Here is a 115,741-nt window from a genome sequence, read left to right as displayed (position 1 = left end):
AAGGACAGGGTAAGCACATTACTCAATGAGGCACTGTGGCGGGGCAGCCCCGCCCCTCCCTGAAACCGCTGCATCCCTGCTGCAGCCCCTGCAGGAAGTATAGCCGCCCGCGCCCCAAGAGCGAGGGCGGAGACGCACCGGCTGGGTGACGAGCCGGGGCAGACGGACCGCGGGGACAGAGAGCAGGGGGGGGGGAGATGGCGAGGGTGGCGTCACCGGCACACCGGCCCGAGGAGTCACGGGAAGATGAAGCGGGCAGTGACGTCATATGCCTGCGGCCGGCGGCCAGTTTAAAAGGGAGCCCAGCGCCAGCAAGAGGGAAGGGCCCTCAGGAGACGGGGCACTGCAGCAGAGTGTCAGCGGGCCCAGGTATTGGAGACCCTGGGTAGGGCCGCACTGGGAAGGCCTCGGGCGAGAGGCAGCCTAGGACTGGGGAAGAAGTGGCCCAGGGCGGGGGCGTGGACCCCGAGAGCGGGGGAGTTTAGGGTTCTTGACCCATCCCGTTAGGTGAGGATTTTCGTCCTGACCTTAGGGCCCTGGGCCAGGGGTTCGGAGCAAGGGCGGGCCCGGACCGCCTTCCCCAGCAGGCAGAGGGCAAGAGTGCCTAAGTGCCAGGGGCTGGCAGCTTAGGCGTGGCAAGAGGGGAGGTGGCCCCAACCGGGGCAAGGGGGCGCAGCCGAGAGAGGGGGAGCGGTCATAAGCGTCCCTGCGAGGCGGAACCCTCACACGTGGTGGAGAATGTGGGTACTGTAGGCCCCGAGACGGGGGTCTGGACACAAGAAAGGGAAGTTAACGGGGTGTTGGTTGATAGGAGAAGATGGAGGCAAATAAGATCTTGGAGTGGTGGACGGAAACCCAAAAGGTGCAGCAGCAACAGCAGATGCAGGCACTGCAACAGCTCCTCACCCAATTCCAAGAACGGCAGGACCGGATGGCGCGAGGAGCCCCGGCAGGGATACCCGGGGTGGCCGGGAACCCCGGAGGAGGTGAAGGGATTGGGACACAGTTGCCCATACGGCTAACCAAGCTGGGGCTGGAGGGTGACCCTGAGGCATTCCTCGTGACCTTTGAGAGGGTGGCCACCGCAGCAAAATGGCCCCAGGAACATTGGGCGACCCTTCTCGCCCCCTACTTGTCGGGGCTGGCCCAGTTAGCGTAACGGGGAATGTCGGCCCACGACGCGCTCTGCTATTTTAAGGTCAAAGAGGCGGTTCTTGACCAGCTGGGGGTCACCCTGGAGACCCATCGCCGACGATTCCGCGAAGCCCGGTACGATCTTCATGAGCAACCGCGAGCCGTGGCCCAGCAGGTGAAGGAGGTGGGAACGAGATGGCTCGAACCAGAGAACAAGACGGGGGTCCAGGTGGCCAACCTGGTCATCTTGGAGCAGTACGTACGTATCCTCCCCACGGAAGGGCAGCTATGGGTATGGCGACATCTACCAGAGACCCTCGACGAAGCTGTGACCCTTATGGAACATTACTTAGCCGCCGAGGGGGCAGAAAGGAAGGGAACTACTGGCCCCCAGCGGGACCCCAGGAAGGGCGAAACAGCTACGCCGAAGCCCACGGGACTCCCTCACGGCAGGGAGGTGCGGAGAACCCCTTTAGGACCCCTCCCAGAGAGGAGGTTGGCACCCCGGTGGAGCCGGCCGATAGGCAAAGCCAGGGTAGATCGGGCGACCGAGACTGGACCGGGCACCCTCCCGCCAGAAGGAGCCCCGAAGGTGGTTTGTTACCAGTGCGGCCAGGAGGGACACTACAAAAGGGACTGTACCCTGATGGACTGCACCTTTGGACAGAGGCGATCAGGCGGTACGGACAGAAGGGCGGCGAGCCCGGCGCAGGTAGTAAAGGAACTATGGGTCAATGGGAACCCAGTAGAAGCCATATTAGACTCGGGGTGCGGGCAGACTATTATCCGAAAAGATGTGATATATCCGGTGCGGGCAAGGGGCGCCCCCGTAGCTCTGCGGTGTGTCCATGGGGACGTACATTACTACCCCACGACACGGGTGCGAATAAGGGACGGGGAGCTGGAAAGCGAATGCGTGGTGGCAGTAGGCCCTAAACTAGCATACCCACTTCTGTTGGGACGGGATTGGCACGGCCTAGAGAGACTTTTAGGTCAGTGTGGAGGGGCCAGTACCACTAGGCCGGAGGGGGAAATCCGAACAAGGGACACTGGTGGCCCAAGGAGAGGAGGACGGGGGGAGCCCCGCCCACAAAACCCCCATCAGCGGAGCCGCCGGCTTTTGCCCTCCTGGAGGTAGAGGAAGGAGATTTTCTCTCACAGCAACGGGAGGACCCCACCCTATGGGCAGCCTGGGACCAGATCCACACAGCCAGCGAGCCACAGGGAGAAAACCCGCCAGACCGGCCCGACAGGCCCCCGTTAGAGGTAAGGGACGACTGCTTGTACCGGGTATCCCAGGGGGAGCTTCCTGGGGAGGAAAGATGGCAACTGCTAGTCCCTTGGCCTTACCGGTGGAAGATTCTTGAATTAGCCTATGAGCACCCATGGGCTGGGCACTTGGGAATGGAAAAGACCCAACAGAAGGTGTTACAAAGATTCTACTGGCCCGGGGTGTATCAGGAAATTAAAAATTTCTGCAGTTCCTGCCCGCAGTGCCAGAAGACGTCCGTGAATCGGGTGCCACCGGCCCCATTGGTCCCTCGCCCCGTGGTTGGGACCCCCTTTGAACGGGTAGCACTGGACCTGGTGGGGCCCCTCGACAAGTAGGGGCGCGGGCATAGCTACATTTTGGTCATCGTGGACTATGCCACTCGTTGCCCGGAGGCGGTTCCCTTGAAGAAGGCCACGACGCCCGTAATAGCCGAGGCATTGGTAAAACTGTTCTCGTGGGTCGGGCTTCCCAAAGAATTGTTAACGGACCAAGGGACGAACCTAACCTCTAAGGTTATGACAGAATTATGTCGGGTGTTGCAGATTAAAAAGCTTCGGACATCAGTATATCACCCCCAAACGGACGGCCTAGTGGAGCGCTTCAACCACACGCTGAAGGGGATGCTACGAAAGTTTGCCCAGGACAACCCACGCGAATGGGATAAGCTGCTCCCGGCTTTGATGTTCGCCGTAAGAGAGGTACCACAGGAGTCAGTAGGATATTCCCCCTTTGAATTATTATATGGGCGGCGACCATGAGGGATTTTGGACCTCGTAAGAGAAGGGTGGGAAGCGGCCGTCTCCCCCACCCTGGGAGCCACCCAATACGTGCATAAACTGAAGAAAACCCTACACGAATTGGCAAGATGGGCCCGAGGGAACCTAGAAAAGGCACAAGAAGGGCAAAAGACGTACTACGATAAAAAAGCGCAGGTGAGGGAGTTTGAACCGGGCGAGCAGGTCCTACTATTACTCCCTAGCGGGGAATCTAAGCTATTGGCCCACTGGCAAGGACCCTTTCGGGTAATAAGGAAAGTGGGCCCTGTTGACTATGAGGTGCGGGTAAATGGGAACCGACGGGAAACCCAAATTTACCACATGAACCTACTAAAGAAATGGAACACACGGGAAGCCCTCTTGATTGACCCTCGGGCAATAGACATCAAATTGGGTCCATGGGGGGAGCCCGAGGTGAGGGTCGAAGGGATACAGATCGGAGAATAGCTCCCGCACCTGAAACAAGAACAGCTGTACCACCTCCTCGACCGATTCAGGCCGGTACTGACAAGTCGGCCCGGGCAGACCACCCTAATACAACATGAGATAAAAACGGAGCCAGGTAAAGTGGTAAAGGATAATATGCGCCCCCTCCCCCGGAAGCTATGGAGTACGGTGAAAGAGGAACTCCAGTCTATGCTGGAGTGGGGAGTAATACAAGAATCCCATAGCGAATGGCGGAGCCCCATTGTCCTAGTGCCCAAATCGGACGGGTCGATGAGGTTCTGCATAGACTTTCGCAAAGTGAACGCTATCTCTCGTTTTGATGCCTACCCCATGCCGCGCATAGATGAGTTGTTGGGTCTCCTCGGAAGAGCCACTTACCTGTCAACCCTCGACTTAACCAAGGGGTACTGGCAAATCCTGCTATCATTAGAAGCTCAGGCAAAAACAGCTTTCGCCACCCCCTTCGGGCTGTATCAGTTCAGGAATATGCCATTTGGACTACATGGAGCCGCAGCCACATTTCAAAGGCTCATGAACCGAATCTTAAGGGACCATCAGGACTACACGGCAGCATATATCGACGATATCATAATATTTAGCGAGTCCTGGGAAAAGCATTTGGAACATATAGCCGCTGTACTAGAAGCCCTGAAACGGGCTGGGCTAACAGCCAACCCAAAGAAGTGCCAGTTTGGGAGGGCAGAAGGTTTCATACCTGGGGTATACGGTGGGAAGGGGGAAACTCAGACCCTTGATAGATAACGTGCAGGCTGTGTGGGAACACCCTACCCTGACCACTAAGAGAAAGGTGCGACAATTCCTTGGCTTAGTGGGCTATTATAGGCGGTTTATCGCTAACTTTTCATCTTTAGCCGCCCCCCTCACAGATCTCACTCGGAAAGGGCAACCCGAGAGGGTAAGGTGGACACCGGCATGTGATGCAGCCTTCCGAAAGTTGAAAGACCGGTTGGTACGTGCCCCGGTGCTGGCACAGCCAGATTTTAATAAACCTTTCACCCTACAGACCGATGCCTCCGAGGTAGGACTGGGGGCCGTACTGACGCAGGAGGAGGGAGGCGAGGAACACCCCATCCTCTACTTAAGTCGCAAACTCTTTCCTCGGGAAAGGGGGTACACGACGATCGAGGCGGCGGACTTGGCCCTGAAGTGGGCTATCGATTCACTGCGATACTTTCTTTTAGGCAATAAATTTACCGTGGTGACGGATCACGCCCTGTTGCAATGGATGCAACACCTGAAGGACACGAACCCACGGATTTTGCGGTGGTATCTCAGCCTGCAACCGTACCAATTCCAAGTCACACACCGTCCTGTGGTCAACAACGGCAACGCGGATTGGCTGTCACGCGTAGCAGAAACCCCAGGGGAAGTTATGGCGAGTATGACGCAAGACTTGAAGGGGAAGGTGTGTGGCGGGGCAGCCCCGCCCCTCCCTGAAACCGCCGCATCCCCGTGGCAGCGGGGGGACGGAACCCCCCCGAACGCAGGAAGTATAGCCACCCGCGCCCCAAGAGCGAGGGCGGAGACACACCGGCCGGGTGACAAGCCGGGGCAGACGGACCGCGGGGGCAGAGAGCGGGGGGGGAGGGGAGATGGCGAGGGTGGCGTCACCAGCACGCCGGCCCGAGGAGTCGCGGGAAGATAACGCGGGCGGTGACGTCACATGCCTGCAGCCGGCAAGAGGGAAGGACCCTCGGGAGACGGGGCCACCGCAGCAGAGTGTCGGCAGGCCCAGGTATTGGAGACCCTGGGTAGGGCCGTGCCGGGAAGGCCTCGGGTGAGAGGCAGTCTAGGACTGGGGAAGAAGTGGCCCTGGGCTGGGGTGTGGACCCCGAGAGCGGGGGAGTTTAGGGTTCCTCTTAAAATCAGGAATAAGGGACCTTTCGGAAAAGGCTTTATTTTCCGAAAGATCCCCGTCTAGACTGGCGCTTTTTTCCGGCAAAGCCCCGAGCTGGAAAAAAGTGGCAGCCATGTTTATACAAATGAAGCGGGGGATATTTAAATCCCCTGCTTCATTTGCAATTCTGACTTGTTTCATCTGCATCCCTTTTCCGGAAAAGGGGTGCACTGTAGACACAGCCATAACGTATTAGGTTAGGCCTTCCTAGGCTCTGGTTGGGAAGGGAAATTGGGGAGTGTCTCTCTCCTTTTTAGGCAGGGTCCATTTCTCACTTGTGTGCAGCCCCCAACTTTTTTCCGTGGGTTAGCAGCCCCCAACCCGAAAAAAAGGTTCCCCACCCCGATATAATTCAGATGTCTGTAAGGCAGCAGGGCCTGATGAAATACATTCAAGAATACTTAAGGAAATGGCTCAAGAGATTTCTGAACCATTGGTGATTTTTGTAGAACTCATGGAGGACAGGACTCGAAGAACTGAAAAAAGGGCAAGTATAGTATCTGTGAAAAGATGGAATAAGGACAATCCAGGAAATTAGACCAGTCAGTTTAACTTCAGTACTTGGGAAGATAATGGAGCAAATAAATTTGTAAGCAGCTAAAATTGCTTAAAGTGATTAGTCAACTTGCATTCATCAATTATAAATCATGTCAAGCCAACCTAACAGCCTTCTTAGGCAGCATCCAAAACATTGTGGATAAGATGAAATACATCTTGATTAATTGAGGCTTTTGATACTGTCTCCTGTAACTTCAATAAACTAGAGAAATAGGCTCCTGATGAAAAATATAACTGGTGGGTGTATAACTAACTGGAAAACTGTACTCAGTAATCAATGGTTCACAATCGATTTGTAATTGTGCATCGAGTGGGGGTGCACAGGATGAAATTCAACAACAAATGCAAAATACTTAGAAAGTTGTATAAATACAAAACGATAAAAGATTGCTAGAGAAGAGTGCTGCCACAAAGTACCTGAGTTACAACAGATCACAAAATGAGTCAATGGAATACTGTTGAGGAAAAGCAGCAACATTCTAGTATTAGGGATGTTAAAATGTGTTTAAGTAACCATGTAACTGCTGAAAATTACAGAGGAATGTGTAGTCCATTTCTTGTAGCTGGTATGTGCGAGGAACCAGCAAATAGCCATGAAGGTTAACCAATGGGACCAGGCTCATCGGCTAACCATGTACATGCTTCCACTTTCACATTCCTAGGATGTATTAGGAAGAGTGTTTTAAGCAAGACAGAGTATTCTTCCACTCTGTTCAGCATTGAGGCCTCAAGTAGAGAATTATGTCCAGTTCTACACACCACACTTCAGAAGAGATGTACACAAATTGGATATAGTAGGTTTCTCTGCTAGATTAGTCACTATTTGTTCCCCATGTAAGTATTCATAGTTTATAATTAAATTATCCATTTCCTTTCTCTTTGTTGAACTAGAGATTGAGCCCATCAATATAAGGTATGTTATCTAATCCTTTACTCATTCTCCTGGCTCTTCTCTTCACTTTCTCCCATTTAATCAACAGCCTTCTTGAACTGTGGGGACCAAAACAATCACAAAAGAACATAGCTGAGGAACAGAGAGGAATGGACTTTTAGTTGCACTACTTTGAACTGCTTTTGTTGCCATCTACTTAATATCCACTCCAGCTCATCACCTGATGAAACAGGTTTTACCCATGAAAGTGCATGATATATGTTAGCACCTGAGAGACTAAGGACTACTCTGACACCCTCACCCTTCATATGGATATAAGCAAGCAGTCATTACACAAGCCTAGACTCATCAGGTAGCAGAGTTGACTACATCCTCCCTGCAAAAGCTGGTGCTGAGGGGGAGCCAGCTTAAAAGCCGGTTCCATCCACCACTGTCTCTGCAGTACCACCCTTGCCAGTGCTGCGGGCCCAGGTTTGCTCCACATTCCAGAGAAGCCTCTGTCTGTGGGGCAGGGGTGGGGGAGAGGAGGAGAGAAGAGGAAGCTGGGACCCCCACCACCTGCGGACAGGGGCTGCTGCTGGGACCCTCCCAGACAGGGGCTGCTGGACTCTGTGCAAGCCGGGACCAAGCAAGCCTGGCTCAGTCTCAGCTCGTGTTGGATCCAGGACCTACCTCTGCTGCAGCTTTGCAATTTAAATGTAGTAGGAGCCAGGCTGTCTGCGCACCCAGCTCATACTACATTTAAACTGCTGACCCACAGCAGGCGTAGTTCCTGGTCCGGGCCAGGTTTAAGCACCTTCCCTTCTTGTCTAATTTTATAGTTGAGACAACAATTAGACAGTTACTCGCCTCTTAACAGCCTTAACCCTTTACTGATGGGAGCAAAGAAATGTAATGTCTGCATTAAAACCTCCAACTGTTCCAGTAAAACCAAGAAAAAAAAATCTAGATTTTATATTATTGGAACTTCTAAGAAAGATCCATTACACCTATACTTCCAGGCTTTAATTAGGGATAGTGGACAGAAAAAAAATGGTGTTATATATAATTTAAGATAAAGCTACTGTGATAAAGGAAATGTGTGAAATATTAGCCCATGACACAATTTAATTCCTGGAACTGTGTTCAGAGGCATGAAGTGCACTTCTTGAAGTGCCATTTACAACAAGTTTGAGATGTTTCCTCCAGGGCTCATATTGGATTACAGTAATTCCTCATTTAACATGTGCCCACTTAACACGTTTTTGTGATAGCATTTTTTTTTTTTTAGTGAACGTTTTTTGAATTACACTACCATCCCTGGAATAACATGACTTTCCCGCCTCCCTGCAAAGCGGCAGAGGGTTCACTGCAACATTCCCTGCTGACACCCCCTCGCTGAACGCAGTGTGGGTCCCGGCAGACCCGTCACAGGGGCATACTCCCAACCCAATCCCCCTCTCCTCTCCTCCCCTTCCCTTCCCCAGAGCCAAACACCTCCCCTCCCTGCTATAACGCAGTCCCCTTTCTCCCCCAACCTTATGTCCTAGTCCCAACAGACACCAGTGCTTGAAACGCAACCCTCACCTTTTCCATTATTTTTCAATGGGAAAATTGACCCCACATAACATGTTTTCACTTAACACAATCATTTTCTGAAACATATCTATAGTGTTAAATGAGGAATTACCGTATAGAGATTGTTTTGCCATAAGCTCAAGTAACAAAAGGAGAAGGTGAAGTGGGAAAAAAACGTTAGCACCCTAAATATAGAGCATTATATAGAACATAAAAAAAAAGGGCAACTCAGGACCTTATTCAAGAACACTTGTCTTTTTTTCCTTCCAATTTTACAATCTAAAAAATAGTGAATTGAATGTTCAAGGTTCTAGCTGTGAAGCCTTTCCTCTTATTATTCTAGATTTGAAGACATAGCTGACATATGTATTTTCATATTCTCGAAAAACTTGTCAAGAAGCATGTTAGATACATTTACAGTGGGGAAAAAATTGAATGGATATAACACCCCTTTCAGCGTGCCTGCACTCCTATGTAATACAAGATAGCTGGTTTTGATTAATCCATTTTATTAACAGGAGTGTAGGACCGTACTCACTTCTGCATTATCAATAGAACTTAGTTCTCATTGTGGAATATTTAAAGAAAGTAATAAGGCAGCACAAATGCAGGATGTAGTTCTTTAGCACACCGTCCCTAGAATTAAGGATTTTGGGCCACTACTAGTAGCAGAAGCCAGGATCCTTAATTGTTACTGCATTCAGCCCCTACTGCATATATATATATATATATATACACACATATACACATACACATACACATACACATACACATACACATACACATACACATACACACACACAGTCCCCGGGTTACATGGATCCGACTTACATCAGATCCCTACTTACAAACGGGGTGAGGCAACCCCGCACTAGCTGCTTCCCCCCAACAGACCAGGGAGATGCGAAGCTAGCGCCCTCCCCCCCCCCCCCCCCCAGCAGACCAGGGAGACGCGGAGCGGCTTTTCTCAGCAGACACCTCAGCTTGAGAATAAAGGACTGAGGGAAGTGAGGTGTGGGAGAATAAAACTGAGCTCTGGAGAAATGTTTGGCTAGAGTTTCCCCTACAATATGTACCAGTTCCGACTTACATACAAATTCAACTTAAGAACAAACCTACAGTCCCTATCTTGTACGTAACCCGGGGACTGCCTGTATATGCTGCTTTTCAGAAAATGCCAGTGAATTCCTTCTTAACAAATGAGCAGTGAGCATCTCTCTCCTCTCCTGCAAAATTCAGCACTTAATCAGATCCCAAATATACCTTGTCATCTGCTTTCACTACTGCCTTATTGCACAGGTACCACTAACTGTTGGTACCCAAGACCTACCTGTTCCAGATCATTAGCGTGGTGGTGGTCCTGACATTCCACACTGCTGCTTGAGCCTAGCTCAGTGAGGTTATGCTTTGTTTTACAGGTCCAACACCTCCCTTGAAAATAAGTTATTTCCTTTACTTCAGGCATGGCATCTGAGAAGAAAGATTGCTCAACTTCACACCCTGTCAGCACAGTAGAACAGCATCAATAACATGATTGTTGTTTCTTCTGTCTCAGAATCCACCACAATGCATGGCACTGCCAAATATATTTGCAGATTAGTTAAATACCAGCCCAGTCTTTCAAAAGATGCATAGTCAATGTTAATGCTTAAATGCCACCACTGCCTGCATCAATGCAAACCTGATCCAGTACAAGGAGACAGACTGTACATATTTAATCTGCATGCACTGCCCCCATCTTTGATATCAGGGAGGTAAAGATAGTAGAATGACTGTAGTTAACCTAAAAAGTCAAAATGTTGACACCCAACCTGTTAGGGCTTTCTTAAGTCAGTCATGATACCAACATTTCTGAAAGTTCTTCTGACATTTCCACCACTGGAGTTTTGGGGGGGGAGGGGAGGGAATAAAAAAAAAAAAAAATCAGTGCTTACTATTGCATCCAAGACATTAAAAATTGTGTGACCTGCAAGAGATTTAAATTTTGCTTCTTAATAGTGTATGAAGATTATTTGTAAAGATTTTTTGCCTTAGAAAAAAGTCAGTAATATCGTGTTAGATCTTCCCTAAGGATTTTTGTGATGTTTCCAATCTGAGTTTATATGATAAACGGGCAGAGGTCTAAATCTTTATTAAAGCCATCCTTTCATTTTTCATTAATCACCGGAATGAAACAGTAAAAATGAATTTTGAACAGTCTAACTAAAATATCTTTCTCCGTACATTAGTTTTCTTTTACTGTGTACAATTACCGAAAAAGAATCCAGCTTTCTCTATAACTGTTGGTTCTAGCTTGCTGATTAGAAAAAAAAGTGTCCCTAGAAATGGAGAAGCGTTTTTATATCGAGAGCTGCATAAAATTATACACTTCAAACAAACAATCAGCAAATGTGGTGAGATTTATATAATTTTACTTCCAAGTATGTATTAAGACTACAGGAACTTGTTTGAAAGAGTTAGCATTTTTTTCCCATTAGTTGAGATACTGTGTTTTGTAAGAACAGGAAAAATTGGGACTAATTAGCATCCATGAATCTTAAGAGTTGAGACCCTCCCCCCATGGACAGCAGCTGCTGCCAGCTGGGCAGGCAGCCCAACTCAATCCCAGCTTGCATTGGTCTGGGCCAAACCCCACTATGGCTCTGCAATTTAAAACATTAGAAGCCAGGGGACAGGCTGCCCAGCTCCTACTGCCTTTCAAATTGCAGAGCTGCAGTGGGGTTTGGTCTTCAACCCAGCGCAAGCTGGGACTAAGCCAGGCTGCCTATTCACTAGTCGAGTAGTCAATAAAAATTGTATCGACTAGGGATATATTAGCCGACTACCCGATAAGCAAATACTTATCAGGTAGTCTAGCAGGAACTTGACTAGTCACTCACCCCCTCTCCTCCGCTGCCTCTATCAGACAGAGGCAGCAAGGGGGGCAAGCACAAGCCAGTCCTAGGGGGAGCCGGCTTAAAAGCCAGTTCCCCCGGTTCTTTCTCTGTGAGGGGCAGCCGAGGCAGAGGGCAGCAGGGAAAGGGCACGAGTGGAGATTAAAACAGCACCGGTCCAACTGCTGCCCCTCTCCCTTTGAAATATACAAGCACTGACTGCGGCTCTTGTACATTTCAAAGGAAGAGGCACAGAAGGGAACCTGTGCCAGCAGAGACTGCTTCAGTCCCTGCTGGTGCAAGTTCCACTCTCTCTCCCTTTGAAATGCACACAAGCCACCCACAGCTCTTGTATATTTCAAAGGGAGAGATGCAGTGGGATAGCAAGCAACCCCCTTGATTGACTAATCACTGGAAATTCCATCAACTACTTGATTAGCTGATTAATCAAAATTTAACATCCCTGCTACTGACTACTCTATTTGCTAAATACTCACCTCTTAACATCCTTAGGAAAGACAGCATTTGGCAGCCTGAAGGAGTGCTCCTGCCAGCAGGGGACTTGTGGGTGCAGCAGGGGGCTATGGTGAGAGAAATGAGGATTCTGACCAAGTTTGTGGGGGTGTCACCCACTGGGAACAAGGGGTCTGAGGGTCATGAAGCACTCCCAGGTTGTAGGTGAGGGCTCTGTTTCTGGCCCTGAACCTTGGGTCCTGGCTGCCAGCTCACATTGGGTGCTCCATTCCTGGCCCCATATGGCAAGGTTCCAGGATTCAGGTTGCCGAGTCCAGCTGTTGGCCCCAGGCAGCAGGTCCAAAGGTCCGACAGTGGGGTTGGGGATCCACCTGCTGAGCCCCGTGCCCAGAACTAAGCTCCTGACTCTGCTCTGTGGAGGAGGGTACTGGGTATAGGGGACTGTGGAGAATTTTGGTGAGAGTCACTGCAGTTCTCAGCCTGTGACCCACGTAATACATTAGGACACATGTGCAGCCCATCAGTCAAGAACCACTAGCTTAGAGCCAAAACCCACCAACATTTGCAAAGAGCAGCATATACTAATTAACCATTTTTCACCTCTTCCATGGAAGATAGCCAGCATGATTCTGACCAAGCATTCAGTAAAAACTTTAGATGAATAAATATACACAAATAAGTGTTAAAGCAGGTAATCCACATAGCTGTAAATCCTTTTATTTTTAAGTTGCACTTTTTTAAAAGTCAGCTAACATGAACAGAGAACTAATTTTATGAGAATAATTTCAGATGCCTGCAACCACATGAAATTGAACAAGACTAAAACAGTTTACACAAGAAATTTACTCATGTTTACAATTTACCTATTCTAAATATATAAAGGTTGACTATAGGCCCAATGATATTTACTAATGAAGGTGGCACAAACTGTTCTCTTTGACCTGTCTGTACAATCAAGCCATCCAGCACTTTTACATTTTCAAATGATGCAAAAGAGCCATGGATCTGTGGGATAAAAGCAAAAATAAACTCCAAACGTATTACAACTCCATGTTTGTATGTCTTAATATCAAGATGTACCTTAGAAGCCAAATCCATTAGGATTACTGAACTCTCCATATTCCATAAAAATAAAAGCAAGCATTCCAAGATATCTTCTAAAAAACCTTAGAGATGTCAACTCAAACCAATGCAAAATAACTCAACGTGACACTATTTACAACTTCCTGTTTACAGAAAAATGTTCTTCTGCATCTTCCAGTAAAAAAAATTGTAAATAAGAATCCATCTTACTGCATCAATACTGTGATGTCTTGAATTTTTAATGTGAGAAACATTTTCTCTTTAAAGTAAGCTTAGCTTAACTTTGCGTGGGCCAACTGGTCTATCATTTAGTTCATTAATAGCAGACATTGCTTCCTCATAATTTGCCATAGCAACAATGGCATCACCTGAAGGTAATCCATGTTCATTATACTGTATAGAAACAGACTCTGGAATGACACTATAGCCATAGAAAAAATCCAGAATTTCATTAGGAGTGGCTCTGAATGGCAAGTTCTTTAATCTAATAGGAGTTACGCGATCGGAACCACCACCACTGAAATTTGGATCGGACATAAATCTTCCCTCAGGAAAGCCTCCTGTGTTATTGTTTCCATATTCCACCCTACCATAAGATTCGCCATCACCACCAAAATCCATAAAAGGAGGCGGTCCTCTGAAATCCTCAGGCGGCCGTCTAACATCAGGAGGATGCCTAAAACTCCCAGGAGGACCAAATGAGTTCATAGATAGTCCCTGTGGTTGTCCAGGTGGTGAAGCAGCTGGACGGGAATGTTCACCTCTGTCAAAAGCCTGTGAATGAACCTGCACTTTTCCACTTTGTGCTGATGGTGGAACATGTATACCAAATTCCCGCATCTGTTCCTCAGATATAAGTCTTAAAAGTACTTCTGTTCCCAAGAACCTTCGACGATTTAAGCTTTCTGCTTTCATTGCCTGCTCTTCAGATTTAAATTTTACCAATGCTTCTCCCAGACCAACTCCTTTGTCATCATAAAGCAAGTAGATATCATCTTCATCAATAGCAAATCCTGCAAAGAACTTTTGCACTTCAACTTTTGTCACATCAAATGGAAAGTTTCTTATATATATGCACATCTTTGGGCCAGGACGTCCCTCTCGGTAACTCTTTTCTGATACAGCCTGTCCAGGCTGATCTCTTTCTTGTGATCTCTTCTTCTCATATGATTCAATTAATTTCAACATTGATCTTCTAGAAATAGGAAAAATGTAAACAGGACGATTGAAAAGAAACTGCCTGTGAAATCCCAGAGCAATTTCAAAATCCTTCTGACTCCTGAACATCACAAATGCATTTCTTGTCCTCCTTTGATGACTATCCAATAAAAACTTAATTTGGTTGTTACTCACATCCAGCTGTTCAAAGAAAGCTCTCAGATCTTTCTTCTCAAGGTAAGTAGACAGGTTTCTTAAATGTATGTAAAATTCCTGGCTGTGAGGTGAACGAGAACGTGTTCTTTGTCTCCTTGGAGGAGATCTTGAATGAGAATGTTTCCTTGAAGGAGTATAATTTGAACGTCGTGTGGGAGAACGCTCCTTGCTTAAGTAACGAGCAATCTCACTCTTCATGTCTACCCTACCACCATATTCGATCCACTGTTCTTCAGTAGCTGGACTTATTTCTATAAATCTTGAACCCATATATTGTTTATGTCGTTTAAGTCCTTCTAAGGCACCGTGAGATGTAGCAAATTTTACCAAACCATCCCCATTATTTAGGCCATTGCGACGTTTTATAAAGATCACTCCCTCTACTCGTAATCCAGAAAAGAAAGCACGTACTTCATATTCTGTTGCAGAATACGGTATACCATGTAGAAATAAATAAACATCATCTGAACTCTGTGACTCCTTTCTTGAATCACCATGTCTTGTGCCATTGGTATGAAAGCCAGACTCTTGGTGATTTGATGGAACATAACCAGATTTATTCATTCCTTTTGTAATAGCTGCAACTAAATTTGAAAGGCTCCCAACACCTGATGTACCAGAATTACTACCACTTGTTCGTCTAGACCCAGATAATGTTTCTCTTCCCCCACGATCAAATCTTTTCCGGCTCATTTCTATTGTATTTTGCATTTCAGTCTTGCTGCTGAGAAAGAGCTCTATGTGGGAGTCTTTGATAAGCCCTCCTGAACAACTCATGGCACGTCGTGCATCTTCATCTGTTGCAAATATAATAAAAGCCTCCCCAGTTTCTCCTCCAATAATATGCACTCCTCCATCAGGAATATTCAATCCCGAGAAGAAACGGCGAATATCTGCAGGACCCGCAACAACAGGAAGCCCCTGTAAACGGATGACTACAGCCATTCTGAGCTCAACCCACAGCAAAAATCACCTGCAGACAAAAAGGTACACATGATAGCAAGTCTTTAGTACTCATCTATTACAATATCTTAATACTTAAGCTAGAGCCTTTAAGGAAGGTCCCTATCATAAACAGTCACGATTTATGAAATCAAAAACTCTCAAATGCAAATCAATAACCCTGTTTTAATAATTAAATACTACTCCTCCTGGATGTACACACCTCAATGTCAATGTTCCCTATTTTAAGGGCAAGAAAATCCACCTAAGTCACTCTTCTCACCATCCAAGATAAATAAGGAATGCCTCAAGTCCTTCATGGCATGGTTGTTATGTGCCAGAAATCTCTATCTGATACTAAAGACCAAAAACTTCTGTTAAGCATAATGGAACACTTTCCATCATAGCACTGAGAAGTCTTTGTAGAAGATTAGACAAAAAGGATATCTACTTCATTAAGTAGTAAAGTAATTCATCAGCAATGATGAATTTAAACTTTCAGACAAACTGGTCTACCAACTGAACAGTTCTGCTCACCAATGGATATGTTTATTCAGCGTTCAACAACTTTGCCTTTTTCAAGTAGTCAAGATGATAACTGCAGCAGTCACATGCACTCTGGAGAGTATGCCCTACTTCCCACTCGTAAGTATGTGAGAAAAGGCCGTGCATGATCTTTGACAAAATTCAGTGATAAGCATTCAGCTTTAGGCCGCTTACCTGTTTTTGCTTGGAAGACCTGATAAATTCTGTAAAATCAACTTAACTGTGGAAAGAAAATGAAACATAATTAATGGCTGATATTTGAATTTTGGTTTACATATTGTGCCACGTCCATATCAATGGATAACATTAACAGCCAAGCACTGTAATGAAACCACAATTTTGAGTACCGTGGAGAACTCCTTCCTTGTTCCAAGAGAAATGTGAGACATACTGTACTTCAGCACAGTGCTATGCATTGCATCGCCGTTTGTGAATCCGTTTTAGGAGTAGGAAAGAAAATTCAAATGTTAAGGGTGACTTCCGCAAAAGATGTAAACATGCTGAGATCAACTGGTCATCAGCTGTACCACACTGAACTGTTGAAATACAACAGATCTGCCAATAAGATAGGAGGGAAAACCCTCTTATTTCAGTCCTTGAAAGGTGTGTAAATCCAGCTCAAGATTACGTGTCCAGTTCTTCTGAAGTCCACCTGCTTTTGATGTGCATGACAAAACATGCTAATTGCCACCAGTCCAATATCGCACTGAAGACAGACAACCATAGGAAAGAGCCAAAAATTCCAAATCGATTTCAAAGTACATGAATTTACAAACAAATCTCTTTTGCTGTGTTTTTCCACCTGCAAGAGCTTGCTGCATCCCAAACACATAACCAAGAACCACTGAATGTGATCTGACAAACTACCAGATTACAGAAACAAAGCAAACCTATGCACCAAATTAGCCTTTAGATTTTCTGGTGGTGTGTTTGTTTTTGACAAGCAGTTAAGAATGCCACCACATTATACAGAAAGCCCTAATTTATCTGAAATACAAGATACCATACTGAACTCACTAAATTATTCAGATTTTGGATCCACGTATACCTACAAATTACAGAGTGATCACATCATCTGTATTAGCACAAAAAAAAGCACAAATTCCTGCAAAGATCTTATTTTACTTCTAAACTATCTGAATATTTTCTTTCTACAGACAAGTCTATGAACTAGAAAGCCTCTTGTTTGATAATTGCTCGTGTTGATAAACAGCTCCTCACATCTGTACGTGCTATCTTCTCAACAGATGAAACAGCAATGCCAATGTGCAAGGAAAGAATTCAGCGGGAGAAAGGATTCTCTGAAAGGACCTTCGTTTCTTGAAAAGTCAAATCCATTTGCTCACTAATTCATGTAGCATTTTGATGAAGTATTTCAGCAGTTTTCTAGCACCTTTCTGTGTTCCTATGAACGAAAATAATTTCCCCAGTATTGTGTCGTCAACCCAGAACCAGGTGTGCTCAGTACTTCAGTGATGACAACTATCAAGATTTTCCATCATACACCATGGACACAATATACAACTCCTCATATGTAAGCCAGACAAATTAATTTCAGATTTGCACATAGATTTAATTTTATGTCAAACTGTTCCACAGGTAGAAATGCAAGTGAATCTAATTGGATAAGCAGCAAATAAAAAACCTAACAAAAGATGGTAATAAATGTAAAAAAAAGTCATCAGATGGCTTAAATGAATAACCCAAGGAAGTGATATGTTTTTTAAAACATACATGTAAATCTGTATCAGCAGTAGAAGGAGTCCTTCAAAGAAGAAATGTTTGGATAAATGGATGAGGCTTTCGGAAAGGCTCTACATCGTCACTAATTCAAAGCACACGGACTTCATTAAATATAATTTTCAAAAACATAAGTGCACACTATTATTCCTCCATTTCATCACCTCGCAAACCTTCATACCAAGGTCACTTTCACTATAAAAAAGATTCAAACATTTCATAAAACTAGGTCTCCATAACACTGAAGCTTACTTATCACTGTATACTTTTCCATAGCCAGATACCATGCAATCAAGTTCATGGTCTGGGAAGCACAACTGAAGAAGATCCAGCATAAGTCAGAGGATGACACTAACTAGACTCAAATAGGTGAACAATGTTTATAAATTTTATTTTAGAAAGTGGTAAGTCGGTAGGCGATTCCCTAGCTCAGCTGCTGGCACAAAAAGAACTTAGGAGTCAAAGAAAGAAGTTTTATCAACTGATTCAATTTTTCTAGAACAAAATCTGAGTGAAGTATGTAGACAGGTCTTTTGCACAGGCGGCTACGGCGTGGCGCTGCTGTTAAACCAGCAGGTGTCAAGCCTGAGCGAGCGATCCCACAAACTCAAGGCCTCACTCTACAGCCCGACTGGGCCACTGCCGGCGCATCACAAGCCTACAAATCAAAGCACTGTCCTCCTTCAAGCGAGCCACGACCCGGGCGCCTCCAAACACCCGCCCATGCGTTCGCCGGGAAACACCATCCGGAGTCCAACGGGTCCCGAAGCGATCCCAGCCCACCCTCCATGCCGGGTGAACCCAGTCCCGCCGGAAGTTATCTGTGATCCGATCCTGCAGAGAACAAGAGCGGCCTCCCCGCGGCACCGGGGCGGAAGGGGACAGAATGGGGCATGGGGGCCGCTATCCGGGCTCACGGGCGAGGAGGAACATCCGGAGCGGACGAGAGGCCTCCAAGTGCAACAGCATCACAGGGCCCAGGCCGGGACTCCAGCGGAGCCCGCCTAAGCAGCTGAAGGAAGCAGCAGCCTGCCTCTGGCCCTGTGGCCATCTCCCAGCGCAGACCCTCCGGTCCGGAGATGGGCGCCCGGCAGCGACCAACAGCACTGCCCCGGGGGAAGCGGATTTCCCTGTCAACTCGCTTCCCTCGCCCCACCCACCGGACACGCCGTGGCCCGCTACACGAGAGGCTCCCCGCAAAGCGCCTCGCTCCGTGTCCCCTCTGCTCCGGAGAAACAGCAACAAGATGGCGTTTTCGCCCCCACTCTCTTTCCCCTTTCCTAACTGACCCCGAGCCCGCACGCATGCGCGTCCCCTACGCTATCGTTTCGCCTACACCATACATGCGCGACACTGCCGCTTCCTCCCGCCGGAATGATTTTACGCCAGACTTAGGTTTACGCATGTGCAAACTCGATTTCCTACGGCAGGGTATCCAGGCAACCTTTCCTTGTACCCGGAACCAGTATTCAAGCCTGCGTCACCTCTTTTGACTGTCGTCACTGCGTCTCACTGCGCATGTGCTCGTTCACAGGTGCTTGGCACAGCCGGCTTCAGTGGCTGCCGTTGAAAGTTCACAAATGCGCATGCGTAACACGTAGGCTGCTCCTTTGCCGTCACGGTGCATGTAGGTAGGGCGGACGTGCTGTGAGGGCGCGCGCCTGCCTCCCAATGTTGGGCAAAGGGTTTGTTTGCTTCAGGTGCCGGGTTGGGGCATTCCCGGCCTCGTGGTCTAGTTTGGTGTCTCGTTAGTAGACTCGCTTGGAACAGTCTCTGCCTCTTGTTTCCAGAGTGTGAGCTCCAATCCTGCCTGGTGCTGGCTTCCAGGGTCACGTACCCCAAACGCTATAGGAGGATGGGACCAGCAGCAAGCCCCGTGCTTTGGAAGTTGGCAGGGCAGTCCAGGGGGCTTGTGGTTGGCAGTAGAGATTGGGCCCCACTACGCTCAGTAACAGTGGCAGGAAGCAACCTGAGTTCGCTCAGCACCCCTGCTCCCAGCTGCATTGCTCAGGGGAGGAGGATGGAGGAAGTGGTGGGACCCTTCCATTCCATTCCCACATTCACTGGTGGCTGGAAACAGCAATGTTGGCAGCAGGCTGAAGTTCTCCACTTCTAGCCACTGCTGGTGAGTGCAGGGGGGTCTGACGCTTCCTGCCAGTGTCAGGCTCCTCATTAGTCCCCAGGCCATGTTGCTTGGGAGAAGCGAGGGAATGCACAGAGCAAGGGTGGGAATCAGCAGGGAGGGGGCAGGGGCTAAGGGTGGAGTTGAGGCAGGGCATGGAGCAGAGGGTTTTCTGGGGCCCCTTAGGGACAGTCCTCCCCCAGGTTAGGGGCAGTGGAGGGTGGAGTCATATGGCTCTTTCCTCTCTTGTGTCCCTCCCAGCATTTGCCACTGGTTCAAGGCGAGTGTTTTCTTGTTTGATAAGACATAGCATATTAGTGATGGTATCAAGTTAAAGTAATGGGTTATGCTGACATCCTTATTCTAGGTGATAGAAGCTTTAGGGCAAGCTATGTCTACACTGGCAGATTCTTATTTATGTATTTTTTTTATTTTGCCAGAGATTAATCAGTGACAAAGCACTTAAAGAAAATCAGTTTTGTACTCAGATTTTCTTTCACTGTCTGCAGAATTTTTTCACACTTGCAGGCCTTTCTTTGGGAATGAGAGCAGTGTAGAGTGCAACTCTTCCCTTTCTGTTGTAAGGTCTTGTGGGAAGGCTGAGGATTGTGGTGCATCATGAGTCCAGGCTCAGTGCTTCATGATACACTCTTTTAGTCCCAGCATGCCATGTGCTTCCATCTTCAATTTTTTGCATTTTTTAATGTCCTTTCTTTTCTGCTTGTCATGCCATATCTATCGCCAGGAATGGATCCTGCCTTATAGGAGGTTTGGGAACAAATTGATAAACTAAGCAGTTAAAAAAAATCACCAGGATCATATGGCATTCACCCAAGAATTCTAAAAGGACTCAAATGTGAAATTGAGGAACTACTACCTGTTGTTTGTAATCTGTGCTTTAAATCATCTTAGGTACCTAATGAGTGTAGGATAGCTAATGTGACACCAATTTCAGAAAAAAAAGGGGGGGCGCCAGAGGTGGCCCCAGCATTTACATCCAGTAAGTCTACTTTAAGTACCAGGCAAATTCTCTGAAACTATAGTACAGAACAAGTGTCAGACACATAGGCTACGTCAGCAAGATTTTGCACAAATATTTTTAACGCAAGAGTTTTTGCGTTAAAGTATTTGCGCAAGAGAGCGTCTACACTGGCATGTGCCTTTGCGCAAAAGATTTGCTTTTGCGCAAAAGCATCCGTGCCAGTGTAGACGCTGTCTTGTGCAAGAAAGCTCTGATGGCCATTTTAGCCATCGGGCTTTCTTGCGCAAGAAATTGATGTTACCTGTCTACACTGGCCTCTTGCGCAAGAACAGTTGCGCGAGGGGACTTATCTCTGAGCGGGAGCATCAGAGTATTTGCGCAAGAAGCACTAATTTCATACAGTACAATGTCAGTGTTCTTGTGCAAATACTCGCAGGCAGTGTAGGTAGGCGGCAAGATTTTGCGCTAAATCTTGCCAGTGTAGACACAGCCCCAGATGAACATAATTTGTTGGGGAAAAGTTAACATGGTTTCTGTAAAGTGAAATCATGCCTTACTAATCCACTAGAATTCTTTGAGGCGGTCAACAAGCATGTGGACGAGGATCCACTGCATGGTGGGCAAAAGGGCCTCTGTGGGCCGCATCCAGCGCACCAGGCAAGTGGATCTGGCCCACGGAGGCCCCAATAAGAGCCTGGGCACGGGCGGGGGAGGGCACATGAAACTTCCTCCTGCCCTGCAAGGAGCACACAGCACTTCAAAGTGCTCCATGTTCCTCTCAAGGCAGGAGGAGACATCAAGTGTTCCCCTGCCCCCATGCCCTGATTGGCCTGGGGGCGAGGGAGCGGTGCAAAGTTTCCTCTGCCCTCCCCCCACCCTGCAAGGCACGCATGGCACTTCAAACTGCTGCACGCTTGCGCAGGGCCGGAGCAGGGCAAAGGAAGCTTCATGCAGCTCCCCTGCCCCCTGAGGAGCGGGAGTAGGGCAGGAGGTGGCTTCACATGCGCCCCCAAGCCAATCAGGGCCTGAGGGTGGGGGAGCTGTGTGAAGCTTCCTTCACCCTGCCCCAGCCTTGCACGGAGCACGCTCACTTCAAAGTGCCACATGCTTCTCGCAGAGCAGAAGGTTTCCTGTGCTCTCACAGCCCCCAGAGCCTGATTGGCATGGGGTGGAGGAGCATGCCAAGCCTTTTCCAGGGCATGGATGCCTATTGGGAAGGGGGGGGCAAAGATCTGGGGCAGCCCTGTCCTTCCTGTTTAGGCCCCGCCCGTTCCAGGGTGGCCCAGAGCCACTTCCAATTTTTCAAGTGGCCCCAGGGCAAAAATTATTGCCCACCCTTGATCCACTAGATATCATGTACTTAGATTTCAAGAAAGCTTTTAACAAGATCTCTCACCAATGGCTCTTAAGCAAAGTAAGCTGTCATGGATAAGAAGGGGAGAGTCCTCTCATGTACTGATAACTGGTTAACACATAAAGGTTAGGAATAAATGGTCAGTTTTCAGAAAGAAGTAATTAGTAGTGCCCCACATGGATCTGTTATGGAATGAATCCTATTAATAAATTATCTGGAGAATGGGGTAAACAGTGAGGTGGCAAAATTTGCAGATGATACTAAACTGCTCGAGATAGTTAAATCCAACATAGACTGTGAAGAGCTTGAAAAGGAAATCACAAAACTAGGTGACTGGGCAACAAAATGGCAGATGAATTTTTCATATTGATAAATATAAAGTAATACATATTGGAAAACAATCTCAATATCCATAAAAAACTATGGAAACTAAATTAGCTGTTACCATTCAAGAGAGATCTTGGAGTCACTGTGGATAGTTCTCTAAAAATCCACTAAATGTGCAGCAGTAATCAAAAAAGCAAACAATGCTAGGAATAATTTAAAATGAGATAGAGAATATCTTAATGTGTCTATACAAATCCATGTATGCTCACATCTTGCATACTGTGTGCAGATGTGGTTACCTTGTCTCAAAAAAGGTATATTGGCACTGGAAAAAGTTCAGAAGAGGGCAAAAAATGTTTAGGGATTTGGAATGGCTTCCATACTGGGAGAGATCAGTAAAACTAGGACTTTTCCGCTTAGAAAAGAGGGTTACTACAGTGGGATATGATAGAAGACTTTAAAACCATGACCGGTGTGGAGAAAATGAATAAGGAACAGTTAGCACTTATTCCCATAACGCAAGAACTAGGGGTCACCACAAGAAATCAATAGGTAGCAGTGTAATGGAGCACTGTCACAGAAGACTCTTTGGGAGTGCTTTCCAAAGTGCTGACAAGGCCACTGACACTCACCTTCCTGCTCTCTGGGGGCTTTCACTACCTTGTCCTGCTGGGCCAGCTCCCTGGTCTCCCCCAGCTAAGGCACAGAGCTGAGATCACTACCCTCCACTCCCTTCAAGGAGCAGTACAGACACTGAAGCTCTTCAAGCCCAAGGGAAATGCAGTTTTGAGCCCAGCTTCCTGGGATACCACTCCCCAAATGGGATCAGAACCCCAAATGAATTTAGGTAAGCCCCCTTTAACAATAAAACAGGCAGAGCAAAATAGATTACAAATTTAAAATAACAGAAAATGCTTAGCTAATTCTAACACTAGAACCTCAGTACAAACTTATTATAAACTCACCCTAAAATTGTTCTTATTCTAGATCACCCTCCAAACCAGGGAAATTGCCTCTCCCTGAGGTCTTTAGTTATCCTCCTGGGAGTACCATGGCAGCTAAAGACAAAGAAACTCCTGTCATGGGCTGGGTCTGGGCACTGCTGAGGGCATCAGCTTAGGGCGAATTGCTCAAAACCAGGGCTCCTCACAGCCCTCAATTGGAGACCTTTCCCAAACAGGCCACAAACCAGTCACACAGAGTGCTTCACCTGCCAATCTGGCCATCAGGAAGCGTCAAGCAAAACCCCTCAGATACCCCAACTCTCCCTCATGGGATTTTTATATTCCTGGTGTCTCCCAAACTGAAGCTGGTCACATGATCAAGTGACCTATCTGTGGAAGGTTGTTTACCTGTCAGCAGAGTTGAAACTACTGACCAATGAGGTTAGAACTAAGGATGTTAAATATCAGTTAATTGAATAGTCAATCTCATGAATTCTTATCGGTTAGTTGACTATTCTGTAGTTCCCGGGGATGGGGCTGGCAGCCAGTGCGCTTTAGCCTCACTCCTAGGGAGCCCCTTGCCAGCCTGTACTGCTGCTTCTCTATCAGAGGCAGCAGCACAAGGTGCCAGTGGATGCTGGTCCACAAAGGGAGCCAGATTAAAAACCAGCTCCTCTCATGGACCAGCTGCCTGCCACCCTGCACTGCTGCCTCTGATGCAAAGGCAGCAGTGCAAGATGGCAGTTGCCCCTATCGGGTGGGGGGAGAGGGAGGGTAGTCTGAGCCCCCAGACCCAGTGCAAGCTGGAACTGAGCTGGGCTGCCTGCTCGCCTGGCTCCTAATATGCTTTAAATGCAGCGCCACAGTGGAGGCAAGTCTCGGACCTGGTGCAAGCTAGGACTGAGCCAGGCTACTGGTCAGACTGCTAAAAAATGTATGGTAGGGGGAGTGCATATAGTCTATAGCAGCGTTTCCCGAACTATGGGCTGTGGCCTGGTACTAGGCCGCGGGAAAAAAATACCGGGTCTCAGCGTGCCTGCCGGGAGGGGAGGGGAGAGGAGCGGGGCGGGCTGAGAGGAGGTGTGTGTGAGGGGGAAACTGGCCACTGGGAAGCAGGGTTGGGGGCAGTGGGGCTCTTCCGCGGAGATCGGAAGTGGGGGGGGCAGCTGGTGGAAGCAGAGTTGGAGGCAGCGGGACTGTCCAGTGGAGATTGGGGGCGACCGGCCAGCAGAAGCAGGGTTAAGGGCAGCGGGGCTGTCTGGGAAAGATTGGGGCGGGTGGGTGGCAGAAGCATGGCTGGCCGGGGGGATTTACTGGTCCCCGTGTCAAAAAGTTTGGGAACCCCTGATCTAGAAGAAAAGTGGCTGGATGTTCCCTGTTGTAACCGATGGCTGCTCAGGAGAAATTCAGTTGCTGCCAGTTGATTAGCACAGCACCTGTGTCCAGTAGCATGGGGCATATCCACACATAGCTCAGTGCACATAACAAAATTTATTCCGCCTATGGATGGAAAACATTAGAGGAAACTCTTGCTGGATGAGGTAAATTATTTTCTTTTCCTCAACTAGCCACGGCCCGTAGTTTGGGAAATGCTGTTCTAAACCATAATTCTGCCTACCTTTCCAAATACAAAATAAAACAGAATGCAGCCAGAAAAAGGTGCCTAGAGTTATGTATCCTTTTGTTGTTTTCTCCCCACTCCCCCGTTTTGAAGGCTCAGTTCCATTCAAAGTATTTTGAACCAAGTTTATTTCTCCTGCCTGTCCAGGTGTCCATGAGATCGCCTCTTACCGGCTTCTCTGGCCTTGTATATACTGTTTCTATAGTTCCCTCTTTTTCCCTGTCTGCTCAGTGTTTTCTCTTCCTGTAGCGCTCCCCCTATTCTTCCCTCCTCCATTCTGCCCCCGCACGCCCCACTGCGCTGCTTTTCAAGCCTCGCGTTCCGCTTTGGGGGAAGAAGAGGAAACGGCATCCACCAGCCCAGCCTACCCCCATCCTACTCTTTGCTCCCATAGGCAGGTCTCCGGCCTGGGCTGTTTCTGGCCCTTCTGGCTGTCCGTAGCCGGGACTGTCCTTGATTCAGCGGGAGGAGGTTCGCCAATCCGCGCGCGGCGGGAAGGCTGCTGGGAGCTGAGTAGCCATGGCGACGGCGGGGCGCTGTGGACCCGTTGTTCTGTTGCTTCTGTTGCTCAGCGCGCGGCTCTCGGCTGGGCAGAGCTTCTCCCTGCCGCTGCGCCAGCCCCAGGACTGCGGCGATGGCCGTTACTTCGATATCTCCAGCCTGGCGTGCAAGCAGTGCGGGCCCCAGCAAGGGCGGAGCGCCGGGGGTGAGCGAGCGAGGGGCTGGTGGGGTGGTGGGGAGTCCTGTCTCGCTGCGGGCGGGGTGCGGTGGGCGGTGTAACAAGCCCAACCTGCCTTCCGTCTGCCCAGGCCTTGGCGGGTGCGTGGCCCCCTTCTCTGGGGCGAGCTGTTCTGGGAGGGTCCGCTCAATGACGGGCCAACTTGAGGCAGAGCCTGGGCAGAGGGGCTGCGGCATCATCATGTTACTTGCCCGCCCCTGCTGCACGAAATACCCGTGAAGCTGCGTTTGTGGTGAGTCCCTGGGAGCCGAGTTGCGGGCTACCCTAAGCAGGGGCAGGGGAGGGAGAGTGTTGTTCAGCGCTGGGCTCTTTAATTCAGATTGGACTTGTCAGAAATCGGGATGTTTGTTCGTGGCACGGGAACGCAGGTACCCGCGGAATGGTGACGTGTCGGCAGTGATCCGCCTGCAGAGCTTAGACGGGTACTGACTTAGTGATGCTGCCAGGGGAAAGTGGTGCCCTAGGGAATTTTTGTCCTGTGACTTTTTGTTTTTCACTCTAGCATAGATGGGTTGAATTTGTTGTACATTCCCCATGCTGAGGCAATAAGTAAATTTTCTGGGACTACCATAATTGAGGCCCAACTTAAATGTATACCCCAATTTAAAAAATACAGTAAAAGAACCAAAAAATGCCACCATGACTTAACAACCAAATAAAAGAAGCAATGAGAGAGAAAAAGGTGTCTTTTAAAAAGTGGAAGTCAAGTCCTAGTGAGGAAAATAGAAAGGAGCATAAACTCTGTCAAATGAAGTGTGAAAATATGACAAGAAAAGCCAGAAGGGAGTTTGAAGAACAGCTAGCCAAAAACTCAAAGAGTAATAGCAAAATGTTGTTTAAGTACAGGCAGTCCCTGAGTTACGCGGATCCGACTTATGTCGGATCCACAGTTACGAATGGGGATTTTCTCGCCCCGGAGGACTGGAGCAGCGGGACGTTGGGGGAGCCAGCAGACCAGGGAGACGGGGAGCAAAGCGGCGGAGGACCCGGGCTGGACCCGCGGCGCTGATCTGGAAGCGCCGCGGGTCCGGCCTGGGTCCTCCGCCGCTTTGCTTCGCATCTCCCTGGTCTGCTGGGGGGGTGACGCAGCTAGTGCCTCCCCCCCAGCAGACCAGGGAGACGTGGAGCAAAGCCCGAGGCCTGTGTTAGAGCAGGTGGGGCGCTGCCGGTTGGTCCCGCAGCACCGCTCCTTGGCGCTACTGGACCAACCCGGCAGCACCCCAGCTGCTCTGCCCCAGGCGTCCTGATTCAGCCGCTGCTGATCAGTTTCAGCAGCGGCTGAATCAGGACGCCTGGGGCAGAGCAGCTGAGGTGCTGCTGGGTTGGTCCAGTAGCGCCGAGGAACGGCCGCGCTACTGGACCAACCCAGCAGCACCCAAGCTGCTGTGCCCCAGGCGTCCCTAAGTCAGCCGCTGCTGAAACTGACCAGCGGCTCACTACAGGAAGCGCGAGGCAGAGTTGCTCTGCCCCGGGCTTCCTGGAATCAGCTGCTGATCAGTTTCAGCAGCAGCTGACTTGGGGACGCCTGGGGTTCTTAAGTTGAATCTGTATGTAAGTTGGAACTGGCGTCCAGATTCAGCCGCTGTTGAAACTGATCAGTTTCAGCAGCGGCTGAATCTGGATGCCAGTTCTGACTTGCATACAGATTCAACTTAAGAACAAACCTACAGTCCCTATCTTGTACATAACCCGGGGACTGCCCGTACATCAGAAGCAGGAAGCTGGCAAACAACTAGTGGGACCATAGGACAATCAAGATGCAAAAGGAGCACTTAAAGTCTATAAAGTCATTTCAGAGAAACTAAATGAACTCTTTGCTTCAGTCTTCACAGCTGAGGATGTTAGGGAGATTCCCAAACCTGAGCCATTCTTTTTAGATGACAAATCTGAGGACTTGTCCCAGATTGAGGTGTCGTTAGAGGAGTTTTTGGAACAAATTGATAAACTTAACACCGAGACTAGATGGCATTCACCCAAGAGTTCTCAGATATGACATTGTGGAACTATTAACTGTGATTTGCAACTTATCCTTTAAATCAGCTTCAATACCTAATGACTGGAAGATAGCTAATATGATGCCAATATTTAAAAAGTGCTCTAGAAGTGATCCTGGGAATTACAGACTGATAACTCCAACATTAGTACCAGGCAGATAAATTGAAACTCTACTAAAGACTACAATTATCAGATACATAGATGGACATAATTTTCTGGGGGAAAGTCAACATGGTTTCTGTAAAGGGAAATCATGCCTTACTAGTCTACTCAAGTTCTTTGAGGGGGGTCAACAAACATGGTCGGGGGAATCCAGTGGATTCCAGAAAGCCTTTACTTAAGAGCCTTCGATGAGGGCCCTTGTCAAAGTAAGTTGTCATGGGATAAGAGGAAAGGTCTTTTCATGGATTAATAACTGGTTAAAAGATAGGAAAAAAAGAGTAGGAATAAATTGCAAGTTTTCAGAGTGAAGAGAGGTAACTAGTGGTGTCCTCCAAGGGTCTGTCCTGGGACTAATCCTAGTCAACTTACTTATAAATGATCTGGAGCAAGGGATAAACAGTGAGGTGGCAAAATTTGCAGACGATGCTAAACTGCTCAAGATAGTTAAGAACAAGCAGACTGTGAAGAGCTTCAGAATGATCTCACCAAACTAAGTGACTGGGTAACAAAATGGCAAATTAAATTTAATATTGATAAATGTAAAGTAAGAGACATTGGAAAAAAATAATCTGAACTATATGTACAATATGATGGGGACTAATTTAACTACAGGCAGTCCCCGGGTTACATACAAGATAGGGACTGTAGGTTTGTTCTTAAGTTGAATCTGTATGTAAGTCAGAACTGGCGTCAGCCGCTGCTGAAACTGATCAGTGTCAACCGCGGCTGAATCTGGACGCCAGTTCTGACTTACATACAGATTCAACTTAAGAAACCCAGGCGTCCCCAAGTCAGCTGCTGCTGAAACTGATCAGCGGCTGATTCCAGGAAGCCTGGGGCAGAGCAACTCTGCCTTGGGCTTCCTGTAGTCAGCCGCTGGTCTGTTTCAGCAGCTGCTGACTTGGGGTCGCCTGGGGCAGAGCAGCTGGGGTGCTGCCGGGTTGGTCCGGAGCGGTGCTGCGGGACCAACCCGGCAGCCCCCAGCTGCTCTACCCCAGGGGTAGGCAAGAAAAGCCTGGTCTGCTGGGGGGGGGGCACTAGCTGAAACCCCCCCCCCCAGCAGACCAGGGAGACGGGGATGGCGGGACCGCCCAAGTCCTCCACGGCTTTGCTCCGTCTCCCTGGTCTGCTGACCTGGGAGATGCGGAGCAAAGCCGCAGAGCACGCGGGCAGCGGGACAGCCCAGGCGTGCCGCAGCTGTCCCACTGCTGGCGTGCTCCGAGGCTTTGCTCCCTATCTCCCTGGTCTGCTGGTCGGGAGACGGGGAGCAAAGCCGCGGAGCACGCCCACAGGGGGACAGCTCTAGTGCGCCCGGGCTGTCCCGCTGCGGGCGTGCTCCAAGGCTTTGCTCCCCGTCTCCCTGCAGACCAGGGAGACGGGGAGCAGCTTTTCTCGCCCCGGAGGACGGGGGCGGCGGACCACAGCGCATCTGGGCGTCCCGCCGCTCCCGTCCTCTGGGGCGAGAAAAGCCCCATTCGTAACTGCAGATCCGACGTAAGTCGGATCCGCGTAACTCGGGGACTGCCTGTATAACTACTCAAAAGAGAGATCTTGGAGTCATTGTGGATAGTTCTCTGAAAACATCCACTCCCTGTGCAGTGGCAATCAAAAATCAATGTTAAACTAATTTAAAAAGGGATAGAAAATAAGACCGAGAACATCTTATTGTCTCTATATAAAACCATGCTATGCCCACATCTTGAATACTGTCTACAGATGTGGTCGCCTCATCTCAAAAAAATATATTGGCTTTGGAAAAAGTTCTGAAAAGGGCAACAAAATAATTAGGGGTTTGGAACCGGTTCCATATGAAGAGAGATTAAAAAGACTTGGACTTTTCAGCATAGAAAAGAGGAGACTAAGGGGGATATGATAGAGGTCTATAAAATCATGAGTGGTGTGGAAAAAGTAATTAAGGAAAAGTTATTTATTTGTTCCCCATAACATAAGAACCAGGGGTCACCAAATAAAATCAATAGGTGGCAGTTTAAAACAAACAAAAGGACATTTTTCTTCACACAGCACATGGTTAGCCTGTGGTACTCCTTGCTAGAGGAGGTTGCGAAGACCAGGATTTTAACAGAATTCAAGAAAGAATTCGATACATTCATGGAGATTGGGTTCATCAGTGTCTGTAGGAATGGTGTTCCTAGCCTTTGTCAGAGGCTGGGAATTGGGCATCTGGCATTGGCCACTGTGGGCAGACAAAATACTGGGTCTGACCATTCTTATGTTGTTATGGGATTTTATATCCCTACTACAGTCAGCTTCTGAATTACCAAGTACTGAACTCCATGATGATATTAGTATCGCTCCATGGACTAGGGGTGGGAATCTGACTGAGAGACAAAGGAATCCTGCCATATGCAAAACGTATTTAAGGCAGGGGAGTGGCATCATTGTGTTTTGTTCTTCATTGTGTTTTGACTTTCCCCCGTACCTCCAAAGAAAGACTGCTGGAAACACCTGAGAACAATAAAACCGGACTAGGGGAGAAGGACTGAACACAGGCGAGTGGGGTGTCTCACTTGCAAATGGGCTATCTGGAGTTTTAAACTTCAAACAAGTGCGTTTTGCCTTTAAGAGTCTCTGCAATCTGCCTGAAACACAGAGGCTATGTCTACACTATAGCCTCTTGCACAAAAACATATGCAAATGAGGTGAAGCGTGGAATATCACCGCACCTCATTTGCCTAATTAATGAGGCTCCGTTTTTGTGCAAAACCCCCTCTTGCGCAAGAGCTGTTCTTCCTGGAAAAAAAATGCGGAAGAATGGCTTTTGCACAAGAGGGGGTTTTTGCGCAAAAAGGAACCGTGTAGACCACTCCTTTTTGTGCAAAAGCCTGTTGCGCAAAAAATGGAGCCTAATTAATTATGCAAATGAGGCATGGTGATATTCCACGCTTTGCCTCATTTGCATATGTTTTTGTGCAAGAGGCTATAGTGTAGACATAGCCACAAGGTGCAAATTTGCTACTTATAACCATTTTTTTTAGTATATTAAGCTTAGGTTGTGTTTTTGTTTCATTTAAGTCAGTGGTCTCCAACCTTTTAAAGTATAAGGTCACTTTTTGAATTTAAGTGTAATCCAGAATCTACCTCAAACCCAAATAGCTTTGCTCCCCTTCCTTTGTGCCCCTTCTCCAAGGTCCTGCCCCTGCTCGCTCCATCCTTCCTCCCTTTCATCAGGCAGGGACAGAGGATTGGGGAACAGGCTCTGGTCTTGGGTTAAGGGATTTGGAAAGTGAGAAAGTTCTACCTGGGGCGAGGAGTTGGGGTGGAGGGGTTCAGGGTACAGGCTCTGTAAGGGAATTTGGGTCTAAGAGGGGCTTGTGGTGTAGGAGGGAGTTCATACCGGGGACAGGGATTCAGGATGCAGGCTCCAGCTGGATACTGTTTACCACAGGTGGCTCCTGGATGGTGGTGCAGTGGAGCTAAGGCAAGCTCACCCCTGCCCTGGCCCTGCACCACTCTCAAAAGCAGCCAGAAAACTCCCTCGATCCCAAACCCTGTTGTGCTCCCCTCTGTGGAGATAGAATACAGGGTGGGAGAGGGAAACAGCTCCAAGGCAAAGGGTAGGAGATGCACAGCAGAGGGGGAACCGCTGAAGTGCTGCACTTGATAGCCTCTCAGCCAAACCAGTCAAGATCGCCTGACAGAGGCCCCAAGATCTACCAGTAGATCCCGATATACTGGTTGGTGACTACTGATTTAAGTTATCTGCTCTGATCTGTTTGTCATCCCTTAAAATCTGTCTTTTGTAGTTAATAAAATTCCTCTTTTTTATTGTGAAAAGCCTATTTGTGTTTGTGTGGATATCATAACCTGGAACAGACAGCTGTGTATATCCCTCTCTACATTGAGGGAGGGTGTGAATTTTATGAGCAAGTTCTACTTCATAGTAAAGAAACAGCCTGGAAGCTGAAAAAACAGGAAAGCTTATTTTTCTCTTTTCTTACTATACTTTAAAAAGGTTTTTCCTGCAGGACGACAGAGTGACATCACACATCACTCTGTGTCCCACAGCTCCGCCCTCAGCCACATGACCTCTCCCTTCCCCATGCTCTGTGGTTGCTGCGAGCCATGCTCCAACCTGCCCTGGTAAGGGCTGGGACAGCGGGAGTCGCGCGCTGCATGGCTCCCCGGGCATGCAGTTGGAGAAGCCATGCAGCTTCCCTACTTTGTCCCCTTACCCCCATGGGTTTTGCACTGCAGAGGCCGGTGGTTAACCCCATCCCCACACGCCACTGGCCCCTGAGCATCCCTCAGGCAGCCGACATGTGGGTGGGTGGCTGTTGGAATTGAAATTGAACCTCGCAGCTCCTACGCTGTCTGGGGAGGGGAGGAGGTGCTTAGGGTATAGCACTCCTGCAAACGCATTCCAGAAAATTGTACCAGAACACCTCAACACCAACACATTCCCAAAAGATAACAAACACACTTACCCCTTTTAAAAATACGTTCAGGATGACAGTGTGATGGACAGGTGATGGGTTGTAACTGGCTATGTCAGAGAGTGCTGTCAAATAACTACATCAGAGGGGCAATACATAATTTGTTTGTACTGATGTATAAAATGGAGTGTCAGAGGGAGTAGTAGAAAGTAAAGTATTAGCGTGTAATTGAATAGTCATGTAATTGCAACAAATTTTAGTGGTTACATGACTATTCGCTCCCAGCCCCACTTCTGAGACACACATGCACCCCTGCCACCTTGTGCTGCTGCCTCTCTATTACAGGCAGCAGTGCAGGGTGGCATGCAGGAGCTGATCTGCAAGGGAGCCTGTTTAAAAAACAGTTGCCTGTGCAGACCAGCTCCTGTCTGCAGCCCCATTCTGCGGGGAGCCTGAGCTCCCCCCAGACAAAGGCTGCACTGGTATTCACAGAGTCTCTGTCTGCAGCAGCCTCGCTTCCCTCCCTCACTGTGCCCCAGTGTGTGTGTGTGTGTGTGTGTGTGTGTGTGTGTTGCGGGGGAGTTGGGTGGACCCAGTTCTCATGGGGAGCCAGCTTTTAAGCCAGCTCCCCCCTGAGCACTGGCTCCTGCCTGCCCCCACTGCCTCTTTGGGAAGCAGCAAGGGGGGGGCAGGCAGCTCTACAGAGCTGGCACGTGCAGAGAACTAGATTCAAAGCTGGCTCACCGTGTGTACCAATTCTTGCCTGCCCCCTTACCAGAGGCAGCTGTGTGGGGGTGGGGCAGGCAGCTCTGTTAGAGAAGAAACAGGCAACCCAGGAGCGGACGGGGTAGATGAAACTGCTTTATTGCCCACACACATTAATCTCAGACCCCCAATGCATCGTTCCCAGTGGTACAATTTGGCACCAGTTACACCCTTTTATCTATTTTAGTATGTTAATTCACACATCTATCACTACTTTCCTAAAACCTTAAAACCTCACAGGCCCTAGCCCCCTGCTTTCCCTTGATGCCTCTGACACAGAGGCAGCAAGGGGGAGTGGTGTGCATGTAGTCAACAGGATTAACCAATAAGCCCAAACTTATTGGTTAATTGTGTAGTTGTTTATGTGCTGACATCCCTAGTAGAAAGTCCCATCACTGATTGAGCTACATCCATAGTCATGAGCCTGCATGTGCTAGTGTGACTATAGACGTTAATCCGGGGAGCTAGGACCGTGCTTCATCGCCAATAATCAGGCTCGACAAATAATACAATCTACTCGCCCGGGGCAAGTAGATTATAACCCAGAAGAGCCGGGTTTGGGCGATCTGCGTAGATCGCCGGACAGCGCAGCTAGCGAACGGGGCTCACCGCGGTTCGGTGAGCCTTGCCAATAATTATAGCTGGGTACCTTCATACCGTAACAGGTCTTGTGATCATTGGGTAGTTCACTCAAGGTCTCCTGTGTTAGCTGTCTATGCAGAGCTGGGTGTCACGCAGAGTGAGCACAAATGCAAACTGCTGAACATGTAGCAACACCTGTTGATGCCACACATATCACATGGGATTGAAAGTATGCAATCAGGCAGCAGTAGAATGGGGGAGCAAATACAATACAATACTGTGTTAAATGTAACTAATTAAAAAAAGGAAAGCTGCATTTTTATTCATAGTAAAGTTTTAAAAACAGTATTAAATCAGTGTTTAAAAGAAAATCATGTTTTGTTCAGAGTTACGAACATTTCAGAGTTACAAACGGCCTCCATTCCTGAGGTGTTCTTAACTCTTAGGTTTTAATATATTATGTGATCTGTGGAGAGCTCAGAGCACTTAGAATAGATTTGCTTTTTGAAATGTGTGTATATAAATTAAAAATTCAAAATATGCTGTTGATACGTAAGAGAGTATTGTAGGAAAATAGAAATCTGAAAAGGTTTTCGCTGACAATGTCCTTTTTAAAAAAGTTTCTCAGATGAAATATTGACAGTTCAATATTTTATGTTTAATTTTATATCCGCTTTTGTTTTGTAATAGAAATAGCAATAGAAGTAAATAATAATTAAGAGCCCTTTCCTGTGTGACATGGTGTTCCACTGATTTCAGCTGTGGAAGTTGAGGGAAGTTGTGAGCACTATACACTTAACAGGATCAAGCCCATAGAATAGTATTTACAATATTTGAAGATAGGTTGTATTACTATTCATGTTAGAATAAAAGAAAAAAATAGAAGTACTAAATTTAAAATAGTGTACAGAATAATTTGTTAAAGCTCTTTTCACACAAAGACCATTTTCCTTAGTTATCTTTTAGAGTAATTCTACTTTTGAAGGGTAAAAATGGAATGCCAATATGAACATTAAATGGAGTGGGGTTTTTTTTAACTGAAGTTCTTATTTAAATGTCACAGTTGTTTAAAGCAGGAAATTGTGAGTTTTCATTTAAGAGCTGCTTCAAGTGCTCTATGATAGATCTGTTTTTTATTTGTATAAATTGGGATGAAAAATAAAATGTATTATTTACTTTGTAGGTACTTCATGTATATGTCTACCAGGATTTAGGATGGTTTCTAATAATAATGGGCCTTCTGTTATTTGTGAAAAATGTCCAGAGAGTATGGTAGGTATTAAACTTTACACATTGTGCTGTGATGAATATGCATTTTGCCATTTTACTGTGCAACCCAAATACTTTATGGAAATATGATTTTGAATATGAAAGTGCCTAGCTCAACTACAAATATTACATGTAACCTATTATTAGAAAACTTGTAATCTACTGAATGTGTCAAGTCTGTTTGTGGACCCGTATCATTTCTGTATTTGAAGTTAGAAATATGAGGTATAAACCTGTTTCCTTAACTATACCTGCCAAGTGAGGGCCATTAGTACTTAAGGAGCTTAATGGCATGGTATTTGGGACAATGAACTGTGAACAGTTTTGCTTCTCCTATGAGTCTGGACTGTGGTTGATCCTACACAGACATGTGACCAGGCCATCTGATGCTGGAAGCCATTTGTACACTGTACTTTTGCACTTAAGGTGACAACATTTTGAAATGAACAAAATCACCATGGGCAAAATCTATATAAAAGCATGTAGTGGTCAATTGCGGAGGAACTTTGTACGTGTTAGTTTAGGGGTGGTGAGGCCTGCATTCTTTCCCTCCTTTCCCTTTTCCCTATACCTGATGAGCCAGAAACAACTCTTTGGGAACATACGCCACTTAAGATGAGCATTGTTGCCAGTATAGCAAGAACAAGTATGAGATAAGGGTAAAGGGCAAGAACAATTCTGTTTACCCTAATGTACTGATCATGTAAACAGGGCCAAAGAACAAGAAGATCCAGATCAGAACCAGATCGATAACTAACAGCTAAGCTCTACATCAGCACTAATGAGTAAGCCCTGGAAATTTCCAAACTGACAAACAAGGCAGGAAAAGTGTATTAAAGGCTGCCTCAGAGCCTAGCAATTCAGACTTCACCGATGGGCTTTGGGTACCAGCTCCTCAGAAGCTGAGACAACCTCCCACTTCGTCCGCAGCCTACCCGGGGTCCCAGGCTTGCAGGAAGTGACGTAAGATATGCCGCTTCTTTGTTATGTTGATCTTCCAGTTATGGGGCACAGGTGTTAGCTGTCAGGAAATAAACTTCTTGTGCTTGACAGATGCCTGTATGGCATCATTAGGGTAAACAGAATTGTTTATGCGTTCTTGCCCTTTGCCCTTATCTCATACTTGTTCTTGCTATACTGGCAACAATGCTTATCTTAAGTAGCTCATCAGGTATAGGGAAAAGGGAAAGGGGGGAAAGAATGCAGGCCTCACCACCCCTAAACTAACACATACAAAGTTCTTCCTCAATTAACCACTACAAAGCATGAAATCAAAGAATAGGGATTGCAGCCAGATGCCTGGAGACCCCAAGTTATTACCTAAGATGGCTGCAGTAAACATCTAACAGGGAGAAGGATCAGGCTACCTTGTGTGATAAGATGATTAGAACTCCTGTTAGGATAAGAAATTACATATAACAAGTTTCTTAGAGTATTAAGCATAGTGGACAGGTTTTGTTTCATTTTGCTTAATAACATACTTCGATTTGTTCTGCTATTATTTGTAATCACATAAATCTTATATCTGCCAAAATATCTTTTGTTTATTAATGAACCCAGAGTAAATAATTGTTACCTGGGGGGAAAACAGCTGTTCATGTCTCTTTCATTGATAAAGGAAGTGAATAACTTATGAGCTCATTCTGTATACCTTTTATGCACAGTGAGATGGATTTATCTGGGGCTTTAGCCCTAGTGGGTCTGTGCACCTGGCTGCTGAGTCAAGTCTCTTTGACTTTGTCTTCCCAGACCTGAGCTGATCTCAGTGTCTGTGTCACTCTGCTGTGGGCAGTGACACCAACACGGTATAATCACTAGGGAAGACCAGAGGTTCTGGCTCAGCAGGACAGGGTCCTGGGGTGCCCCAGAAGGCAGCTATGCAGGTTCAGTGCTCCAATCTGCACATCAGGTGACAGTCTTAGGGAGAGCTCTGTGACTGAGCCTGTCATAGGTCTTCTATAAGTTTTGATTTTTTTTCAATTTATTACAAAATTTCTTATTTAAATTTGTTTGGAAAATTTTAACTTTAAGAAAATATTTTAACAGCAGTATTTTTGCTTGGAACTATTCAAAATTTGTGTTCAGGTATTGGTAAGAGCACCATATTTGTGAAACTTGTGATTTATTTTACAACAATTTTTAGCTGTCGATCACAAACACGATGAGCTTCTTTTGAAAGTAAGATGAGAATTTTTTTTTTAATTTTTGAGGGAAAATTTGATTTTTCATAGTGTATAATGCTGGAAGTTTTTATATTTGCAGAAGTGAGCCATAACCAAGAAAATTTCAGTGAAACTAAAATAAGGACACACCAGTAATAGCCAATGTAAATAAGTTAATAGGCAAGCATAAAACTGCCCAGAATAACTTTCTGATTTGCTCACTCTCTCAAACAACTAAATACTTTTTAAATCAAATAACAAACCCCACAACTTCTGACCAACAAAAGTTTTGCTGATGAAAAGCACCATTGTGGACTAGGAATGTTAGAGTGTACATGACTAACTGTTCAACCAATAAGTAGATGCTTGCAGTGCAGGCTGACCTCCGATGGTCCCCAATCAGTGGTGCAGGAGGAGTATTAGGGTAGGTTTTCTCCCTGTCCTGACACCGCAGACCTTGCTGTACCCGAGAAGCTGCCAGCAGTGGGTCCTGCCCGTAGGTGTGTGTGGCACTGCCCCACAGCTCCCAAAAATTGTCCAGTAGAAGTGCAGAGCTAATACTTAGGGTGGGGCAGAGTATGGAGCCCTGTGGTTGGTCTCTCTCTCTCAAAAAAAAAAAACACCAAAAGATTTGCTGCTGGCCACTTCTGAGGAGCTGCTAGAATAGGCAGGAAGCCTTCCTTAGCACCATTTCTGGCCACCTGGTCACCCTACAGCAAGGCAACCTAGGGCTTGACAATCTCCACAGATCCTTAATTCTGAATGGAGACCCATTGAATATATTGATAGTTCTCCTTGCTAGGGTCTCTAGTATGTATTTCAGACAGCTTTGTGAATGTTATCCATGTTAAAATACCTGAATAACTTCTATTTTAAATATATGGGTCAGACTTTTTTAGTTCTAGTGGACTTTTATAAAAGATTTAACAAATATTTTATACTTCATTTAGAATGGTATTACTGAAGATGGGTGGAATTGTATTACCTGTCCTAAAGGCTTAACTACAGAAGGAAAATGTAAATGCGCCATTAACGAAATTTTAGGTAAGAGATCTATACACAGTGTGAAATGTTGTTGATCTTAAACATCTGAGTTAGTAATATACACTATGCTGTTTTGACTAGCAAATTAATAAGAAACAGCACGTCAGAGTTATCTAAGTATTGTTGTTTACAGTTCTAATGTAAAAATGTGTATTTATCTTGGTTTTAAAATCCATCTCCCCCTCCTCCCACAGACAAAGTGGTGTCTTCTATCCATTATTCCTTGCATTTGAAAATAGCCAAAAAACTAAAGACTGATTAGTATTACCAGCCCCCTTCTGCCCACCACTGGCAGTTATCAGTTCTTATTGAAGTGATAAAATGGGATAATATCAAGTTTATCAAAATGTATTAGTTATAAACAAAGATAATAAAGAGTTTCCAGCCATGTAATGCAGAAATTACTCATCCAGCATAGAGAGCAACAATATAGTCTGGGTAAGTAAACCCATTCTTATCTTGGATTAAGAATGACTCATCCTATGCCTTGCCTGAGATGTATCCCAGTGCTGCACTCCTTAGTTATTTGAATGGTTTCTGATTTTTCTGCAGGTGTGAGGAACTTCCGGCCCACCAAACAATTTAATCTGGCCTTTGGGGAGTCCAGTGGCTATCAAACGCTGCAGGGAGTCCCAGGGGCTGCTTTAAAAACTTCCCCCAGCCTCCCCTGCAGCGCGGACAGACACTTCTGGTTCCTCCCCTGCATGCAGGAGACCTGTCTGGAGGAGAAAGCTCCACATGCTAGAGTTCCTGAATAAACAGGAGCTCGGAGTTTCTGTGCTTGCTGCCCTCAACCAGGCAGCTGCAAAGAGGCTGGAACTGGTTAAGGAGGCGTGCAGGGACCAAGAAGGTGGAGGGGAAATCCATCCCCAGAGTGGGAAGGAAGGGAAGCTCCCGAGGACTCTTCCTTGCATAGGAGAGGCCACAGAGGAACTAACTTCTCTCTGTCCCCCTCCCCCCCCGCCACCAGCTCCAACTTTTTCCCTGCATAGGGTGGCTCCATGCAGCCAGCAGTGCCCCCTTAACAGTTAAGGAGGTGTTGGGAGAAGAGGGGAATCCCTTGCAGGAGTTGGAGGGAAGGGAATCCCTCTCCCAGCTCCTTCCCTGCATAGGGTGCCTTTAGGGAGGAAGGGGTAGCCAGGGTTGGGCAAGCCTCAGAATCCCTTTTCAGTATGGGGAACTAGGAAAAGGGGTGGCCACAGCTGGGCAAGGAAAAGCAAACTCAGTCATCACACTAAAATTCTAAATAAAAAAAATGAAGAACATTACACCACATCAATCGCGGTTTTGTGTGTGCGCTTTTTTGTTTTTGGGGTTTTTTTTTTTTTTTTTTTTTTTTTTTGCTTATCACTTTTGTGCGGCCCCTGGCTCATATCTGGCCCCCAACCCAAATAAGATTCCCCACCCCTGTTTTACTATAGAAGTAAGGGTTCAAGGATTAAGCCCATAGCCAGTCAGAGTATCCACTCCAAGATAATTTGCTAATTCATTCACTGGATTTCAGTGTTCATTTATGTCAAATACATATTTATGTGGACCCTACAACAGTCTTATATATTTTTAGAGCATTTGTGTGTCTGTCTGTGCGTCCATCTGTCTGTCTGCTGGTCCATTTGTTCAAGAACTCTTCCTAAACGGTAAGAGTTAGGGCCATCAAATTTGGTGCAACTTTCTTTTACTCTAACTTAAAGCAAGGTCAGGGTTTGGTTGAGCCAGGAAAATGGGAAGTGCCTGGAATGGGACTGTTTTCCATAGTGCGGAAAAGGAAGGGGCTGATCAGAGGAGAGCTATCTGCAGAATGACCACTGGGGCCAGCAAAACCAACAAGAGAGTAGCCAGCTGTAGACATGGCTTCACATGACTGGCCACTGGACCAGATAAGTGGCTTTCCTGCCCCGAACACTTTCAGGGGGGTAGCTCCTCTGCCCTGGAACTGCTCACCCTCCCTCTCCCCCACTAGCCCTACTGCCCCAGATTCCTGGGACCATTTCCAAGGCTAGAAAGCACACCCTGCTCCTCCTTGAGCCTTGCCCCCACCTCTGGACCAGCTGCAGGCTGGGACTGGCCCACAGAGTCTTGCACCTCACACCCTGGACCAGCTGCATAATGGGGATCAGCTGCTGGCCGCCACCAGGACACGTTGCTGGCCTGCTGGGGTTTACTGGAGGCCAAGAGCACCATCCCCAACCCAGACTAGCTGGAGCATATGGAGGGCAGCTGGATGTCAGGGCCAGAGCCCTGTGCACCCACCCTGGAATAGGCTTGAAGCCAGGGACGGCCTATGTAGCACCAATCCGTCGGGAGGAGCTACCAATTGGGGAGCAGAGCCTTGGTCCCCAGGAGGAACCGCCACCATAGCAGCGTGACCCTCATCACACAGAGTGACTCCAGTAAGCTCCCTCCCCTGACCTCCCAGCCCCCTGCCCTGGGCCCTGGACCCCGTACCCTCACTTCTACATCACCACTTCCTGCCCTGAGCACAAAAATGGAAACTTAAACAAACAACCTCAAAGAGCTTTAAAAAAATTCTTGCATTTGTAATATCTTTGTACATCACCTGTACTTTAGTTTTTCAACACTGTTAAATTTGTATGTAGTTTTATTAGTTGTCTTTGGAAGCTTAAATTTTGAATTTTTTCTTTCTTGTCCCAGAACAATCATGGTTACATACTGCTGTTCAAAGAGAATTACTTCTTACTCCAAAAATGTGCAGTTTAATTACAAATATATATTTTTTTTTTAACATAAATTTCTTCTTAAAACCATTGTAGAGAAATTTGATTCATTTTGGTCCTGGCTTATCATGAAAACAACTAGGTGTGTGTGTGGTGTTTAATTTACATCAGATACTTATTGTTATAAAATCTATTTGCATTTTCTATTAATTTCAATTGTATTGAAGCAGATTTTCTTAGATGTGTTCTTTTAAATCATTATTTTTGTAAGTGGCTTTATATCCTACTAGTCAATTTACCTGGTATTGCTTGGGTCTTTAGCTCAATTAAGCTATGGGTATTTTTGGAAAATGTATATGTTTTATTTAAACAATTGTATTTTTTCAAGAACACCGTGTTATTTTTATGAAGTCAATTTTTATTTTGGATTTATTTGAAAAAGATATTGTTAAAAAGTGTCCATTTAACTGTTTTTAGTACATGTTTTTGAATGGGAATTCCATTACATGTATTTTTTTTCTTCATCCTTTTAGACTCTTATCATTTGCTATGTTTTTTAACAAAGAAAGGGCTATAGTCAATGTGGTTTGCAATAACATTTTCTTCTAGTTTTCAAACCTTAAGTATTAATTTAGCTGTGCCAAAACAGACCAGTATTCCAGATTTCTCCATTTTATCTGTTTTCTGTAAAGTTTATTGAGAAGCAATACTGTTCCAGGTTCATCTTATTGTTCTGGCTCATCTTGGTTCAGTCCAGGATTAAAGTAACTTACATTTCTTACGGGTACTGTGTATCACAATCCTCTCTGGGGGCAGGTGGTGGGAAGACTTTGGGACAGGGAGTGAGAGGAGGAGTTGTGATACAATGTGAAGTGGAATGCTGAAGACTCAAGTCTCAGGGTTGGGGAGTGTCAGGGTTTCAGGGGCTCCGGGCAGGGGGATGCAGGTGTGTGGGGTGCAGGAATCAGGCCAGGGGCTTGCGGATGGGGGGGAGGGGAGCTCAGGGAAGGAGGCTGCAGGCAGGGGGTTCGTGTGTGTGGTGGGTGCAGGAGTTAGGGTAGGAGGTGAGGAGGGACTTGGGACTAGGGTTGGGGAGGTGCAGGAGTTACGTTGGAGAGTTGAGTGATGAAGGTGGGTGTGTAGGTGGGGACAAAGGACACTCCCCCTCCCTCCCCAAGAGTCATACCAGGGCTGCTTGCTCTTCCCTTTATTGTTCCTGTTGGAGTGAGAACAAAGTGCACAGCTTGTCTGTCCCCTGCATTCCCCTGCTGTAGTGAGGAATGCAATGAACTGTGTACTTTCCCCTCGCTTCCTGATGAAAAGGAGCAGCCAGCAATGTTCCCATATGAATCTGGGAGAGGGAAACTTCAGGAGCCCTCCAAAGGACGGCTGGGTGGTGGGAGGCTCAGGGCTGGGGCAGTTCTAGATGCCTCCACCACCCAGCCAGCCCCTTTCACCTGCCTGGTCATTCAGTCTCTTTTCTGTTGGTATTATGAGAAGCAATCCCATTCCAGGCATATCCCCATTTTCCTGGCACAGCCAAACCCTTACATTGCTTTAAATTATATAAGGAAGTTGTATACGAAATTTAACGGTCTTAGCTCTTACCATTTAGGAGGAGCTCTTGAACAGACAGAGAAACTCTTTCAAATATACAGTAGATGTGGAATACTCTATAGTATGTTATTGCTCACATTAACTTTTTGTTCTTCACTTAGTGGAAAGAGATGTTAATGGCAAGTTGTTGAATAAAGCATTGTGTATACTCTGTGATGGGAGCGAACCATCATTCTCTGCTTCAGATATCTTAGGAAATAGGTAAGTATGCTTGCTTCTTCTAAATTGATATATTCAGAGCTGGTTTTTATAGATCCTAATGATGATGGTGTGATTGAAATGGAACGCTCCCCAGGTTAATAGGAGCATATTCTCTTGCATATTCTGTAGGTGCCATAATGCGATAGTGATAATCTAAGTAGCAGTGAGACAAGAGTTTAAACTCATGTTCAAGCCAACAGGGGTTGAGGTTGCTCATTACTTTGCATGGCCAGGATCCTAAATGTACAACTCCTGTCTGTCTTCTGATTTGGTGGTAAGAATGTAAATACCTATTTAAAAGGTTAACCGATTAAACAATAGAACATTAATTGTTTAATTGGTTAGCCATGGGGGTCAGCGGAGGCTGCTCCAGGCAGGGGCCCTGCCTGGAGTCTGGCCAGCCACCAGAGGCGGCAGGGCTCCTCTAGCCCAGCCCTCTGTCATGAAGGCTATTCTGACCAACCTGAGTCCTGCCACTCTGTGCTGTGAGTAGAAATGTGAACAAATAATTATCGGATAGTTGACTAGTTGCTTCCCCCCCTTGCTGCCTGTATCAGAAAGAGGAAGCAAGGAGGGGGGGGGGAGAGGAGGAGTGCTTCAAAGCGGCAGCACCACGTGGAGGCTGGGGTCTGCTGCTTTGAAACTCCACATGCAGCCTGGGGCCAGCTGGGAGTCCCCAGCCAGCCTCAGGCTGTATGTGGCGCTGCCACCTTGAAGCCTGGGGTCTGCTGGGTACTCCCTGCTGACCCTGGGCTCCATGCAGTGCTGCCATTTTGAAATGCCATGGGGAGTCTGGTATCAGGCTCCATGCAGTGTTTCAAAGCAGCAGTGCTGCATGGAGCCAAGGATCAGCTTTGTAACATTGCATGGAGCCTGATGACGAGCTCCCCATGGCGTTTCAAAGTAGCAGCGCCACATGGAGCCTGAGGTCAGAGTCCCCAGCTAACTCTGGGCTCCATGTGGCCACTGCCGTTTCTGAAACGCTGTGGGGAGCAAAGAGCCAATGGGGGACTGCTTGATTTCCCTGCTGGCCCTGTGCTCCCCACAGCACTTTCACCTTTCAAGTGTAGCAACAGCGCTGGGGCTTTTGCTATACTTCAAAGGTGTAGACGCCTTTATTTACTACTAATCAAATAGTTGATGCAAATTGCATGGACTATTCGATTAGCTAATTAATCAAAAATTTACATCTGTACCTGTGGGTGGGAATTGCTCTGGCCAGCCAGGATCCCACCCTGGTTGTGTCACGGATTGGGGAGCTTCTCCAGGCAGTCAGAGTCTTGCTGCTCCCTGAGGGCACAGCCCTCTAGTTAATTGGTTACCAGATGAGCATGCCAGTAAGGCTAATGCTTACCAGGTAACTGGTTAGCCTTTTTCATCCCTGATTGGTGATAGAGAAGTAACAAATGTTTCTTGTATTAATAACTATCAGTTGTGCCCAGCATTGCTTGGGTCTGTAAACTGGAGGAATTTCTTTTTTTGGAAAAATAAAATGTAAAATATACATGAGTGTGGCGGGGTAGCCCCGCCCCTACCGAAAACCGCCGGTATGCCGCGGGTAGGGGGGGAGGACTCACCCCCCGGCGCGGCACAGACAGCCGCCCGCGGTCTCAGCGCGGGGGAGCCGGCGCACCGGCCAGGGAACGAGCCGGGGCCGGCAGGGGTGATAGGGGCCGCCAGGACGCCGCAAGTATGGGGGGAGGGCTCACCCCCCGGCGCGGCACAGGCAGCCGCCCACGGGTCCAGCACGGGGGAGCTGACCCCCCGGCCGGGTGACGAGCCGGAGCCGGCAAATAACGCCGGAAGTAGACGGGGGCGGGGTGACGTCTTTGTGACGTCACAGGACGACCGGCCCGGGGAGGGGCCACAGGCAGATGAAGGCACGGACGTCATCTGCCTGCGACCGGCGGGCCATTTAAAAGGCGGCCGTGAGCCAGCCAGAAGGGGGAACGCCGAGGAGACGCTCCGCCCCCAAGGACCGGGAAACAGAGGCCGGTGTTGGAGGCCCTGGGTGGGAGCCGAGGGAGCACCCAGGTGAGCCGATTGGTTCTGGGGGAAGAAGTGGCCCAGGGCAGGGACGTGGACCCTGAGAGCGGGGGAGTTTAGGGTTCTCGACCCCCCTCGCTAGGTAGGGAGCCTATCCCTGACCTTAGGGCCCTGGGTCGGGGTCCGGAGCGAGGGCGGGCCCGGACCCCCTTCCCCCAACCGCTGAGCGGAGCCTACCGAAGCGAGTCGCAGCGGGTTACAATTGACTTTGATAACTGAGGGGGCGGACTTGAGCCCCCCCTCCGGGGGTGGATCCCCTACAATGAGTTATTTCAATTATTGTATTTTTCCAAAATGAAGAAAAATGAAGGCTGGAGTGACAGTTTGAGGTGTGAGGAGGGTTGGGGTAGGTGACTTAGGACTGGGAGATGTTGGGGGCTCGGGGCAAGGGAAGGAGGTGCTGAAGTCAAGTCAAGTGAAAGGTGCAGGACTAAGGCCCAGGGACTCAGGCAGGGGGCTGGGATGTGGTGGGTGGCTTACTGGGGCTGCCAGTAACAGCAAGGGTGGCACTGCTCTGGCAGCAACTCCTGCTAGGGGGCTGGGGAACCACTCCCCTGCCAGCAAGCCCCTTCAGTTTCCCACCTTCCACGGCCTTCTACCACCTCCTCAAGCTGCCCTCCTCCTCCCTCCCCCCCCCCCCCCCCCGCCGTGGCCTGCAGGCTTCTAAAAACATAAGAACATAACAGCAATCCTGCATCAGACCAAAGGTCCATCTAGCCCAGGATCCTGTCTGCTGACAGTGGCCAATACCAGATGCCCCAGAGGGGGAACACAACAGATAATCCTCATGTGATCCCTCATTTACTGACAAACAGAGGCTAGGGACACCATTCCTACCCATCCTGGCTAATAGCCGTTAATGGACATAACTGCCATGAATCTATCTAGCTCTTTTTTGAACCCTTTTAAAGTCCTAGTCTTTACCACATTCTCTGGCAAGGAGTTCCACAGATTATGTTCTGAGTGAAGAAGAACTTCCTTTTGTTTGTTTTAAATCTGCTGCCTAATAATTTCATTTGGTGTCCCCTAGTTCTTATATTATGGGAACAGCTAAATAATTTTTCCTTATATACTTTTTCCACACCAGTCATTACTTTATAAACCTCTATCATATTCCCCCCCTTAGTCTCCTCTTTTCTAAGCAGAAAAGTCCCAGTCCTTTTAATCTGGCTTCATATAATCTCTCTCTGAGTAGTTACAGCTAAATTAGTCCCCATCATATTGTATGTATATTTGGGATTATTTTTTCCAATGTACATTACTTTACAATTATCAACATTAAATTAAATTTGCCATTTTTGTTGCCCGATCACTTAGTTTGGTGAGATATTTGAAGCTCTTCGCAGTCTGCTTTGGTCTTAACTATCTAGAGCAGTTTGGTATCATCTGCAAATTTTGCCACCTCATTGTTTACCCCTTTCTCTACATCTTTTATAAATCAGTTGAATAGGATTGTGGGACACCACTAGTTACCTCTTGCCATTCTGAAAACTTGCCATTTATTCCCACCCTTTGTTTCCTGTCTTTTAACCAATTATCAGTCCACGAAAGGACCTTCCCTCTTATCCCATGACAACTTATTTAGTTAAGTAAGTTGGGGGGGGGTGCAAGCATCTGGGGTCTGCTCCCTCCTACAGCACTCCCTTTGCCATCTGCTGGCTGTCTGGGGAGGGTGAGGCTTCAGGGGCTGCCCTGTCCAGCAGCCTCTCCTGCAGGCTGTTGGGGGAGATTGTGGGGCCTTGCCCCTGACCTCCAGTAGCCCCCCCACCTGCCGTTTGCAGGCTGTCTGGGGAGGGGCCAAGCTCTGGGGGCTTTCCCTCTCTAACTCCCTCCCTGCCAACAGCCCCTCTTCTGCCCAGCCAGTGGTCTGCAGGCTGTTGGGGTGACGGGCCCTGGGGGTGTCACCCCCTCCCAGTGGCCCCACCTCCGCCATTGCCTTCAGGTTCTTCACAGAGTGGGATAAGACTCCAATTTGGGGCATGGGGCTCCTTACCCGTGTACTAGTAGGCAACCCTGCTGGCCACTCGGTTTGTGCTCCAGCTGCCCCCAGTGGCCTTTCTCAGTATCGCTTTCCTACCATCTCTATGCCTCTCCCTTTCGCATTCCTCTTCTCTCTGCCTCCTCCATTTCCATGTTATGGGAATTATTTCCATTCCTGGCACTTCGTGTTTTCCAGGCACAACCAAACTCTGACATGGGTATAAGTTAGGGTAAGAGGAAGCTGCATACTAAATTTGGTGGTCTTAACTTTTACGGTTTAGATGAGTTCTTGATCAAACAAATGCACTGAACAAAGCTGAAGCAAAATACAGGACTATGTAGCACTTTAAAGACTAACAAGATGGTTTATTAGGTGATGAGCTTTCGTGGGCTAGACCCACTTCCTCAGATCGAATAGTGGAAGAAAATAGTCACAACCATATATACCAAAGGATACAATTAAAACAAAGGAACACATATGAAAAGGACAAATAAAATTTCAGAACAGAAGGGGGATGCGGAGGGGGGAGGTAAATGTCCGTGAGCTAATGATATTGGAGTTGATAATTGGGGAAGCTATCTTTGTAATGGGTAAGATAACTAGAGTCTTTGTTGAGACCCCTGCGTAAAGTGTCGAATTTTAGCATGAACAACAGTTCAGAGGATTCCCTTTCAAGCGCAGTTTTAAAAGGCCTTTGAAGCAGGATGCAGGTAATTAAGTCATTGAGACAATGTCCTTTCTGGTTGAAATGGCAAGAAACTGTTTTTTCTTTGTGATCCTGTCTAATATCTGTTTTGTGGGCATTGATCCTTTGGCGAAGTGTCTGAGACGTTTGTCCTATGTGCATAGCAGACGGACACTTTCGGCACATGATAGCATAAATTATAATTCTGGATGCGCAGGAATATGTGTTCTTGATCTTATAACTCACTTGGTTAGGTCCAATAATGGTATCAGCAGAGTGCATATGTGGACAAAGCTGGCAACGGGGTTTGTTGCAAGGGAAGGTACCAGGATTGGTATTAGTGTGGTATGTCCTGTGGTTGTTGGTAAGAATCATCTTGAGGTTAGGTGGTTGTCTATAGGAGACTATGGGTCTGTCTCCCAGAGCCTCTTGGAGTTTGGTATCCTGTTCCAGCATAGGCTGTAGTTTATTGATAATGTATTGGACAAATTTAAGTTGGGGGTTGTAGGTGATGACAAGTGGTGTTCTATTGTTGGTTTTCTTGGGTCTGTCTTGAAGTAGATGGTTTCTAGGTATTCGTCTGGCTCTTTCAATTTGCTTTTTTATTTCTCCGGGTGGGTAGTTGAGGTTTATAAATGCTTGGTAGAGATCCTGAAGTTTCTGGTCTCTGTCAGTGGGATTAGAGCAGATGCGGTTGTATCAAAGGGCTTGGCTATAGATGATGGATCGTATGGTGTGTTCTGGATGCGAGCTGGAAGCATGTAGGTAACTGTATGAGTCAGTGGGTTTTCTGTAGAGAGCGGTGTCTAATTTTCCATTGTTGATTTGTACTGTGGTGTCCAGGAAATGGACCTCTCATGTAGAATGGTCCAGGCTGAGGTTGATGTGGGGTGTAGGTTGTTGAAATCTCTGTGGAATATCTCCAATGTTTCTTGGCCATGCATCCGGATCATAAAGATGTCATCGATGTAGCGTAAGTAGAGAAGGAGTAAAAGGGGACGGGAGTTGAGGAAACATTGTTCTAGGTCAGCCATAAAGATGTTAGCATACTGTGGGGCCATGCGTGTACCCATGGCTGTGCCGCTGATCTGGAGGTATAAGTTTTTCTCAAACTGGAAATAATAGTGGGTGAGAACAAAGTTACATAGGTCTGCTATCAGGTTGGCAGTGGTGTCCTCTGGGATAGTGTTTCTAATTGCTTGTAATCCGTCTTCATGTGGGATGTTAGTGTATAGAGCTTCTACATTCATGGTGGCAAGGATGGTGTTATTGGGGAGGTTATGGATGTTTTGTAGTTTCCTTAGGAAGTCAGTAGTGTCTCAGAGATAGCTGGGGGTATCCATACCCACAAAACAGATATTAGACAGGATCACAAAGAAAAAACAGTTTCTTGCCATTTCAACCAGAAAGGACATTGTCTCAATGACTTAATTACCTGCATCCTGCTTCAAAGGCCTTTTAAAACTGCGCTTGAAAGGGAATCCTCTGAACTGTTGTTCATGCTAAAATTCGACACTTTACGCAGGGGTCTCAACAAAAACTCTAATTATCTTACCCATTACAAAGATAGCTTCCCCAATTATCACCTCTAATATCATTAGCTCACGGACATTTACCTTCCTTCCCTTCCCCTCCCATCCCGCATCCCCTATCTGTTCTGAAATTTGATTTGTCCTTTTCATATGTGTTCCTTTGTTTTAATTGTATCCTTTGGTATATATGGTTGTGACTATTTTCTTCCACTATTTGATCTGAGGAAGTGGGTCTGGCCCACGAAAGCTCATCATCTAATAAACCATCTTGTTAGTCTTTAAAGTGCTACATAGTCCTGTATTTTGCTTCAGCTACACCAGACTAACACGGCTACATTTCTAGCACTGAACAAAGTTATTCTGATAACTTGTAAAGAGAGTACCTTGCTAACAGTATACTTCCCCTTATAAAGATTTATAGTTAACTCTATTTTAAGTGTTTTCTTCATGTTTATATTTGTGTGTATGTGTGATTTATAGGTGTGTAAGATGTGAACAAACATTCATCAATATAAGCAAGTCTTGTGATTGTTCAGACCCAAATACTTTGGTAAGTGAAACAAACAGCTTATATTGAAATATAAAGGAGCAACATTATTTTGTCGTGTCTTATGTGTATAGATTTTTAACTGGAATTTCTGTTTTTTAATTTTATCTTTTCAGACAGGAGGATTATGCTTCAGTAGCAGTGGAAACTTCCCCTCAAAGGCACTTGCAACTGTACGTTATGGACAGCTTGTAAGTATTCTTGCTCTTACATCACCAGGCTGCCTCATGTTATGATTATGATTCTGTTATCATGTTATGATTAGGTATTTTGTGCTGAAGCATTTCAAAGTTAAAAAAGAGCAATTTAATGTTAATGGTATATTTTCTTATGCCTGGTATTATTTCAGTTTTTCATTCACTTATGTATCTAACAAAGTCAGTGTATTATAATTTTCTATGCTCTACCTCATTCTGGTACATGTACGGTAGATTCTCTCGGTGAGGCTTATGTGAGGAAGTATTAGTCTACCAAGGAAAAGGCACACTTAATTTGTTTAATTAAGGCCTGAAAGTCTGGAGAGCTAAGCAGTAGTCCTGATTCTGTGAATGACTTGCTGTCATGACTCCACTTCTCTCTGTGTGAAAAAGAGCTATAACACTTCCTCTCATCCTAACTTAAGCAAGGTTCAGGCTTGGTTGTGCCAGGAAAATGGAATGTGCCTGGAATTAGATTGTTTTTCATAAGATGGAAAGGGAGGAGGCAGAGAGAGGAGGGACACGGTACTCACAGTACACCACTGGGGGCAGCGAGTGCAGGGGACCGCTATAGTGCAGTGACTTCTGGGGACAGCTGCACCACGGAGGGAATGGCCAGCTTGGGATGAGACTCACGATGTTGGAGGGAAAGCCCTGCCAGTCCCACTGCTATGGCCTTCCCCTGGACCTGGGCAGGGGAGCCTTGCTCCTCCCCCCAGGACCATGTGCAGACACCCCCCACCATCAGCAGTGCTAGGCCACCCAGCTTGGTTGCAGCTGGCGGGAGAGGGCTGGGGAGGCTGGGGAATGCCAGTGGGAAGCCTGTGGAACCCCGGTCTTGCCCTGGGCACCCTTCTTCCAGCCCCAGGCTGGGCCCAGAGGGCGCTAGCAGGAGGCCTGCATATTCTTCCCCACTCTGCCCCCAGTTCCTCGGCAGGCCTGGGCAACACTGGGTAAGTCTTCCAGTGCAATTTAAATGTAACCAAGGTAGAACTTCAGGATTCATCAGCTGCTAGTCAGCTTGTCAGAAGATGCTGTGAAATCAACACATACAGCCATTTATACAGTAAACTTCCGATAATCCGGCACCTTTAGGACCCAGGGGGTGCAGGATTATCAAATATGATGGACCATCAGAAGGGGGGGCTATGAGCGGTCTGGGGTGGAGTGGGGGGGATGCGCCCCTCAGCACTGCGGGACCAACCTGGCAGCATCCCAGCTGCTCTGCCCCAGACTTCCCCAAGTCAGCCGCTGCTGAAACTGACCAACGGCTGACTCCGGGAAGCCCGGGGCAGAGCAGCTGGGGCCAACCTGGCAGCACCCCAGCTGCTCTTCCCTCGGCTTCCCTGAGTCAGCTGCTGGTCAGTTTCAGCAGCGGCTGAATTGGGGAAGCCAGGGGCAGAGCAGCTCCAATTGTCCAGCTGCCCGGAGCACTTCCGGGTTCCAGATGGTGCCGGACCATCAGGAGTGCCAGAGCATTGGATGCTGGACCACTGGAGTTTTACTGTATAAAGATTACTAACATTAAGCATATTCAAAACTGAAAATATAGAGGTCTAAAGTTAAGTGTAGATATAAGATAAGAATAAATGTGTACTGTGATCATTGTAATTATTTTAAAATCTTGATTTTGTTTTCAATTTAAATGAGATTGCTACCAAAATTCTAGGCTATCAAACTAATGCACCATAGAAACTAGAGACCTTTCATAGAGTTTGTAGCCAGTTTTCTAAAGAGTTATTTAGGAGGCTTAGATTTATTGGTCTAATACTTAACAGTTTGTGTTAAGGCAACTACAAGCTGATGAGGTCTAGAAGGTTGAAAGGACACTGAATAACCATGTCTATTATCAGTTTATTGGTACAAATAAAGGAAAGTGGACACAAATAAGATTTGACATTGCATATACACATAAAGCTATGGTTAATGATGGGGAAAAATCTTTTTGTGCATGAGAGTATATGGTTTCTCAAAACACCTAAGCGAGTAAATGTGTATTACAGGTAGAAACCTACTCAAATTTTAGCATTTTAGCATTGCAGGAGGCGTAATGGTAGTTCGAATTAGGAGCTTTAATTTGAACTACCTACGCCGTGCCGCATGTAGCCGCGGACAGGGAGTTCGAACTACGGGGCATTTAAAAATGGCGGCGCCCGGGAACATGCAAATAAAGCCCGGGATATTTAAATCCCAGGCTTCATTTGCAAGTTCAAATGCCTACATTAGCCACCCTAGTTTGAACTAGGGTGGCAGTGTAGACATACCCTAAGGTGCTACAGGGCTACTCGTTCTTTTAAATGAGGATATGATAGAGGTCTTTAAAATCATGAATTAAGTGGAGAAAGTGAATAGGGAAGTGTTATTAATCCCTTCACATAACACAAGAACCAGGAGTCAACCAATGAAATTAACAGGCAGCTGGCTCAAAAGAGACAAGGAAATACATGAAGTCCCCAACTATGAGACAGATTGTGTTCGTTTGTAAGTCACTTGTTTGGGACTTGGCATGCATTTTCCCATAGAAAAGAAATATTTGTTTTATTTAATCTTGAATGCTGGTGTTTGAGGAATGGCAGGTTTAATTAGAGGAAGAAGAGGAGGCAGATGGAGATTCTGAAGAAGAATTCTGGGCATTGACCCCTCCCCCAAAGGCACTGCGCCGGTTCCTGTAGCTAGCTCCCCTCCCAGACCTTTTCTCCTGCCCGTGGGCTCTTTGTCCAGCCCCTGCTCACCAGGAGGTGTCGAGTGGCATGAGCATGGGCTGGAGGACTCTGGAGGAGCCGGGGGCAACCAGACAGAGAGAACTGGTGATTTCCCCTTCAAAAAGGCCCCTTCTCTCTGGCTATGTAGCTTCCCCCTGCTCCTCTGGAGTCTTTTGGCCTGCGCTCACTCCTCTCACCATTCCTGGTGTGTGGGGCTGAGTGCAAGTCCTGTGAGCGAGGCAGTTCGGGGATGAGACTGGTCACAGTCCTCTGGCCCACATTTGCACCACTCATCACCACTGTGCCTCTTGCCTGCTCTTCTGAGGCTGCAGGTTTGTATGGGCTAATGTTTGTAAGTCAGATGTTCTTAACTTGGGGAGTGTCTGTACCTTTTCACACAATGCACGGTCAACCTACAGAACTTGTTCCTAGGGCTGTGGTCACCAACCCATCGATCACGATCGACTGGTCAATCGTGAGGCCTCGACCAGTTGATCGCAAGGCATTTGGGCATCCCCACCCTCCATTTTCCTGCCACCCCCGAGAAGCCCCACTACCTACCTCTAGTGTAGTGCCGGCTTCCTGCAAGGTAGACGAAAGTCCTGAGTGAAGCCTGAATCACTTCCAGGAGCTCCAGAAGTGCGCTGGCTGCTCCCCTCCCACAGCTCTGTCATGTGTTGGGGGAGGGGCGTCGGCCCCGAAGGAGGAGTGCGGTGGCTTCCCTGGGAGGGGTGAGTTGAGCGCAAGGGTCAGCCCCAGGGTTTGGCCTGGGGAGGCTCCCGTGGGGGCTTGTCCATGCGGTGGGAGGGGGGTTTGGCCCCAGGGCAGGTTCCCGCGGTGGTTTATCCCTGCCATGGGAGAGGCGGCTTGGACCCGGAGCAAGTTCCCGCAACGACTTGGACCCGCAGTGGGAGAGGCGGCTTGGCCCCAGGGCAGGCTCCCGTGGTGGTTTGGTCCCACTGTGGGAGAGGTGGCTTGGCCCCAGGGCAGGTTCCCATAGCAGTTTAGCTCCGCCACGGGAGTGGGGTTTGGCCCTGGGGCAGGTTCCCGCATGGGTTTGGCTCTGCTATGGGAGAGGTGGCTTGGCAGCGGGGCAGGCTACTGCGGTGGTTTGGCTGTGCTGCGGGAGGCACGCGCCGGCTTCCATCGTGAGGGGGGGGGGAGAATCCTGGGAGGAGACAACAGCAGGGGACTCTCTGCCCCCACTCCCCGCTGTTCCCTCTCCCCAGCCCCCTATTCTCTCTCCCCACTACCCAGCCTCAGAAACCTGTCCCCACTGGCACCCTGTCCCCTCTCCCGTCCCCAGCCGCAGAAACCTGTCCCTACTGGCACTCTGGCCTCCTGGCACCCTGTCCCCTCTCCTGTCCCCAGCCGCAGAAACCTGTCCCCACTGGCACCTTGTCCTCTGTCCTCCCAGCACCCTGTCCTCTCTCCCGTCCCCAGCCACAGAAACCTGTCCCCACCGGCACCCTGTCCAAACAGGTTCCCTGCCCTTCTCAGAAATAAAGACAATGCAGAAACTTTTTGTGTTTGACATAGTATTTTATTTGACAATGAAACCTGGCCAACAAACCCCCAATTGGGGCTAAGCCCCCATCTGGCCATAGCATCATGACACTCCTGCACTCCTCTTTCCCCCAGACCCTAGATCTCCCCCAGACCCTAGACCTCAGCCTATCATACATTGGAACCCCCTGCCTAAGCCTCTCACATACCCCATCCCAAATTCCTGAACCCTCACATCCAGAAGTCTGTGGCTTGCTAAGTACCCTAACCCTACATCTGACCCCAATACTCCCCGGCCTGGAACTCCCTCCCCAAGCCAGCATTCCCTTATCTACTTCCTCCTGCATCCAGATTTCCTTCCAGAGCTTGCAACTCTCACTTCTTCCCGCACCCAAATCCCTCATTCCCACCCCGGAGCCTACACATCCTGCCTCAACCCAGCGAGTGTACATCTAGACTTCAGGAGTTTTTCAGGATTCTGGAGATACCCCAGAAAAACTCTTCTGCATCCAGGGATGTGTTTGTTCTTCCACATCTTTTAGTGGAAGAGCAAACATGATCTTTTGGTCACCTCTATATTCCTCTTTCCATGAGGAATAAGGGGGCTTCCAAAAGAAGGGTTTTTTCTGACATTTGGTCAAGTCTAGACAGGCCAAATGTTGGAAAAACTTCTTCCTACAGAAGAATTGGGGGGGGGGGGGGAAAGCAGCAGTACAAGAGTTGGGGATAGCAAGTGATGGAGAGGAGGCGAACAGAGAGAGCGGGGCTTCAAGGAAGCGGCGGGGCTTCAAGGAAGGGGTGGGGCGGTAGATCTTGGCTTGTTCTGTCATTTAAAAAGTGATCTTGGGTGTAAAAAGGTTGGAGACCACTGTCCTAGGGCATGTTGTGGAGGCCAAAACTGTAACAGTATTTTAAAAAATTAAATAAGGTCATCAGTGGCTATTAGCCAGCTGGGTCAGACATCCCATGCTCTGGGTGTCGTTATGCCTCTGACTGCCAAATGATAGAACTGGAAGGCAGGATATGGATTTATTTGACGATTGCCCTGTTTTGTTCATTCTCTCAGAAGCATCTGTCACTGGATATAGTTGGAAGACCTGATAGTGTCACAAGAGGGCGCTGCTGCTGCTTTGGTGATCAAGCCAAGCCAGCAGAGCTCCTGACTGTGTATTATAACCGGCTCACAGAACAAGAGATCCACAGTAGACAGACTGTACTCTTGACAAGTTTATTGAAAGCAATTCAGGAGGAAATTTTAAAAGCACCATATAAATATGTATATTTAGTACTTAAGCAGTTAAAACAAACAGTGAAAGACATTAAAAGGCAATGCAAGCATAAAAAGGAATTAAAAGCAATAATTAAATGGACTACTTAACAATTTAAATCTAATTCTTAACCCAATTTAGCAGCCAAATTCTTAAGCCAATTTAACACACACAGAGACACACACACACACCCCCTCTGGCGCTGGTCAGACCCCAGGTAATGTTGGTTAATTTGGTTGAGGCAAAAGTTGGACATGCACGTCACCCCAATAATAATCCTCCGGGGCTCTTGCCTGCACCTCAGCATGGTCTCTCTTCCGCTCACTTACTGTTGATGTACTCATGCTAACCATTTACACTACCCATGATTCATGACAATAGTGGGCTAGAATGACCCATTGGGTTGACCAAATATGGCCATTCTTGTGTTCATTCTTGTGTTACTCTTAGAAAAGTAAGAAAAATAATGCCAGGTTTTTCGGTTGGTATCCCATATTATTTTCCAGACTGTAATATATTGAATTAATTGATCTGTTTGTAGCTGAAATCAGATACTGTAATGGTTTCTTATTTACAGGGTATTACAGTGATATCAGCATGGTTTGTAAAAAACCTACAAGCATCAGCAGCTGCTTGTTGGGTAAGTTTTGAGTATGTTTTGAATTTTGCCTTGTATTTTACTTAGAAGAAATATTAATCTGGTCTCATAAATCTTGAAATACATACTACATGGCACTGATTTTTGAACCTGATGTATTCAGTTTGTTTTTAAAGAAAACTAGGGGGCTGTGCTTAGGGATGTGAAGGACTGGTTGACAGGATAATCGACTAGTCACTTTCCCCCCTTGCTGCCTCTATAACATAGACGCAGCAAAGGGGCGAGGAGAAGAGGAGGGGTACTTTGAAGCGGCAGCACTCCACAGAGCCTGGGGTCAGCTGCTCCTTGTGGCGCTTCTGCTTTGAATGCTGCAGGGAGCCCGGTGTCAGGCTCCTTGTGGCATTTCAAAGTGGTAGCACTGCATGGATCCCGGGATCAGCTGGGGACTTCCCAGCTGACCTCAGGTTCTGTGCGGTGCTGATGCTTTGAAATGCCACAAAGAGCCCAACACTGGGCTCCCCACGGCATTTCAAAGTGGCAGCATTGTGCAGATCCCGGGGTCAATTGGGGAGTCCCCAGCTAACCCTGGGATTTGGTGCTATCACCTTTGAAGTGTAGCAACAGCCCAAGGGCTGTTGCTACACTTCAAAGGCAGAAGCGCCCTAGCGACTAATCGAATAGTCAATGTAAAAATGCATTAACTATTCGATTAGTCAGTTACCCGATACTTAACATCCTTAGCTGTGCCCCTGCTTGCTGCACTTGCCAACCCCCCTCTCATGGGGGATGGGTAACCCCAGATCTCCCCTGCAGCCCCACCCGCCCAGGTCTCTTTTCCCTCCCCCCTGCCAGCCTGGGCCCCTTCTCTCTCCCCCCACTTCCCTGCTGTGCAAGCCTGGGCCCCTTCTCCCTCCGCTCTCCTTCCTCCCACCGCTCCAGCCCAGATCCCTTCTCCCTCCACCACACCAGCCTAGGCCCCCCTTCGCCCTCCTCCTTCTGCCGTGCCAGCCTGGGTCCCTTCTTTCTCACCCTGCTCCCCTGCTGTGCCAGCCTGGGCCCCTTCTCCCTCTCCCTCTCCTGCCATGCCAACCCATTCCCCACTTCTCCCTCCCTCCTCCCTCGCCCCACCAACCTGGACCCCTTCTCCTCTTCCTCCGCCGTGCTAGCCTGGGCCCTGTTCTCCCTCCGCCCCACCATCCCGGGCCCCTTCTCCCTCCCCTGTCACACCAACCTAGGCCCCCCTTCTCCCTCCTCCTGTGGCAGCCAAGGCCCCTTCTCCCTCCCTCGCCACACCACCCCGGGCGCCCTTTCTCTTCCTCACCCCTGCCCTGCCAGCCCAGACCACATTTCCCTCACTCCTTCCCTAGCCCAGCAAAATCTTTAATCTAGCAAATGCTGTTTCCCAGGGTTGCTAGATTAAAGAGGTTCAAGTGTACCTGTGTCTATGTTTGGGTCTTTATACAAGCCTAGAAGGTGACTAGAACAAAAGAAATTTAACAAAGAGATATTAGTAATGTAAAAAAGAGTTTGTGTAGAATTATAGAAATCTGGCATACTTAAAATAAAAAAAAAATCCTTTATGAACAGTAGTCATCTTATCTTGGCTGTTTCATGATATTCATAATTGATTCAAATTTTCAGTGATGATTGGCTGCTGGCTTTTCCAACTGGCTTTCAGTTAACATTGAGCTTTTAATCTCTGTGAACAGAAATAGTCATCACAGAGTCTGTATTTTCTGCTTTCTCCTGTGTTACCTAAATCTTTAATATGGTGGAACATGTGCTGAATATGACATAGATGATGCTTGTCAACTCACTCAAGTTAAATATGTATTGTTTGTACTTAGGTCTTTGGAGAAATAATCATCTGTGATGTAAATCCTGAGCAATCTGAATTCTAAAACCAAGAGGTTTTACCCCAAACTTTGAAATTACTATTCCATTTTAACCTAACATTAAAAAAAATCTGAAAATCAAGATGGTTTGTATATAAAAAGTGGAAAATGCTGACTGTGTGTTGCCATACATGATCCAAGTATAAATGTAGCGTGTGTGTTGGAAGAAGACATTAGGTGTAAACAAAGCAAAAAAACTTCAGAGTAAAATGAATGCTTTAGGGATGAATTAAGGTATTAAACTACCTAATTTTTTGCCATACCAAAAAGCTGTGGCGATCAGCAATAATTTTCTTTACTATTTTTTCTTTTTAGCTGTATTCCAATCTAACATCGTGCCAAGCACTTGGAAATATGTGTGTGATGAACATGAATTCACTGAGCTCTACCACTAGTGATGCGTGTGGTCTGTTTCAGTATGTCTATGCAAATACAGCAGGGCTAGGCACTGTTCATTCAATATCCTTCTGGTAAGTTACATCTTCTATAACTTTATCAGTTCACACATTTGTTCAATATCAGTATTTATATTGAAATTATTACAAGTGTGTTGTCTTGCATAAAATACTAAGAAAACAAAATATAACTGTTTGCAGGAGACAGAATCTTCCATGGCTGTACTATGGTGACCAGCCAGGATTAGCATCTCAAGTACTTGATACAACCCAGTTCCCCGCAAGCTTCAGTTTTAAAGGAATAAACAAGGTATGCATAATAAAGTACAAGACATGATAATATTTAAGTGACAAAATTCATTTCTGGTAAAACTCCATTAAGGTTAATTGAGTTGTACAAGGCATAGATTTGACCCAGCATCTAATATATAAAGGAGGATGTTTGTAAGTTTGTGCACTAATAACTTGGACACTACAAGAGCTACCGCAACCACACTTTGCAGGGGAGAACCTTTCATCCAGGAGAAGGTTTTAAGGTACTATTGGGCCCGAGCTCAAGCTGTAAAAATCAAAAAGTAACCCGCCGCGCTGCGCTTCAGGGGCCGCCCCGCACACCCTACGTCCCGTGCACACTGCCTGTGGCCCCCCAGTGCTATCCGGGACTCGCCCCCTTCCACCTGTGAGGTTACATAAGCGACTCTCTTTCCCTCCCCCCTCCCGCGCTGGCACACAGTACCCCGACCCCTATACACACAATGGCTCGGGCACCCGCCCTGCCCCTGCAGCACCTGCAGCCCCGGGCGCGAGCTGGGGTGCCTTTCCCGCATGTAACCTCCCCTCCACCTGGGGTCGCAACCCCCTTCCCCGCCCGGGGGATGACACGGACCAATATTTTAATCCCTATAGAAATCAGTGCAACTTTTCTAGCATTCAAAAAAAGATAATGGACTACTGTTTTTCTACATTTTGTTCCTCTGGTTTCCCGATCAACGCTGGGTAACTCCAGCTAGTTTTATATATAATGCCTTTTTTTTACAGGATATGCAATAGATCTCTCATTTTGCACATAGTATAGTCCTCAAGTTTATTTAAGTTAATTGCTCTCTAAAATTCAAATAAAGTACCGAAAAGGGTGCTGGTTATAATAAATTGTTTAGTAATTAAATTTTCAAGTTCATCTTAAGTTATCGTGTAATTGAATTCAGAATAACCATCATCATCAAATTTTCACATGCAATTTAGTCAGTGATTTATGTAAGAGAAAGAAAGAAAGCCTAAAGCATGGGCCTTGTGCCTGAGCCAAAATAAGCAAGAGTTCTACTATGAGGCTTTGTCTACACTGCAGGGTTTTTGCACAAGAAGCTTTTTGCGGAAGAAATCTTCCGCAAAAACTTCTTGTGCAAAAGCGCGTCCACACCTCAAAAGCACATTGCAAAAGAGATGTGCTTTTGCGCAAGAGAGCGTCCACACTGCATGGACACTCTCTTGCACAAGAAAATTCTGATTCCCATTCTGTGAATGGCAATCAGAGCACCTGTGTTTTTTGTGATAGGCTCTTTTTGCGCAAGAAACCCTTGTTGAGCATCCACACACCTTTTTGCGCAAGAACTCTTGCACAAAAAGAAGTTATGCCTCATAGAAGGAAGTAATACCTACACCGCTAAAAGCCCTCTGTTTTGTTGACTGACTGTAAATTTTCTAGCACAAAAATGCACTTGAGGTGTAAATGCTCTGCTGGTTTTTGCACAAAAACAGCTGGTTTTGTGCAAAAACCCTGTATTGTAGACATAGCCATAGTAACAGACAGACCTTGTCAAAAGCAGATGTTTGCCTGCAAGTCAGTGTCTTTTGGCACTAGGACTGCTAAAAGCACATGAATTATGTAAATACATTCCTCCAGGACAGTACAAGGACATCCCAACATAGTACATGATAAAATAGTTTGAAACAACAGGTGGTAAACAGGAATGCTTTGGAGGAAAGTGCAAGGGGAGGTACTAAACATGTCATTAATGTGTAAGACAATACATACGGTGTGTATCATAAATTTTCTCTGTCTATAAATGTTGGGGTATTTCAGCTTAGCTCTTTGTCCAGACTAGGGGGCAATAGTGAAATCCATACTATTGAGTAAGCCGTTTCCATTGTCATAGGTACAGACACATAGGTGCTTGGATGCCATCTTGGTTACCAACAATTTTAAACCTGACTCAGATGCATTCATATCTTATCTGAGTCTGTGGTCTTCATAATAGACTCATGAAGTCTGTTATGCTAGCTACCTGCACAGAGATGGCACAATATACAGGCAATCCCCGGGTTACGTACAAGATAGGGACTATAGGTTTGTTCTTAAGTTGAATTTGTATACAAGTCGGAACTGGCTCCAGATTCAGCCGCTGCTGCTGAAACTGACCAGGGGCTGACTACAGGAAGCTGGAGGCAGAATTGCTCTGCCCCTAGCTTCCTGGAATCAGCCACTGATCAGTTTCAACAGCGGCTGAATCTCGAGCCTGGGACAGAACAGCTGGGCTGCTAGGTAGGTCCCTGCAAGACCAACCCGGCAGCACCCCAGCTGCTCTACCCCAGGGTCCATAACAAAAGCCTGGTCTGCTGGGGGAGGGGGGGCGCACTAGGTGCGCTCCCCCCTCCCCCCCGCAGACCAGGGGCACGGGGAGCAAAGCCGCAGTGGCGGCGGGGTGCTGCACCTCTGAGGCTTTGCTCTGGCAAAGCCTCAGAGGCGCGGGACCCCGCCGCCGCTGCGGCTTTGCTCCCGGTGTCCCTGGTCTGCTGGAGACAGTCCCCAGCAGACCAGGGACACCCAGAGCAAAGCCTCAGAGGCGCGGGACCCCTCCGCCTCCCCAGCTTTGCTCCAGGTGTCCCTGGTCTGCTGGAGACGGTCCCCAGTAGACCAGGGGCACCCGGAGCAGCTTTTCTCGCCCCGGAGGTCGAGGTGGCGGGACCGCTGCGCTCTGGGCGGTCCCGCTGCCTGCGAGCTCTGGGGCGAGAAAGCCCCGTTCGTAAGTGCGGATCCGACATAAGTCGGATCCGTGTAACTCGGGGACTGCCTGTACTGAGGGAGCATATGAAAACACACACAGCCAACATTTCATCACTGGCGGAGCAGGAGACCTGTCAGGATGCCACACCAGTCAATTGTGAATTTACTACATCGCTATCCTTAACTACAACAGTTTAACTAAAATCGCAATGTTTTTATCTGGGTTTCTTAATAGTTAAACTATTATTTTTGTTAGGGATGTAAGCAACTAATCAACTAGTTGACTATCTGAAAAGCAAAAGTTTATCAGATAGTCAACACAAGCCTAGTTGCTTCCCGCCTCTCCCTCTTGCCCCCCGCTGCCTCTATCAGAAGGAGGAATCAAGTGGGGGGAAAAAGAGAGGATGTTGCGGGGAAGGCAGCTTAAAAGCTGGTTCCTGCTGGGGCTCTTGTGCATTTCAAAGCGGAAGCACCACATAGAGCCTGGGGCTGGCAGAGGACTCTGATATTTCTTCAGCAAATGATGGGCCCTTTGAAAAATTAAATTATCACTAATGCACATTTAGCTATAACATGACAATTAGGGATGTTAAAATTAGATTAATCAACTAATCAAATAGTTTGATTAGTGGCTAAGGGCACCTCCACTGTGAAATGTAGCAAGAGCCTACCATTTCAAAGCTGGAAGTGCAGGGGCTCTTGTGCATTTCAAAGCGGAAGCACTGGGGCTTTTGTGTTTCACCTGGAGCAGGAGACTGAGTCCCCCACTGGCCCCGAGCTCCATGCGGTGCTTCTGCTTTGAAATGGCATCCCTTGGGCTCCATGTTTTAATTTTTTTTAATCTTTGAAGTGCAGGGGCTCTTGTACATTTCAAAGAGGAAGCGCCGCATGGAGCCCGGGGTCAGTGGGGGCTCCCTGCTGGCTCTGGGCTCCACGCAGCACAAGAGCCCCAATACATTTCAAAGAGGAAGCGCCGCCTGGCACTTCTGCCTTTGAAATGTAGCAACAGCTGTGCGGGCTCTTGCTACATTTCAAAGTGGGAACACCCTTATCGACTAATCAAATAGTTGATGGAAATTCTGTGGTATGGCTAAATGTGAATTTGTCATAATTTAATTCTTCAAAGGGCCCATCATTTGCTTCAGAAATATGCGGGGATGCTAAATGCCTATTTAGAAAATATGCCCTTCTCTGTGCTCTATTGCTAAGAAATAAAGCAAACAAATAAACAAAATAAACCTAGCTACTGTTTTTAAAATCTAGCCAAAACAATGTGGTCCTTCTTATGTTTATGCTTATGCACCAGCAGCAACCTTGGATATACCCTGAGGAATATATTAGTCTATTGATTTACTAAGCAGACACCCTATTAATTTCTTTGCAACATTTTCTTTAGAAATCCATGACAGATTAAGGCACACAATATTTAGGGAATTACCAGAGTAATGTCTCACTAGAGCAGAGTGGAGAAAAGTATTTAGTTTCATGAGGGATTTTGTGCCTTTGAAAACTAGTTTCATTCTGATTTGCAACAACCTCCCGCCCCCCCCCCCCCCCCCCCAAATTTTTTTCTTCACAAAAGGGAGTCTTTGACTGAGTCAGTGTGCCTGGTGACTTGCCTTAGGGCTACAGACCCTGAAAGCCCTGAGGTACCTTACCTTCAGTATATTGGAACCCCGTCTGGTTTTTAAGAGAACTTCATCAAAATCAAACTGTCTCTCTGGGACATTTTGATTTCAACAAATCAACAAATGGATATGGAAAAACATTTTAGTCAATATTTTTCTTATAACCTTTACTTTTCATGTCACTCAGATGATGCTGATACTAGAAGAGTTGGAAAGTACATTTAAAAAGCATGAAATCTTGGAACCAAGATTAAGACTTGTATTTACAAAGCAGGAAAAAATGAACTGTTATATTTAAGGTTTCAGTGAAATATTGAAAAATGTGATGGGTGTGTCTTAATGTTCATTATTCGTTCTCTTAAAACACTTTGTCTTCTGTTAGAATATAAAACTGCAGTTGATTGCAGCTTCATATGATGCAGAGGGAAACTTTCTTAAATGGCAAAATTTGGAAGGAGGTGTCTTGCAGGTAAGTGTTTTTTAATTATGTTGTTTCTGCACTCTCAAAATATTGGTTGCCTTTTAGGGTATGGCTAGACTGCAAGGATCTCCACATTTTGCATATCTTTTTCTGATACTTTTGTCAGAAGAGGCTTTTCCGAAATTTGACCCGTCTAGACTCGTGGAACGAGGAATACAGGGACTTCTGAAAGAGTGTGAAGAGCAAATGCATTCCCAAAATTCCCCCCCTCCCTCCTGACAGTCTAGACGTATCCAAAGAGAAGAGACCACCATGAAGAAAAGCACAAAATACATTGCCTGAGTGTTCAGATAACTACAGTGTCTTCAGGGCAACCTTATTTTGACCAGGGAATTGACTATTTAATAAAAATAACCTTTTTAGTGTGTTTCTGTTCAAGGTGGCCTCTTTATATTTCCACTTGTGGGATGTAAGAACACCTCTCCCATTTCCACCAGTGTTAACTCCTGAGCACCTAGAAGCTTTCTAGAAATCTCAGCCTGTTGGTGTCTCATGGCATCAGTCACTCAGAGCCAAGGACCCAGTCCATGTGATTTCCTTCCCTTCCACAGGCAGCTTTGTGTGTGGCCCATGATTCCTTCTCTTCCATTTGCAGTTGGTATAAACAGTGAATGGTTGGACTCTCTGGTGCCCACTCTTCCAGACTCTAGGGAGTCTGGCTTTGTTGGATCCTATCATCGGGTAGGCACGTTAGTAGGGCCTTAGTGCTGAGTTGTCGTAGAATGAGCTGGTAGGCTCCTGAGGCTAGCAGTTGGAGAATCTCAAATTCTGTGGTCACTGTAGAAGAGTGAGTGAGTTGCAGGTTTCAATATCATCATCATCATCTTCACCGAATTTCCTCAGGATAAGACTCCCCTACATTTATATCAAATATGGAATCTGAGTTTCTTCCAAATCAGATCACTGAACCCCAAAGCTCGTCTAATGCCCATGGGAAACTAAACGCTCTATCCTAGTGCTAAGAAGACTTTGAGTTTTTATTTGGATAAGACTACTGTTTATTTTTCTAAATACTAACAAATCAATATATAACAAGCGTAGAATTAAGGCAGTATCCATAGTATGTCTGTAATGATTCCTGGAGTTCTAGTCATACATGAACACTAGGAATGTAAAGAATAGTCAATTAGTCGACTACCTGATAAGCCTAGGCTTATTGGGGAGTCTAGTTAACTACATGCATTTCCCCCAATCCCTTGCTGCCTAATAGAGGCAGCAAGGTGGAGGGGGGGGAAGCAGGAGCCAGTGCTGGAGGGAGCCGGCTTAAAAGCCGGTTCTCCCCAGCATTGTCTCCACTGTGTGAGGAGGAGTGGGACGGAGGGGCAGAAGCACAGTGGTCCAGGACCCAGCGCGAACTGGGACTGCGCCGTCCTGGCTCGTGCCAGGTCCCAGATCTACCCCGCTGCGGCTGTGCAGAGTGCCTCCCCTTATCAGCTAATCGATTAGTTGATACAAATTGTATCGACTACATGATTCACCAAATAGCCAGTCCTTAACATCCTTAATTTCTATTCTCTCAGTTTGATTCTTACTTTGGCAAGATAGTCCTGCAGACCTCATTTAATCAGAGATCAAATAATCATCCTGAGAATTGCTTTTTTGGTACATTCCCACAAATAAGAAAAATGAGGCGGCCACACTGAAGGAAAAATAATTGTTTCTTGCCATGGTAATTCTGGTGCTTTGAGAGTGTCATTTCTGCATATTCATACAGTCCACTCACCTTCCTGTCTCCCTTAGAGTTCTTTTCTTATAGGACTCTGGGATTTAGCAGCAGAAACTGATATAATGAGGCCACATAGTTTCTGTAATCCCGTGAAAGGATGTTCATGCAGCCCTGTTGGACATTGCTTTCCACAAGGTTGAGAGATTTGGTGGTGGAGCAAAGAGCATCCCACAAGTGTGAATAAGCAGAGACAGTACTCAGAGTACCATGGTAAATAATTTGTTTTATCCGGAAATTAGAATTTAAAGTAAGTATCACTTTAAGCTAAATAAATTCTAGTTAGAACTGCAGGTGTGTAACCTATGTATGTTTCTGTGTATTCTACAAGTTGAGAAAGTTGTGCTTTTGAATTAATGTACACAAAAATGTGAAACTTCATTATGGTTTTTGTTTGTTTGTGCAGCTTTGTCCTGACACACTGACTAGACTGAATGCTGTTTATATTTTTGGAACAACTTATCAACAAAGTGTAAGCATGGACTAAAATTTTATTATGGAGCTTTTAGTTGCGTCATTTTTCAATCTTGTCAGTGAAAAGTATATGTGTGAAAATAAATAAGTAAGTTGGGCCATGAGTTGTGCCATTTGGCTCTTGTGAATCTGTTGTTTATTCTACCTTTTAGCATACTGAGTGAAATGAGTTTATTTCTTAAGTCTTAGATATCAGTCACATCACAAAACAATACATCATTACAACCAGGGAAGTCTGGTGAAACAAGTATGAGATTTGGAACAATGAAGGATTTTTTTTCTTTAAAGCTCTGCTCTACTTTGACTCACTGTTAATAAATAGACTTGAATATGAACAGCTGTGCTGGGTCAGACCAAAGGTCCATCTTAACCCAGTATCCTGTCTGCAGACAGTGGCCAGTCCCAGATGCTTCAGAAGGAATGAACAGAACAGTAATCATCAAGTGATCCATCCTCTGTCACTCATTCTCAGCTTCTGGCAAACAGAGGCTAGGAACACCATCCCTACCCTTCCTTACTAATAGCCATTGATGGACCTATCCTCCATGAAAGTATCTAGTTCTTTCCCATCTTTAACTTGTCTCATTCTTCCTTTTTTATAAAATGAAGATAAAAATTACTTCATGGTGTTTTTTTGTTTGTCTACACAACAGCTGGAACTGTGCTTCCTGGTGTAGTAGACAGACATACTCTATCTTAACCCAAGTCAGCACACTAAAAATAGTACTGTAGCCAGTGGTAGCACAGGCATCTGCTCAGGCTAACTGCCCTTGTACGTACACTTAGGGTACAAAGGCAGATTTTTACTCGTGCAGCTAGTTTGAGCTGACATCTGCATCACCCCTACTTATACTGCTACATCATTGACATACCCTTAGATATAGATTCAATAGCTGAAACTGTGTTATAAAAGATGTATCCACATCTAATTAGTACTTTACATGTTAAGCTGAATTCAAAACTATTAAGCGATTAAAAAAGGCTCAAGTTCTATGATAGAATAAAAAAAGTTAAATGCCACAATATTTGTTTCACATGTTTCTCTAAGATTATAGAGCAAAAAGTCTGTTTAAGAAATGTTAAGTGATCATTTACTTTAAAAACTGTATTTTAATTCCTATACAAAAAGAAGAAACGTTTCCCCTTTAAATTTGGCATTTTGAGATCTGAGAGCTTATTCCTGCAGCATTATTGTGTTAATAGCTAGATGTTTATTTTCTGTGTTTGAAGTATATTCACATGCAGAGAGTGGAAAATTGGTTGTATAAAATCCATAATTTTTAACTAACTTAATTGCTGGAATGTCTTGTCACATTCTCTTTGTAAGAGGTAGAATTCTTAATTTGCTTGGGAAAGAAATTCATAACTTCAAAATAAAAGTTCTCTTTTGTCATTAATTATTTCATTACATATTCTTATCAAATTTTTTCTATAGTGTACAATTTCTGTGTCCAAGATGTTAATGGATTTTGCTAATCCGATATTTTATGATGTGTATCTTGAATACCACGATGATAATAGTGGACAACAGTATCTGTGGGCTGTGCCAATTTTAAACTTAAATCTTCAATACAATGACATGTCTGTGAATCAAGGTAGGAATATTATACTGCCTACATTTTCTGTGAATTGAATTAGGTTATATACCATTGGTAGAATGTAAATAAACATGGGTATACTAATAGTTTTATTGCTCCTAAAGAAAACTCGCTCATCCATTTTAAAGATATCAGTTTACCACAATTCTAAGAATTCCTTTGTGTATTAGGGATTTTGGAGCCAAAACCTGACCCATTTTCTGTGCAGGAGTAAGAGGCTTTGGCTACATATGCTTGATCTACACTGGCTGACAGGTATTCTGTGCAAATAATGCAGTGCATAAAGGCTCATGGAGGATCTTTGGAGTTTGAAAAGTGAAGAAAGAACTGGCAAGTTGATCAGATCTGGGGCGAGAGGCTCCCTCCCCCCTGACATACAAGTGGATTTTCATTTTACTTTTTTGGAGGGGAGAGGAATAGATGAAGTATTGTCATTTGCAGGGATCCATCATCCCTTCTTCTAAACAGGTGGTAGTGGCATAGGAAGAGTGTGAGCAGATTCAGTCCTGAAGTGACAGCAGAGCAATAGGAACAGTGGTCTGATTCTCATAGATCACTAGCAAAGAATTAGAAAGGATTATTCCCCACTTCCTCCCTTACCATTAGTTACAAAGTTCCTCAGTACACTGCCTGATTACTTAAGATCCACACTGAATATGAGTTGGTCCCTAATATAGCTATCCAGATGAATAAGCATGCATTTGTTTAAAAGTATGATCACCTGTACTTGAGAGACTATATATACAGGTATCTTGCATAGCACATTAACATCCCATGGAAATTAATAATACAAAATACCATGTGGAAGAAAGAAGGTTGCATACATTTGTGTACGGGAGGCAAATTTTTTGAGCATGTAAAATATGAACCATAAAGAATACACAAACTAAGGTTGTTTTTAATTTAATACATGAAAAGTTTGTATTACTGCAAGTGTAGGTATTCCATTGCCTCTTTTATTCAAGCACAATAATACCATTCATTTACCATGTTGCTTGAATAATGCATGTGATAATAAATTTTCATCAGACCCCCAATGGCCTATTAAAACAGTGCTGTTCTGCTCTGGAAGCACAAAGGAGACTTTTAAAGCTAATTTAACTAGCTACCTGGGGATTCCCTCCACCAAATGAAAGTGTGGCTATGGATCTGCTACCTCTGCCTGATCCCCAGCTGAGGTTTTCAGTCTTGTGCCAAGGATTAGAGCTGGTGTCTGCTGGCCCCAGATTTAATGCCAACTTTGCACTTGTGTCCCCCTTCCTAGATACACCTGAACTGCAGAAGATTAGAGCACAGCCAATTGAGTGAACTTAGGCCATTATATAAAGTATCTGTTTCAATCATAAATCATTCTTCTTCGAGGAGTCCCCGTGGGTGCTCCACAGAAGGTGCTGGGCTTGCCCCAGCGCCGCAGGACGGACACTTTTCGCAGCAGTAGTCCGGCCGGACTGTGCATGCGCGGGGAGCGTCTCGTGGCTTTCGTGCCCTTTCGCGCTGCTCTGTCTGGTCTGAGCCAGTTCCTCTCAACCACCTCAGGCTGCAGACAGAGCAATCCTCTTCTCCTGACTATCTTTGCTTGAGACGTTTTCAGGCTTGTCTTGCCTCAATATTAGTTTCTTTTCCCCCTTTCCCAGTTCAGACTTGTTATATCCTCCTGTTTAAAAAAAAAAATTTCCTTTGTTCATAGTTAAACGTTCTGGTTCCACTTACAGTTATATGATTGTTCTTACCTTGTTATAAGGTTCAGTTTTCTCTTCTTGTTACTACAAATCAATTTTTTTTAAAAAAGAAAAAAGTATTCAGAGGAAGGGGTGTAAAGGAGATTGGGGTTAAAACAATTGGATTTTCTCTTACTGGGATCGAGTGATGCAGTCCACAATGCCCGGCTCCCTGGGATTCAAAATATGCGATCAATGCAGAGGCGCCATACTGGCTTCGGATGGTCATGCTTCGTGCATCCGCTACCTTGGAGAGAGCCATGTCTTGCAGAAGTGCTCTCTGTTCTAAATTAACAAGCAGAGCAAGGCGTGAAAGAGAAATGAGGCTGAGAATGTTTCTCTTTGATAAAGCACTCCAGCCCCAGGGGTCTTCCTCCCCACCGTGGCCTTCACCATAGCCTCAGAAATGCCGGACCTCCTCTCTGACTTCTGCGCCTCCCAGAAAATCAAAACACTCTCTACCTGTTACTTCTAAGAGTAGATCGAGTGTCAGCACAAAGCCGAGTACCTCGGGCCTATCCAAAGCCTGACGGGCACCGACCAAGGCATCGAAAGTCGCACCATCAGTGCCAATGGCACGCCATCCGCCGGCACCGGCAGTCGCCGCACCGGCATCTTCGGTGCGCTGCACATCAGCGCCACTGGCTCTGCTGGCATCGACAACAGCTTCCAAGGCCACAGCCATCCCCTCGCCACTGCTCCAGACGAACATGCAGCACCGAAGCACTCAAAGGACCACATGCCGCCTACGGCACCACTCCCAGTGGCACCCCTCCAGACAGGGAACCTGTTCTGGCACCGAAAGAGCTGCAGCCTAGAAAAGCTACAGCAGACACCAAGACATAGGAGCCCATCTCCTCTCTCTCTCCTGCATTCTCTCCGGAACCCACCTCATCACCACCATTACAGTTTCCTATCAGAATGCGACCTAGGAGGTTCCCTTCCACAGAGTGTCTCCCATCTCCATTCTTAACACCTCCCACACACTATAAACATCACGGTCATCGAAGCCATTACCAAAGGTTCTCCGCCTCTCCTTCTCCAGTACGTCATGCTTCATATTCTCCACCATTGTCGCATAGGTCACCTATTCAATCATACAGGAGGTCTTACAGCAGGTCTTGATACCACGACCGCTCTCTATCTCGGTCCTCATATTATTATCGGGAACCGTATGACAGCCGCACATATTATAGGACCCACTCACCTCATCACTAAGCCTACTATCGATCCTCTAGATTGCCAACCAGATCAAGGACACGGGATTCCTCTTATAGGTACTCTACACCCGTGGGACCATCTCCCTCAGTGCATCTCCCTCTTTCACCGCCACTTCCTCCACCTCAAACTGAGGGGGAGCAGCATGCAGTCCAGGAACCACATCAGGCACAGGAGTCTCCCGAGGATCCTTTGTCATCCTCCCCCGATGAGGCACTGAGACCAGGTGACATTTCGCCCCCAGACGATATTAAGCAGTTCCAAGACCTTTTTAAAAGAGTCGCCTTCTCCCAAAACATTCAACTCACCGAAATACAGAGTAAACATCACAAGCTCTTTAAGAATTTAGAGACATCACAACCTCCCAAACTAGCTTATCCCCCTGGACGAGGCCATTCTGGAGGTCGCGAATGAGCTCTGGCAGATACCGGCATCCGTACCCCCAACTAATAGGAAGGCCGATAAGAAATACTTTGTGCCTCCTAAGGGCTCAGAGCTCCTATTCACGCACCCACTCTCCAACTCCCTGGTAGTCGATGCCGCACTCCAGAGACCCCGGGTGCCACAATACAGGAACCAAAGCTCGGACAAGGAATCTAAGAAACTCGATTTATTTGGTAGGAAGGTGTATACCTCCGCAACCCTGCTTCTACGCATAGCTAATTATCTGGCTCACCTATCCAACCATAATTTCAATAATTATTCGAAATTTATTACTTTCGCCGACTCCTTGCCAGAATCAAAGAAGCCTATTCTCCGAGCATTGGTCCAGGAGGGAATGCCTCTACCAAATGAAATTAATGGGTAGCAGGTTTAAAACTAATAAAAGAAAGTTCTTCTTCACACAGCGTGTAGTCAACCTGTGGAACTCCTTGCCAGAGGAGGCTGTGAAGGCTAGGACTATAATAGAATTTAAAGAGAAGCTAGATAATTTCATGGAGGCTAGGTCCATAAAAGCACTCCAGCGCTATTAGCCAGGGGATAAAATGGTGTCCTTGGCCTCCGTTTGTCAGAGGCTGGAGAGGAATGGCAGGAGACAAATCGCTTGATCATTGTCTTCGGTCCACCCTCTCTGGGACACCTGGTGCTAGCCACTGTCGGCAGACAGGATACTGGGCTAGAAGGACCTTTGGTCTGACCCAGTACGGCCGTTCTTATGTTCTTATGTACCAGAACCAGCTTACAAATAGCAGCTGATGTGGCAGACACAGCAGCCATGGCCACGGCTACAGCAGTGGTCATGAGGAGGCCCTCATTCCTACAAGCTGCAGCAGTGCCTAAGGAGCTGCAAACAAAGGTCAAAGACCTGCTGTTCGAAAAAGACAACTTGTTTGCGGAGAAAACAGACACCCTATTACACTCTAGCAAAGACACCAGGTCCACCGTGCGGACCCTTGGTATGTATCTACCACCATTTAGAAGATGCCGTTACACACCATTCCAGAGGCGTTACAACTTTTACCATCAGAGGCAGGCATGGCAACAGCAGCAGCAACATTAAAGGCCATTTGATAACTCTCAGCAACGCCAACAACCTCCCAGACGCCGTAACCAAAATAGCCATACGCAAACCCAACCGAACACCAGGCAGCAAGTTTGATTCCTTGGTCAAGAGCAATCCTCCAGTCACAACCGACACCATCCCATTGTTCCATCATCGTCTACACCCATTTTATCACCAATGGGAGGCTATCATCAACGCCAAATGGGTGCTAGAGATTATAAGAACCTGCTATACCATACCCTTTCTCTCCCTACCATCCTCTACTTCCCCCCCCCCCAATCTGTCCCTTTTCAGGGACCCCTCTCATGAAGATCTGCTCAGATCGGAGATAAATCATCTACTGCAGATCGGCGCAGTGGAACCAGTTCCACAAGAGTTCAGAGGGAAAGGGTTTTATTCCCACTACTTTCTCATTCAGAAAAAGACGGGGGGTTGGAGGCAGATCTCAGGCAGCTGAACAAATTCCTTCGAAAACACCGCTTCAGGATGGTCACGCTTTCATCTATAATCCCAGCTCTAGATCAGAACAACTGGTTTGTTGCTCTCGACCTTCAGGACGCATATTTTCATATTACAATTCACCCTGCCCACAGACGATTCCTCAGATTCATGGTGGGCAACAGACATTATAAGTACAGAGTCCTCCCCTTCGGGCTCTCAGCAGCGCCAAGGATATTTACAAAGGTACTTTCAGTGGTCGCAGCTCACCTACGTCGCAGTGGGATAACTATATTTCCCTACCTCGACGACTGCCTGATAAAGGCTACATCCTCCGTACAGGCAAGCAAAATGCTGGCATTCACAATACAGGCCTTCCATTCTCTGGGGCTGCTTGTAAACAACGACAAATCAACGTTATCCCCCACTCAAGACTTAAAGTTCATTAGGGCGAGGTTAGATTCAAAGAGAGCGAGAGCGTTCTTACCCACCGTGAGATTCCAAGCCATACAATCCCTGATAAATATGTGCACGTCCAGGTGCTTGTACTCCTCAAACTTATGGGGCACATGGCCGCAACTACATTCATGGTCCAGAATGCCAGTCTTCATTTTCGGGCATTGCAACACTGATTGGCCACCGTCTACAATCATACCCGTCGCAATGTACGCCGGTCAGTTACCATTCGTCAACGTCATCTCTTCCCTCCCTTGGTGGATGATAAACAAGCACCTACTGTCCGGAGTGCCCTTCCGTCCCCAGCTTCCAACCTGCCAAATCACTACAGACACTTCCCTCCTTGGTTGGGAAGCACACATGAATGGAATTTCGGTACAAGGCCATTGGACACCTCGTGAGTCGTTGCTCCATATAAATCTACTGGAGCTCAGGGCCGTCTTCAATGCATGCAAACACTTCCATAATCACATTCACAACTCCATGGTGGGGATCCTCACAGACAATGTGGCCACGATGTTTTACATCATCCGTCAAGGGGGAGCTCGATCACGATCCCTCTGTGCAGAGGCGGTCTGACTTTGGAATTGGTGCATCACTCTTGTGGCATGATACTTATCTGGCATAAACAACATAACAGCGGATTCCCTCAGCAGGAATTTCACTTTGGATCATGAGTGGGAGCTCCACCGCAGACCCCTCCACTTCCTCTTTTGTGAATGGAGCGTACCATCAACCGACTTCTTCGTCACACGCACCAACAGGAAGTGTCTCCAGTATTGCTCCAGGATGGGACTGGGTCGCCATTCTCTGGGGGACACATTCCTAATAACCGTACTCAGAGTAGTTATTAATGGTTCACAATCCTGCTGGAAAGGTATAACAAGTGCGGTTCCGCAGGGGTCTGTTTTGGGACCGGCTGTCTTCAATATCTTTATCAATGATTTAGATATTGATATAGAAAGTAGGCTTATTAAGTTTGCAGATGATACCAAGCTGGGAGGGGTTGCAACTGTTCTGGAGGATAGAGTCATAATTCAAAATGATCTGGATAAATTGGAGAAATGGTCTGAGGTAAACAGGATGAAGTTTAATAAGGACAAATGCAAAGTGCTCCACTTAGGAAGGAACAACCAGTTTCACACATATAGAATGAGAAGCAACTGTCTAGGAAGGAGTACGGTAGAAAGAGATCTAGGGGTTATAGTGGACCACAAACTAAATATGAGTCAGCAGTGTGATGCTGTTGCAAAAAAGCAAACATGATTCTAGGATGCATTAACAGGTGTGTTGTGAGCAAGACACGAGAAGTCATTCTTCCACTCTACTCTATGCTAGTTAGGCCTCACTTGGAGTATTTTGTCCAGTTCTGGGCACCGCATTACAAGAAATATGTGGAGAAATTGGAGAGGGTCCAGAGAAGAGCAACAAGAATGATTAAAGGTCTAGAGAACATGACCTTTGAAGGAAGGCTGAAAGAATTGGGTTTGTTTAGTTTAGAAAAGAGAAGATTGAGGGGGGACATGATAGCAGTTTTCAGGTATCTAAAAGGGTGTCCTAAGGAGGAGGGAGAAAACTTTTTCATCTTGTCCTCTGAGGATAGAACAAGAAGCAATGGGCTTAAACTGCAACAAGGGAGGTTTAGGTTGGACATTAGGAAAAAGTTCCTAACTGTCAGAGTAGTTAAACAGTGGAATAAATTGCCCAGGGAGGTTGTGGAATCTCCATCTGTGGATATTTAAGAGTAGGTTAGATAAATGTCTATCAGGGATGGTCTAGACAGTACTGGATCCTGCCATGAGGGCAGGGGACTGGACTCGATGACCTCTTGAGGTCCCTTCCAGTTCTAGTGTTCTATGATTCTATGTATGCATTCCCACCTATACCTTTAATTCCTAAGGTGTTGCCAGAAGATCAAAGCAGATCGGGCCACAGTGATACTAATAGCTCCTGCATGGACCAAACAGCATTGGTATCCCCAGCTATTACAACTGTCAAGTTACCCGTCCTATCAACTGCCACTCTTTCCAACTCTACTCACTCAGGATCACCGTCGACTTCTACACCCGCAACTTCACACGTTACACCTCACAGCCTGGTACCTAGCTGATTGAATGAGTTGGAAGCCCAGTGCTCTGCAGCTGTCAGAAATATTCTCATACACAGCAGGCAAACTTGTATGAGAACTACATATCTCACAAAGTGGTCCAGATTTAGGATCTGGTGCTCTGACCGACATGGACCCTTCAGTCACCCCCATACATTCTATACTGCATTACATCTCGGATCTACAACAGACGGGCCTCACTCTGGCATCACTCAGAGTATATCTCGCGGCAATCTCAGCCTTCCACCAGCCCGCTGAGGGCTTTTCAATATTTGCGCATCCCCTTACAAAGAGATTTCTGAAAGGGTTAACAAATTTAAACCCACCATTGCGTACCCCACCGCCACTTTGAAATTTGGACTTGGTGTTGCGAACCCTTACTGCTCTTCCATTCGAGCCACTTGCCACGATACCTTTACAAATCCTCACTCAAAGTGTTTTTTCTGCTGGCAGTCACATCAGCATGCAGGATCAGCGAGTTGTCAGCATTGATGCCCGTACCTCCATACACGATCTTCCAAAGAGACTGTCGTCCTCAGACACCACCCTGCCTTCATACCTAAGGTCTGTTCTGACTTCCGTGTCAATGAACCCATAGTGTTACTAGCGTATTTTCCCAAGCCACACTCTTCACCTAAGGAAGCAGCTCTCCATACATTAGATGTGTTCAGGGCAATAGCCTTTTACATCGACCGTACCAAACCCTTTAGGAAATCTGACAGGCTCCTACTGTCCCTAGCACAACTCTCTAAGGGCGATCCAATTTCTGCTCAGAGGGTTGCTAACATTATTCTGAATTGTATATCTCACTGCTACACGATTCGGGGAATTCCTCTCCCTGCACGTTGTAGAGTACATTCTACAAGGGCAATAGCAGTTTCCACCATCTTTCTCAAAGGGGTTCCACTCGCAGACATTTGTAGATTGGCCACATGGGCATCCTGCCACACATTTGTGGACCATTATGCTATTCAACAAAGGTGGCTGTCGGATAAGTCCGTAACAGTTGCAGTCCTATCTTCAGCTAATCGATAGAGGTCTTGTATCCCATCTCCTCAGCACTAAGGAGGGGGGGGGGGGGGATACTGCTGTGCAGACACCTTCTGTGGAACACCCACGGGGATTCCTTGAAGAAGAAAGCGAAGTTACTCACCTTGGTGCAGTAACTGTTGTTCTTAGAGATGGTCCCCATGGGTGCTCCACTACCCGCCCTCCTCCCCACTTCGGAGTCTGTGTCCATTTCTTGTGTTATAGATACTGAGGTGGGTACTAGGAACTGGCTCAGACCGGACCAAGCAGCGTGAAAGGGCGCAAAAGCCACAAGATGCTCCCCGCGCATGCACGGTCCAGCCGGACTACTGCTGCGAAAAGTCTTCGTCCTATGGCACTGGGGCAAGCCCCTTCTGTGGAGCACCGATGGGGACCATCTCGAAGAACGACTGTTACTGAACCAAGGTGAGTACCTTCACTTTCCACACAATATTATATGTGTGTGTTTGTAAAAGAAAATCCAGTTTTGTTCATTTTTCAGAAAACAGTAATTTAATTGAAACCTATAAAAGCCAAGGAAATCCACAGATAAGGTGTCTTTAACATTGTGTGATGCTCATTGACTTTCCAGAGGTCTCCAAACATACGTCACATATGTAGATCTTGAATCAAAACTAAAACTCATAGAACTACCTGCATTTTTACAGCTTGTTTTACTACTAAATTGGCACTAATTGCTTCTTGCAGTATGTAAGTGCTCTCCTCCCCAATTGCTCTCACTCTGGTGGAGCCTAGCCTTAGAGATGCATGTGAAGAGAAGCCTTGTAGATCTACTAGCCTGAGCTGAGAGACCATCTCCAAGAGCAGTGTGTAAAAGGATCTGAGAAAGAAGACACTAAAGTGCACATTAGCTGCCTTTTCAGCAGTGCTGGCTGGCTGTCACCCCTATGCTGTATTCTGTATTACCCTAGACACTGGGAAGTGGACAAATCTCAGTAAAGAGAGGTAAAGAGGAGCTATGGTGGGGAAAAAAAGAGCTTGTTGGGAAGGAGATGATGGAAAGGAAATGCTTACTTAAGAGTAAAAGAGATGGAAAAGGAGAAAAATAATTTAAGGCAAGGGGGGAAATAAGCAGGAAGAGAAGGAAGAAAACAAAAAATGGAAAGGGAGAGCTAAGGAAGAAGTAAAGAAAAGGTAAGAAAAGTTAGAAAAATGTAATATGCCATTACAGCTAATTGTATTGTCCTATAAACCCAAGCTGGGGGACTCTATACTGACTGCATCCCAGTCCTTAAATCAGAATTTCCTTGTTTTGTAGCTGTTCTACATTATTGTGGAGTGAGGAGTAAGTGGGGTTGAGTTTGAGATTTATGTGGTTAAATGGACATATAAAAAAAATCAAAATATTTCTTAATGCAATCCTATTCAGGTAATAGCAATACATATGTATTATATAACCATTAACACCATAATGTAAATCACTTCAATTTTAGTCATACATATTTATTTATTTTTAGTTTTGAATTAATATTCTTAAAGCGTTATATGTTTTTACCATTTCTTTTTCGCAGGCAGCAATATGAACAATTGGCTTTTGACTCGTCGGATGTTTTTGGTCGATAGTTTAAGTGGACAAGAAAATGACTTAGGAAAACAGCCAAGAATAATTCGTATTGCTAGCAAAATAACCATCAGGTGAATGAATGCATAATGAAGATTGTACATACATGCGAGATAAAGTTAACCTTATGAAATGCACACTTACTGTTCTGCGAAGTCCACAGATTGTATCCCTGGAATAGAGGACTGGCTCCATGTATCCTTTGCTGTTTTTTTAATTATATAGAAGAAAGTGGGTGACATTTTGAGGGTGCGAACGCTCTCTCTCAAAGTGAGAATGTGCAAAACTGAACTTGCAGATGCAAAAGTTACTCTGGTTCTTGTTCTTCATTTACGATTGAGATCAAGATTCTAGAGTCTAAGTCCATTTTTCATCACACAGGCTATGCATAAAGTGAACTTAAAATGGTAGGAGCTGGCCAGTGGAAAATTCTCCCCATGTAGGGTAAAGCAGATTTCAGGGGGTCTCAAGCTAACACATTGGCTTCTAGATAACTGAGATCGTTAGATCTAATGTTTTATTAAAGTGGGGGAGGAGGGGAGGGCGGGTGTAAAATGTGGCCACTACCACCTGCCCTTGGACCAGTGGGATCCTCAGGCAAGACTTCCTGTCTTCCGTGCCTCTGCATGCCACTCAAAGTTGCCAGCTGTAAGGGTCACGTGCTGTGCATGCTGCTGCCCGGCTTTGCATGCTGCCCCTGCTGCCAGCACAATGTCACAGCTCCCATTGGCCAGAAACCAATCAATGGAAGCTGCCTGGGCTGTGGTTGCAGCACAAGCAGCATGTACTGTTCGCCCCGTCAGAGGCTCATGGTACTCAGACAACACATGGCCCCTATTGCTATCTGCTTTGAGCAGCATGTGAGGGTGTGTACCCTCCCCAGGGAGTGTCTCACTTGCCATCAGTTTTGCTGTTTCCACCACTTTGGAATTCATGTTATTCCCTGGACTTGAGCATCCTTTTCTGGGCATGGCCTTTCAGCTGTGCCCCAATCTATCTCTCCTTTTCCATGGGAATCAGCAGTCCTTAGTTCCACCACTTGGTCAGTGGTCAACTGAAGTCCATCTCTTGCTCCTCACCTCAGGGGCACATTGCAGTCTAGATCAGCCACTCTCCTCATTGGCAAGTGGGGCGCAAAGTATGGGGAAACCCATACCCTCCTTTTACTCTGGGTCCTGACCAGCGCTCCTTCTAAGCTGGACAGCAGCACAGCTTCACAGGTGATTAATCAGCCCCGCCCAGTCAGAGGCTCAGGGCTCTCTGCATGGAGCTGATTGACTGGGTGGGACTGATTAATCACCTGTGAAGCTATGCTGCCATGCAGCTTAGAGAGAACACTGATACTGACCCAAAGACCCTATAGCTGAAAGCCACTCACTGCCCCTTCTTCAGATCCTCTGCAGCCTCTTTTCCTTGGGCCACTTGCCACGTGTCGTGTGGTTCGATTTATTTTAGATCCAAGGGAAACCAGGACACTCCAGGGAAACTTAACCACTTCTTATTTATTGCAAGCTTTAAGCAGTTAACATAGTTGTTTAAGTTTTACAAGCCTTAAAAACAATTACTATACAATTTAAACCGTAAATACTATAAATTCTAAAGCAATTAATACAGCACAAAGCAATGCAAAAGCAGTTGTTAGAAGATCTATTATAATACAATAATAACGCCTAGTTCACTTACACTTCACCCATATGCTACCTACAATACCAGGCAGGAGGTTGTGGTTCTTTTGATTCCCACGCGTCAGAATGCTATGCACTAGGGTCGCCGGTGTGAAGGGCACCTGTGTTGTTACTTCTAGTTATATCGAGCAGGTTCTGTGGGTCAATCCTGCTCATTCCCGCCCATCGATTCTTCTTACTAAGCCCATTTTATAGCAAAGCGAGACTTGGTCGTTCTAATAATATTTACCAATTGATTATGTATTGTGTAAGATATAAAATACCCAATGCCCTATTTGGGATACATCCTGCTACTCAAAATGTTGCAAAGACTACGTGCGTAGTTGACAGTTCTATGGCTGTATCTATAATTTTTGTTTATCAGAAACAGAAGTACCAGTACAAGGTTGGTTGATTGTCATGTGTTCTTGACATGGCCTCACATACTATGCTTAATCTGCATTGTTATTCAAAACATTTACCTCTCATAGCTTCTCCCTCCCAAACCATGCCTGCTTGCTTACATGCACCAGACTTGAGACAGGCCTGGGTTTTGCTTTCTAGGGATCTGCACGGTGGTCAAGGCAGGGCCATGCAGGCTCCCCTAACACTCTGTAGCCCTAGGACCTTATTTGCCCTTCCTCCAGAGGCTCACTCTGTCTGTAGTCAGCCAGAAGCACCCTTAGCTCTGCTAACCAGCTTAGCACTGTTCTAGCCATGATATTCCTAGGCCAGTAGTGGGCAATAATTTTTGACGGGGGTCCACACCAAGATTTTGGAAAGTGGTTGAGGGCTGCACTATTCCATGATATTAATGGAGGAGATGTGGGGTCTGAGATGGAGGTTGGGTGCAAAGAGATCTGAGAGTAAGGGATTGGGGTGCAGGAGAGAGAATGGGAGGGAGTTTGGGTGAAGGAGGCGGCTGTGACCTAGTGCAGGGGTCTGGGATGTGACCTAGGGTAGGAGGGGATTGTGATCTGGGGCAGGAGATTGGGATGCCAGATCTGGGAGGGGGCATAGGTGCAAGGGGGGGAGGGAGAGGGTTTGGGTATGTTTATTGGGGGCAGAAAGTTAGGGAAGACTCTAGTCAGGAGACTTACCCATTAGCAGCGAAGCCTGCCTGCCTGCAGAGCTAAGGCTTTCAGAGCTTAAAACATTTGCCTGCCTGCATGGCCATGTGCTTGCATGAATAACTGAGCCCAGGAGATGGGGTGTGATGCTTTTTGGCTGCCTGCTATTCAAACAGGTAGGTCCCATTGGCCAGTTTTTGTATAGAAACTGGCCAATGAGATTGTGCTGGGAGCAGGGGAACTCCTGAAGCTTTCCCTTCTCCCTTCCAGTTTTGAAACAGTAACAGGGCCTAGCAGCCACTTTCCTGTGACCTCCTGCTGCCTCCATGGGCTGGGTCTGATGGCTTAGGCCTTATATTTTACCCAAGCCTGTCCTAGGCATTGCCCTTCTCCCTAACAGGCCAGGGAGAGATTTCCTCTTTGTTTTTCAGCAGTTTATATATGGCCCTGATTGGCAGTTGCAACAAGCCTCTTCCTCACTGGCTGTCTTGATAAGCCCTCTTCTCATTAGTTGGAGTCTGTGCAGCTTCTCTGGGGGCTGCTGTAATTTCCTGTTACCTATGTGGAGCAGCTGCTCTACCACAGTTGCTTTTAACTACAACCTGTATATCATCTCTTAGGGTATGTCTACGCAGCAAAGTTATTTTGAAATAACAGACGTTATTTCGAAATAACTTTACCAGCGTCTACACAGCCAAACTGCTATTTCAAAATGAAATCGAAATAGCGGGGGGCTTATTTCGAAATTGGTAAACCTCACTCCACAAGGTATAACGCTAACTTTGAAATTGCTATTTCGAAATAAGCACTGTGTAGACACTTATTTCAAAATAGGGGGACTTCAGCCCTTCCCGGGTTGCCCTGGTGGCCACTCTGGGCACAACCAAGAAAACTCCTCTCCCTCTTCCCCTCCCCGGAACCTTTAAAGGAGTAGACTCTGGCCACGGTGCCTGTGCCAGCTCCAAGCCTTCCAGCCCAGAGCCAACAGTTGCTGCACCTGACCCAGTGGCCCAAGCATGAGCCAGGAAGCCGGTGCCAGCCAGCCCTTCACCGCTCCCCAGGACCAGTCTGCCAGCTCCCAGGAGCCTGCCAGGGGTTGGAAAAGGCGGGCGCCTGCCTGGTCCAGTGCAGAGACCTAATTCAGGTTTGGGGGGATGCCTCCAACATCCATGATCTCTGCACTAAATGGAGGAATGCAACCATCTACAGGCGGATGGCTGCCAGCCTGGCCACCAAAGGCCACATGCGAACCCAGGAGCAGGTTTGCATGAAAATAAAGGAGCTGTGGCAGGCATATGCCGGGGCCACAGGGGGCAGCTCCCAACCAGGGGCAGACCCAAACTCCTGCCCCTATTTTGATGCCATGGACTTCTTCCTGGGGGGCAGGATGGGCCATGCCCCCCAGGTGGTCATCATACCTGGGGCAGAGCTTGCTGCCTCCTGCTGCTCCAGCCCCTGCTGCCTCCCCAGCTACCGCTCCTCCTCCCCCTCCTGCTTCTTCCTCCCCACATCCCCAGGGACACCAAAGCCCCCATACCCATTGTGCTGGGGGACAAGTGGGCCAGCGAGACCCCCAACCCTGAGCTTCTCCTCTCCCTTCCTCCCTCTGCCAGCTCCCTCCTCCCACGTTTCCCCCTCCCCTCTCCCATCCTCCCTCTTCCCCCCCTCTCATCTTCTTTCCCCAGTCTCACCTCAGTCTCATTCTCCCCCACCCGTTTTGTTTAATAAAGAGGCTTTGTTGTACTGAACACGTGTCTTTTATTGTACAGCAGGAAGGGGAGTTACGGAGGGGTAAGTGGAAGGACTTGAGGGAGGAATAAGGCACAAGCCCCCAGTGGGGCACACAAGGGAGACTGTTACTGCCTGCAGAATGTGCTGCCAGGCTTGCAGCAACACGTCCATGAGAAGCACCAGAGTGCCCTGGGGTGGCTCCGGCTCCATGTTGCAGAGTGCTGTGGTGTCCTGAGTGAGGGCAACCAGTGCACACAGAGGAAAAAAATGCTTTGCTGTCCCTCAGCAAGGTAGGCAAGCAAGCAGGGAAACCTTAGAACCATCTGTCGAGGAGAGGGCCGGGGGGAGTCCCTTTAAGCACAGGTCTAAGTTAACCTCAGGCAGCAGCCATACAAGGTAACTCCTGACCTGATGCCCTGCCAGAACTGGTTCTGGCCAGCCTTAAATGTGATTCAGCGTCCTATCAGTGTGGACGCACTATTTTGAAATAGCCAAGCACTATTTCGAAATTCATTTTGTGTCTAGACACGTTATTTCGAAATAATGCTGTAGTGTAGACATACCCTTAGCAATTAACTGTGTTAATTTGTTAAGAGTAAGGCAAATTTTGAAAGGAAAAAATGGTTACTTAACACACGAACTGTGATTCTCTTTGATGATTGCCCATATGGAATCAATACTGCTTCCCATACCTTCCCCATTTCTTCACAGTCTCCTGATTTAAGGGAAGAATCAAAAAGGCAAGATGGGGTTACTCTTGCTTTTGTACTCTCAGAATTCTAAGAGGCAGGAAGGGGCAAGTGGCTATCTAGAAGATTCTAAGCATTATAAGAGCAAATCCACATGAAAAATCATCTTGGAAAATCAGTTACAATGATAAAGGTCTTTTGTAGAGAGGGTGAAAGTGCACCTTTGTTTTCTAGTCACTTTTTAATTGTCATATGGTGTTATATTTCTAAATCCAGTTTTGTTCAGATTTTTTTATATTTAGTATTTTACTTTACAATCAGTTTGTGCTTTCCAGCTAAAATGTGTATTTGTATCTGCAGTATTCGTCTTGTTCCTAATACCCAGAGAGGAACTATCTATCCCCCTCTAATTACCGTTGCCTACAAGGATGTTCTTGTCCAAAACCCAGATACTCAGAGTGTGATGGTGAGTAATTCTCTATTGTTATCCTAACAGGACAGAATTATCAGTAATTCTCATAGTTACATGTGAATGTTCACTTTACAAATTTAAAGATGAAATAAACAGAATTTCTAACTCTGTTCAGTTGTAAGATAGCAGATCTCAATAAAATATAGTACATATTTAAAACAAAACTGTTGCAAATGTTTTCCTCTTCCACTTCCCTTATTTGAATTTTCTATAAATTAAAAAAACAAGTAATCTAAGGCTTTATCTACACAGCCAAGTTTAAAGCACTACTGCAGCAGTGTGGTCATGACACCATTGCAGGGAGCCTGTTTACACTGGCACTTTACCATGCTATAAATTGCTGTGCTCAGGGGAAGGGTGTTTTTTCACAACCCAAGCAAGAAAGTTACAGTGAAATAAAGCAGCAGTGAAGACAAGCCCTCAGATTGTGTATTTGCTTTATTGGGGTATAGCATGCTGAAGTATAAATTACAAAAAAGAAACCAATGTATGAAGAATGTTAAGCAAAAGCGACTCTTGTGAACTAAATATAATATTTTGATCAAGAAATAGTATATTTTCCTCCATAATCTGTGCATTAATAGGAAGCAAATAAGGCATGTATGTTCTGATTTAATCAAGTGCAAATACTAATAAAATATCATAAACACTACAGTGCAGTATCTTTTCCTTCAGTATTAGAGGGGTAGCCGTGTTAGTCTGAATCTGCATAAACAACGAGAAGTCCTGTGGCACCTTATAGACTAACAGATTTATTGGAGCATAAGCTTTCGTGGGCAAAGACTCACTTCATCAGATGCATGCCATTTTCCATTACTAAACACTAAAGAATTAAAAATGGAGATTTCATGTTCACAAATAGCTAATATCAAAATATTCTTCCTTGGTATGAACCCTTCTGAGCAACTCAGGCTTCTGAAATGTAGACCCCTGCACGAATACGAAATTTGTTTCCGCATCCATATCTGCAAAAATAAGCCGTGGATATCCGCATCCATATCTGTGGTTGCAACTTACCTGCATTTATAAAGCGAATTCACAGGTTTGCTAGGCTTCACTGATACTAATAGACTTCTGGTTGGAAGCATATAGGACTGGAAGTGTTCGCTGTGCTGAACGCTAGAGTTGATTCTGCTGGAGTGGCATGACAGAAAAGAAGAGGAGGGAAACAGCATGTGTAGAAAAAAGAGAGAAGCACATTTTTTTTTCTTTTTATCTAAAATAGTGTTTCCAGTCAGTCAAGAAAACTGCCTTTATAAAAGCTATTTGGAATCAGATAGACGTGGCAGGTGCAGTAGTAAGGAGGACCATATAATCTCCATCTCTGGAGATATTTAAGAGCAGGTTAGATCGACATTTATCAGGGATGGTCTAGATGGTACGGGGTCCTGCCCTAAGGGCAGAGGACTAGACTCAATGACCTCTTGAGATCCCTTCCAGTTCTAGTGTTCTGTGATTCTATCTGACACAAGAAATTAGGGAAGGCTTAAAAAAATTGAGGGGCCTGATGCACCTAAAATGTCTCCTATCAATTGCGATGGAACACTATTCCATTTAGACAAATTTGACATGAGATCTGCTCTGTCAACAAAATCACTTATGAAACTATGTCCTGCCTTTTATGAACACTTGTGTTCCTGCAGCTAAATATTTTTAGTCTCAAATCCAGTTAAAGTGACCATATTGGCACTCCAGCAGTCACATGTTTTTTTCAGAAATCAAGGCAACAATCGCTAGCCTCAGTCTTTTATTGAATTGAATGTGCTATCCATTTCCACCTTCTTCTAGACTTTAGCTCTCCCAAAAGTCACAAAACTAAAAACTAAACATATGGAGTTTTTGTGAAACTGCAGGACAAAGATATACTGTCTCCTTTACATATTCTTTTGATCTCAGTCTTTTTTTTTTTTAAGAGCAGATGTACTGTCTAAGGAGAGCTATTTTAGATTCTTTAATGTTTCTGGTTTTCTTTATGTTTCTGGAAAATCGCGTGTGACTAAGCGAACTGCTTATTAAGGGCTTGCTTTTTTTCCTTACGTCAGTGTAACTCAGTCTGCCTCAGTGAAGTTATTCCTGATTCGTGTTGATAAAAGAGCAATATCAAGCTCTCAGTAGTTTCCACAGGGAATATGAAGGCTGTACACCATTATGAGGATAGTTGTCACACTGATTATAGCATCTGAATTAAGTTTGTTACATGTATTTATTTACTTTTTGTGTCCTAATATTTAGGTTTCCTTCTCAGTTAATTATGAAATGAATCAATCAGAGGCTCAAATTCAGACAGATGTAAGTTGTGCTCCCTTTAATCTGTCACCATATTTGTTAACTTTTATATAAAAAGATCAAAACAAATCTGCAAACAATTTGTTTTTATTCTTTTTAGATTGCATTGGGTGTGCTTGGAGGACTAGCCGTTTTATGGTCTCTTCTGAAGACTGCTGGCTGGAAGAGGCGAATAGGGAGCCCTATAATTGACTTACAGGTATGAAATCAGGGTGCAAGGGAAACCATATTTAATCTATAGCATGACCAAAGCCTGAGCCCAGGGAGGGCCAAATCCAAAACCTGAGCTCCATTGCCTTGGGCTAGGGTGGGGTGTTGAAATCCAAGGGCTTCAGCCCCATGATGTGGGCCTGTAACCCAGAGCTGAAACCATTGGTCTTTGGCCCTGGGTAGTGGGGCTCAGGCTTTGATCCCAGGCCCCAGCAAGTCAAATACCAGCCTTAGGAACCCCATTAAAATAGGATTGTGACTCATTTTGGGGTCTTGACCCATAATTTGAGAACCTCTGAACTACAGTATTTGATACCAGGTGAACTATATAACCTATTTTCTTTCTCTCTCTCTGTGTGTGTGTGTGTGTGTGTGTGTGTGTGTGTGTTCCCATTTTAAAACTTTATATAATACACTTTTATAATTACAGACAGTTTTGAAGTTCTTCCTGTTTTATGCTGGAGACCTTGCCAATGTTTTCTTTATCATCACAGTAGGAACAGGGCTTTACTGGCTTATTTTCTTCAAAGTAAGTAGAATTTTCAGATTTGTGACACGGGTATTGATTTCTGAGTAAATACATTGCGTTCATATGTTTACACACCATTTTATTTCCCTTTTTTGCCATTTCTGGTCAGACTTTCAAGGCAAGTTATATATACTTAACAATATTCTGTGTTTTGTGCCTAATCTTTATGCTCATTTCTTCCCTTCCTTTTTGGTTTCATAGTGCCTGCAGTGTATGTAATAAAGTTAGACAGAATTGTTCAAAAATTCAAACACAGAAATGTCAACAATTCTTTTTTAAAATGTTAATTATTTTTCAACTAGCTCTGGTATTTAACATGGTATTACACATGCAGTCTATATTATTTAATTGTAGCTCTTTCCTTACAGGCACAGCAGTTTGTCTCAGTTCTTTTACCACTTCATTCTCAGGAAGAGGATTTTGTTACATATGTAGGATGTGCTTTTGCTCTAAAGGTAGATATTTTGCTCTAATGGCAATCATAACCATTTTAATGGATGTTGTTTTTCATTATGCTTGTCCACAAATATATTGAATATTACATTGTATTAATATAAGAGAAATAATTGGTTTAAGTTTATTCTTTTGGGCAAAATCATTTTTCCTTGAAAAGTGATTTTTCCTGTCTTTTGAAAGAAAACAGATGAATATGGAAGATTCCCTATAGGTCATTATTAATTTGAGTGCCAAGTGGAAAGGGACTTGAATAAAATAAGTCAAAACTGTATCAAAAACCAAAATACTGAATTTTAAAGAGAAGAATAAACATAAATGTATTAAATTGTGCTCAAAGGTTCCTAGTCATTTAGTACAGTTCATTAAGCTCTCCTTTTGAAGAGTGGCAACTTGTTTGTAGTCTTCAGAATTTACTGATTTTCTTATGAGGGTAAGTATTTCAATTATGTTGGATGCTATTTTGTACCAAAATAGTAATATGTCTTATTGTGCCATCAAGAAACAACTTTTCTTCCCTAATAAGTCAATCTTTGTCGTGTATTTTACATTGTCTAATATTATCAAGAAAATGTAAGCATTGCACATATCTTCATTGTGCGAATTAAGTATGAAGTCCCATATATGAGCTTTATTCATGATTTATAATAATATGTAATACTTTAAATGTCAAGTTCTTTACAAAATAATTTATGATTTCACCAGAACGTCATAATGAAGTTACAAATTCATGTAGAGTTGGGAATTTTATTCATAGTTCTGTTACATTTAAGGAAACATATCTGTTTGTTATGACTTCTTTTCCTAAATACTACTGCAGGTTTATTTCCATTTCATTTTATGATATTTTTAGGCTCTGCAATTTTTGCACAAGCTGTTTTCGCAACTTACTGTAGATGTATTCTTTATTGACTGGGAGCGCCCTAAAGGCAAAGTCCTTAAAGCTATTGAAGGTAACTAAAACATACTTGTTAGTATAACTCACATCATGTAAATTCAGAGATTACTTTCTCAAAGAATAGCATAATGAAAGCTTTACCGTATGCATTCTTTCTAGGTGAAGGTGGCATAAAAAGTGCTGCTGCACCTGTGAGCATATGGAGGACATATTTTATAGCAAATGAATGGAATGAAATTCAGACTGTAAGGAAGATAAATCCACTTTTTCAAGTGCTTGCAGTTCTTTTCTTTTTGGAGGTATTTTTTTAAATCAAATTTTAATGTAAGAGTAGGGCCAGTTTTTGATGTATGCAGTTTTTACAACAATGGGAGGCAACCTTCAATGATATACTTGGAAAGTTGACTTAAAAATTAATGGAAGAAACCAGTGTTTTGGTATGGGCCTTTATATGCTATTTCTATAGTCCATTATGTTAATTTAAAAATTACTATTAGGTCATGTCAGCACAGAGCAGCAGTGTCCATTAGAGGACTGTGATTTCTAAAGCTCACCATGTGTTGTGCATTCGCTGTCCCAGTTATAGTTTGCTTTTCCAGTCCCTGCTTTATATTAACTTTTGTTTACTGAAACTCTTGAGAAGAGGAAATTAGAATGAAAATAACAGATTTTTTCAGGAATACAATTCATTGCTGTATTATGTATAAGTGCCTGACCTAACTGATGTAAAAGTAAGCTTTTTCTTTAATCTCTTTTCAGGTTGTTGGATTTTCAAACCTGGCATTAATGGATTCTTCTTCTAGTCTTACAAGAAGTAGTGAGAGTTACATAGCTCCCTGGAGCCGCATTCTGAGATTTGGTGTATCTACAGTCCTCTGGCTAGTCATTGCCATGCTACAGGTACAGCTCTGACATATGTAACTCTGAATCATTTATTATGGCCCTAGTTGACCAAATCCCTTTACTTGAAGGACATCAGTAACTTCCCTTTCAGCAAAGCTTGAAGTGTCTGTTTATGCGTTTTGCTGAATCAGGACTTGTAGTTTATTTAGCATGTCATTGCTGCAAAATTTTGTCTAAGTTACAAGGGATCTCATGGCTTACATATGATCCTGTCTTGCAGTCACTATATTGAATTTCCTGTATGTGAGAGAATTCCCTTATCTGCTTTATTTTGTTTTTAAATAGTCTGAAAGAGTTTTCAAATTTTAAACTAAGCTTTTAAAGTGATTGCTAAAACTCTCTTCTGTGAAGGAGGGAATAAGAAAATTCACCCAGGTTTTATTGAGCTCAGTGTGAAGCTGACAATTCCTGTAGTTTGTCAATAGAGACAGCTACATTTTAAGCTAGCTATACTGTAGGTAAGAAAAGAAAGTCAGTGCTGATGAACTAATGAATACAAATCTGTTTTGTTCCAGATCATATTCTTTGCTGTATTTTATGAGAGATTTGTAGAAGATAAGATAAGACAGTTCGTTGATTTGTGCTCTATGAGCAATGTAAGTACTTAGCAATTGCAGGGATGAAATACTGTTTTATAAATGGATTACTTTATTGAAGTATTAAGAGGTTCCACTTTTTTAGCTTTAAATATAATGTACTAGATAATATCTAACGCTAATGTTACTTACCATCGTGGGTATCCTCAGCAGGCTTATGGTTCTTGCTGTGGTGTACAAGAAGGCTTCAGATTACCTGTAATATGACTTAGGTCAGGAGTGAGCAATAAGTGGCCCACTGGCTGGAAGCCAGGGTTAACCCTGGTAGGTTGCCAGATGCTTTATTTACCAAAGCATCCACAAGCATGGCTGCTCGCAGCTCCTGGTGTCTGCGGTTCACCATTCCTGGTCAATGGGAGCTGCGACCAGTCATACCTGTGGACATTAGGGTAAAAAAAGCATCTGGCAGCCTGCCGGAGATTATCCCTGGAAAACCTCTTCTGGACTATGGGCTGCTTATTGCCCACCCCAGGTTAGGCTCTAAAGGTATGTGACTCCATATAGGTATAAGTCTAATTCTGAGGGCTGTCAGTTAATCGGAGTTTAGTCACACAATTAACTCAAGAAATAAATCAAGATTAATATAATTGCAATTAATCACAGTTTTAATCACGCTGTTAAATAGTAGAACACCAATGGAAATTTATTAAATGTATTTGGATGTTTTTCTATGTTTTCAAATATACTGATTTCAGTTACAACATGTGCTAAATCTACCACTTCTACAAAACTTCTGGATTTTGTTACTTAAGAACGGGTTATACTGGGTCAGACCAATGGTCCATCTAGCCCAGTATCTGTCTTCTAACAGCGGCCAATGCCAGTTGCCACAGAGGGAATGAACAGAACAGGTAATCATCAAGTGATCCATTCCATGTGGAATTTGAGACCTGAATCCAGGTTTGTTGTGTAAGTTAAGTTGGAAAGCTAAACTAAACTGTACTATTTGGAGATAATCCAAATATCTTTAAGAAGCAATATTTAGTATGAGAGACAAATGATGTTCCTTCCTGAGTAGATTTCCATTATATATAACTTGAGCCATTGCTCCTCTGGTGGCACTGTTAATTTATTCTACTTCACTGACTGCCTTGTAATTTTTTTTTTTAAAGTAAAATAAAAGTTACTGTTTTTGTTTAGAGTCCTTGACTTAGATTTTCTATATAGGAGAATGGATAATTACATTTGCTGTTAATAATCTGAAATCTAGGAATGGTAAATATGTTTTGTGGCTCTAGGTACATTTAATTATATGTATCACACACAAATTGTTACTAAAAGTTTTTCTGACACACATACTTTTGGACAGGACTACTCAGCTTTGGAAGCCCCAGGGGCCACAATGATACAGCGCATGCTGAGGGACGCATCTTAAGTGTGGTTGAATATACATGCAAATATATATGTAAATAGCTTCTTTCACATTGATAGCATGAATACAAAGATTAAGGCAAGACTACACAACATACAGGTCCCATTTAAGTCAGTTCTGTTGATATTAATAAAATGCAATATTTACCTGATTTCCATCCATACGATAACACTTTTTATGAGCAATGACAGTCCAGGAATTTAACTACTGAAACACATCAACAGAAGACCATTATATCGACTACTTTTTTGTTTTGGCTCTCACCCATGGGCCGGAAACAAAGGAGCTATGGGCCGCATGTTGAGTAGCCCTGCTTTAGGACCTATTTTATACATGTAGTATGAGTGGCTCTGCTGATATCCATTAATATCTTTTTAGTTTTGAATCTGTGTATTAAATAAACTATTTTTCCCTTTTTGTTTTTTAGATTTCAGTGTTTCTCTTGTCACACAGATGTTTTGGGTATTATATCCATGGTCGTTCTGTGCATGGACATGCAGATACCAATATGGAAGAAATGAACATGAATCTAAAGAGAGAAGCGGTATGCAAAGGAAATATAAACATACGTCTTTTGATTTTCCCTTTTTATATCTGAATGTAGAGATTCTTTTGCTTAAAAGTTGCACAGTATGCCATATTGAACTCTTGAGTTTATCTCCTTATGGAGAGAAGAAAGAATTCTAAGAATTGGTCCTGGGATAGCAATTGCTTATTAGCTCTTTTACACTAAGACTGATTCCGTAGGTCATAGAAAGTCTTGTCTTTTAAAATATGAATGATTAGGTAGGCTATATCTAGACTGCAGGCTTCTTTTGGAAGAAGCTTTTATGGAAGAGATCTTACACATTGATTGGACGCTATCTCGCATTTAAGTTGTGATTACTGTGGATGGAGTGGCTACCAAGGCACCTGTGCTTTTTGCTTGGAGACCTCTTCTTTCAAAAAAAACACCCCCTTCCGCGTCCACACATGCTTTTTTTCTGAAAAAGGCTGCTTCTTCGTAGAATGAGGTTTACCGTCATTGGAAAAATCTCTCCATTCTTTCAACTTTCTGTCGAAAGAACACAATAGCAGTATGGACATAAGTATAGTTTTTCCAGAAAAATTGCCATTTTTTTTTTCAGAAAAACTCTGCAGTGTAGACATACCCTTAGATAGTATCACTTTAATGCTGCAGCTTCTTTTAGACTCTCTTCAATTCCAGATGCAGCCCTCTGGTGGCATTGCTACTCTGTTATAGAAATCAGCTTGAAGAGAAGTTTTCTCCCTCATAAAATGTATGCATCTGCTTAATCATGCAGTGAAGTTAATTTGATATTAGTGACTTGTCATTAAATTTCATCTTTCCTGCATCAATACAAGATGAAGTGGGAAGAAAAGCTACAAAGAACTTTGACAATATAGTAAATAAGAGAAGAAAAAACTTAATTTTAAAATGTAGAGGTTTTAATCCCTAAAAAGTTGTATTTAAATTGACTTCCCACACGCACACACTTTTCCTTTAATAGCTTAATTTAAAATAATATAAAGAGAATTGTTTTCTTTCTGTGGAAATAACAGTTTTTGAAACATCAGTTTCTCCTCATTTGCTGTTAGGTTTCTTGGGTTTATTTTTTTAAGTAGAAACAAATTAAAAGATGGAAAGAGTTGGGAATTTAAAAAAGGAGGATGAGAGAACAGAAAAATAAATAAGGGAAAAGAATTGAATAAATTGTAAGTTAACAAGAACTGTGTTAGTGTGTATGAAGATCAAAGATGATCTGCAACTAAAAAACTGTGTGCTGTTCTAAAGTAGAGCATGACCTCACAAAAACTGGTGTCAGGAGTTCTTGTCCTAAAATACTTTTACTGTAATAAACTTAACAGTGCCAAAGGATTAAAATATTCAGATATATCAAACCTTCTGTATTTGCATCGGAAAAGAGAGATTGGAAAAACTTTTCTGGTATGTATATACATATTATAATTTTTAATGCTATTTATGTTGTTTCAATTGTGCAGGAAAATTTGTGTAGTCAGAGAGGTTTATTACCCAATACAGATGGCCAGACATTTCAGATTTCCATTTCAGGCAAGATGAGACAGCAGTATGATAGGATTCATGAAACCCTAACAAGGGTAAGTATAATACCTTTTTGCTATGGCATTTTGCTATGTTTATATGTAGAACATGATAGTCCAAGAATGTGTGTACTTTTTAAATTAAATTAATTTTCATGTCATACTTTTTCAGAAACGTGGTCCTGCGAGACTTTTAGATTCATCTGCAACTACTTTTGAACAGAGTACTAAGGCATACCATACCATGAACAAATTTCTTGGTTCTTTTATTGACCATGTATGTATACAGACTTTATTTGTAAGGCTAAATAGAACAACTTTGATTGATTGTGATTTACCTTTTGAGATTAGACCGACCCCTGTCTGCCCAACCCCCTTGCATACAGACCTCCATCCCTGCACTTGAATCGCCCCCTGCACTCAAACTCTCTTCTTTATGAATCCCACCACTATACACTTGGAACATCCCATGAGCTCCCTGCGCCTGGACTTCTCACCCCACCAACCTCACTCCCCCAGCACCTCATCCTTGCTGAGCCACCCAGATCTCCCACTGCTGAGCCTCATGGCCCTACACTCAGATCTCCTCCCTCTACCCTACCCCTGCTGTGCCCCAACCACCTTCACCTGGAGCTCTGCATAGAATCCTATTGCCCCTATACCCAGAATCCTCCAATGAGCCCCTGTGTATCTAGAAGCCTCCTGCATCCAGACCCCACTCACTGAACCACCTGTATCCAGAGTGCCCCATATAGAACCCTCTCACCCCACACCTAGATCCGTCCTCACTAAAATCCCTCCACACTTTGATCCTGCCACACTGAGCCAGTCTGCCTACACCTGGAGTACCTGGCACAGTTCTGCTTATCCTGGCGATTTGCTTCGCTGCTACTCTTGAGTTAATTGTGCATCAAACAAAGAAAAATTCTGTGCACAATATTTTAAAATACTGCAAAATTTTGTACATTTTATTTATCAATAAATAAATATGCAGGCTCCAGCATAGACTTCTGGGGCAGGCCTGGCCCTTGTCCTGTGTCAAGGTCAGATGCTGCTTCATCACTGAGTTGATGTCCTATTAATGAGTTGCAGGGTGATCTTGTACCTTTGTGTAACCAGCGACCTGTGCTCCCCACTGCTGTGCTGGAGCCTCTACATTTATATTTTGACAAATACAATTTGCCAAATTTTAAAATATATACAGAATTTTTAATTTTTTGGCTCAGAATTCCCTTGGGAATAAACAGAGTGGACAGTGATCTTTTAATTCATACTGCTATTTTAAGAAGCTATATTCCATCTTTTGTAAAGTGCACTTCTAGCATTTTTACCCTGAGGATCCTTAAATCTAAGTATTAGGACAGTTTTGGTTTTTTCCTCTTGTAGGTTCATAAAGATATGGATTATATTGTCAAGGACAAGTTGCTGCTTGAACGAATTCTTGGCATGGAGTTCATGGAACCAATGGAAAAAAGTATCTTTTACAATGGTATCAGCTTGATCTCTTTGACATATTCTTTATTTCGCTATACATGTGCAGGATGCCATGCAAACACATTAACATGTCATGTCCGTGCCCTTTCAGTTCACACTCTAAATTGGGTTTGCAACAGAGTGGTGTGACATTGAGAGTTGTGAAGGTAGGGGAGACAATTGCTATGCATTAGCAAAAGTAACAATACTTTTGGATCATGAGGGCATGTTCTTCAGTGGCATTCCTTTGTGATATTTCAGTCTTGGTATCTCAAGGGTTACTAACTGGAGCTGTGTACATGTTTACACAGTACTCTTTATGACTTGCCATCTTGGTCTGATGCATTGTGGAGGATGGGAAGACCAATAAGCTGACCAGTAGTCCTTGTTTAATTAGAATGCCTTTCTACAAAGTTTGTATGACTTGTTAAACTCCCTGAAGTGGGGCTTTTGCAGAAGCCATTTCTGAAGGAAAAGTAAGATTACACATTTCCCCTGGGCTGGAGCAGGGAATTGGGATGTGTGACAGTTCCCCTTTGGCACAGGACCTGAGGAGGGGAGAAGAGGGTAGATGGCTCTGCATACTGACCTGCACTCATCTGTAGGCACTGCCCCTCGCAGCTCCCTTTGTCCATGATTCCTGGCCAAGGGGATCTGCGGGGACATAGTCTGCAGGCCAGCATGCAAGCAGAGCTTCCCAGCATTTGCAGCTCCAGCCCAGCTAGGGGTAAACATGGAGGAACAGCAGCATACAGAGCTGTCTGCAGGCAGGGCCAGAATGCAGGGACTATAGTGGTTGCAGCTCAGATCCCTGAACTAAGGGGGCCCTGCTAAAAGATCTTCTCTTTTGGCAGTTCAGAGATATTTTTGTAAGGCCCCTTCCCGTAGCCCCTAATGTCCCTTTCTGAATCCAGCCCTGCTCTCCTCCAAATACTTAGTGCTGGAAACAGCACGTTTGCAATCTTAACAAGCGCTACTTTCTAGAAAACTGAAACCCAATGGTGCCAAGGCCACACTTGAACTACATATAGGCCAGGTCTACACTAGACTGAGAAGGTCGGCTTAAGGTATACAACTCCAGATACACAGAATACATAGCTGGAGTCATCTTTCTTAAGCCGAGCTTGGTGGCGTCCACACAACAGGAGGCTGATGGGAGCAAATGCTCTCATCAGCTTCCCTTAGTCCTCGTGACTGTGAGGATTACAGGCACCAACTGGAACTGCCCTCAGCGTTCAATTTATGGGTCTAAATTTATGGGTTGATCTCTGGCGCAGCAAATGCGGAAGTGCCCTTAATGAGCAGTAATTTTTCTTAACATAGGAACATAAGAATGGCCATACTGGGTCAGACCAAAGGTCCATCTATCCCAGTATCCTGTCTGCTGACAGTGGCCAATACCAGATGCCCCAGAGGGAGGGAATACAACAGGTAATCATCACGTGATTATTCTCCTATCATCCATTTCCAGACAGAGTCTAGGAACACCATTCTTACTCAACTTGGCTAATAGCCATTGACAGGCCTAACCTCCATGAATTTGTCTAATTTTTTTTTTAACTCTGTTAAAGTCCTAGTCTTCACAGCATCCTCTGACAAGGAATTCCACAGGCTGACCATGCACTGTGTGAAGAAAAACTTACTTCTTCTTCGAGAGCACCCTGGGGGTGCTCCACATCAGGTGTAGAGCGTCCCAGCGCCTCTGGACAGAGTTTCTTCAGCAGTGCCTTAGAGGGGGGCCACGCATGCACGGCACGCGAAGCGCACATGCTCCCTCGCTAGCTATGCGCACACGCAGCCCCCGTCTCCCTTCAGTTCCTTTCTACTGTCCCTGGCTGCAGATGGAACTCGGCAGTGCTCTCCTCTCCTCAGCATACCTAGCTTAATTTAGTTAGTTAGCCATTCTTCTTGCTGTTTTTATTCTTTTCTCTTAGACTTTAGAATAGTAGTAGTTTTTTAAAAAAAAAAAAAAAAAGCGGCACGGGGTTTGAGCTGCCACCACAGCCTATAAGCCAGTATGAGCTCTCCCAGTTTCAAATGCTGTGTGCTCTGCAAGAACGCTATGTCTGCCTCTGATGAGCATGATGCCTGCCTGAAATGTTTGGGGAGCTCTCATTGTCACAGAGGTTGCCCCCATTGTGTCAAAATGAAACCCAGGTCTCACACAGAGAAGGAGCTTAAACTAAAAGTGCTCCTCAAGGATAAGAACAAGCGACATACCTCTGACCCAGGCTCTAGGTAGAGCTTAAAAGCCAACAAGGATAAGCTTAAGCCCTCTAAAAGAAGGGCAAACTCATTACCTCAGCAACCCACCAAGAGGCATTCTGAGGTAAAAAAAAGTCAGACCACTCAGATAAGAACTGTCTGAGCACGTTTGACCACCCAGGTACTTCGGGAGAACAGCGTAATAAGCCTGAAAGCACTTCAAATGCTGCACTTATAGAGGCAACATGCCATTCCATGCCAGCCTCAGAAACTCCGGTAACGCTGACCGTAGTGACAGCTACACTGGTACCTCAGCCACTCATGATGGCACCCAGAGGAGGGATAGAGCATTCTGTGAGTACTGCCCTCTCCTTTCAACAATTAAGGGCTATAGCTCTCCTTCTCAGCTCTTCAGTAAATACGGGCTCCTTTCAGGTAGTGCAGCCCTCCATGTGACAAACTCCTCTTGTCACCCACAGGGAGAATAAAGACTTGCAGATTGACTCAACTCTTCTCCCCTATATTGAGTGAAGATAGATATGTTCAGTCACTGCTCTCTGACGACTCAGATCCGCACTCTCCCCTCTCAGACAAAGAGAAGAAGGATTTTGAAGTTTTCTTATCACAGCTGTCCCCTCAATCACAAGGGGCACTGGGGACACACAGTTACATGCAACCAGACCTTCTCAGAGTGCAAATAGCCCCCTGGGCTCCCTATTAGTGGATTCCCCCACAGGTGGCATACCCTCCTCAGTGGCAAATGTGGAACCATCCTCCATAACACCATAGAAAGAGAGCATGTAAGACTAAACATATAGGCTACGTCTAGACTGGCCCCTTCTCCCGAAGAGGCATGCAAAGCAGGCAAGTCAGAATAGGGAAATCCGCGGGGGATTTAAATATCCCCCGCGGGATTTAAATAAACATGGCCGCCACTTTTTTTCCGGCTTTTCCCCAAGCCGGAAAAAAAGCGGCGGCCATGTTTATTTAAATCCCGCGGGTGATATTTAAATCCCCCGTGGATTTCCCTATTCTGACTTGCCTGCTTTGCATGCCTCTTCCGGAGAAGGGGCCAGTCTAGACGTAGCCATAGAGAACCTCTCTCACGCTCCACTGAATCGCCTCACAGAGACACCACGAGGAGTGATAATGAAAGCTAAGACTCCCCTATGTCAGCCACAGGATCTTTGGCTCACATGGCATCATTAGCTTATACAGGGGAAGCAATTCTACCTCCCTCCACTAATTCTTCAGAGGACATCTCCTCTTTTCAAGATTTATTTAAACGGGTAGCGCAAGACCTAAACTTGTCTGTGGAGGAAGTACAAGATGCTCCCCATGAGCCCACTAACATCTTACAATCCAGTTCATTGTCTAAAATTGTTCTCCCTATCAACCCAGACATTCTCCAACCTGCAAAAACATTATGGCAAACACCTGCCTCGATTCCCCCTACTAGCAGAAAGGTAGACCGAAAGTATTTTGTGCCGCCCAAAGGATCTGAGTTTCTCTCCACACATTCCTCCCTTTCCCCCCCCCTCCCCTCAATTCCCTCCTGGTAGATGCTGCACAGCAGAGAAACAAGCAACAAAATTGCTCAACCCCATCTGATAAGGAGAACAAGAGATTAGATGCATTTGGCAAAAGAGTATACGCTTCAGCCACACTCCAGCTGAGGGTAGCAGACTATTCAGCCCTACTTAGTAAATATGACTACAATTGCACGATAATGAACACATTTATTGATAATCTGCCAGAAAGCAAAAAAGGGCATTTCAAAGCCATTGTCTCTGAGGGACAGGCAATTTTGTATATAGTGGTCCAAGCAGCGCTCGATGCAGCAGACACAGCCACAAGGTCAATGGCTACAGCTCTTACTATGCATAGGGTCTCCTGGTACAACTCGTCGGCCTTCCCGAGACAGCTGCAGGCAGCTGTGGAAGATTTGCCATTTGAAGGGGAGAACCTTTTCTCCTCAAAGACCAATGAGCTTCTTCTATCCATGAAGGATTCCAGAGCCATTCTCCAATCCTTGGATATCCAAGCCCCTACAACGAGACTAAGACAATATAGATACCAACCGTACCACAGACCAAGGTACTAACAGCCCCCTTTCCAGTACTACAGACAGTACCCTTACCAACAGCGGGGTCGAAACAGGCAGCTGAGACAATGGTCTCAGACTAATACCCCCAATCCAGTAAGCAAATTTGAAAATATAGTTGAGAGCTCGAAAACCAGAACGCCATCTCCAGAATATCAGAATCCTTCCAAACTCTTTCATTTTCATTTACTCGCCTTCCTTTATCAATGGGAATGAATTACATCAGACAAATGGGTACTTCAAACTATCTCCTTAGGGTACACCATTCCCTTTCTTTTCCTCCCCCATCCCAGCCTCCTATCCTGTCCCCCTTTAGGGACCCATCTCACGAGATCATTTTACAACAAGAGATAGATCACCTGTTACATATAGGAGCCATAGAACCTGTTCCACCACAATTCCACAGAACAGGTTTCTATTCCCATTATTTTCTCATAGAAAAGAAGACTGGTAGGTGGAGACCCCTCCTAGACCTCACATCCCTAAATAGCTTAATAAAGAAACAGAGGTTTAAGATGGCTACCGTAAATACAATTATTCCAGCTCTGGAGACGGGCGACTGGTTTTCCTCTCTCAACTTAAAAGATGCATATTTTCATATTTCTATCAGACCATCTCATAGACATTTTCTCAGTTTCACTTTAGGTTCAAACCATTTTCAGTACACGGTCTTACCCTTCGGACTCTCTATAGCTCCAAGAATATTTTCCAAGATCCTAGCAGCAGTCACTGCCCACCTAAGGAGACAAGGAATTACCATATACCCCTACCTGGATGACTGCCTAGTAAAAGCAAGGTCCAGACACGAGTGCCACCAGCACACTCACATGTTGCTAGACTGTTTTCACTGTCTAGGACTTCCAGTGAACCACCCTAAATCAATGCTTACACCTTGCAGACCATCCAATTTATTGGGGCACACCTCAACTCTGTCACAGCCAAAGCCTCCCTCCCGACAGACCCACTCACATCAGGCACCTGACATTATCCCTCCAGGACATGCCTATAGTCACCGCACTCGATTGCCTCCGACTTCTAGGCCATATTCTTTCCTGCAACCCAGTGGTGCCCAACGCGAGATTAGGCTGGCTCCTAACCCAGTACAAACCGAACATTCATTCACTGACAAAGATACTAACTATGCCTCCATCAGTCAAGGCATCATTAAAATGGTGGACAAAGGCGTCCAACCTAACTATAGGCACACCCTTCCAATCCACAGAGCCCACAGTGACCATCACCACGGATGCCTCACAGGGTGGGGCACTCATATGGAGGGAGGAACAGTTCAAGGCCTATGGTCTTCTGCAGAGTGTGCACTGTATATAAATATGTTAGAACTCAGAGCTGTCCGCCTAGTATGTCAAAAACTGCTCCCTCAAGCAAAAGGGATACACATCTATGTCTACACCGACAACACAACATGCATGTTCTATGTAAACCGACAAGGTGGAGCATGGTTACTGCCCCTGTGCAGAGAATCCATAGCCCTTTGGAACTGGGCCATAGCATGGGATATCCGATTATCCGCATGCCATATACCCGGGGCTCTCAATACAACAGCAGGCTCCCTAAGCAGAGCCCTCCCCCAGGAACAGGAATGGGAGATGGACCATACAATCCTGTGAGAAATATTCAGCCAATGGAACCACCTCTGTATGTATCTATTTGCCACCAGATCTAACAGAAAATGCACAATGTATTGCTCCAGAGCAGGCATGGGCAAACACTCCCTAGGGGATGCTCTGATTCTGACATGGAATACACCCCTGCTATATGCATTCCTCCCTTTTCCCTCCTCAACAGAGTCATCATAAAGATATGGCGGGACAAAGCAAATATCATCCTCATAGCTCCATGCTGGCTGCGGCAACCTTGGTTTCCCCTACTACTCAGGATGACACAACTATCCAGTCACATTACCACAAGTACCTCACATCCTCTATCACCCGCAAATTAGGACATCTCACCCTCAACTCCTGATGCTCCATCTAAAAGCATGGCACCTCAGTGGTTCTCTGACATAGAGCTCCAGTGTTCCCAGCAAGTCCGGGAGATTCTCCTTCACAGCAGAGCTCCTGCAACAAGGAAAACATATATTAGTAAATTGATGCATTTTACACACTGGGCCAGCGAGCGCAACATACCGCCACAAACAGTCCCACTCCCGGTAATTCTGGATACTTGCTGCACCTAAAACAGCCTCAACTCTCCTTAGCCTCAATTAGAGTGCAATATAACAACATTCCACGCATCACTGGATGACACCACTTTATTTGCACGCCCCACAACTAAACGGTTCTTGAAGGGTCTGCAATCTCTATACCCGGACATGTCACCCCCATAAGATCCATGGGGGAACTGAAGGGAGATGGGGGCCACGCGTGCGCATAACTAGCAAGGGAGCCCACTCACTTTGCACACCACACGTGCACAGCCTCCTCTGAGGCACTGCTGAAGAAACTCTGTCCAGAGGGGCTGGGATGCTCTACACCTGATGTGGAGCACACCCAGGGATGCTCATCTCGAAGAATGTCAGTTACAGGAGGTGAGTAACCTCCTCTTTTATTTATTTTAAATCTGCTGCCTATTAATTTCATTTGGTGATCTCTAGTTCTTATATTGTGGGAGTAAGTAAATAACTTTTCCTTACTCACTTTTTCCACACCAGTCATGATTTTATAGACCTCTATCATATCCCCCCTTCGTCTCCTGTTTTCTAAGATGAAAAGTCCCAGTCTTCTTAATCTCTCTTCATATGGGATCCGTTCCAAACCCATAATCATTTTTGTTGCCCTTTTCTGAACCTTTTCCAATGCCAATATATCTTTTTTGAGAGGAGTTGACCACTTCTGTACATGGTATTCAAGATATGGGCATAGCATGGTTTTATATAGAGACAATAAGATGTTCTCTGTCTTATTTTCTATCCCTTTTTTAATTATTCTTAACATTCTATTTGCTTTTTTGACTGCCGATGCACACTGAGTGGATGTTTCAGAGAACTATCCACAATGACTCCAAGATCTCTCTCTGAGTAGTTGTAGCCAAATTAGTCCCCATCATATTGTACATATAGTTCGGATTATTTTTTTCCAGTGTGCATTGCTTTACATTTATCAACATTAAATTTAATTTGTAATTTTGTTGTCCAATCATTTAGTTTGCTGCTCTTCATAGTTTGAAGCTCTTCATAGTCTGCTTTGCAATTTGGTATCATCTGCAAATTTTGCCACCTCACTGTTTATCCATTTCTCTAGATCTTTAATAAGTAAGTTGAATAGGATTGGTCCCAGGACAGACCCTTAGGGGACACCACTAGTTATCTCTCTCCATTCTGAAAACTTGCCATTTATTCCTACTCTTTGTTTCCTGTCTCTTAACCAGTTATTAATCCATGAGAAGACCTTCCCTCTTATCCCATGACAACTTACTTTACTTAAGAGCCTTTGGTGAGGAACCTTGTCAAAGGCTTTCTGGAAATCTAAGTAAACTATATGCACTTGACCCCCCCAAAGAACTTTAGTAGATTAGTAAGGCATGATTTTCCTTTATAGAAACTATGTTGACTTCCCCCAGCAAATTATGTTTATCCATGTGTCTGACAATTTTATTCTTTATTATAGTTTCAAATAATTTGCCCAGTACTGACATTTAACTTACCGGTCTGTACTTGCCAGGATCACCTATAGAGCCCTTTTTAAATATTGGTGTCACATTAGCTATCTTCCAGTCATTTGATAGAGAAGTTGTCTAAAGCATAGGTTACAAATCACCGTTGTTACTTCTAAAATTTCCCATGTGAGTTCTTTCAGAACTCTTGGGTGAATGACATCTGGTCCCAGTGACTTGTTACTGTTAAGTATATCAATTTGTTCCAAAACCTCCTCTAATGACACCTCAATCTGGGATTTGTCACCTAAAAAGAATGGCTCATGTTTGAGAATTTCCCCAATATCCTCAGCTGTGAAGACTGAAACAAAAAATTCATTTAGCTTTTTCACAATGACTTTAACATCTTTGAGTGCTCCTTTAGCATCTCGATCATCCAAGGACCCCACTGGTTGTTTAGCCAGCTTCCTGCTTCTGATGTACTTAAAAACATATTACTATTACTTTTCTTAGAGGGCAAAAGAGAGACCAGTTGCAATGGAACAGGGGAAAATTACAGCATTTTAACTGAACGTGTTGATAATCTTGTACTATAACAGAGAGACCTAATGTGTTCCCCCATTTAACTTATATAACATAGGATAACCGCGCATCACTTCATGTGGTGATGAGGTCAGTATTGTATTATATATATTTTGTGCAGCTTGTACTGTGGCTGGAATCTGTAGTTGTCGGATAGTTTAAAGGTTGAATGTTATTACCCAGGAGAATAAAATGACAGAGAATGAGGTTGGTATGCTAACCACAGCCAGTATAAGTTGGGTCTGGCAAGCTCTTGAGAGAATAAAATGGAGATAATAGATTCCATGAAATGTGCCAAGGCACAGTCAGATGACATTTACCTTACAATATATGTAAATGGGCTAATCATTTGAAACCAGATTAGACACACGATCTCTAAAGCTGTGAAAAAAATGGGAGAAGATACCTCTTCTCCAATTACTTATATTCAAGCAGGTGTGTTATTTTATGTTATGCCTCCTGGCCAAAATGTTTTCTGATCTTTTATATTGTTTTTTTTCTTTGCTATTATTATTGTGTGTACATTGATATTTCTCTTTAGGAAATGTTACATATTGATAAAAAGTGATCTGAACTTGAAAATATACATTAAAACAAAGGGATTACTTTTTCCTGAAAACCAAATGAGGAGACATAATTAAAGATCTCCTGCTATTGAGACCCTGATTCAGGAAAGTATTTAAGCACATTTAATTGCTTTGCTGAATCAGAGCCAGAGTCAGCAATTTGCTCAAGATGTAAGTGACAAGGACTCATATGTACATATGACTTTAAAATGGCTCAGTTTACTGACTGTTTGATTCAGGCTTTCAGATGAGTTGCATGTAGGTGTATAAATGCCATTGTGAATATGGCACACCTATTTTTGAAAATCTGGCACTTTGTAGATTATGTTTAAAAGCAAGCTGTTATGTTATTTTTGGTTGAGAACAATGCCATGGTTATGCTTCTGTGGTATATTTCCTTATCCTAAATTATTTTGTAATCCTAGATATGTTTACCTGTATTAGGGAACTTTACAAATTACTATCACTGAAATTCAGATTTAATTTATGTTTTTGCAACAAGTTAATTTCTTTCTATAGATGAAGGACATTCTTTCAGTGACATTCTCTTTTATGGCAATGAGGCTACACTTCTCATCTTCGATATACTGTTTTTCTCTGTTGTGGATTTGGCTTCCCAAAGTTTTGTCCTAGCAGCTGTTCTCACATATTTGCAACAGGAGGTAAATTTCCATTTTTAAACCCCATATTAATAACGTAGTTTATCTAATCTGAGTATTTAACAGGCTGGGCTCACAGAAAACTATGCTAACAAACTATTTAAAAGAATGCTGGATTTTTTCATAAACTAAGGAAAGATTTATGAATAAAAATAATTACACTGCATGTTTCTGCACCATGTATGTATGGGACACAAATAACAGCACTCAATAGAAAATACACAGGGCAATGAATATTAGGGCCTCAAAAAAACTAATGCTGGGACTTTCAAAGGAGCAGAAAGGGAAGTAAGTGCCCTTCTGTCCATGAAATCTAATGAGCTGAGCACCTAACTCTCTTGGCTCCCTTTTGGAAGTCTCCACCAAAATGAGTATATTTCCATGCATGTGCACTTTAATCCACTTTCTACCTCACATAATTCCATATGTGATACATTTGACCATGTTTGTAAATGTCATCAGTAGTAAAGATTTTGGGAATATAGAATAGAAACTGTTCAGGCTATGAATATATAGTTATAATGTAATAACTACAAATGTCAAATATTTGGGGGTTTCAGTCTCTTCTTCAGAAGGAAGTGATTCTACAAATAAAATTAAAGGATTCTTATTGTAGACATAACAAATTGCTTGTTTCTCCACTCTAAAAAAAGCATCATATATTACAGTATCACTAGTGTGACACACAGATAATCCAGGTCATATGTTATTACCATTATCCTGATCACATTTTACAGGTTTTTAGAGGCCCTTAGCTCAGCCTCTTAACTGTTGAGGTATAATATCTATAATATCTGTCCTTTACCATTTGATTTCAAAGAAAGAAGCCTATTGTTAGTATAGGAGCCTGTCTAATGAAGGTGTGCTGTTGTGGAAGGTCCAGACATTTGACAGAGTACATAATTAATTGTTAATATTGTATCATGTACAGGAACTGAATTATTTAAAATATTTCTCCATTTGCTAAGAAACTTACTTAGTTTTATTATTTTTAGATTTTTAGGTTTATACGTAATACTGCTGGGCAGAAGAATTTGGCATCCAAAACCCTAGTTGATGAAAGATTTCTTATTTAATTGACTCAAAAGATTAACTAATTGACTGTACTTTATACAGGAGCTAATCATGGAATGAAGTAGTCCTGAACTAAGATTAGTCTGCAGAACTATGTAAATATTAATGTAAATGTTTTGACTTTGTCTTTATATTCTGTGCTAGAAAGTTTTGTTTTTGTATAACTTGTAGATATTTCTGTGTTGTGAATAGTAAACCATGACTTGAAACATGGTACATGTTGCCAAGTCAGTCGGAAGTTACCTGAATACTGTCATTAACACATGATAAAATCCATTTATTGCCTTCAGTGAGGGCATGTGCCATTTCTTTTTAGGAAATAGTTTAAGTGCTTCTGCTGCTGACTAGGGTCATAGTTTTCTTCATATGTACATGTATTTCCAAAATAGCTTAAAAATTATCCCTTATTTTTAGAATTTACTATAAAATACTATATTCATCAAATATATTTCAGGTTCACCACAACTGAGGATCTGTCTGGAAATTCCTAACTAGTATTTAAACAAATACTAAAAAAACCTTTGAGGACTAAGTAGTAGAATCTTTCTCACTTATTTAAAATAACTTCAGCATGAAAGTTTTAACTGTATTATTGTTGATGCTGTGTGATCCACATGAGCCCAAATTTTGAGTTTTTCTGTTTTGTAGTTGGGGGGGTGCAGTGTTGCTTTATTTGTTTCTGCTTTGATTGTACATCACATAAAACCTATGTATTTGAATATTTTCTAGTCTGACAGATGTACAACTGAGTGGCCCATTGAAAAGGCAAAGGGTGGAGAGGCAGGAGGCTTAGGTAGTGTTCTTGATCTTCCATGGAATTAATGTGGCCGTGAGCAACTGCTCTGTATTGTTTTTCATATCCATGAAATTGAGGTGCTGATTCTTACCTTTTTAAACAGCTTTGTGATGCTCTGTAGATGGAAAGTGCTGTACAAATGCCTGTTCTTATATTATTGTTTTAATATATTCCCTGATTTGTCCCATTTTCTGCCATCGTCCCCTCATGATTTAACATAGTGACCATATCCAGCATAAACTACTTTAGCCATTGAAATATAATCAGATGAATAGTTGTTAAAATGTTACTTTAAAAGTCTTCCTGAACCCTTAGAAAGACCTTAGGGCAGGGTTGGGCAATAATATTTGCCCGGGGGCCACTTCAAAATTTTTTGAAGTAGCCCCAGGCCATCCTGGAGGGGAGGGAGCCTAAACAGGAAGGGGTGGGGTTACCCCACCCCCAGAGTATGATTGCTCTGGGGATGGGGGAGCCCTTTTGCCCCCCCTTCCCACTGGGCATCCATGCCCTGGAAGAGGCTTGGCATGCTCCCCCACCCACAAGCCAATCAGGGCCTAGCAGTGGGGGAGCACGGGAAGTCTCCTCCTGCCCTGTGAGGAGCACGTGGGACTTTGAAGTGCTGCGAACTCCTTGCAGGGCCAGGGCAGTGCAAAGGAAGCTTCACGCAGCTCCCCTGTCCCCAGGCCCTGATTGGCCTGTGGGCGGGGGGGCATGTGAAGGCTCCTCCGCTCTCCCCGCTCCTCCACCCTGCAGGCAGCGCATGGCACTCCTAAGTGCCATGTGCTCATGGCAGGGCAAGAGGCAGCTTTGGGCGCTCCCCTGCCCCCAGACTCTAATTGGGCTGGGGAGCAACAGGGCCTCCGTGGGCTGGATCCACACACTTGGCAGGCCGAATCTGGCCAGTGGAGGCCCTTTTGCCTACCACTGCCCTAGGGGCAGGTGAGTGCCTAATGCCCAATTGTGCCTCTGAAAATCTCCCTGCTAGTTTGTTTTAAAATAATATTAGTTTTTTCAGTAAATGCTTATTTCACTGCATGGTGTTCCATAGATATGCTACATGTCTTAAGATAATTGGGCAGGAAACACTCATGAGCAAAAAACATAAAGACCCCAGCTCAGGAAAGCATCTCTGTTTAAGAAGAGCACTTAAGTCCTATTTTAGACAATGGGATTTAAATAGATGTTTAGTTTTAAACATGTCTATCTGATCCAAAGCCAGGTTATTAGCTATGTAAAGAAGAAGATGTCTGTTATCATGCCATATCATGTCTTTGTCTCAAAGCCATTACAGATCCAGTATGTTTGCTTTTGGTTTGCAAAAACAAATGCTGCTTGCTAGTTTGGAATAGTTACCATGAACTGGTAAAATTGTGACTGTCCTGAGGTCCAAGTGGAGTTAGATAGCATAATCTGAGGGACTGATTTTCAGTACAGTATCCATTTATTAATAGGCAGCTTATCACAAGCATATACATCCATAAACACATTATGTGCACTAACACATATTCACAAAGATAACTGAGACTAATAATATGATGTGTGCACACATTACTTTGTTCATGCACGTTTTGTCATAAAGTGTTTTGTGTGTGAAAATTCCAGCACCTCTGTGAAAAAGTATTAGTTCACAAAACTGTGTGCGCTAGTGTGAACAAACTGGAGACCATATCTTGGAAATCAACAGTAACTAGGGATCACTGTAGCTTGTGTCATTGTTATGATAGTTTTAAAGTATCGTTCTCCTCTGAATAGTGAATGAATAAATGACACTGTAGTGTTCTGTGATGTTGTGTCTCAATTATTTCTTTATCAGATGTGCTTTATTGAAAAATATATTTTTTCTAACTTTCAACTCTGCAAACTGAGCCTTTGGTCCTGTTACGCATCATGGTCAGTAATAAAAATTCTGCAACCCAAATTTATGCTCTCATGAGACCTGTGCAGCGCCATTACTTTTAATATCTTTGCACACATATAACTTTGCAGATCTTAAGAAAAAAATCTATAGCTGAGGTACAAGATGATCTGTAATCTTCTAGCTCATAAGTCTTGACTAACACAAGAGTGACCACATCCTACCAGGTGAGAAAATCTCTAAGAACTAATTTTTGTCCCTAAAATAAGCAAGTAGACTTTGAATACATGAAATGTAGATCTGCTGTGTAAGAAAATGCTATTTTTATAAAGTCACTTTTCAGAGTAGAACTGTTTCTAAACATGGTTCTCCAAAGTATTTTCATGTTTTGCTTATATTAAAAAAATTCAGTTCTGATGCCTCTTAATTTATACTTAGTAAGCTTATCAGTTAGGATTTATTATACTAGTATAGTCTGGAAATAATTCAGTAGAGAAGGGAAACATTGTATAATAATGCTTGTGTGTATCACACAGTGGTCACATCCAAGGTGCATAATGAAGCATCTAAAAAGTGTGTTCTCTAAATGTTAATTTGCGTTCAATAAAGTTAGCTTTTTATATAATTTCTGAAGTTCTGGTGTGTTTTGTATTATAAATTTTGGTTTGTAAATTAATGCTCCTTTTTTACTTTTTCATGTTTTTGTCAAGACTTCTACCATATTTTATAGTCGGTGCAGTAACTTCAGATTTAAGAGAGTCATTAGGTATTAGTAGAAACATCAGTATTATCCTTGAATGGATATGTTGTCTCACATTTTTCCTCTGTAAATTGGCTCTCTGTGGCCAGATTAAAGAACCATTCAAAGAAAACTTGTCTTTGTGAGGGAATGGAGGGATGTTCTATCACAGCTTAGTTTTGACCTGAACACCTCTCTCTGAATGGGAAATAACCTTTTCTCTTTCACTGTTCCTAAATGGTCAGTTTCTCTTTAAAAGTAGCTTCTACTCATTCTTTATTAATTTTGAGATTGAATTCACAGATGGCATTGGTAGCTTAAATACCACTTTTGGACCAATAAAAGATATTACCTCATCCACCTGTTCTCTCTAATATCACGGATCTATCATGATTACAACACTGTGTAACACACACACCTGGGCTACGTTTACACTGTAGCCTTCTTTTGCAAAATCTTATGCAAATTAAGCGCGGAGTGGAATATTGTCCTGCTTCATTTGCATAATTAATTATCAGCCGCTTTTGCACAAAAAGGAGCTGTGTAGGCGGCTCTTTTTTGCGCAAAAAACCCTCTCCTGCGCAAGAGCCGTTCTTCCTGAAAAAATGAGGAAGAACGGCTCTTGCGCAAGAGGAAGTCTTTGCACAAAAAGGAGCTGTCTACACAGCTCGCTTTTGAGAAAAAGTGGCTACTAATTAATTATGCAAATGAAGCACGGCAATATTCCACTCTGTGCTTCATTTGCATAAGCTTTTGCAGAAGAAGGCTACAGTGTAGACGTAGCCCTAGTGTGGTTCACTATCCCATGCAGTGGCAACTAAACCACAGCAACAGCTAAGAACAAAAGGAAAAACTTATGTAGCACTTTAAAGACTAACAAGATGGTTTAATAGGTGATGAGCTTTCGTGGGCCAGACCCACTTCCTCACGAACCATCTTGTTAGTCTTTAAAGTGCTACATAGTTTTTCCTTTTGTTTTAGCAAGATCAGACTAACACGGCTACCTCTCTATTACTATTCAGCTAAGAACAAGAGATTCTTCTTTGAGTGATTGCTCATGTGCATTCCAATATAGGTGTGTGCGTGCAGCATGCACGCGCTGTCAGAGACTTTTCCCTTAGCGCCAGCAGGGAGCCCCATGGATTGGCGCCGATATATTGGCCCATATATACCCCTGCTGGCCCCCTCACCCACTCAGTTCCTTCTTACCACTGTGACAGTCGTTGGAACAACCCTCAGCTCGTCTTCAAGTCGTTCTCTTCACTGTTCTTCTCTTTTGTTAGAAATCTTCATTTAAGTACCTGTTGATTTAGTTGAAGACTTCATTTGTAGTTTTCTTTTTACCCTGCGTGACGTGCGCCCGCAGCAGGGTATGCCCGGCCCGCAAGACTTTAAGCCCTGCAAGAAGTGCAACAAGTCTATGCTGTGTGGTGACCCACACTCATCTTGTTTGAAGTGCCTGGGAGAATCGCACATTACAGATGCGTGTAAGATTTGTAAGACCACTACCAATTCACAGCCCTCCCCTTTGGTATTTCTATGGCCCTCTGGGTCTTCACCAAATATATAGCGGTGGTAGCCACTGAGCTCAGAAAAAGGGGAGTCCAAGTGTTACCTTATTTGGATGATTGGCTCCTCCGAGGGGAGTTGGAAACCCAGGTGGGAGACCACATCAGCATAGTCTGCAAACTTTTTCAAGAACTAGGTCTTCTTTTAAACCTGGACAAATCCACCTTAACTCCTACCCAGACAATAGAATTCATGGGTGCTACCCTGTATTCCCGGTCTCAGAGAGCTTCTCTACCCAGCTCCCGCTTTCTCACACTACAGTCAGTGGTCAGGTCACTCCAGAACTTTCTAGTGACCACTGCCCAGGCTTTCATGCATTTGTTGGGCCTCATGGCCACCTGCACTTACGTAGTGCAACACCCATGGTGCGCATGCATCCGCTGCAGACTTGGCTATCGTGAGTGCACAACCTGGCCATCCACTAGTGGGACAGTGTTAACCGTCCCCGCCCCTGTCCTCCCTGCACTTGAGAGGTGGACCCATCGAGCAGAAATCTGTGCAGGGGTCCCATTCTCCTGGCCAGTCCCAACCATCCGACTGGTCACAGATGCATCGAACATGGGTTGGGGAGCCCACCTGTGAGAGCTGCACACTCAAGGTACGTGGTCCCCCCACAAAGCCTCCCTGCATATCAACATCAGGGAATTCAGGGTGGTCCGACTGGCTTGTGCAGTTTTCCTTCCCCACCTGAGGGGCAAGCCTGTCCTCATCCTGTCAGGCAACACGACAGCAGTGGTGTATATAAACAAGCAGGGCAGGGCTCATTCACCTCGCCTGTGCTCAGAGGCGATCAGCCTATGGGAACTCTGCATTGGGGCGGATATCCACCCGATGGCCTCCTATCTCCCAGGCTCACAGAACGTCCTGGTGGACAGACTGAACAGATTGTTTGCGAGACACGAGTGGTCCCTGCTCTGGGACATTGCCCAATCCATCTTCTGCATGTGGAGATTTCCCCACCTGGATCTGTTCACCACAGGGCAGAATATGAAGTGCCCCCACTACTGCTCCCTCATGGGACAGGGACAGGGTTCCCTAGGGGATACTCTTCCTCCTCCACTGGCCGCAATGCCTGCTGTATGCCTTCCCGCCCTTCCCACTAGTTCACAGGATCTTGTTGAAAGTGCGGGAGTCCAGGACATCATTAATTCTAATCGCCCTAGCGTGGCCCAGGCAACACTGGTTTTCGACCCTCCTCAACTTCTCATGTGAGAGGCCCATAACTCTCCCACTAGTCCCGGAACTGATATCCCAGGGCTCGGGCAGGCTTTGCCGCCCGGACCTATAGTCCCTCCACTCAATAGCGTGGAAGCTCCATGCTTATTGGCAGAGGAGCTCCAGTGCTCTCGACAAGTCCAAGAAGTCCTTCTGGGTAGCAGAAAATCTTCCACTAGAACCCCATATGTCGCTAAGTGGAAGCGGTTTTGCTGTTGGGCTTCTCAAAAGGGGGTGCACCCAAGGTGGGCACCAGTCCCCCTGATTCTGGATTACCTGCTGGACCTTAGGCTCCAGTATCTCTCTTCCTCTTCCATTAAGGTCCACCTAGCGGCCGTCTCGGCCGTCCACCCAGGGGAAAGGGAGAAAACGCTATTTGCCAACCCAGTGGTCAACAGGTTCCTAAAAGGCATGGACAGGCTCTATCCTCATGTCCGGCAACCGGTTCCCCAATGGGACCTAAACTTGGTGCTTGCCAAACTTATGGGGCCCCCGTTTGAACTGCTAGCCACATGCTCCCTCCTTCACCTATTATATAAGGTATCCTTCGTAGTTGCTATCACATCTGCGAGGCGAGTGTCTGAGCTTAGGGTGCTGACGTCAGATCCCCCCTACACAGGATTTTTTAAGGACAAGGTTCGGCTTTGCCCTTACCCAGCCTTTCTGACGAAGGTCATTTCTGCATTCCATACTTCCCAGGATATTTTTCTACCAGTTTTTTACCCGAAACTGTATGCATCAGAGAAGGAGCAAGCTTTACACACGTTAGCGTCTGTAGGGCGCTAGCCTTTTATTTAGACAGGACCAAACCGTTCCAAAAATCACAACTTTTCATAGCCATCGCGGAACGCATGAGAGGCCAACCTGTATCCATTCAGCAGTTTGCCTCATGGATAACCAACCGCCTGTATCAGGGAGTACTACTCCATAGCAGGCATTTCAGCCCTGACCCTTAGAGCACACTCCATGAGAGCTGTGGCAGCTTCCACTGCTTTCGCAGTGCAGATTCCCATCCTAGACATATATAGGGCTGCCACATGGTCCTCGAGCCACACGTTTCCCAACCACTATGCGCTGTCGCATCAGGCCAGAGAGGACGCTGCCCTAGGTAGGGCAGTCCTTAACTCCTCTTTGGTTTTTACATCCGACCCTCTGCCTAGTTATGTTCTGGTTTGGAGTCACCTATACTGGAATGCACATGAGCAATCACTCGAAGAAAGAACAGTTACTTGCCTCATAACTGTGATTCTTCGAGATGTGTTACTCATGTCCATTCCAAATCCCCACCCACCGCCCTTTATCTGGAATATGCCGGTAAAAAGGAACAGAGTGGATGAGGGGGCCAGCAGGGGTATATATGGGCCAATATATCAGTGTCACTTCAGGAGGGTACTGCTGAGGGGAAAGTTTGATGGCGCATGCACACACCTATATTGGAATGGACATGAGCAACACATCTCGAAGAATCACAGTTACAAGGTAAGTAACTGTTCTTTTCTACAACATGGGCTAAGAACTCGGAGTGTAGAAGCTCCTATACTAAGCTCCAGAGATCCCAGGTTCAAATCTGCCCTGTTACAGTTACAATGACATGCAACTTTTAGGCAGAGCACTCAAAAGTTTTGAAATCCTTACAATTTGGAGGGATTTGTTGAGGGAAGGATTTCACATGTTAAACACAAATTTGAAGTAAATACAAAAATGTTCTTTCAGGGTATAGCAAGACAGAGCCCCCCCCCCACCCCCACCCCCACCCCGTCACATCCATCTTGCTTGCCCCTCTGAGGTGCCTAGAGCACACAGGGCACAGAGAGCAATAAAATCAGCATAGGCTTTGATCCCTTGACAGAGGTCTGGATATGCTGGCTCATCTGACCCTGGATAACTGTAAACACAGATACAAGAGGGTGATCAAGCCAATAACAACCCAGAGGCTGCGAGAACTTCTCTTGGCTGGCACCTGTGTTGATATGATCACACAACATCCCTGGGAGAGGACTCTCCCGCTGAGCAAAGAATGTCCAGTACTCCCAATTTAGTTCTCTCTCTCACAAGTGTAAATTAAGTTCACAACTCCCTTGTAAGAACTGGCACCATTTGGCACCATAGATAAGAAAGAGAATACGTGACTCCCTGGGTATAAAGATGGGCCCAACAGCACACTCACTCTGAGCGTCAATCTACCATCCCCCTGCTAGTCAGGTTAGATGATTGCCTCCCGAGGTCCACATGGGGATGCCCAACCTCGTATTCGTCTTTCCCGGGGAATTGAGTGACTGGTCCTGGCCTGATACGCTGGAATCGAGAGCCTGGAATCGATGGACTGTAAAGTGGATATCGCTGAAATCGGTGGACTGTAAAGTGGATAGAAAGCTGGCTAGATTGTCAGGCCCAATGGGTAGTGATCAATGGCTCGATGTCAGGTTGGCAGTTGGTTTCAAGCAGATTGCCCCAAGGATCAGGTCTGGTTTTGCTCAACGTCTTTATAAATTACCTGGATAAGGGGATGGATTGCACCCTCAGCAAGTTTGCGGATGACACTAAGCTAGGGGGACAGCTAGACACATTGGAGGGCAGAGATAGGGTCCAGAGTGACCTAGACAAATTGGAGGATTGGCCCAAAAGAAATCTGATGAGATTCAACAAGGACAAGTGCAGAGTCCTGCACTTGGGACAGAAGAATCCTAAGCATTATTAAAGGCTGACGACCAACTAGCTAAGTAGCAGTTCAGCAGAAAAGGAACCTGGGGATTAAAGTGGATAAGAAGCTAGATATGAGTCAACAGTGTGCCCTTGTAGCCAAAAAGGCTAATGGCATAATATGGTGCATTAGGAGGAGCATTGCCAGCAGATCTAGAAAAGTGATTATTCCCTTTTATTTGGCATTGGTGAGGCCACATCTGGAGTATTGTGTCCAATTCTGGGGCCCCTACTACAGAAAGGATGTGGACTCATTGGAGAGGGGACAGTGGAGGGCAACCAAAATGATTAGGGAGCTGGAGCTCATGACCTACGACAGTGGTCTCTAACGTTTTTACACCCAAGATCACTTTTTAAATCTCCGAACAGGCGAAGATCTACCGCTCCGCCCCTTCCTTGAAGCCCTGCCCCTTTCTTGAAGCCCCGTCCTCCTGTTCATCATTTGCTATCCCCAGCCCTTACTTACACACTCTGATAAATTATGCGATGTATAAAATTAAAACACGTGTTTATAGTTATGAAATAAATGGTCTGTTTTTTATTGATGCTATTTAAATCTAAAATGAAGCATTTATAATTATACATTTTGTGGGGACAGAGCTCTGCGTCTGGGGGCAGAAGAGAGGGAACAAGGTGCTGAGGGGACAGAGTGCCAGTGGGGACAGGTTTCTGCAGCTGGGGACAGGGTGCCAGTGGGGATATGAATAGGGACAGAGTCCTGTAGCTGGGAACAGGCGAGTGGGAACAGAATTCTGTGGCTGGGGACGGGAGTGGGGACAGAATTCTGTGGCTGGGGACAGGGGAGTGGGGACAGAGTTCTGTGGCTGGGGAGTGGGGTGCCAGTGGAGGCAGAGAGTCCCCTGTATCTGCCTCCTCTCAGGATTCCCCCGCCCCCAGAGGGAAACCAGCACCTGCCTGCCTGCCCCAGGGCCAACCCACACGCGGTGCTGGGAAGCCCTGCGTGCATGCGCCTGCCCCGGGGCCCTACCCCCCGGCGCAGGAAAACCCCGCACACGCCTGCCCCGGGGCCGACCCCCCGCCCTCCGGCGCAGGAAAGCCCCGCGCGTGCCCCTCCCCCAGGGCTGACTCACCCCTCCCGTGCAGTGCAGGGAGCCGATGCTCCCTCCCACAGTACACCCGGCAGAGCAGCTAGCGCTACTTCCGGAATTGCCAGAAGTGGCGCTAAGCTGCGGGACTTCTGTCCATTTTCACTGGAGGTAGGTAGTGGGGCTTCTCGGGGGTGGGAGGGAAATGGGGGCGGACAGGACGCCTCGTGATCGACTGGTCGAGGCCTCGCGATCAGCCAGTTGATCGCGATCAACCTGTTGGTGACCACGGACCTACGAGGAGAGGCCGAGGGACTTGGAATTATTTAGTCTGCAGAAGAGAAGAGTGAGGGGAGATTTGATAACAGCCTTCAACTTCCTGAAGGGAGGTTCCAAAGAGGATGGAGAGAGGCTGTTCTCAGTAGTGACAGATGGTAGAACAAGGAGCAATGGTCTCAAGTTACAGTAGGGGAGGTCTAGGTTGGATATTAGGGAAAAACTATTTCACTAGGAGGGTGGTGAAGTACTAGAATGTGTTGCCTAGGGAGGTGGTGGAATCTCCATCTATAGAGGTTTTTAAGTTTTGGCTTGACAGGGCCCTGGCTGGGTTGATTTAGTTGGGATTGGTCCTGCTTTGGGCATGTTGGGGCGGTGTGGACCCGATGACCTCCTGAGAATTCTATTATTCTATTTACTCCTCATAACATAAGAACTAGGGATCACCTAAATAAAATTAATAAGCAGCAACTTTAAAATGAAGTATTTCACACAACTACACTCAACCTGTGGGACTCTGCCAGAGGAGGTTGTGAAGGCCAAAACTATAACAGGATTTTTCAAAAACTAGATAAATTAATGGAGTATAGGTTCATCAATGACTATTAGCCAGGATGGGAAAGGATGGTGTCCTAACCATTGCAGAAGCTGGGAATGGGTGATAGGTGATGGATCTTTTGATGATTACCTGTTCTGTTAGTTCACTCTGCAGCACCTGGCATTGGCTGCTGCCAAAAGACAGGATACTGGGCTAACTAGCCTTGTAGTCTGCCCAAGTATGGTTTTTCTTATGTTGTTCTTTTTAAGATTACACTTAGAAAAATATACACCCATGCAAAGGAATTGAAGTAGATGCTTTTCTAGTAGCCCTCACATATCTTTCAGGAAAAAGAGATTAGTTATCAGGGTGTAAAACTGGTTTTGAAACACTGCTCTATGATAAACAAGTTACTTGAATTTCCATTGTGAACTCATGGAATGATGCTTTTCTTTTTTGAATGTGAGGGGTTCATTATAGAGAGCAAGTACTGGAACTCACCAGCTAGTACAGCTTTAGGGAAGCTGAAATGAAGGCTCAGTAAAATCACTGTACTGAATGTCTTCCTTGCCATTGGTTAGGGCACTTTATGCAACAACAATAACAAAAAAGCATTTTATCTAATTTTTAAAAATTATTGGTTATCCTTAAAATGATACATCACTAGTTTACAGCAGTTCTTTAAGCAAAAATTGCAACAGTTCCCACCACCAGCAAACACCAGAAGGTTTCAAACTGTTCTAATCATTGCTTCACTTCCGTTGACTTCTGTACTTGTAAACTGACAAAAATCTAAGTACCCATCATCTAAGTATGTCCAGGAGCAGGAGCTTTTAAAGTTCAACCAGGGCCCTACCACTCATCTATCTTGTTCTCTAAAAGAATCTGGCAGAGAGAAAAGTGGTAAATTGCATGTATATGCCAATAAAGCACACTCAAATGTA

General features: G+C 45.2%; 2 protein-coding genes across 7 annotated transcripts; one reads left to right on the top strand and one right to left on the bottom strand.

Moving 5' to 3' along the window:
• Positions 1 to 12,603: 12,603 nt before the first annotated feature.
• RBM12B (RNA binding motif protein 12B) lies at positions 12,604 to 19,024 on the bottom strand. 4 transcript variants are annotated; one of them, XM_025182614.3, is made up of 3 exons: positions 18,931 to 19,024; positions 16,022 to 16,067; positions 12,604 to 15,332 (listed from the first exon to the last, which is right to left on the bottom strand). In XM_025182614.3, the coding sequence occupies exon 3, from the start codon at positions 15,302 to 15,304 to the stop codon at positions 13,247 to 13,249; it is 2,058 nt and encodes a 685-aa protein (XP_025038399.1). In that variant the 5' UTR covers positions 15,305 to 15,332; positions 16,022 to 16,067; positions 18,931 to 19,024; the 3' UTR covers positions 12,604 to 13,246. The 4 variants fall into 4 exon arrangements, with proteins under 4 accessions (XP_025038399.1, XP_006111079.1, XP_014427017.1 ...); XM_006111017.5 differs by lacking the exon at positions 18,931 to 19,024 and adding an exon at positions 18,748 to 18,899; XM_014571531.4 differs by lacking the exon at positions 18,931 to 19,024 and adding an exon at positions 17,582 to 18,895.
• A 6,182-nt stretch (positions 19,025 to 25,206) lies between these two features.
• Positions 25,207 to 107,339, top strand: TMEM67 (transmembrane protein 67). 3 transcript variants are annotated; one of them, XM_075920385.2, is made up of 28 exons: positions 25,209 to 25,643; positions 34,758 to 34,846; positions 37,956 to 38,049; positions 42,443 to 42,542; positions 49,267 to 49,336; positions 49,450 to 49,524; positions 55,584 to 55,646; positions 57,815 to 57,969; positions 58,096 to 58,204; positions 62,906 to 62,992; positions 65,134 to 65,199; positions 66,637 to 66,796; positions 76,802 to 76,925; positions 82,366 to 82,471; positions 84,710 to 84,766; positions 84,864 to 84,962; positions 85,404 to 85,502; positions 85,871 to 85,957; positions 86,809 to 86,908; positions 87,013 to 87,152; positions 87,613 to 87,753; positions 88,272 to 88,352; positions 90,152 to 90,268; positions 91,729 to 91,845; positions 91,961 to 92,065; positions 93,175 to 93,262; positions 94,594 to 94,692; positions 102,850 to 102,987. In XM_075920385.2, the coding sequence occupies exons 1-27, from the start codon at positions 25,457 to 25,459 to the stop codon at positions 94,647 to 94,649; spliced, it is 2,772 nt and encodes a 923-aa protein (XP_075776500.2). In that variant the 5' UTR covers positions 25,209 to 25,456; the 3' UTR covers positions 94,650 to 94,692; positions 102,850 to 102,987. The 3 variants fall into 3 exon arrangements, with proteins under 3 accessions (XP_075776499.2, XP_075776500.2, XP_014427006.3); XM_014571520.4 differs by lacking the exon at positions 94,594 to 94,692 and adding an exon at positions 103,985 to 107,339 and having other exon boundaries at positions 25,211 to 25,643; positions 93,175 to 93,277; positions 102,850 to 102,992; XM_075920384.2 differs by lacking the exons at positions 94,594 to 94,692; positions 102,850 to 102,987 and adding an exon at positions 94,833 to 96,317 and having other exon boundaries at positions 25,207 to 25,643.
• Positions 107,340 to 115,741: the final 8,402 nt, after the last annotated feature.

The sequence above is a fragment of the Pelodiscus sinensis genome, chromosome 2, assembly GCF_052426305.1.
Source record: "Pelodiscus sinensis isolate ZL-2025 chromosome 2, ASM5242630v1, whole genome shotgun sequence".
In the NCBI taxonomy this organism is placed as follows: Eukaryota; Metazoa; Chordata; order Testudines; family Trionychidae; genus Pelodiscus; species Pelodiscus sinensis.
This window is presented reverse-complemented; position numbering and strand designations above follow the sequence as displayed.

What these genes read in the sequence shown, in the direction of transcription:
- TMEM67 (XM_014571520.4), top strand. Translation starts at nt 25,457, where the DNA reads ATGGCGACGGCGGGGCGCTGTGGACCCGTTGTTCTGTTGCTTCTGTTG. An exon ending in GCCCTATAATTGACTTACAG is followed by an intron (nt 84,963 to 85,403) that starts GTATGAAATCAG and finishes TTATAATTACAG; the next exon opens with ACAGTTTTGAAGTTCTTCCT. An exon ending in GATGTGCTTTTGCTCTAAAG is followed by an intron (nt 85,958 to 86,808) that starts GTAGATATTTTG and finishes TGATATTTTTAG; the next exon opens with GCTCTGCAATTTTTGCACAA.
- RBM12B (XM_025182614.3), bottom strand. Translation starts at nt 15,304, where the DNA reads ATGGCTGTAGTCATCCGTTTACAGGGGCTTCCTGTTGTTGCGGGTCCT.